Here is a 103,249-nt window from a genome sequence, read left to right on the forward strand (position 1 = left end):
ACAAACTCGACTTTTTTTTACGGAGGTATGAAGTACATTGAGTTTTCGCCTTGGTTTAGACTTAACTAGCTTACTTAGTCACGATTTAAGACGAATAAATAGAAATCGAGTCGAAATTGACTTGGTTTAGACTTATTCGACTTAAATTATAAGGCGAAAAAGTCAAAACTAAGGTGAAATAATTTTTATATATTAAGGTGGAAGTAAGGCGAATAAATAACTTTTTTCGACTTGGTTCAGCAAGTCAAAAGTTAGGTGAATGACTATCGTGCTCGAAGTATTTACGAATAAGTTCAAACTACGATCAAAAAATACAAATAAGTAGAAACTAAAATGAGAAAGGTTCAAAAAGTTGAAAAAAATTTAATTGAAGTCCAAAAAGTCGAAATCTTATCGACACGGAAAAAAAAAATAGGCGCTGCAACAGAACAAAATCCTATTGTGGCAACAGGATTTTCCTGTTACTACAACATGAAAATCCTGTCGCTGCAACAGGATTTTGTTCTGTTGCAGCGCCTATTTTTTTTTTCCATGGAAAAATCGACGGCAAATCGATAACTTCAAAAGAAAATAAGGTGAAGCGGGCCTGAATCAAGTTTTATTTTTGACCCGGGTTTATACTTTCTCTAGCGGATCCGAATTGCGGTAAACTACCATATTTTACTGCAAATTTACAATATTTTACGGTAATTTGCGGCAAATTACTGTAAAACGTGATGGAAATACGATAGTTTACGGTAGAATACGGTGAATAACTGCAATTTACTGCACTTTGTGGCATTTTTACCGCAACACAGCCAAATACTTCACTTTACGGTAAAATGCCGTAATTTTGCAGTAAATCTGCATGTTTACAGTGAAATACTGTAATGTTACCACAAATCTACAGTTAATCGCCGTAACTTGCCGTAAAATACCGTAATTTTTCCGAATACCGTAAATTCTTCGGCATGAGTTATATGAATGATTTTATTTTTAATTAAAAATAATATCATCTAATATGTAAATAATCTTTTCGCTTAATTTATTTCTTTTCATTAGAGCTTTCAGTCAAATTAACATTTTTATTAAAACAAAATAAATGATAATTTATTTTTATCTGTACTTTATGTAGAAAAACATACGTATAAAGTGCAATGTTTTATTTTTCATTTCATTGGTATTCAATATTTATTTTACAAATACGGTATTAATGATTTTTTTAATTTATATAAAGTAATAATAATACATAAATTAAATGTATATTTAATGAGTGTATTCATGAATTAAAGCTTCATTGAGAGTTTCAATTGTTGATACATTGGGTTCATGAAAACATACAACTGTGATAATTTTAAATTCAAATTTTAAGTATTTATGTTAAATCGACCGACTCACCATCTCTTGTTTTTAATAAAGAGATAACAGTCAACGCCCACAAAATACCCACAACTTTTCTTTTTTTACTACAAATACTTAAATTAAGCAATGAGACATAAACGGATTCTGCACCAAAGTCATAAATATTTTTCAAACAAATGAATACGATTTCTTCAAATAGTTAAAAATATCAAAATTTTCATTTTTTTTTTTTTTAATTATACTATTATTTCTAACAGTTAGTTTTTTTTGTCTGCGTGAGATTTTTGCTGCACAGCAAAAATTTTAGTAAGTATACAGAAGTGGGTTTCAACTCGGCTGCTCAATTCGAAAAATCAGTAAAAGCGAAATTTTCAAAAGCTAATGATTTTTTTGTATTTTTACACTCTACACTGTACACTAAAAAATCGGGAGTGAATACGAATTTTATTTCAATCCGAATTCACTCCGTCACTCGGAGTTCCGGAGGTGAAAAAAAAGTTACTCCGCATGCGGAGTGAATAGAGATTTTTTTATGAGCGGAGTGATTTCGGAGTGACGAAGATTTTATTTAAGTCCGCATTCACTCCAGTCCGGAGTTTTAATACTTAAATAAATTTATAATTAATAGAAACAACTGTTAATTAGAAACATAATTATTTAAATAAATAATTCATTCAGATATTAATAATTAAACTTAACATATTATGTTTTTAATTTATAAAATGTTTTAGTAACTCACTAAATTATAATTTCATATATATAATACATAATGAGAATATTAAATTATTGAACAGCTATAGTGACATAGTTTTTATGGGAATATTTTATATTTCGGTACAAAATAAAATGTTATCTCGTGGTATGATTGATGTAAATCATACGACAGTTTGTGACTCAGTAGAATTATATTTGTCAAAGTTTTATTATCAGCTGCTTATAATTTTTAAAAATCATTTCGCGTGAATTTATAGACAGGGAGCTCGTAATTATTTCCGTACTCAATATAAATGTCAAAATATCAAAGACCAAAGCTCACTGTGTTTAAGTAATTTTTTTTATAATTAATATTTTCCGAAACTTCTCTTCGGAGTGAAATTCACTTCGAGGGAAGTAAATAAATAAAAAATCATCCACTCCGCGATAACTCCCATTCGGAGTGAATTCCACTTCGAAGGGGAGTGGAAAATAAAAAGTCATCCACTCTGGAATCACTCCGCCTTCACTCCGCAAATTTCTTACAGTGTATGTAATACATTTTTTTTTCTAATTTTTATACGTGGAATTTTTTTACATTGATTTAACACCGTTATTTTAACACCGCCTACACCGGTGTTATTTTATTTTAACACCACTCTTCTTGCAGTACATAATTCTATTTATTAAAAACAAAAATAATTAACACGATTTAAAATAAATAGCATTATTTTATGTCAAACATTACAACAACCGATTACGTTAATCTTAAAATCTTGTATTGTAAAACGCGTGTTTATATTTTTTTTATTTGCTTCAAACAAATAGTAGACAATCCCATCAATATTAATTTTATTATCAACCATAATCTGATTAAATCCGTCTGTGCTGCAATAATGACAGGAATGATTTGCGACACAACAAACTTGGGGTGGTAATTCCGTGCATTGTATGTACATCGAGAGCTTAGTAATCAATTACTCAGACTATATACTCTCACAAACTATTACCAGCACCTACGACTGATTAATAAATTCTTCATTCTTCGATTCATATATATGTATGTATATAGTCAGCAGTTACTAATCACCTTAATTACCTTAATAAATAATTATATCCTTTCATACTACACAGAAAAAAAAGATTTCTTAGCACAAAAAATATTTTGTATTAAATAGAAAAAAAAAATTCTCATGATTAGAGAAAATTTTTTTAAAAAAATCTCTTGGGCTGAATAACAATATTTTGCGTCAAGAAATTGTTTTTTTCTGTGTATTTTTTAAAAATATTTTTTGTTTTAAGTCTTAATTATTTTTTTTGTCAATTAAATAAAAAATGACATCAATTTATGACTATGAAGTTAGCGGACGTCTGATAATTTTTTTAATTCATTTAAAACGACAAATTATACAAGAAAAATATTTTTAAAAATTGCACTTCAAATTATTTTAATTTTCTACATCTGCATATTTAGTTTTTTTTTTTTTTTTGTAATTTATTTGTTGAAAAAAAATGTCAACAAATTATGAATTCTCTACCAACTTCAAGATCATAATAATTTTATTTATAAAAAAATAAAAAATTAATTTTAAAAAAACCAATTAATTATCATTTTCAAATTTAATCCCTATCATAATATTTTATTTGTGTCTAAATAATAGAAACAATTACGATTTAAATATTAAGCGGCTTTGTCATACGCAAAGTTTTCCGTCTGTAAATGAACAAAGGGTTGACGATGAGGGTAAAATGTACATAGCAATGATATGAGTTGTCATTGTAGTAGTATATATCGAAATGTATGGAAACAAGTAGTAGATACAGAGGAGACGAGTTTCATTGAACGAGGGCTGTGGAATTTCCCAGTGCTGCCACGATGGCGGTATATGCGGACAGCGTAGGGGTAGTAAGAGGGTAAATGAACATAGAGGATGATAGACAAAGGGGATGGAGGAAAGAGGGGTAGATTACAAATCCGTGGTTGTATCTTCGCTGCGGCAAATCTGCGTATTGCACTGTCACGTTGAACTTAAGCAACAAATCAAATTTTAATATTACTTGGTAAACTTTATTTATAAATATTATATATTATTGAAGATAAGCACATGTGAAATTTATTATTATAAACTAGCTTTGGACGATATGGAACACTGCACCCGGCCTGGATTAGGGTGTCAGTCGCGTCCTCCGATCAATCGGGTTTGTATGTTTCACTATCCACACATTTTAAAAACTCTCCAGTGAAAGTGTAAGTGGTATTTTTATCAATTATCGTCCATTACATTTTTATTTTTTACTTTACATAAACATCATTGTTATCTGTAATCATATAGAGTCAACAATAAATGGTGAATTATTTATAAAAAAAAAAAAAAATGTGTCTGAACATTAGAGTGACCATCTACAGCCATAATTGATTAAACCTCAAAGTGAGTCTCTATATGAATACAAAACTTTTGTTGACACATTTATTAAATATTTATAAACTTTTTTATTTCATGTACGTGATATGTTGATTATTTAATTATGATGATTAATTAAATTTTCATAGACATACATTTTATTTAATGCAATTTAATACGGCTTTTATTATTATTGTTATTATTATTATTATTGTTATTATTATTATTATTGTTATTATTATTATTATTGTTATTATTATTATTATTGTTATTATTATTAATATCATTATTATTATTATTATTATTTTTTATACTGAAAAAAAAAATGATCTTAAAGTTAGTAGACAATTAAACATTTTTGAATTTTTTTTTCAACAATTTAATAAAAAAAAAAAAAATCTGAAAAAATACACATGTAGAAAATAAAAAAAACTATAAGTGAAATTTCCTAAAATATTTTTTTTTTATAAATTTATCGTTTGTAAAAATTCCAAAAATTATTAGGCATCGGCTGATTTTAGTATCATGAAGAATGATCCTGAAGTTAGCAGACAATTAACAATTTTTTGATTTTTTTTAAACAATTTAATAAAAAAAAAAAATCTAAAAAAATGCACATGTAGAAAATTAAAAAAACAATAAGTGCAGTTTTCTAAAATATTTTTTTTTGTAAATTTATCATTGGTAAAAGAATCCAAAAATTATTAGACATCGGATGCTTTCAGTATGAAAAAATATATTTAAGAACCTGAAATATAAAATATATGAAAATTACAGTGACATTTAAAAACAAAAACATCTAAAATTTAAAGTTTGTTAAACACAATAAATACAATATATCATTGTGATAGTTAAAAAGTGAACTATTATGTATTCAACACTTGTTGAAAGACAAGAAAGAAAGTTTTGTAGTCTTTTGTCTACTGATATAGATGAGTTTTAAAAAATAAACTAACAAAATATAAATTGTTAGCTAACTTTTTAACAGGAAAACTTTATACATAAAATAAAAAATAAAAACAATTATTTTAACAGTGAATTTTATATTTTATATTTCATTACAATACTATTGATAAATAAAAATAATTAATTTTGAGTTCATTAATTATAGTAAATTTAAATAAAAAAAAAAATTTTAATATCAAGTTTTTATTTTCATTAAATCTTTATAATTTCCACTGCAATGATTATCGTATGCATCTACAAAAACTCAAGTAGTCGAGGTTAAGATATAAAAGAGGAAACATGAAAGTAATAAAGAAAAAAGGTCGAGTGTAATGGTGATGTTGAGTTGTAACATAAAAAAAAAAAAAAAAAAATCGATATATAACCAATAAGTATTAATTGATTGCTTATAATTATGTATGAAAAAAATTAAGTTCCGCGCATCCAAAAGCTTGATCACACGCTGCCACTGATATTGTGCTCATGATCAATGTACAGTATATATATTATATATATATATATATATATATATATATATATATATATATATATATATATATATATAAATAATACAGTGAGAGATTTGGCTGGACCACTGCGCATTATGAATGAGACACATTGAAGAAGTAAATGAGAAAGAGAAAAAGTGTTACGGCAAATAGTATACAGCCTTAGACATTCAAATTCGTGTCAACAAGACTCTTGTAATGTCCTCCATGTACCACTTAATAGGACGTAGCACCCTTTTCAATATTATCCGCGCTTCAATCATTTCCTTATATTTCTTATCCATCGACATGCGCGTTTATGAGGCCAACGACCACAACATTACAACTGAGTCATCACATTTTACCTTTCTTCAGATTACTTATATATCAGATATTTATTGCCTGTGACTTCGTTTAAAGCTTATTCGGGTGACGTCATACATATATATCACAATATATTTTTCATTTCGTAGCTACTATTTTTACTTATTATCTTTTTGTTTGTCGGGTAAATAAATTGTTTTTAAAAATATACATTTCATAAATATAAAATGGAAAACTTTTTTAATGAAATAAATAACGCAATAAAAATCGTTATATAAAATATAAAAATTATTAATATGTAAATTTTGTTTAATAAAATTGTCGCAAATGAATGGGGAAAAATTAATAGGTCAAGTTATGAGAAATAAAAGAACTTGATTTATATGGAGAGACCGTCGAATTGAAAAGATTTAATGATATCATTGATGTATATTATCTGTATTGTTAAATTTATTTTATAGAAAAATTTTTATCTCGAGAATTTAACATATTTCGTCTATGGACATGATCTGAATTTGTTTTTTTTTTTTTACAGAAAATCCATTTTCGTTGAAACAATAAAAGATTTATTATTTGAATTTTAAATTTCTTATGAAAATTATTCAGAATTATTTCAATGATAGATAAGAATAAAATGATGGAAAAATAATATTTTTATAATTTATATAAATTTAGATGAATCTGTTTTGACTCAACTGCAGATCCATTTATAGTAAAATTTAAGAGTTTTATTTGAATTATTTTTTATTTTGAAAATCAAATTTTTTAATTATTGGATTGCATTCAAAATTAATTATGATCTATATGTTGATACTGGGGGGGGGGGGGAGGCAAAATGAGCTTACATTTATATTACATATAAGTCCATATTGTTCACTTTCCCCTATAGGGAAAAATTGGACCACTGAGAAAATAATAAATTTCTGTGCAGGAATACGGAGAATTTTTTTTTTTAACTTCCATTTGAAGAAATGAAACCAAATTTCCAGTTGCTATAGAAAAAAATTTTTTCCTCAGGCGGGTAAAACGGACCACCCTTGCGAAAAAAGTAAAAAAAATGATTGTAATAAAATTGTTTATATCTAATCTAAGTGAAAAAAGATATTTGCAATACTGATAGTAAATAAAGATGCCGACAAAAAAAAAATTATTGAAGATAAATGAATCGTTTATTTGAGAAACCCCATAAGTCAAGAAAACAAAATTTTTCAGGAAACACAAAAAAAATTTTTTTGGAAAAACTTGACATTAAAATAATAAATAAATAATTGAATGCAATAATGTTAGCGTTTCTGAAAAAGATTCCAACAAGAAAAATTTAATTTTTTAACTGAAACTACTTGAAAAAATTATTTAAAGTTGATTGACTTATGGGGTTTCTCAACCAAACGAAAAAAAGTTATAAAATCATTGTTTTTTTAAATTTTTCCACTCAAATCATTTATTAGACTGATAAAATGAAGTATTAAATATGTGTTTGAACTCTGAAACTCAGAAATTACAAAAAATTATAATTAATTTAAACATTTTAATTAGTCATATAACAGTCAACAATAAAACAACATTTGAAATTAATTTACCAAAAAAGCGGGAATTTTAAATAAAAAAAAAAAAAAATTATTTCTGTAAAATTAAAACTGCATATGTTTATTTGAGTCATTCACTTATGGGGTTTCTCAATTAAATGAAATTGCTGTCACCCCGTTAATTTTTTTTTAAACGCTGATTTGATGCATATTTTGATTGATTTCTATGGAGGGACATCCAAAGAACCCAAAAATGCAAAAAACCCAATTTCGTAAAAAACATGACTTATGGGGTTTCTCAAATGAACGATTCAAATCACTTATATAAAATTTAAATATAGCGAAGAAGACATTTGTATTTTTTGTAGCCAACAATACATTCACGAAGAAAATTGTAGATAAAAAATGTACGAATCTTCATTATGCTGTCGACCAAACTTGAAACGAAAAATTTAGACACCAAAAAAATATCATGCTCTACTATTATTATTATTGTGAGCCTCTAAAATTTTTTTTTCCCCACTATAATTCATATTTTAGACAAATAATTTTCATTACAATCCATCAATAAGTTTTAAGTATATAATATTTTTTGTAGTGCAGTATAATAATTTTTGGCAACTCGACTTCCTGTTTCAAGTTTTGGCGACAGCAAAATAAAAAATTGTACATTTTTTAGCTCCATTTTTCTCCGTGTTGTTTACTGAAAAATTCCTGAAAAAAAAATTTAAATAAAAATATTTTTTTGAAAAAATTTCGGGACTTTAAAATAAAAATTTTTAGAGCCGTCGGTTTTGCCCGACCCTCCTCTATACATATATGATTACATGCACATACGTTTTCATATACAACTTTAATATCCGACATACTTTATTACATTAATAAAACCATGAAATTTTTTCATATTTACATGATAAAATTTATCAAAGGGCTTTCTTATTCTCAAGCTTTTTATTGTTGTGCCGAGATTCCGGAAATTTTTTTCATTTTTTATAAAACGCGATGATTAAATTCATATAATATTTCATATATTAATATCATATTTCATGTAAAATCTTCCTGTTCGATACCTTGCTGTAATATTTTATTATTTTTATTATTTTTTACCCAGAATGTTGAGTTAATTGAACTTTTAATCCTACAATTTTTTTTATTTAAACTGAAACATCATGCAGCTCAAAGTAATTAAAGTAATTTTGTTGAATAAAATAAATGCCAAAGGAAATAAAATTACTTGTGTAATTAACTTGCGCGCTTACATTATATAATCTCGTGAATAAAAAAAAAATATCATTGAAAAAAATTATAATTGAGATATTCCGTAGCAAAAAAGGCAATTTTAAATAAAATTAAAAATACACAGTAAAAAATTTGCGGAGTGAACACGGAGTTAAATCAGAGTAAATAGGGAACATTATTTATTTCATCCCTTCGGAGTGAAATTTACTCCGAAGGAAAATTTAATTTAATAATGAAATCCGGATTGAAGTGAAATTCATTCCTAAAAGGAGTTCATTTAATATTACACCGTAAAAAATTAGCGGAGTAAATCCTGAGTGAATGCGGAGTAGGTGATTGTTTATTTATTTCATCCTTTTGGAGTGAAATTTACTCCGAAGGGAAATTTAATTTAATTTCGAAATTAAATTGAATTTAAAATTAAAACTCTGAATCGGAGTGAATGCAGATTAAAATAAACTCTAGATCACTCCAAAATTACCCCGCTGGAAAAACTAACTCCGACGTTACTCCGTATGCGAAGTGATTTTTTTGAAAACTCCGGAACTCCGAGTAAAGGAGTGAATTCGGATTGAAATAAAATCCAAAATCATTTCGAATCCACTCTCAATTTTTAATGTAAAACTCCGAATTGGAGTGAATGCGGATTTAAATAAAATTCAAATCACTCCGAAATCACTCAGCTGTAAAAACATACTCTGTATGCGAAGTGGTTTTTTTTAAACTTCGGGTGACGGAGTAAATTCGGATTTAAATAAAATACGAATTCACTCCCAATTTCTTACAGTGTAATTATTAATAAAATAAAAAACTATTTATTTGTTAAAAAAATAATAATCGACTGTTATGCCGATTTAAATATTGAATTCAACTATAATTATTTTTTATTATAAAACTATTCACAATTTTAATAACGAAGAAACTTTTTTCCCCTCTGTACTTCAAATCATGGATACTTGAAATTCAATAACTTTTAACGATATTATTGATTTCAGATTTGAAGATATGTTGGATTTAAAAATATGGAATACGGCGAAGATAAACAATGTGTTGAAGATTTTCAAATAATGAAGTCTACTCAGTGAAGAATAATTGTCTTATTGTTTATTTGTCAACTCTGTAATGATTACAATTATTGATAAGAAATGGAAATTGGCAGTACTGCAAACACTATTACTAAGAGAGTAGTCAAAAATCAAGTAAGTTTTTTTTTATTAACAAAAATAATAAAAAAATATGTATCATCCAATTAATTTTATCACCCTTTGATCATATACTGCAGATAAATTAGATTCCAGTTAATAATAGACTCGATAATTGAATATTATATCAAAGGTCACTTATACTTTGTCTCAATTATTTTATTTGTAATAATTTTTTTCTTGTCAACGTACGATCATAAATCATTTTAATGTCATTTGTTCTTTCACAATACGCAGTCATCCATTATATATAATAGTATTGATGATATTTATTTCTATATTATTCTTTATCTTAAAATAAGGACACATTTTACAGACAATATTTATATAAATACAAGACTATCATTTTTTATTTTTATTTCTTTTATTAATAATTCAATGAAGTATACGGAGAGAAATAGATTTTAAAAATGTACGAATTTTTATTATGCTGTCAACAAAATTTGAATCAGGAAAGTGAGTCCCAAAAAATTATTATGCTATACTATACTCAGAAAATTAAATGATAGAAACTACTATCTAGTTATGGTAAAATTTCTACCATCAATCCGATAGTAGTGAATATTATCTAGATGATTGTATAAATCATCTAGATTGTAATATTCACCATATTTATAATAATTGTTACAATCCCGTATGTTAACTAGAGTTAATTATTATTATTATTCTAAATAGTTATATTTATAATCCAGATGGTAACAGTTACCATCAGAAATTATAATTGTTATCATCCTGATAGTAACTATTACGAAATTTATTGCAGAAGTAAATATTATCATCCTGATAGTAAATATTACCATCCTGATATTAACTGTTATCATCCTGATAGTAACTGTTACCATCCTGATAGTAACTGTTACGAAATTTATTGCAGAAGTTGTCATCTAATAATTATTAATTCTATTAAAAAAAATTATAACACTAACTATGTTTGCATTGAAAAACGTTCCAATCATTCTAGATGATTGGAATTAAAAATTTAGCATAATAAACACAATTACTTAATTTTCTGAGTGTATAATTATTATTGTGAGCTTCTAAAATTTTTTGGTCTCTACTATAATTCATATTTTAGACAAATAACTTTCATTACAATTTATCAGTAAGTTTAAAGTGTGTCACATATTTTGTAGTGCAGCATAATAATTTTTTGGCGACTCAACTTCCTGTTTCAATTTTGGTCGACAGCATAATAAAAATTCGTACATTTTTTATCTCCAATTTTCTCCGTGTTCACTGTAAAAAAAAAAAACCGGGGATAAGTCCAGGCGGTGTAGGTGTTAAAATTTTCGGTGTTAAATTTCAACATCAAAAGCAGTGTTAAAATAACACCACCGCCAGTGTAAATATTCTTTATTGATGTTAAAAAAATTTCCTGGTGGTACAATATTTTTTGATGTTGAAAATATTTTACTTTGTGAATTTTTTTACTTACTCGATCACTATACAGTTAATTAGTGTTTTTATTAATTAATTAAATTATTGGTGATTGAAATGATGGGCATTGTGTAATTTTTAAAAAAATAACATAAGTAATTATTCAAATAAGTACATAGCAAAATTGAAATTTCCTCCAGATAATATTCATTAAATTTTTATATTTTTTTATATGTAACACATTTATTTTTATAATTCCATAAGTGGAATTTTTTTACACCGATTTAACACCAGTATTTTAATACCGCCGAATTGCACCGCCTACACCGGTGTTATTTCATTTTAACGCCGCGTGGTATTAAATTGAGTCCATTTTTAACACCACTCTTTTTACAGTGTACATATAACACGAATGAAAATTAACGAACCGGTTTCAAAAATTACACGGAGAAATTATTCTTGCTTAAAAAGCTATGGTGTTATGGTAAAACCGGACCATGTTGGCCACCTGCGAAATTACTATGACCATAGTTTAATGAACAATCACCATATCACAAATTACTGTGTTTATTGTAATTTCCTATGGCCATAGTAATTTTTGATACCTTTATTCAATTTCATTAGATGGCCAACATAGTCCGGCTTTACTATGACACCATAGCATTTCAAACAAAAATAATTTTTCAGTTTATGAGAATAATTCTGATGTATGCATAGAAATTTTTACCATAACATCATGGAAAGTATTCCTTTAATGATGAAAAATAGGAACTATTTCTACACAATAGAAAAATTTCCTATACCTGATGGGTAATTTCTGTATACTGTAGAAAAAAATGACTATATAATGAAAGAAAATTAACTAATATTTTTTCTCCGTGTACAATAACTATTTATCCACAACTTTTTTTAGAAATATAATTAATTGTTCTTTTTTCTTTTTCAGATTTCAAACTTGGATTTATCGACAAAAGTTACTGATAAAACAAATTGATTAAAAAAAAATGTCTGATGAAATGGTAAAGTAACGACAGTATACATAGATGGCAATCTTTAAAAAGTACGAAAGAAAATGGAAGAAACGCTGTAAATGAAACGTTATAAAACAGTGTTATGTTAGAAACAGTGAAGCACCCTCTTCGAGGGCGTACAGTATTAGCTCTTTTGATAATAAACAGTACATATGTACTGTTATCAGACGCAGCCGCGTTTCCCGATTGGACAGACTGTCCGATTGTCTGCAGTTGCAAATGGACATCAGGAAAAAAATCAGCGTTTTGTCCAGACGCCGGGTTGACGTCTTTACCAGCATCACTGGATCCAGATATGCAAGTACTTGATTTATCGGGTAACAAAATACCAGCATTGCAAGATGAAATTTTCAAACGCAATGGACTCGTCAATTTGCAGAAAGTATTTCTTCGTAATGCGGGTATACACGAAATTCATGCGGATGCCTTCAAAGACATGCGTATACTTGTAGAAGTTGATTTATCCGACAACCATGTCGCGAGTCTAGAACCAAATACTTTTTTTGGCAACGAAAGGCTTCGAGTATTAACTCTGAGTGGTAATCCACTGATTACCCTTAAAAGTCATCAGTTTCCGCTGCTGCAGCATCTAAGATTTTTAGAACTACAGAGATGTGAATTGACTGAAATTCATAGTCTTGCATTTGTTAGTTTACCCGGTTTAGAATCATTAAAACTTGATAATAATCAATTAACGCACCTGGATGATACGACAATATCATCATTACCAAGCCTAAAAACTCTTACACTTGACGCAAACAAATGGTCATGTGATTGCCGATTAAAGAGTTTTCGCAACTGGCTAATACCCGATGTACCAAAAAAGATATATTCCGTATCACAAATTTGTAACGGGCCATCAAGACTCGAGGGCCGTCGTTGGGAGGACGTTAAATCCGCTGACTTTGCCTGTGCACCACAAGTCAAAGTCTACTCAAGTCCAATGCAAGAAGAAGTTAACGGTAATTTAAGTTTATCTTGTCTCATTTCCGGTGATCCATTACCCGAATTTTGGTGGCAACTCAACGGCGGTTTTTTGAATTTAACTCGCAACACTGAATCAACAGCATCGTACTCGCCATTGGTATCTTATATCGTAACTTTTACATCAACACCAGAATTCAACCACTATCGTCCTGATGGAAAGCTGCCAGAACGATGGAATAACATAACAATTTACAATGCAAGTGACAGTGATGCCGGTGAATATACATGCCATGCTAAAAATATTGCCGGTACTGCCAAGGACACTACGAATATTGTGGTACCTCGTGTTTTTACGGCACCAACTTTGTCACAGACAGACAATTGGTTACTCTGGGTGACGCTCGCTGGTGGTGGTACAGCAGCATTATTTGGATTTATATCAGCAGTACTGATGGTTCTGTGTCTTTGCGGTGGATCAAGAAGACGCAGTAGACGTGAAAAAGTTAAATTACAAGGTAGTACTAGTTTTGGTGATCAAGAAAAAAAACTATTAGACTTATCAGTAACAACAACTGGTACAAGTGGTTGTAATACTAATGAACGTATAAGTGGCCATGGTAGTTTAGCAGACACATGTAGTCCTGGTGATCTAGAACTTGCAGAACGTGCTTCCATTTGTGATGCCACAACCGTCACCGTCGAAAGACTCAGACCCGAGTGTGGTAGCATTAATTCGACGGCATTACGTAATAATGTAACATCGTGTTCAACAACTGGATTTCCACCGCCACCACCAGAATTTACTGGCGGTGTTTTACCTTCTGGTATATTTGGAAATATATTTATTTCAGTAGCTTTACCACAAGATGTTGAACGTTGTTATCCAGATTTACTTGATATTCCAGTTCATGCACCAACGATAACTGATAAAAGTAATTTTCCAACTTCTTTACAAGCGTCATCAATGATATCAAGTTTTGCGACTCTACCACGCAGATCACTACGTACTGAACTAGGATCGCAGTATGACAACATGGGGCCACGTGTTACAGCCACCGGAAGTTCAACGTTTTCATTAACGGATGATCTGCATTTATCACCGCCCCCACCACCGGTTATTAAGCCGCCAATAGAATTTGTTTCTCTATGAAATGAATTATAAATTTCATTTTTTATTTATTTAATAGTAATATTTATAATTAACAATAATTTTAATCATAACTATAAAAATAAAATAATTAATAAGACATTAGTTATGTATCTGATCTTGTATGTTTCGTCGTCTGCCTGTCTGTCCACTAGTCGTATGAAAAAAAAAGAAAATTATTAATAACAATAATAATAATAATAAATAAAAGATTGAGTATCACTTTAGTATACTACCGTCTGATTGTAAAAATGTTATGAGTGTTATTGTTTGTGCATTTGGAAATGATATGTTTATTATTATGATAATAGATGCTAATATATATAATTAATGTTACGATGATAAATTCATAATGTAAATACATATTTCACAGTATAATACTTTCTTATTTGAACTATCGTATAAGTTATCATAACTCTAAATAAGAAATAATAATAAAAATATGAAACAAGAAAATAAGTAAAAAAAATATATATATAAATATGAATGATTTTAGATACCGGATCAATTACTTTTAACAATCGTTTAATCTAATAAAGAACAGAGGTTCAGTATCACTAGTATGTTAACTCCACCTGTGTATATATTTGTTACGTCATATATATTATACGTAAAAATAATTATTATTAGAACTCAAACAATCTTCCGTGCTGCTAAGTACGTTTATTATTGATAAATTAATAATAATAATAATAATAATGATAATGATATCGTCAACATCGATATTTATTATAAACGCTTTGTCAATTAATAAAATGACTAAATTTAAATTATTATTACTATTATCATTTTTTTTTGTAAACTTATTTACACTCCATCTGATGAAAAGAAAACTGAAAACTGCATGACCCTGCGGGCAAGCCCTAAAACTTCCCGCTGTTTTTGAGCTCTTGAGCTCGAAAATATTATTGTTATTTTTGAGATCTTCAAGCGCGAAAATAGTAATTTTGCACCTGCCATTGGGAAAATTTAAGTAATAAACAGTAACAAAAAAAAAAAAAATAAAGTAAATCGGTTTTTTTTATTTTATATCAGCAAAATTTTTGGAAATAATGAACCGACTTTGACGTTCAAAAAGACATTTGACGCAGTTTTTTGTCCTCCACATTAAAAAAAATTTTGAAACAATTGATAAATAATATTATTCGTGAAGAATGAAGTAAATCGTAATTTTTTTTATTTTTAATCACCAAAATCTTATGATACTGAAGTTAGCCGACGTCTAATAATTTTTGGATTTTTTTTTTTTACAATAAATTATAAAAAAAAAAATATTTAAAAAAATTGCACCTATAGTTTATTAAATTTTCTACATGTGCATATTTTTATTTATTTTTTTTTTTTTAAATTTAGTCGTTGAAAACAAAATTCGAAAATTTTTAACTGTCTGCTAACTTCAGGATCATCAAAATCTTTGGAAATAATAAACTGATTTTGACGGTCAAGGTGGCATTCAACGCAATCTTTTAATTACTAACGTTAAAAAAAACTGTCATCAATTAGTTCAACGATTTGGATTTTATTAGAAAAAAACACTTTTTCGAAATTCTTTCGACGACGATTTTTTTGAACAAATGAACAGATTTTGATGGTTCACTCTAAAACCAAGTGTGTTACAAGTGTATTATTTTAACACATATTAAATGTGTTCTATGTTTAAGGCCATAAACAAAACTATAGTTTTTTGTAGTCATTTAAAACACGTTTCACGGTGTGTTAAAAATCTATAGATTGCTTATAGCGTTTCAATGTTATTCGGCAAGTGTGTTAATTTCGAGTACACACTTGGTTTTACAGTGAATTGAGATGGCATCGACGCGGCTTATAAAGTTTCAGAGCTGATTAGATTTTGGAATCAATCCATCGAGTACATCACAAGTTATCCGAAAAGAACATTGTTGAAAAAATTTTATTTTTGGAATATCTCCGAGTATACTGTACCGGTTATGCTCAGTTCCTCACAAATTGATGGAATTAATGAGCCGCTTCAAACGCCACCTCAAAAAGCTAAATCGGTCCATTCGTTCAAAAGTTACAGAATATTTACATACGTACGTACGTACATACACATATACACGGAAAAAAATAAACTTTAAAAATTAGTGTTTGAAATTATAACCCGGAACCCGGGTGTCAGTATGGGGAATTTTAACATTCCAAATAATAAATTTTATAATACGTGTCGTCAATTTTCAAAGTATCAGTTACGGTTTTTAAAGTTCAAATAGTAATTTTTTTTACATAGACAATAAATTTTCATACTTATCCTGTAATTATTCCCGTTTCAATCATAAACGAAAAAATTACTATTTAGAATGATAGTTTTTACTGATCACTTTATCATTATATTGCTTGTCGTTCTCAATTTATGTAGTTCATTTTATTCCGTGTACGTACACTCAGACATCATCTTGAAAATAATCAGAATAGCTTCCTAGGACCTGAAAACGTCGAGGTCTGTTGAAGACTCGATTTTCGAAAATCGGGCCGAAACCAATAACTTCCCATTTTTTTTTTAACTTTAAATTTTTTTAGCGGGAAGTTAAAAATAGATAAATAAACAATGAAGTTTTTTTGTTTCCAAAGAAAATAAAAATAAAATTCATAAGTATAATATTTATTTAATACTGAAGCTTTTCAGTTAATAGAACAGTACATATAAATAAACTTTTAAGTACATAATTTTTTTTTTTTTTTAATTTTTATATATATATAGCTATGAATAACAATAATAGTCGAACTTATTATAAAATTTTATTACAATAGATCTAAATGTTACTTTATTTTATAATCTGTAACTCAATGTATTGAAAGTTGTTTCCAATTATTTCCGGCTTTGAAGTTTCTTTTATGCGGAACAAGTAATCAATTGAAGAAGCTTTAAATTTATTTTTTTTTTTATTTTTTATAAATTATTTTTTACCATTGGGAAATCAAAATACGTATTTTTTTAAGTTTAAGAATATCCGATCAAGCATGATTTATTTCCCTGGTGAACTTTGATACATCTTGAGAGGATTCTTGTTGCTGTTGTTCTATATTTGAAAAATCTAAAGTAATACAAATGATCAGACGACAATAATAATTTATTGATAGACATTATTAAGTATGTCAATAAATTTTTATAACCTTGGAATTGGACTGGCAAAGCAATCCAGTTTTCATCATTGTCACCTTCACTGCGGAATAATCTTAAGTGCTGTTGTTCTCTCCTTGTTTCTCGTCTAGGTTTGGTAGCAGCCCAAAAAATTCCTCTTGTTGAAATGTCTATCGGTTTCCATGTTTTTTCATCACTGTCGAGGCGTTCTGTTGGATAAATAATAAATAATTTAATTAATTATGTTCCCGCGTCGAAAAATTTGATCTGATTTTAGTTGAACTGGACTGTGTTTGGACTAATTGGTCTGTATTTGAATTAGTTGATCTGTTTTTGATCTTTTATCAAAATTTTAAGCTTTTTTGATCTGTTGTTTAAAAAAACTATTGCGTTACGGGCAGACAAAACTAGATTAATTCTTGAACTTGGAAAAATTTTAGTTCTGAAAATTTGCGAGGACAAAACTAGATTTAATCATGGACTTGTAATATTTTTATTTATGGACAATATTTAAAAAAAATATTTCAAGTTCCAGAATTGATTATGTTTCGTTGACCATTTACTTGGTGTCGTTTGTTTAAAAATGTCGGCAGTTAATGATAGTTTGACAACTTTGTTTTTTAGTTGTATTGACTGAGTATTTATAATATTTAATAAAAGTAATAAAATTACTTTTAAAATGTCAAGAAATTTTTCTTATTTACTGGATAAAATCGATAAATATTTTGGCATTGGAAACCATCAGAATTCTTGTGACATCTTATTATGAAAGCGCATTAGCATGTTTTAAATTTAAAGAAAATTAAAACAAATTTGTAAATCTATATTATTATTATTATTATTTATATTTGTAAAAAGTCGTGTTTTTTACATAAAGGCGATTTAAAGTAGACTAAAAATGATAGTAAAAAAAATATGTTTTTGTCCTAAAAACGAATGAACACATACTAATAATTATAACAAAAAAGTCTGTTTTTAATCTAAAAGCGATTAAAAACCCGGGTCAAAAATAAAACTTGCTTCAGGCTCACTTCACCTTATTTTCTTTTGAAGTTATCGATTTGCTGTCGATTTTTCGATAAGATCTCGACTTTTTCGACCTAAATTAAATTTTTTTCAACTTTTTTCATCTTAGTTTCAACTTATTTGTATTTTCTGACCTTAGTTTCAACTTATTCGTCTTTGCTTCGAGCACGATAGTCATTCACCTTACTTTTGACTTGCTGAACCAAGTCGAAAAAAGTTATTTATTCGCCTTACTTCCACCTTAATATATAAAAATTATTTCACCTGTTTTGACTTTTTCGCCTTATAATTTAAGTCGAATAAGTCTAAACCAAGTCAATTTCGACTTGATTTCAACTTTTTCGTCTTAAATCATAAATAAGAAAGCCAGTTAAGTCTAAACCAAGGCGAAAACTCAATGCATTTCATACCTCCGTAAAAAAAAGTCGAGTTTGTCTTGTGAAAAACGGCTCCAAATTTCGACTTGGTAAATCAAGTTTTATTTTTGACCCGGGAACAGACTAAATATAATACGAAAACAAGTCTGATATTGGCCTGGATAAGGAATAGTACAGACAAAAACCGATTAAATTGCCAAATAAAATAAATATGATTTAAAAATCTAAATTAAATAAAAAATATTTCAATTTATCACTTATCTTGAAGATACAATTTTTCGACCCGGGTTAACTGTTCAGTTGATTAAATGACTAAACAATAAAAATACATGCCTTGATAATCGAGATCCATAGAAAGTTCGGAATTGAAATTACCACGACTCTGTTCTCCTGGATCAGGACCAAACTTCAAGGGGTTGTTGTCATTGATGTTGTTGAAAGAAGAAGAGTGACCCGATCGCCCAACCCGAGGATAATGAACCAAACCTGTAGGACCATCAGAACGAATAAGACTTGCGGCTCCCATTGTTCTACCCACTCTTGGCTGTGCCAAAATACCTGCTGCTCTTCGTTCATTGTACTTTGTTATCACATCACTCATTTTATCACCACCTAAAAAACAATTCAATTAGTTTTAAATCTTTATACTCTTCAGCGCCCATACAATCTGAAATTTATAAAAAATATTTTAAAAATTTATAACTAAATACATTGCAGGCGAACTCCATTATCTCGAAACTTCCCCTCAATCTTGACCCCCACTACGAGCTACGCTGTCTCCCACCCGATGCTATACTTTTGTATGTGTCTATATATATTTATATATCATCATATAGATGTAAGAGCGCATGCGTGTAGTTTACTCTTTAAAAGAGAAGTGGCATTCGATAAGTCAAAATTTCCAGGAATTTTTACTCCCCCATAGACTAATTGTCCGAGTTAATGGATTTCGATGGTATTTAAATTAATCAGTCAAAATTGATATTAAAAATATATAGAGGAAACCAAAGTAAGAAAGAAAGTTCGAAAAATTTTTTTTATCCTCGTTTTCATAAAATTTACGCATACATAAAGTGTCAGAGCGAAACAAAAAACTCGATGCAAAATGGGACACTTTAAAAATTATTTGAAAAAAAAAAAAAAAATTAAAAAAGAGCTTTTTTAATCAAAAACTTTTTACTTAGGTTGCAACTATTATAAATCTTAGAGAAATACGGAGTACTCGAGGTAAAACGAAGGATCTAAAAATTAAAAGAAAAAAAATTTTCTTATTTTACCTCGGAGATTTTTTTATAAATAATGTATAATTATTAATTTTTTAAATGCAAACATGAATATTAATTAAAATCGTTGAAAAAAAGATACAAAATAAAAAAAAAATTTTTCAGTATCCCATAATGTCCTGGAAGATAAAATTTTTTTATTATTAAAATCATCCGCATCCGGTTTCCCCTGTATTTTTTATATTTGAATTAAAATAAAGTCATAAATATGAAATATTATAAACACCTTTTATGTTAAAAAAATATGTAATTAATAATGAATTAAAATATTTCATTGTCTCTCATAAACTCAAAAATAAAAGTGTATATTTATTGCGCCAACTGAAATGAATTTTAGTTGCTTATAAATGAGGATACCTGATAATTAGAGAAGACTAATTAAGAATATATATTTCATATTTATGATTTCATGTCAAGTGCGATGTGTTGAAGATTAAGAAGAGCAGAAAATTCATAATTGTAAATGTTAGTTCATCGTTATTTTCATTGGCTACGAAACGACTTGAATAAGAAATTCATTTCATTGTTAATTATATATTTAGATAACTAATTAACATTTATTTAGCAATAGAAATTTATTCAACTCAGAGGGTAATGCTCGGGAAATAAATATGTTATTAAAATAGTTATTTTACCATTTAACTGTCTTGCTAATGCCGAATGTTGAAGATACGTTCGCGAAATACCTCGGATTGCTTCAGCTGCTGATATTTTAATTAGTTTTTAATTATTAGTTTTTTTTTTAAATGTGAAAATATAAATAAATAATGAGATGAAAAGTTTATTATTATTTTTTGATGAAAGTGATGTAATTATACGCAGTACCAAAATATAGTCAAATATTATTATTATTCTTGGGAAGATCTCGGCTAAATAGGGTGGCTACAAAATTATGTAAGATACCTTTTTTAACTTTCCGCTATGAAAATTGCAAATTTTCAAAAAAAGGGAAGCTATTGGTTTCGGTGCGATTTTCTAAAATCGAGTTTTCATCAGATGTCGACGTTTTGAGGTCTTAGGAAGCTATTTTGACTATTTCCGGGTGGACGTCCGTGTGTGTATATGTGTGTGTGTGTAAACTTTTTTTGTCCGACGATATCTTTGGAACGAATCAACCGATTTTAACGTTGTTGGTAGCGATTTAAAGGGCTCACCAAGACTTAAAATTAATTAGATTTTGGAGTCGATCGGACATGTAGTTTACAAGTTATACCAAAAATACGAATTAAAATGTTTTTTTTTTTTAGATTTTTTGAGTATAACTCATAAATCACTTGCCCGATTCGCCTCAAAATCTAATCAATTTTAAGTCTTGTTGAGCCCTTTCAGTTGCCACCAAAAATATTCAAATCGGTTGATTCGTTCCAAAGATATCGTCGGACAAAAATTATTTTTTTTCAGTCAAGGTATACGAAAAAAAATTTTTTTTTAAATTACCGTTAAATTTACTGTAATCGTGGGACATAATGCGGTGCTTTTATTTATTACCATTTTTGAAATAAAAATTACAAAATAATTTATTTATTTTGTGGTAAACTTCATACAATTTACCGAAAACAGAATAAAATTTACAGTAGACTATGGTAAAATTTGTTGAAAAAAAGATAAAAATTATCTCACTTACTGACAAATGATTAGGTCGTGCCATTCGTCCCATGATTACCGTAAATATAACAGTAATTTTTAAAGAAAATTTCTTTCAGTGTATGTTTTATCGGCTTAACAGATTTTTGAGCTCAAAGAGCTCAAAAATTTACAAGTAATAATGATTTCGAGCTCTCTGAGCTTTAAAAAAAAATGACTTTTTTATTTAATTAACACTCTACTTAAAAATTAGTCTACAATTAAAATTCTTCTTTACAAAGTGAAAAAAAATTAAAATATCTCATGCATCCTAGTCGGATTAAAAAAAATTTACAAATTTATTAATAATTTTTTTTTTATAAAAAAAATATTTTCTAGTCAATTTTTTAAAAATTTCAGTCAATGGTCACTAACATCATCAGAATTGGTCAGGAAATGTCTTACTCAGTGGATCAGCAATAACTCAGCTCAATCATATGCTGAAGAACTGGAACCCAGCAATACGCGTCGGAGACCGCACGTGCTGGCATTTATCAACGACAAAAATTATATTACTCTTTTTTTTAATTATTTAGTTTATTTAGACAACCGCGGTCAGTATATACAAATTGTGCCATACAAACTAATACTTTTATGTCATAATTTTTTAACCGTGATCAAAATTACCAGTCCCTATATGTCCCAAAAGCAGAGTGCGAAAGATCTTGGGCCGAGCTTTTTTTAATGGGAAAGAGTTTGCTGTGGGTGTTAACATTGGACCGACGGTATGTACAGTATTCATGTTATTCTATGGAATCTGCGGGGTCTAACGAGGACCAATGGCTAGAAATCTATGTATACTATTCACATGCATGAGCGAGTCTGTACGAGTCGTAGGTGGAAACCAGTCGTGAACATGGAAAATACAGGACATAGATCATCTGCCGTAATTAACAATTAAATGTTGAAACACTTACTGATTAATGATGATATATAAACTAGTAAAATAAACACAATCAAACGCGAGTGACTTTTCATTGCAAATTTAAGAACAAAAATTACTATAAGTAAATATTACAATATGAAGTTTTAAACTTAAATTTAAATAAAAATAAATAACAATAATTTAGAACAAAAAATATTCACTCTATTTATTAAATGTATAACTTTTGTCTGTAGCGATGATCGCGATACTGGATACCGAGAGCTTACCGCCAACTGATTTTATACCTGGCAAGGATGATGATGCTTGCGCACCCTCTTTCGGTCCATCTCTCTTTTCTAATTTTTCCCCTTTCTCCTTTATTTTCACTTATATTTTATCTGTACAACGTATTTAATATACTTTTCTCCATAAGAAAATCATATTTTTATGCATATACATATATATATATATATATATATAGTTCTCAATGTTTTACTGCTTCAGTTGATTAAATAAAAAAATGAATATCAAAATTCAATCCATTCTTTATAAAAATAGTACACTCAGTTTTAGTGTATGTTGTTTATATATTTTTATCATATACTTATCATGACTGTCATTTTTTTTATTAATTAATTTTTTATTGTGTGGGGGTCAATCCAGCGTAAATCAATCAAAAAAATTTTGATAAGAAAATTATAAATAACGAAGTATAATATTAAGAAACATTGTAACGACAAAATGATAATATATCAGTTGTTTTTTTCATGAAATTTTTATTTCAATTTTAACATTTTCTTAAATTTTTATTTATCAATATTCGAAAACCAAAATTAATCAAATTCATTCATTAATTTTTATCGACAATCTAGAAACTAATCAGTAATTAAAGGAGCCCGCGGCACAAAATGTAAAGACGTTTTTTAAAGATAAAAAAATTATTTTTTATACTAAACTCTTTTTAAAAAATTACTTTACTACACGGAAAAAACAGAATATTAAAAATTAATAAATAATAGTAAAAAGTGGAATCTGTTATCAATAATTAGTACTATGATATACTTAATGCAAAGTAGTTTACTAATTTTTGTAGATTCCTAAAAACTACTATCAATTATTTCAAAAAGTAAGTAAATATTATTACTTTTTGGTATAAATACGTGACTTATTAGTAAAAATTAATTAATTTATGGCATCCATCTATTAAAAAGTAATGATTGGTCAAATTAAGAATTGCTATCTTAGATACTGATTTTTCCAGCCGAAAAATTGCAAAAGTTACTAACTTTTATTTTATAAATTCGATATCTCTGATCAATTATTAGCTTAAAATATCATTTATTCATCATTATAAATTAATTTACAATATACATAAATCGAATAAGTGGTAAATAATAAAATGAAAAATTAGTATACTAGATACTGATTTTTTGCTCATAAAAATACCGAAGACTTTTAACTCTTATTTTATAAATTCTGTCCCATTGACTAATAATTACTATAAAATGTTATTTATTCGTTATTATAAATTAATTTATTATATACATAAATCGAATAAGTAGTAAATTTTTTTAATTTTTCTATGTTTATTTGAATAGTAATAAATAACTGTAGATAGCGATTTATCGATTCTTTTTCATATTAATGTTAATATACGAATTTACAAATTTTGCTCTTCTATGTGTATCAAATTTTAATGTAAATAATAGCCATTTTGTAATATATAATGATCCTGGTTTGATATTAGTATACAAATATACTAATTTTAAGTCAAAAATAAACTACAAACTATTAAAATTTTGAGCATCGTTTTTTTCCGTGTACGGAGTGAGAATTTTTCAGTTTTAAAAAAAAAATTTTTATTTAAAAAAATTTTTTATTTACTGCAATTTCGCAGCTGATTAAACTGCCCATTTTCTTCTACAAATTGTAACTAAGCTTAAAAAAACAAAAAATTTTTTCGTCTTAAAAATGGTGTCTCATTTTACCCCGGATTTTCCTATATTGTCGATCATTTTTTAATTATAAAATTACTTGTAAATTAAAAATTAATAATTAATCATAATTACGTCATGAAATATTTCGCATAAACGATTTTATGATAAAGTTGAAATGAACATTTGGTAAACGAAGTGCAGTAGCACACGTGTTTGATCTTTCGTTTCAATGATTAATTTCTATAATGGAAACGTGTCATACTCATCACTAAATTGATTATAATAATTAATCTATTATCAGTAATACTGTGTAACACCAATGACTAAGTCTTTGATCGGTTGTGCATTGCATTTCAATTTACTGATGAACTGTTTTTAAGTAAGTAATTAAATTTATTTATGTCGCAACTATTCAATTCTTAACGCATGCATGCAAAAGTCATAAAAATATATACATTAGGATCTCGTTATAAGACTATTAGTTTCTCTCTCAAACTATCGCGATATCTGATTTATAAAAAAAGACAGCAAATAGTCTTATAACGAGGTCCGACTGTATTAAATAAACATGATAAGAACATTTGACACTTACTCAAAAGATTTTTAATTATTTATTTATTTTTTTTTTTTTTTTCAAATTCATGGTCGTTGTATTGTAAGTGTAACATTAGATTAATAATATATATTTTATTTATCAAAGATAACGTAGATCGAAAATAGCAAATTACCAAATTTTTTTAATTTTAAATTTAAATTTAAAAAGAAATTTTAGGGTCTTATGCACTGTGAAAAATTTTGGTGTTAAAGTGGCTCCCGAAAACTTTACACGGCCTTGAAGTGTAAAAAATATTCGGTGTTAAATATCCACTCATGTAATTTCAACACGGTGTAATCTACTTTTTTACACCATTCACTGTTACTCGTTATAATTTTAATTAATGAGCAGCAAATGATATTGAACATTCTTGGTTACTTAATCAATAACTATATTAATTTTAATTAGATATTAAGTAGTATTTTGAACATTTTAATATTTATATTATAATATTTCTTAACGCAAATTATCATAAATTACACATTTACACCGCCTAAATTTAACACGATATTTGGTGTAATTTTCTCACCAAAATTTGTATACCGAGTAATTTGCACGATAGTGTACTCCGTGTACACCGAGTTCAAAAATTTTTTACAGTGTAAAGAACTTAAACACTTACACCAACGAGTGTGTAAACGTTGTAATTTACACGGTCCAAAATTTAACACCACGCGTCGTGTTACTTTCACACCGACAGTGTCGAAAATTTTAACACCAAATCGTTTACACCAAACCGTGAACTTAAAATTTTTTACATTGTAGATAAAAAAGAAGGATGTATAGTAAACGGAAACATAAGTTTTATTCGAGTTATTTTGATCTAACACCATTGATAAATATTACTTACCATTAGCAAAGTGATGGAAATTATAAATTTTTGATAAATTACCAAACCGGTTACTCACAACCATTATGAAACGATAGTATTCAGTTGTCATTCTGTGTATCGGATTAGTTGTCATACTCAAAATACAAAATTTTTTGGAAATGTTGAGAGTTATTTCAGGACAGCGACTCGCGGTGAATTTCGGAATATACCCAAAAAAATAAAATTCAAAAAAATTTTTGATCCCAGATCAAAATTCGAAATTTGGTTTTGAAGAGCTCTCCTTTGCCTCATAGAAATAGTTTTTAGATCTTAGAAAAAAACTCAAGCAGTATTTTTATAAAACCTTATTTTAGTATCCTATAGTTAAAGAAAAAAATTTAAGTTATTAAACTCAAGCTCATATTGAATGTAGCAACTATTTGCTTAACACTCACTTTCCTGTATGACATTAATGTTTATTCATAAATATTTATTTCAGTTTTCTGTAAAAAGTTTCCACATCCTGAAAAAATAAATGAATCTATTTTTACATATATCAATGACTCTCAAAAATTTCTCGTCAAAAATTTCCAAGCTTATTTTATTATTTATGTCAAATACATCTACTACGGTAATGGTCAATCGGATTTAAAAGCTACTTCGGTTCCTGTAAGTACACTCTGGACTTAACTTTTAGAATTACTTTTCAAGAAAATAAAATACCAATGTTTAATAAATTATTACATTTTTATTTTTTTATACAAAAAGAATACACGATCTTACATTTTTTTTTAAACTTAGTAAAATAATTAAATATTTATAAAATTAATTTATTGTTAAAAATACTTAATGTTTAGTACCTCAGTAGTTGCTGTAAAATAGTTAATTTATTTTAAAAATAACATTCATTAATTCTTAAAAGCCTTACAGTGAAAAAAGACATTCGAGAAGTAATTTTCACCTTAGACAGCTTAATTTTACTGAATTGACGTAATTTGCATACATCTTTAGCACCTAAAGACAGTTTATTTGAATACAAAATACATGTACTAAACGTCAAACTTCTTTCCATATAAATACAATAAAAAAAAATATCCTCTACTAAAGTCTCATTACGAATTATAAACTACGGGATATTATTTATAAATTCAATTATATAATAATTAAATTACAGCGTTTATTTAGTAAATTACAAAATAAATATATATTATATTAAATAAACAACACATTTTTTAAAACGAAAATCTGAAAAACAGTTGATCCTGCGAGCCGATCCCAAAACTTCCCGGTTATGACTTGTAAATTTTTGAGCTCTCGAGCTCTAAAAATTGTTGGGCCGAAAGAAAATACATTTTACTGAGAACCCGAGTCAAAATTAAAAAGGTGATTTGAGCCACCAAATCCTACACGAGGGTAAGACGGTTCAAATCATCTTTTTAGAATATAAAGATCCATATATCAAAAAAGTGATTTGAACCTAAACGTAGTAACTTTGTCCACTTTTACCAAGTTTAGGTTCAAATCATCTTTTAAAAAGGTAAAAGAAGCTTCCAGAGCCTAAATTTATAGATCGAGAAAGACTCTCATCAGATCGTGTACAATTGGTAAAGAAACAGGAGAGAAAAAGGATCACTATTAAAAATAACCGCCTCGATTGAAGAAAATTTAAAATTTTAAAATTCCAAAAATAATGTTTCAGTAATAAACATTTTATCGCAAGATTAAAAACAATAAAATTTAAAATATTAATGATAATAGCTAAAGTTATACGAATAGGCGTTCGAATAAAACAGTACTGTCATTCGAAACTCGACTTGAATAATTAGAACCTTTAACTTTTTAGTATATGATTAATGAATTATTTTATGTGAACCATAAATACGAACGATGTATTGGATGACGGAAACTGCCAAAGAAATTGAAAAAAACTGCTAAAAAATAATCTGCTGCCGCCGGGATTCGAAACCAAGACCTAACGAATATAAAGCATAACCACTGCCGCACAGCTACTCAGCTTAGAAATCGGATTATACAATAAGAGTTAAATGGTCTATTAATATTCCTTCACAAATTGTGACTTTAGGTAATAAAATTACTCTTGTAAAAAACTATATTAATGTATAAAACTGCCATTTGGCCTGTGCCTTGGCATAAAAATTAAAGAATAAATAAATAAAAAAAAAATAAATGAAGACTGAGAACTGATTACATTTTTAGGTAATTCGAGCAAGTGATTCATTCATTTTCGTTATACAAAAAAAAACCTAAAAAAATAGTATATTACGCACCTAAGAAGGAAAGTAGGGCACTCCAAGCCACGTGTGTATAATTGTCTACTCAAGCCGAAGGCAAAGGTGGCAAACACTCGGATTGGGATTTTCTCCGTGGTGTGTATACTATTTTTCACCAGATCTGCACCTGTTTGCGGAAAGAATTGCACATACGCTAATGTTTATCATAAACAGAGGCAAAAATTTAAACTTCCAGATACAGAACAAGTTAAAAATTGTATTCGCACCCCGGAAAAAAGTAGGACTTCCCAATCTGCGGGTTGAAATGTCCTACTTTTCTCCCTTGGAGTGTAATATACTATTTTTTTAATTTTTGTTTTTTGAATAACTCGTAAACTATTCCACCGATCAACTTCAAAATCTAAACAGTTCTAAGTCTTAGTGAGCCCTTTCGATTTCCGCCAAATACTTCGAATGGGTTAATTCATTAATTCATTCCAATGATATCATTGGACAAAAAAAGATTGCACACACGCGCGTGCAGACAAACAGACGGGCAGATGTCCAGATTAGCTTCCTAGAACCTCAAAACGATCGGATGAAAAGTCGATTTTCGAAAATCGAACCGAACCAACAACTTTACTTTTTTTTTAATTTTCATAGCAGGAAGTTAAAAGTGATTATTTTTATAAAATATATGTTAAAAATTCCATTAGTGTTTAATGAGATCAAAAGAGATAAAAAAATTTCTTAATTGATTTTTTAAAAGCTTTCAAGAATTATTTGTCGATAACGATGATAATAACTAATATTAAAAATCGTTTAATAGCTTCTACCAAAATTAACTGATAATTTACGATTGAATTTACTTTGGTCTTTATGTTTAATTACAAAAATTCCAAAACAAAGCCAACCATTTTACTTACTTCTGCTTTATACCAACGATCTAGACTCTCAATAAAATGAAAAACTTTTGGCAACCGATAATTTTTGTTTTAATCGGCTTAAGCTATGAAAATTCAGCAGATCTGTGTACTAATAATCCTGAAACACTAGAAAGTAAGTCAAAATATCTTATCATATATAAATATAAATGTATAGAAATAAATAATTAGATTCCTGTGTTTTTAATAAACTATGATTTTAATTTTTGTACATCGAATTTTGTTATTAATTTATTTTTTTTTAACATTAATTACACCGAATTTTAAGTCAATAAAACCTTCAAGAAATAAACATTTCCTTAGTTTATCAGGAGCATTTATTGATTAATTTTATTCTTAACATCAACGAAAATATCTTTTATGTAACAAAAATTTTGTGTTTTTATCTTCAAATAAGTTATGATAACTAAAAATAATAATTATTACACACAAAAAAAAAAATTCTCGACTGAAGGTTAATATTCTTGATTCAAGAAAATTTTTTTGGAGACCTAAATTTTCTCAAATAAAGTAGAAATCTTCTCCAACCAAGACGAATTCTCTTGGCTCAAGAAAATCTTGACTTGGTTCCCGAAAACGTTTGTCTTCAAAAATATTTTCTTGACTCAAGATATCTGTTTTTTCTGTGTAGAGCCGTACATTTGTTTCCATATATAATTAGATTTTTTTAAATATTTTATTTGATCTTTTAATATACTTTTGTAATTTTTTTTAAGTTAAGCCACAAGCACCAAACAACTTTGACTGCGTTTCGGACAACTGGGAATCTTTAAAATGCACTTGGGATCCTGTTGAAAATTGTATTGCAACAAACTATACCCTTAGTTTTATTGCAAATAATAAATTATACCCCTGTCCTAAAAGAAATCTCAACACTTCTCAAAATTTTTGTATTTGGGATGCGACAACTAATCCCATATACAGAATGGCATTTGAATACTATCGTTTCATAATGGTTGTGAATAACCGGTTTGGTAATTTATCAAAAATTTGTAATTTCCATCACTTTGCTAATGGTAAGTAATATTTATCAATGGTGTAATAATGGTTAGATCAATATAACTCGAATAAAACTTATGTTTCCGTTTACTATACATCCTTCTTTTTTATCTACAATGTAAAAAATTTTAAGGCCACGATTTGGTGTTAAAATTTTCGACACTGTCGGTGTGAAAGTAACACGACGCGTGGTGTTAAATTTTGGACCGTGTAAATTACAACGTTTACACACTCGTTGGTGTAAGTGTTTAAGTTCTTTACACTGTAAAAAATTTTTGGACTCGGTGTACACGGTGTACCTATATTGCAAATGACTCGGTATACAAATTTTGGTGTGAAAATTACACCAAATATCGTGTTAAATTTAGGCAGTGTAAATGTGTCATTTATGATAATTTTCGCTAAGAAATATTATAATATCCCTAGTAGACCTGGTTTACCATGAATTTACGGTATTTTTACGGCAAATATACTGTAAAATTCGGGCGGATTTACCGTAATTTACCGTAGTTTACGGTAAGCTACGGTAGATTTGCGGTAAATGAGTAAATTGTGGTGGGTTTACCGTCAATCACGGGGAGCTTACCGTAAACTACCGTAAATTTACCGCAGAATACTGTAAATCTACCGTGAAAATTCGGGTAGATTAGCGAATTACCGTAATTTACGGCAGATTACCGTATTTTACCGTAAATTACGGTAAATCCACCGTAATTTACAGTCAATTGTTATTTTACGTTGGATTACCGTAATTTGAATCTAATTCAAATCAATGTAGTTATTGATTAAGTAACTAAGAATGTTCAATATCATTTATTGCTCATTAATTAAAATTATAACGAGTAATACTGAATGGTGTAAATGATGGATATTTAACACCAAAGATTCTTTACATTATTGTTTCACACTACACGGCCGTATAAAATTTTCGGGGGCCATTCTTAGACCAAAATTTTTTAGTGTATTTTAAACTTTCAAACTTTCCGCTGAAAAAAATTCTCTATTTACTCCGTGCGCGGAGTGATTTTTTTTAAACTTTGGGACTCCGAGTAACGGATTAAATTCGGATTGAAATAAAATCCGTATTCACGCCCGATTTTTTACAGTGTATCAAGTTTTTGATAATTTTTTTTTTCTTCATGGCAATACACAGATTTCCATCTTTTCTTTATAAAAATTATATTTACTATAAAAGTCGTAAATTTTTACCGACTTATTTTTTTCTGTGTTATTTTGGTCGGTCACCTTTCAATATAAAAAAAAAACAAATTAAATTAATGAATAATTTTCAATATAAATGAAATAATAAAACATACTCTTAAAAAAAAAATTTCAGTAATTCCTGCAAAAGCTGAAAATTTATCAGTGATAAATAAAACATCAAGTAGTGCATTGCTATACTGGTCTGTACCTTTTCCAATGGACTCTTTTCCTCCAGGTTTGCATCACATGATAGCTTATCAGAGTCAGTTAGAGCGAAGAGATACATGGAAGGTAATAACTTTTATTTTATTTATATTTTTAACTGTAATTAGGAAATAAAATATTCAATTTTGATACTTAGGTAATTGATATTACGGATCATGTGCATGAAGATAAAAAATACTACAATTTAACAGATTTGAAATATCCAAATAGTGATTATACTGTAAGAGTGCATATAAAAAGTGCGTTAGCAGAAGGCGATGATAAATGGAGTCAATTTAGTGATATCACATTCAAGACATCGCCAATTAGTAATTACTAGGGACAAGACTTTTGCCTTATTTTTTAAATGAGTAGTTTAAATTTTTGATATTATGGCGAAAATATTGGTCTTATTAAAAAAGTTTTCGAACAAAAGTTGTAGGAAATTTAATTTTCTAAAAAAAATGTCTCTTATGATTTTTTTATACGATCAATATTTTCACTGTAATTCAAAATTTAAGATTTATAATGAATGATTCAAAATTTTGTAAATTATGAAAATCTTATTTTTGAAATTACGGCTTTCTTATTAGTACTTAGAGAAAATTATAAGAGACATTTTTTTTAGAAAATTAAATTTCCTACAACTTTTGTTTGAAAAATTTTTTAATAAGACCAATATTTTCCCTGTAATATAAAAAACTTCACACCTCTAATTAATAATTATTTTTAAATTAACGCAAAAATCCTGGCCCTAGTAATTACTAACCACGATTTATTTATTTAAATCTCACCAGTAAAATACAATTGACTTATCGTTGTTCCAGCAATTGAACTTTATTTATCGCATCGTCGCGACCATGATATGTAACAATTATTTGAATAAATAAAAAAAATCAATTATCACAATCACTCTTGTTTTTTATTTTTTCTGAGTCCAGTTCATTTAAAAAATAAAATGTGTTCGTATGTAAAATAATAATCAAGGATCTTAATAGTATTTTACTACTATGCTAATTATATAAATTGAAAATCTTTATTGATATGTTGCGACGAAAATTTGTTCATTTTTTATTTTATACTTTAAGTCATTATTTTTAGTTTTACGAACTAGTATTCTATGAATATGATTGGCACAGTAGGAAAAAATTATTTGTTTATATTTACATTGAAATTTTGGTGAAAAATTAAAAAATCTTCAAAAAACTCGAATTTTTGATTAAAAAAATGCGAAGAAGTTGCTTAAAAAATCGAAGATATTTGAATCTTACTTTGACAAAGGGCTTAAAAAATTCGTTTTACAGTCTAGTAAGACATATATTTTCTTCAAGAAAATTAAAAATATCCGTCTTCAAAAAAAGTCAAAATTTGAGTTAAAATGTAAGAAAAAACGGTGAAAAAAAAAAATTTTTTTTTGGAAACTACATTTAAACGTGAAGAAAAAAGCCATTGCCGAAATGAAATTACGATAATTTAATCAGGAGTTATGAATTTCTGAAAATTACCTCCTCGTTATTTTTTCGCGATTTTCAAAAATTCATAACTCCAAAGTTTTTGAAAATTAAGGGCTCAAAATGTAGGATTAGGTGTCTTTTTATATGTACAAAAACATATAAAAAATTCAACTGGATCAAAAAATATGATTTTTAAAATCAGGTGATTTGGCATGGAATGACCCATATATAGATTATTCTAACTCATATTGATATTTTTTGTGACAGACACTTGAAATCTACGACATTTAGCGCCTATAACCGGCAGCTAAAAATATTAGATAAGATACAGCTGGTAAAAAATATACCTAATCGTTCTAATAGTGAGGTCATCATCGGATCAAAAAATATTTTTTGGTTACATGTGCGATAGCAAACGACCAAAAAATATCGAAGTAACTTAACGAGCCATCTTTTGACAAAATTTATCATCATTTTAATTCGTCCACTTACCGACTTCTCTCTAATTTTCAACAAATACTCAAAACAATCTTACCAAATAAATAAACGCGGACTTATAACCTGCCATTTATAGGCACTAAATGTAGTAAATTTCAAATATCTGTCACAAAAACTAATGTATTTATCTAGTACAATCGAGTCTAAGACCCTCGTGTGTTGGTACCCTCGCCTTCGGCTCGGCACCAATCTTCACACTCGCGTCTTAAACACGATCGCACTCGATAGATAAACTACTATTTTGTTATTTATCATCCTATATTTATTGTTTAAATGTTTATCATAATAAATACATACTCAAATAAACATTTATATTTATCCGTTGTTCAAAGTATTAAATGGTGTATTCAATAATAAAATATATAATACTATTTTTCTCTTAGAAATTGAAGAAAATAAAACTTTCGACTACTTTGACACGGATGTCTTTAATATTTATTTTAAAATAGTCTATATCAATAATAATATAAATATACTAGAACTACAATTTATATATTATTTGATAATTTTTAACTACAGATTATATTATCTGACAAAATTTGAGGTAATAACACCAAACGGTGTGAAATAAAAGACACCGCTTGATATTTCACACCACGAAAATTTCACACCGTTAATTCATGCCGAACAGACTGTGGAAAGTCATCGGGGACCATTTTCACACGTAAAATTTTTTACAGTGTGAGGAAGTGATAAAAAGGATCTGGAACCGAGGATAAAGAGAAAATAAAGGAAAGGCTGGATGGAGGGATAAATTTATTAAGGGAAAAAATAAGCAGTGAAGATGCGGAAAAAATCAGGAACGATCTATATACGAGATTTAAGTTTAGCAAAACCAGCGTTGGAAGAAAGCCCTACGATATGGATAAGAGGGTACCTGAGTAAATGACTTGTCACAGGAGTGCATTATTAGTTTAGAAATAAGTAAAAATACTACAGCGATAGTTACAAGTATGATTTAAATTTTCATGCGAAAAAATATGAATTTTAAATATAACTGTGTTAGCAATATTTGTTTTGTCATACCCGTTGTAACTTACGTAATTTTCCAGTTATCTACCGCTCCGCAAGTCCTCTAGACAATTCGCGCATAAAATTTAAATCATCTTCTAGGTCAAGTATTGGATCTAATTATTATTAGTATTGCAGTTTCGAAAAATTCTTTCAAAAATTCAAGAGAATCACTTAGTGTTAATAATTTATTTATTGTTAACTTACTTTAATATGTAAAATTAACATTAAATTAAATTTAAACTATAAAATAAATTAAAAAATCGGTCTATCGGTTGACCTTGCGGGCCAGCCCCAAAACTTCCCGATGTTTTCGAGCTCTTCGAGCTCGGAAATACTTTTATGTGCCGTTGTTTTCGAAAAATATCCTTTTTTACCATTTTTTCTTCAACGATATCTCTCAAACGAATTGACCGATTGAGACGGTTAAGGTGGCAATCGACGCGCTTTATTGTGTTCCAGAGCTGATTAGATTTTGAAATCGATCGATCGAGCCGTTTCTGAAAAATTTAGAAAAATCTAAAAAAAAAAAATTTTTTTTGTATTTCTTTAATATCTTAGAGTCTATCGTATCGATCGATCTAATATTTTGAGGAAAGTCGGCGGCCAACGAACTCTTTCAATTGTCACCTCAACCATTTCAATGAGTTGACGCAGACACACACACACACACATATACAGATAATCGGACATCATTCTGAAAATAGTCAGAATAGTTTCCTAGGACCTCAAAACGTTGACATCTGATGAAAATTCGATTTTCGAAAATCGGGGTGAAAACAATAACTTCCTAAATTTTGGAAAATTTACAATTTTCTTAGCGGGAAGTAAAAAATTTTAAATGTATCAGTCTACCTCAAAAGTTAATTGAATAAATACATATTTTTAAAAAATACTTACGTTTTATCAACTTTTTTTTTCACTTAAAAATCACCTCTAGTATAAAAATTATGTAAGTTTACTTACATTTGGTATAAACTTTGGCATTAGTAATTATCATTATACTTTTTTTTCTTGTTCCGTAACAAACAAATTACTTTTTCATTTAATTACCTCTTGACTTAAAAATTAGTTTACAATTAAAATTCTTATTAATAAAGTGAAAAAAAAATTAAAATATCTCATACATCCTAGTCGGTTTAAAAAAAGTTTAAACATTTATTAATAATTTTTTTTTATAAAAAAATATTTTCAATGTCAATTTTTTTTAAACTTTAGTCATCCGTCACTAACATCATCAGAATTGGTCAGGAAATGTCTTACTCAGTGGATCAGCAATAACTCAGCTCAATCATATGCTGAAGAACTGGAACCCAGCAATACGCGTCGGAGACCACGTGCTGGCATTTATCAACGACAAAAATTATATTACTCTTTTTTCTAATTATTTAGTTTATTTAGACAACCGCGGTCAGTATATACAAATTGTACCATACAAACTAATACTTTTATGTCATAATTTTTTAACCGTGATCAAAATTACCAGTCCCTATATGTACCAAAAGCAGAGTGCGGAAGATCTTGAGCCGAGCTTTTTTTAATGGGAAAGAGTTTGCTGTGGGTGTTCACATTGAACCGACGGTATGTACAGTATTCATGTTATTCTATGGAATCTGCGGGGTCTAACGAGGACCAATGGCTAGAAATCTATGTATTCTATTCACATGCATGAGCGAGTCTGTACGAGTCGTAGGTGGAAACCGGTCGTGAACATGGAAAATACAGGCCATAGATCCTCTGTCGTAATTTTCAATAATTAGTCATTCAAATTCTCCCTCGTAAAATAATTATTTTACGCGTTTATACCAAAGTTTCTAATTATTTCGATGAAATAAATCATCACTGACTACCCAGGCAAGATATGACATTCATATAATTTTACTTTGTGGTCGTAATCTAATTAAAGGATTCCCCAAACAGTCGAGTATTTATAATTTATTAATGAAGAAAATAACTCATCAATTTTTCCTATTTATTTCAATTAAAAAATTAATTTTAAATAAATTTACCAACTTGATAATTTTTTGTGACAGCCATTAGAAAATTACAGTATTATTTTAATAAATATCGAGTAATTAAATTAATTTAATTGCTCCAGACTACAGTGACACAGCTTCCACAGGACAATGGATTTAAATTCAAATTCACAAGATTCAACCAACCGTTTCCTTGCGACATGTTATTGTACTCGAGATACAACAGAGCGATTCAAAGACTGGCTAAATAAAACAGTCTATTTATAAAAGTACGTCAATAAATTGACATTGTTTATTTATTTTATGATCCATTCATTTTCGGAGACATTATATTTTTAATTAAATTATTATACAACTCATTATTAATTTTAATCAATCTCTTGTTCTCGTGATTTGATTCCATCAGTCTGGTCTGGATGTCATCGTCATTTCCCGCAGATAAATTATTTGTAAAATAAAACTCAGGATCGAGAAGCGGACAATCATTAGAATCAGTTAAAGTTTCTAAAACCGCGTCTTTATCATTTTCATAAAGCGAGCTCTGGAGTGGCCGTACTAATATTTTAGATTTAAATTTATCAGCATGATAATTTGAATACCCTGGTGTAAAAAACGCTGTGACAACCGGTCCCTTCAAGGTTATAGTTCTTGTAATTTGCTGACTTGGTATATCCCATAAATTAACATTCCCATCAGCACCCGCTGACAAAAGTGTCGTGCAATTAACAGACACCGATAATTTAGTGACACTTCCAGTGTGTCCTTTAAAGACAACCAAATTTTTTTCCTCAGACACATGATATTCTAAATTACGCGGTGGATTTCGTAATTCAAATTGTCTGATGTTACCGTCAATACATCCGACGAATAAATTGCATTCAATTATATCCATGCAGACTGACGTAAGAGGAACGTCAAATATTAACGTAAGCAGTTGAGTTCCAGTGCACGTGTCATAAATTCTTGCTGTCCTGTCTAAGGATGCGGTGACCAGACGTGCTCGCTGTGAAAAATTACCGATATAAATGTCTTTGACTGGACCAGTGTGATGTGAAAATTTATAAACAGGAGCAGCATCATTGTAATTATTTACTACGCTTGTCAATCCCCATAGAAATACCAGACTGTCTTCACCACCACTGGAAAAACGCGAACTGTCTGAACTGAAAACTAAACATGTCACTGTCTGATAGTGTCTTGATAGTGTCCTTAGTAATTTTCCTGTAGATAACTGCCAGATAAATATGTTTTCGTTTATTGCTGCTACAAGAAAGTGGCCGTTTGGAGCACAAGCCAACGCTGAAACTTTTCCTGGTGTCGTTGATGATAAATTTGAAACTGGAATCTGGCTATTCAAGGCCCAGAAATACAAACGTGATTTTTTTATGTCTGCTGCTAGCATGTAACTGTCACTGAGGATACTCAGGCAATGATGATTTATTGCTGATGGATTTCTGTACGTCTTCAATTGAGAGCCGGTCACTGGATCCCACACTGATGCACTCCACGTGTCTCCAGAATTATCACTTGTCACTAAAACTTCTCTGGATGTCCGGATCATTTTTATTTATTTTTAAAACTTTATTTATATAAATGATATTTAAATGTATATGTATATGTATATAAAAATGTGTAAATATATAGGTTATGACTGATTGTGACACCACGTGCTATCGAAGTACTCACTATTTTAATTTCGTGTTGCTTTCGTGACCAATGTTTACATCCGGTCAGTTACGAATTTACAAATTTTGAAAAAAGTCAATTATTAAAATAAAAAATTTTATAAAATAAGTAAATGATTGTAATAATTTTTAAAATTATTTAATTGATAATTTATTTATTAATTAATAAATGATTTTCCGATACTTTGAGCGCATGCGTAAAATAATAATTTAAAACTAAAGGCGCGAAAATACAATTTTAAAATTATTTATGGTGCATTTGGAAATGCGCTGCGAGCAGGTGTAGCGTAGCACATTAAGGAATGCAATTTTATTAATTATTCTTATTAATTGCGCGGTAAATTTAAATATTTGAAAAATAAATTATTAGAAATTGGAGAAAATTAAAAATCGTGTCAAAATAAAATGGCGGCAGAATATGACAGAAAAATATTTAAAAATTAAAAAAAAGAAACACGCAAGTGTTTGAACAAACCTTGGTGAGGAAATAATGTGCAGAAGGGTGTCCTAATACACTTGGAGATTTAATTTAAATTGTTCCAAGTGCATTGCAGCTAAAAAAAGTCGCTTAACTGCTATTTCCCACCAGACGATGCCAGATGATTTTGCTCAGGAACTTGGAAGTCATCAGCATCAGCAATTCGCAACACTTTACACTAGCACTGAACACTGAACACTTAACGATACCACAGACACTTTGCACAATTTAAAGTTTACAAACACTGCACATTATAATTAAACAATCACTACAAGTAATAAATTTTATGGATAATTAACTGCAATACTGTGTTTTAATTTAAACGTAAAGAAGGATCTGGACTACTACTGCCCTTGTCGATGGTACTGACTGCTGCTATTGGACCGCCAGTTGATACAAAACAATCGATTTTGCAATCATTCGACCGCCCCAAAAATTTGAACGTTGAATACAGCGCCACGCAGTAGCGCCATCTTAGCGCGAAATTTCAAAATTGAAATTTAATAATTTTATTAAAATTTATTTGTGTCAATAATTATATTAATTAGACTAAAAAGTATACTCGAAATTTTTTATTTTCATCAATAATTTATTAGTTATTCTTATTACTTGCGCGGTAAATTTGAATATTCGAAAAATAACCTATTAGAAATGGGAGAAAAATTAAATGACTATAAAATTATATTACATTTTTTTTTTCAAATGATAATGAAATCAGTAGAAATTTTTCGAATTGATAAACTCGTAATTAATATAAAAAAAATTAAGATTTTTAAATTTACCCGCGGTAAAATTATTTTGACAAGCGGCCGCAAAAATGGCGCGTCAAACAGCCAACATGGCGGATGCAAACTCATATATTTTTTTAATGGCGGACAAAAGTTGAGTGTAAAGTATTAGAAGTTTAATTACAAATTTTATTCCATGCACTGCAAGTAATGATATAATTATTACATTAATTTGTAAGTGATAACTTATTTTACCACAATCTATCTACAAATATTTAAACTCAATAACAAACCTATAATTCAATTCAAATAACGTAATTACTTAGAAAATTTTTAGCGTCAGTTATTCAATGGACGCACCAGCGTCACTCGATACTCTATTAAAATAATAATACTTATAATCAAAAGTAATTTTATTTAAATAATGGCACCAATTTTTTAAATTAATTTAACTAATTTATACTTAATAAGTTTTCTTTTACCAGCTTTCATATTTTATTAAGTAATTTTGTTTAATGATCGTACTTGACACCTAAATACCGGTTACAGTACTCAATAAAATTGGTTTAATTTTTAACTGATTAAGATTTTATTCTACATATTTTACAATATGAAATTTTTCTTATATTTTTTTCAACTTTAATTTAAATTTTCTTTTGAAGTTCAAAAATAATGACATTTATGAGTAAGTCATTCAACTTAACCCCACCCTTTTTAATTTGTCATTTGGTTGATGATGGTACTCAAAAAATTATTAATCGCTAATCATTATCTGTTTCAAATAAATCACCAGCATTTAATTATTTATAGTTTATTTTATATAAATAAAATATGTTATCTATTTTAGGAAAACTGCAGCATATTGGAGTAGAGAAAAATAACCAAAGTTCCGATAGAAATTTATTTTTGACACAATTTTTTTTTTGTTAACGTCATCTACATTTAGATTGTCAGCAAAATCATCATCACTCTAAATATCTTCTTAATTCTAATATTACAATTTTTTTAATAACAAATTTTAGTTTTTTTGTATTAATATTTCAAATAAAAAAATCTATAGAATATCAAGTATTTGGGTTACCTCAAATAAAAGTTCTGGTTAACCAGAAGAGAATTTTATTAAAAAATACTAAAATTTATTTTTCAAAAAGTCAATTATAATTAAATTTATATTAGAATTTTAAAAAACTGTCATAAAAAAATTTGATCACGACTTACAGATCGTAATTAATTTATTTTAATCATTTGATTATCATGAGCGTCATTAAATTGATATTTAATTTGACGTACCATGATAAATATTTAGACTCAAAATAAAAAAAAATATGTATTGTAGTAAATAGTCAAATTTTGATGATTTTTAATTAACGAAAACTTTTTAATTTTCAGTAAATCCTAACGCGAGCTGAGGATTTCTAATTCATCATGGCGTTACCTGCTAATTATAAACAGGTAGCACTGTCTACACCCAGTATGGTCACTCCGAACCGTAAGTTCTTTATTTAAATTATTATTTGTAAGGGAGAGTGAGCAAAACGGAGTACTTAAAGAGATAATAAATTTTCGGGGACTCAAATACGTTAAATCTTTTTTTTTTTTAATGATATTTAAAATAAGGTAAGAGACCTAGTACCTGATCACTTCATGTATTTGTATATCTATATTTAATAAATATAGACATCTAAATACATAAGTAATCGGGTATTCCCTGATCGGGTACTGGGTCTCTTACCATAAATAGAAGAAATTTTAAGTTGTCGTTGAAGAAAAATTTTCATTTTTGGCGGGTGAAACGAGGTCCTCTTTAAAAAAGGTGAAAAAAATTTCTGAATAGTAAATAAAGTTGATTATATTAAATTTTCTTGTAAATATTTTACATAATTATTGGATGCAACGGAAGAAAAAAAATTTTTAATAGTTTTTATCATAAAGCAAAAGTCATTAACATTTTTCGACTGACAATCGATTTTTTATTAAGTTTAACTATCACTTTAAATTGTTAATTTTTTATTTGTTAATCACTATTTATTATTAACTTTAAAGTAATAGATTTAAAAATTATTAAAAGTTAATTAAATTTCAAAATTTGAAAAATGTAAATATTTTAAAGTTGATTATTATAATACACCTAAAGTAATTTGACACTGGAAGTTTTTTTATTGTAAATTGATGAAGAAAAAAAAACTTTTCGAAAACGATAGAAAAATTCAAAATAATCTCCAATTATATTTACAAAAGTGATTTTGAAATTTTTAAAAACAAACTTTTATTTATAAAATTTTGGGGGCACCCCACCCCCCTGCCCCTACCCCGTTTTGCCCCTTCACCCACTTAATATTTTATTAATAATATTATTTTTGCAGAACGTTTACGAGCTTCTGGCGGGGGTGGCAGTGGATCTGGTGCTAATGTGAGTATTAAGTATAAAAAAATTTTCAAAGTTTCATTCAATAATTTACCATTTTCTCTTTTTTTTTTTTAATATTTACAGAAAGATTCATCAAGTCCTTTTATTCAAACTCCACATGGACACCCAGGATTTACCCCACAAAAAGTTGGTAAAAATACTCCAGTAAGTTTCAAATTATCTTAACATATATATTGATGTATTGGTTTTGTTTATTAATAATTAAAATTTTAGGCTGACTCACGTTTACCAAAACCACCGAAACCACCAGAGAAACCTCTGATGCCGTACATGAGATACAGCCGTAAAGTTTGGGATCAAGTAAAAGCCCAAAATCCAGAATTAAAGTTATGGGAAATTGGAAAAATAATCGGACAAATGTGGAGAGATTTACCAGAAGAAGAGAAAACCGAATATATAGAGGAATATGAAACCGAAAAAGTAAATAATTTATTTAACTATTATTATTATTATTATTATTATTATTATTATTTAAATATACTTGTTTAGATATTGGATCTTTTACAAGTGACCTGAAGGTCCTTTTACGTAGTACTACATATTCTTATTAAGTTACATTAGATTTCGGTTAAGACTAGATCAACGTATTCATTGACTACAGCAGGTTTTGAACTCATTTATGCAACAATACGAATTACAGCGGCAAAGTAGGATTAAAAAATTCATTAGGGTTATTCTAACACATGACTGTTAAGTTAGATCGGGTTACTTTAAGCGTTAATGTTCAGATAGCATGAATGCACGCAAGGTCAAGCAGTTCTTGATGAAGTAGCACAGGTTTTTAGCTTCTTGAGTCGTCTTGATCATAAGGATATTGAGGAAGAGTAGCGGATTAAAAGCCGTTCTGAAGTCCGTGTGCCTTGGGCATGTGCAGAAAATTTGTTCGAGTGTTTCTCGCTCCTCAAGGTTGCAGATCATACATAGGTTTTTGGTGTCGATTTCATAGTTGATGTTTTTTATTCTAATTGAGATTTTTTTCTTGCCCAGCCAGTCTTAGTTGTGCAATGATTCTTATTGGGTATAGCAAGATTTTCATAGTTACGTAGTCCTCGTATTTTAAGACTTGACTCTGTTTAATGTCCTTAACCCGTCAGCACTCCCGTGATTTTTAGTATCTCGCTTGCGCGACAGCGACATCCTATAAGTTGAATAGTGTCCTGTGAGCAAAATGCTCATAACGGGAGTGCTGACGGGTTAAAAATAGGATGGTAGCTTGAATTCAGCATTCTGGTTCTGTCCTCGTCGAAATTAATATTTGCTATTTTGTGTAGTGCCTCGGCTAAGTCATCCTCGAACGTGTCGCCAATAGGGTCGATTGTCAAGTCATACTTATCTATAATTTATTTAACTAAATACTTAGAGCTCTATTTAAAATAAATAATTTTTTTTTTTAGGTTGAATATGAAAAAAGTTTGAAAACTTATCACAATTCACCAGCATACTTGGCGTACATTGCAGCTAAAAATCGTGGAAAATCAGGTACTTTTATGTAACAAATAATGATAACAATAACAAAAATTTTTTATTTTAGATATTTTTTTAGTGAATGCGATTGTCCGTTTGAAAATGGTTGTTAGTGTTGTAATTAAATTAGTTAATAATGTTAAGGACTTTATTTTTTTTATATCAGCATTATGTGTAGCACAACAAAGCAGTGATGATCGTGAGACTCATGAACGTTCCTCCAGTGGCGGCAAGGGTCAAGCGGCTCAAGACAGACGAATAGATATTTTGCCAGCTGAAGATGAAGATGGTACGCAATTATTTGTTTAATTAATAAATTGGGCATAAGATTAATATAATTTGAGTTGATATAAAGTAAAAAACCCTAAGGCAGATCAGTACACTGTAAAAAATCGGGAGTGAATACGGATTTTATTTAAATTCGAATTCATTCCCTCACTGGAGTTCCAGAGGTGAAAAAAAAGTTACTCCGCATGCGGAGTGAATAGGGAATTTTTTATGGGCGGAGTGATTTCGGAGTGACGAAGATTTTATTTCCATCCGAATTCACTCCGGTCCGGAGTTTTAATACTTGAATAAATTTATATTTAATAGAAACAGCTGTTAATTAGAAACATAATTATTTAAATAAATAATTCATTCAGATATTAATAATTAAACTTAAAATATTGTTTTTAATTTATAAAATGTTTTAGTAACTCACTAAATTATAATTACATATATATAATACATAGTGAAAATATTAAACTATTGAACAGCTATAGCGACATAGTTTTTATGGGAATATTTTATATTTTGGTACAAAATGAAATGTTATCTCGTGGTATGATTGTTGTAAATCATACGACAGTTTGTGAATCAGTAGAGTTATATTTCTCAAAGTTTTATTATCAGCTGCTTATAATTTTTAAAAATCATTTCGCGCAAATATATGGACAGGGAGCTCGTAATTATTTTTGTACTCAATATAAATGTCAAAATATCAAAGACCAAAGCTTACTGTGTTTAAGTAATTTTTTTTATAATTAATATTTTCCGAAACTTCTTTTCGGAGTGAAATTCACTCCGAGGAAATTAAATAAATAAAAAATCATCCACTTCGCGATAACTTCCATTCGGAGTAAATTTCACTCCGTGGGAGAGTGAATAAATAAAAAGTCATCTTCTCCGCGTTCACTCCGCAAATTTTTTACAGTGTGCCTTATAAATTTAATGGTGAATTTACTAAATGACTACCCGGGCAAAAAAATTTTTGTTCATAATAAATTTAGATCTGAATTTCCTTTCGAAACTCAGATCGTGACACAAATATGACTTTCATCATGAATTTGTATCAACAACTTTAATCACGGCAAAATTTTGACTCAGTCAAATTTTTATCCAAGTGATCCAAAGTTCATTCACTAAATCGATTTTACAATCGAAACTGATTTACGTAAATCAAATACTTTGTAGGAGAAATTTATAGGTAATTTCTTAATCGATAAATTTTACAAAAGGTAAAAATTCAGTCAAGTTTCTATCGAAGTCATCCCAGGTTCAATTCAAAGACATAATAAATTAATTTTAGAATTGATACTGATTTACTAGACGAAAAGTTGGAGTAAATTCATGATGAAAGTCATTTTTGTGTCAGGATCTGAGTTTCGTCATGAAATTCAGACCTAAATTCATTATGAATAATAATTTTTTTTACACGGGCAGTTTCGTTTATATTTGTTGTAAAAGGAATCACGGCTTTTCTGGTCTACTTAATTAACTTCTTAGATTGTATTCATCGAATGAGTGATTACATATAAAAAGTACCTTGTAAAAGTAATATATTTTATTTACAGACCAAGATGATGGTTACTCTGTTAAACACGTGGCTTATTCCCGTTACACTCGGAACCATCGTTTGATAAATGAAATATTTAGTGACACTGTTGTTCCTGATGTTCGTTCTGTAGTCACAACTCAACGAATGCAAGTACTGAGACGTCAAGTCCAGTCGCTTACTATGCATCAGGTAAATTTAAAAATTCTTCATATTACATTTCATTTATTAACAAACTCATGATATTTGTGTTTCATTTACAGAAAAAATTAGAAGCTGAGTTACAACAAATAGAAGAAAAATTTGAAGCTAAAAAACGTAAATTTATTGAAACAAGTGAAATATTTCAAGAGGAATTGAAAAAGGTTTTTATTTTATTATAATTTTTAGTGATTCATTGAATTTAATTTCGTTAATTTCACTCTAATTATTTTTTACTGAAATTTTGTTAGCATTGTAAACCAGCAGTTGATGAAGATACGTTCAATAAAATGGTAGAACGTCAATATGAACTTTTACGTCGTGAAAGAGTTAGAGGTAATGATGAAACTCGATCTGATGGTCCAGCATCCAGTGACTCAACACCTAATTCTACTCCTACTCCGACACCGGCAGTAATGAACGAAGACAACACTGCAGAGGTAAATTAACATCTTATTATTGTAAATAATTTCATTTTTAAAAATATTTTTATTCCATTTAGAATGAAAATGAAGGCGCTGAGAAGAAATTTCAAGAATCAGAGAAAGCAATAGAGGTAAAGAAAGGAAGTCCATCTCCACCTTTCATGGAAGGAAAACTGGATTCTCCTGTTCAAGCAAATGTCAATGCTCAAGGCAATACAATGAGTTATCCAGGATCAGTTAGTCCAGCTCATCACCAACCACTGCCACCGCAACAACAGCATCAACAACCACCCACTCTGATTCCACAGCAACCTCAAACACAGCAAATAACACATCAATCACAACAGTCTCAAGTGTCACAACAGCCTCCTCATCTTGCACCTCAGCATCCGACAATAATGCCACCACAACATCAATCGTCACAACCACAACCTCCGAATCATTCTCAGCCACCCTCTCTACAGTCTCAAGCACCGACTCCACAGCATCCACAACCACCACCATCTCAGCATCAACCACTTCAACCTCCTTTGCCACATCAACCACCTCCACCGTCACCACACCAACAATCTCCTCCAGGTCCTCATCAACAGCATCAACAACCGAGTGCTCAACATCATCTTCCTACACCGCAACATCAAACGCTTTCTTCTCAACATCAAGGTCCACCTTCACAACATCAAGGCCCACCTTCGCAACATCAAGGCCCGCCTTTACAACATCAAGGAGGACCACCTTCCCAACATCAAGGCCCAACACAGCATCAAGGACCTCCTTCACAGCACCAAGGAGGCCCTCCGCCTCAACATCAAGGCCCTCCATCTCAACACCAAGGTCCTCCATCTCAACACCAAGGACCTCCTTCCCAGCATCAAGGGCCTGCTTCCCAACATCAAGGACCTCCTTCTCAGCATCAAGGTCCTCCTCAGCATCAAGGACTTCCATCCCAACATCAAGGACCTCCATCTCAACATCAAGGTCCTCCATCTCAACATCAAGGTCCTCCATCTCAGCATCAAGGACCTCCTTCTCAACATCAGGGACCGCCATCCCAACATCAGGGCCCACCTTCCCAACATCAAGGCCCTCCTCAACACCAAGGCTTGTCTTCTCAACATCAAGGCCCCAATTCTCAACACCAAGGACCCAATTCACAACACCAAGGGCCTAACTCTCAGCATCAGGGTCCACCATCTCAACATCAGGGCCCGCCGTCTCAACATCAAGGCCCACCTTCGCAACATCAACAACCTATGCCACATCAGCCTCCATCAATGCATCAACAGTCACCACCGCCGCCACAACACCAACAGCAGCCGCCTCCCCATCATCAACCACCACCCCCACCCCAGCCATCTCCTCACCAACAATCTCAACTTCCTACAGCCTCAACACCAGGAATGCCCAACCCACCATCAACACCCCCATCCTCATCTCCTGTTCCATCCTTGCAGCACAACCCTCACCAGCCACCAAACATGATGCCCAATCATTCAATGCCTTCCCAAGTAATGACACCTCAAGGCCCAGGCAACCCTCACGGCCCGCCACCCATGATTCCACCTGGACAAGGTTACTCTCAGCAGTACCAGCCACCCGGTGGACAACCACAGGCACAAAATGTTCCACTCGCACCGCGACCACCGCATCCATCTTACGGTTACGGTCAGCAGCCATACCATCAGCCCTATCCTCAGTACACTCACTCTTACTACCATCAGCCGTACTCTCAATATTCTCCCCACCCCATGGGAAGACCGCATCCTCACGGACCTCACAGTCCGCACAGTCCTCACAGTCCCTACCATCCGCAGTCACCTCACACAGTAGGCGATACTAATCCACCTGGTAATGCTGTAGCTGGATCAGGTGCTGGTCCCAATGCCGAAGGTGGCAACTCTGCGTACTCACCTGCTCCCAATCATGGGGAACCAGAGCGACAAGGGCCCGCTGATAATCAAGGCGATGGACAGAATGATGCTAAATGAGCATCAGTATAACGATAATAATAAAAAAATAAAACTAATAAGTGTAAAAATAAATAATAATCTAATTATTAGCAAATACTTTTTTTTTTAGAAATTCAATTATTTTGTTTTTACTACTGTACTTTTTACTTGATATTTCTGATTAATTACAACCGACATGATCTTATTAAATAAAATTAGCATATATATGCTTTTGATATATAAAATTATTATTTTTATTAATTGATATTCACAGTAGTAAATTAGTTATGTATTTAAATGCAATTAAAAAAGTTATTCTGTATTTTTAGTGGGTAAAAAATATATATTAAAAAATAATAATGACTATTGTATGATATAAATTTCATGATTTCATTTATACAAATAAAAAATTACAATCAATATTTAGTGGCAATTATTAATTACAAGATTGCGAAAATTTTGACATTAATTGTATTATAAGTTAGTGTATAAATAGGAACCTTAATTTAATTAATTACTTGACGGGTTTCATCTGCCACAAACCGTCGTTTAGATAATGACAGTTTTCAACTCCTACACCTTTATTAACTTTAGCTCTGAAATAAATTATTTATTAATGTAATTAATTATACAAGAGAAATGGACTTGGAAGATGAAAGAGTTTTTGTTGAGCTGTCAACGAAACTTGAAACAGAAAGTGGTCAAAATTCACTAAAAAAATCTAGAAACCGCATGACCCTGTGGGCCAGCCCTAAAACTTCCCGCTACTTTCGAGCTCTTGAGATCGAAAATACTATTTTTAATACATTTTTGAGCTCTTCAAGCTCGGAAATAGTAATTTTGCGCCTGCCATTGCGAAAATTCAAATAATAAACAGTAACAAAAAAAAAGAATGAAGTAAATCGTTTTTTTTTTATTTTATATCAGCAAAATTTTTAAAAATAATGAACCGACTTTGACGTTCAAAAAGACATTTGACGCAGTTTTTTGTCCTCTAACATTAAAAAAAACTTTGAAACATTTGATAAATATTATGAGTTATTCGGGAAAAATGAAGTAAATCTTTTTTTTTTTTTTATTTTTAATCACCAAAATCTTTGGAAATAATGAACCGATTTTGACGTTCAAGGTGTGACATTCAACGCAATCTTTTAATTACTAACGTTAAAAAAAACTGTCATTAATTAATTCAACGATTTGGATTTTATTAAAAATTCTTTCGACAACGATTTTTTTGAACAAATTAACAGATTTTGATGGTTGAGGAGGCATCGACGCGGCTTATCAAGTTTTAGAGCTGATTAGATTTTGGAATCAATCCATCGAGTACATTACAAGTTATCCGAAAAAAATTTACCTGAAGATCGGAACGTTTTTCGCGGAACGAAAATAAGAAAAAAGAAATGAAAAGTAAAAAATCTACTGGATCTAAATTTCGGAAATGTTTCACACGTCACCCGAAAATGACAGGCCACCCCCAACTACCCCTTAAGTCGCCTTTAGACGCAAATTCCAGGAATTATTTTCATTTTCGATGCGTGAAAAACGTTCCGATCGTCAGGTACATAAAAAAACATTGTTGAAAAAGTTTTATTTTTGGAATATCTCCAAGTATACTGTACCGATTATACTCAATTTCTCATAAATTGTTGGAATTGATGAGCCGTTTCAAACGCCACCTAAAAGAGCCAAATCGGTTCATTCGTTCAAAAGCTACAGAATATTTACATACATACATACGTACGTACGTACACACAAACATACACTCGGACATCATCTTGAAAATACTCAGAATAGTTTCCTAGGACCTCAAAACGTCGAGATCTTTTGAAAACTCAGTTTTCGAAAACCGGACCGAAACCAATAACTTCCCTTTTTTTGAAAATTTTCAATTTTCTTAGCGGGAAGTTCAAAATATTAAACACTTGAAACTCATTGATAAATTTTAATGGAAATTATTTTTCTAAATTAGGAATAATAGAGAGTTAAAAATTTTTAGAGGCTCTCAATAATAATTATAGTAACATATAGTAATTTTTTGGTGACTCGGACTTCCTGTTTCAAATTTCGTCGACAGCATAATAAAAACTCGTACATGTTTTGTCTACATTTCTCTCCGTGTAAGTAAATTTTAATTTTACTTAAATAATGGTTTGGTATTTTTTAAAAATACTTACATGTCTTCAGTTGATAGTGTAGTCACACCAACAGCTAACGCATGTTGTTTTCCTTCTGCCATAACAGCCTTGATATATTTATTGAGAAAAATATTATAATTTAAGGGTCGGAAGTACTAATCGAATTTACAGATTTCAGTTTAAAATTACGTTTTAAATATTTATGGGACTCGAATGATGAAAATCTTAAGAGGAAATTTGTCTTGTACATTTTTCCGGAAGCTGAAAAAATCGCTGTAGTAATAATAGAGAAATCTGTTATATTTTTGCGAATTGTCCTATAAATTTTAACTTAAAATTTTCCAAGTATTCATAACCGATACTTGGTCTCCAGAACCACGATTTCTACGTCATAATTTGTATAAAATAAAAAAAAGGATACAACGACAGTTCCTTTTGATACTTGGGTCATCTTAGCACCTTTTGATGTTAAACCAGGGCACATAATATTGGCTCCACTGAGAACGAATTTAATTGCACCTTTGTCTACTTGCTCTACTGGCAGGAAAAATGGATCTAAATATTTAAATAAGAATTATTTATTAATGATAATTAGGGTACAGAAGTTTATGCTAAACAATAAGAATAAAAGAAAAGAATTCGCCCAAATTTGTCTATATCAAAATTACGATTGCGAGCAAATTCAAGTGAATTAAATTAAAAAATATATTCAAATATCGAATGCCATAAAAAAATGTTGAAATTGAGGTTGAGAAAAAAATATGTCAATAAGACAATCAGCAAGATAATTAGCAAGACCACCAGCAAGATCGCCAGTAAGACACCGAGCAAGACAATTGTCTTGCTGGTGGTCTTACTAATTGTCTTGCTAATTATCTTGCTGATTGTCTTATTGACATATTTTTCCACAACCTTAATTTCGACCGCTTCAATGACACTCGACCTTTGAATATATCTTTTAATTTAATTTACGTGAATTTGCTCTCAATCGTCGTATTGATATAGAGAAATTTGCGCGAATTTTTTCTGTTATTCTTATTGTTGAGCACAAACTTCCATACCCTGATGATAATGATCTTAAAGTTAACAGACAATCAGCAATTTTCAGATTTTATTTTTTCTTCAACAAGTCAATGACAAAAAAAAAAATATGCATATGTAGAAAATTGAAAAAACTATAAGTGCAATTTTTATGATTACTTTTTTTTGATTTGTCGTTTTAAAAAAAATCTCAAAATTATTAGACGTCGGCTAACTACAGTATCATTAATGATATTAATAAAATAAAAAATATATTTATAGTTTACTACACTTGCATTTGTGAAGAAGTTTTAGCGTAGGCATCCATGGTCCTTCTCGTTGACGAAAGAAGAGAAGTTCCCCAGAACCATTCACCATAATTTCAATATGATCATGACTAAAAATAATAAAAAACAAAATATTACATTTATAATAAATTATAATATAAAAAAAATATCGCAAATTTATGAAGCGTTACCATTTTACAAGACGAAAAGAATCTTTTTTAGGAATTATCTGGTCAATGTGACTTTCAAGATAAGGATACAATTCTAATAATTTTGATCTAATACTTTTTTGTACCGATGATTTCAATTGTTGGACACCAGAAACACTGTCTTTTTCATCGAACCTGAAAATAATATTAATGGTTATCGATACCTTCATAAATACAATAAATTTCATTGAATAATAAATTATTTTACTTTTTAAACATTTTATCCCAATCAACTTTTTACTTTTTAAATTACAAATAAAACTAAATTTATATTTTTTAAATATCACTAATATATATTGTGAATAAACAAAATATATATCACATACGGTATTTTTCAAATATGGCGATTGTGTAATTTTTTTTTAAAGTTGGTAAAATTTGAACTCGAATTATAAAAGTGCGCGCGCGCAGTCGCTCACTTTAAAAATTTCATGAAAATGAATGTAGCAGACAAATTTAAAATGATAAATAGAGTAAATAATTTAAAAAATATTTTGAAAAAATACACTTATAAATTTCAAAATTTTTTAAATTTAATTTTATTAATTATTTACTCTATTTATAATTTTAAATTTATCTGACGTCTGCTGCATTCACACTCAAAAAATTTTTACCAACCGCGCGCGTTTAAATCTCGTTTATTTCCGACCAACTTCAATACGGACGTTTCATATAAATCTCTCTCTATATCTATATATATATCATATATTGAATGTAATACGTATTTTTGCGTATTTTGTAAGTAGAGCCATTTTGCGAGTCGTATAAAGCAGCTGTGTGATACTTTCACGTCCTTTACATTTAGGAATGTCAAATAATAATAATATAAATTTTTGATTTACAAAATAAATACGACATAACGTGTTGTGCGAGTGTTGGCTCGCAATATATTTATTGTATGCAGGTATGTACCTAAAAATTAATTATTTAAATAAATAATCTAACAACACAATAACATTTTACGGAACAAAGAACAATCTCTTAATAACTTCATTAACCTTGATGTCATCGTCATACTGCTTACTAACTTGTCTATTTTACCCTCAAAAGTATTTAGTAGTTAAAAATAGGTTTTTTTTTTTTTATATCGTCCGAGGCTACATTTTTTTTTACAATTAACAATCGTACTTCCTTTCTTTCATTCCATTTCTGCTTGTCATTGTCCTAAATTAATAAAATCTTTTTTTTTTATTTATTTATTTTTTTTCTTTCAAATTTACTACCAAGTTTTCTATATTCGCACGAGTCTATTTATTCACTCGCCAATTTTATTTCCTGTTGTTTTATTTTTTATTTATTTATATATATGTATATATAAATATATATGATGTAATTATTTTAAGTATATTTTTTTTTTTAATTTAATATTTTTTATTACGTTCATTTATTTTTTTTTTGTCTAAATATCATTTGGTTTTAATTTATGATCCTGAAGTCAGACATTTAAAAATTTGGATTTTTTTTTTCAAATCAATTTTGAAAAAAAAAAAAAAAAAAAAAAAAAAAATGCACGTGAAAAATTTTAAAAACTACAGGTGCAATTTTTAAAAATATTTTTTAGTATAATTTATAATTTTTTAAAAATTATTAGACGTCAGGTAACTTCAGTATCATATAAATTTTAAAAACTATCAAAAAATATCAGTACTGGAATTGAAATAAATTAAATACTGATGTCAACACTATGTCATAATTATTGATTATTAATAAATTAATTACTTCTTTTAGAGATTAAATATTAAGTAATTATTTGAAAATATTTCCAAAGATTACTGTCCATATGTTGGACTGAAAATAAAATAAATATCTCAATCTATTTAAAATAAATCATTACAATGATGATAATTAATTGTAAAAACATTTTTATTTACAGTTACAGCTTACGCGGGTACAATAAATAATTAAAATGAGTAACGATAACATTCAATTGCTGATAAATGAAAATGAAGAGATGGATGACGTTGAACTTTCACCAGTTTTACGAGTCTTTCCAAATTCAAATAAACCCTGCGTCAATGTATGGATGGACAAGATGACCAACGGATCATTGACGTCAGCGCACTTCAAAGAACACTGGAAAATTTGGGTCCCTAAAATTTACAGTCCTGAGTTGAATGGCAACTGCCTGACATGGAGCTTCAACGAGAGCTTGGCACAAAAAATGTTATACAACACACTGGAGGAATTTATCTGCAATGGAGATCCTCGTGAGGTGATAGAGCAGCTTCGTAAGATGGACAAGCCGCCGTCAGTGTGCGGTAAATTTTTCAAAGTCGGTGAGCCGACTTACATTTGTCGTGAGTGTGGAATGGATCCTACGTGTGTGCTCTGCGTGACGTGTTTCAAAGAATCAGCTCATCAGAATCATAAATACAAAATTGGTACATCTGGGGGCGGCGGATGTTGCGACTGCGGTGATCCAGAAGCTTGGAAAAAAGATCCATTTTGTAACATACATCTCGCTGGTATTGAGTACAAAGAAGTATCTGGTAATAAATTACCTGAAGATATTACTGAGAGAGCAACGATAACATTTGAATCTGTATTAAAATATTGCTACGAATTATTGTCACTAGACCATAATCCGAATTTACCACCGGATTTAAGTCTCACGGTAACGAATGAAGATCCGCTTTCTTTGATTAGTTCAAATGGTAATTATTGTACTGTTTTATTTAACGATGAAACTCATACATTTGAACAAGTAATAAGTACTCTGGTGCGAGTTCTAAAATGTTCACAAAAAGAAGCCATTGAATTTGTAACAAATATCGACAGAAATGGCCGCGCTGTTGTTAAATGCTCGGATTTTGGACACTGTAGTGAATTAAAATCTGAAATTGAACGATTTACATTACGACTTAACAGCCAACCATTAAAAGTTCATGTTGTTCATGCACACGTTATAGCGCATCAGATATTTGCAATGAAACTTCTTGATTGGTTACAACAATTTATGAATCACTGCGAAGGATTCAGAATTATTTTCAGTGATGTCGCATTAAATACTAAATTACCAGATGTCTCAATTGTCCAGGGGATATTAAATCGGGACTCACAGCTTTGGAAAGCTGCTAGAACTGCTTGGCACCGACTTTTTATATCCGGAATGCTGATGGAATACGAGAGTAAAAAAGCCCTTGCGATAATATTCACTAAAAATTACGGTGATGTTATGAAAGAATTTATTCGTGATGATCATGATCATTCATTTTCCATATCATCATTGTCAGTACAATTATTCACAGTACCGACTTTAGCTCATCTGCTAATTGCCCATCACGACGCGTTATTTATTCTTATAAATACATTTATGTCAGAGAGCTCACGTCGCTGTAATCCTGCTGGTAAACTTGAATTTGAAAGAAATGTACCCAATACATCATTCAAAAGAGCTCAATATATTTTATGTGACCTCGCGTATTTGCTGAGCTCGAAGCCTGACACGTGGACTGATGAATTACGCAAAGGTTTCATTCACGGAGTTTCATTTTTACTGACATTACTTTGGAGCATGCAGCTGATGAACTCCGTGTTGCGACAAGTCAGCCAGCATATGGAGTACGAACCCGAATGGGAGTCAGCATTCAATCTCCACATAAAATTGTCACCGGTAATAAGTCTCACCCTCGAATGGTGTGGCTCTGATAGGACAGTTTTAATAAAAACCTTCCGTCAAGTTCTCAAAAAATTGGCCGAAAGATCCGAAAATGAACCATCGCCTCCCAGAATATTGCGTGAATTAGCAGATCACTCCGCTTCGTGCATCCAATATGACGTTTCATCTGAGCCGGTGTCTATTCACTTGCCAATATCACGATTTCTCGCCGGTCTATTCCTTTATTTAGAGAAATACGATCTACATTTTCAGAGCAGTGAAATAATGATACAAAATCGTTTGACACCAGAGCAAATAATCGAGCCTGTACTGAGAACTCAAGCAATGATCGCACAAGTACACGCTGGAATGTGGCGAAGAAATGGCTACAGTTTATTAAATCAGTTGTATTTTTATCACAACGTACGTTGTCGCACTGAAATGCTTGATCGTGATATTAATTTACTCCAAGTTGGCGCATCATTGATTGAAAGCAATGAATTTTTAATTCACATTCTCAATAAATTCAATCTTATGAACTGGGCAGACCCTGATTTTGAAACAAACACATTGAAGAACCCAGAGGAAGACAGCATAAGACAGACGATCAATCTTGTGGAAGAATTTCTTGGGTTATTGATAACAATAATTGGGGAGAGACATGTCCCAGGTGTTGGTCGCGTTACTGCTGACGACAGATTGAAGAAAGAAATAATACAGCAGCTTTGTATCAAACCAATGTCACATTCGGAGCTGAATAAGACGTTACCTGACGGTGTCCACTATGAAACAGGTTTAGAACGAGTTATCAATGATGTAGCAGACTTCAAAAAGCCATTGCAGAATTCAGCTGGTAAACGATTGTACGAATTAAAGTCACATTTGTATGCCGAGTACAATGTCTTCTTTTATCATTACACTAAAGAAGAACTGAGTAAATCAGAAGAAGCACAACGGAAACGTCGAAAGGCGATGGGTGAACTAGAGTGTTGTCCTCCACCACAATTACCAAGACTCACTGAAACATTCAGTTTAGTTGCTAATTTATTACAATGCGATGTAATGCTTCATATAATGCAGACAGTACTTGAACGCGCGCGTAATTTACGAGCAAGAAGTTTTTCCGAACCCCAAATTCACAAAATAATTCATTTAATTGGATATGCTCTGCAGGAACAAATAACTGGCTATTATCCATTTCTTATTTTCACAGAACGTGCTGCTAAAAAAAATATATATAATTTATTAGAAGAATTATTGAATAGTCCTCGTATTGATGCACACAAGGATTTACTAACTTGGGTACTGGAGAAGTATCGTCAAGCAGCTGGCAGTACTATTGCCCAGGTTGAGGTCCCTGCTGACAGCAGCCAAACAGCAGAACCATCGGCGTCTGAAAAAGATCCAGCTAAAAACAGCAAAGAATGGAGAACACAAATGGCTGCACAAAAACGCGCTAAAGTGATGGCCCAAATAGCGGCGATGCAGAAACATTTTATGAAAAAAAATGCAAAGTTATTTGAAGAGACAGTTTTGGATGTCAATAATAAAACCAGCGAACGGGGATCATCAATGGATTTATCAGAGTCGCTCGAGCAGTCGCCAGTTGCTGTCGGGCCTAAACAGACTGCCCGTCTTGTTGAGGAAAAAACTTACACTTGTATTCTTTGTCAAGAAGATCAAAGTGTAAGTACCACTGGTGTCGCGATGGTACTCGCTGCGTTTGTTCAACAGTCAACTGTACTCTGTCAGTCACGTGACGACATCAATGAAACAAATCCGCTGTATTTATCATCAAGACTCGGTGCTTCTCCGCACACAAGTACTTGCGGTCATGTAATGCACGCGTACTGTTGGCAAACGTATTTTGATAACGTACTTGCCAAGGAAAATCGACGGCCGTATCGACTAAGACAGCCGGCAAGTTTCGATGTTGAAAAACAAGAATATTTGTGTCCACTTTGCGAGTGTCTCAGCAATACTGTATTACCATTACTGCCGTCCTTAGCGTCGCTTCACCCTACGAAAGCCAATCGTATAAATATCGATTTTGAAACTTGGCTGGATGCGATTAAAATTACTCTCAATTGCCGGGAAAAAACGAATATCACAGAAATAACAGATCTGTCAATGGAAAATAACCACGAGTCGATTTGCCGTTACTGCAAAGATTCTTCAAACTTTCAACACACAACAGACGACAGTTCATCAAAACTAGAAAACTTGGCCTGTCCTATTCGTAAAATATACAAAGAAATGGGCAAAGAAGTTGCAGCAGCGTTCGAACTTAAAAGTCCTGAGCCCGAAATACGTCTGGCAGATCATTTGATATCAATGATACATTTGTTTGCCCAGACGACCTACACCAAAGGATTGGGTGTTGATCCACATGAAGAAGACTCACGTGTGCCCTTACTTGCTTTTAAATCAACGGCTTACACAATTCACGCTATCGAGTTTATGTTACGCGATTCAGAAAAACCGCTGCTGGGTTCATTGCCGTCAAGATTAAGAGACAGCCTCGATTGTCTCGCTAGAATATCTGCTATCCTTGGTCACACATGGTATCCTTGCAGCGATAACGGGCGGCGAAGAGACTTCGGAAATCAAGCCCTCACTTTACTGTCATTGCTGATAGAAAACCCACACAGTGACAGCTGTTTCACAGAGTGGGATCCCTTTGGAATTCTCGTACCCTTGCTAGTGACATTTCCCAGTCTGTTTTCTATAAATCCTCATCGATCACCGCCAATAATAACCGGCGATAATCACGAAGCTCATTTACTAAAACTCGTTTTCCTGTCACTTGTTACTAAAATAGTAGCGACAAGTGAATTTGAAAATAATCAAGCGATGGACGTTGATTTCCATGAGGAACCAAATGAAGAAAATGATGAAAATTGTGATGCTCTGTTAGCACTAATGGATGCTATCAATGTAAAAACTGGTAGCTTAACTCTAAATGAAATTTGGAAGAAAGTCAAAGACTCAAGTCTACCATTTTTACGCTGCTGCGCGCTATACTTTAATTACATAACAGACGTACCTGCTCCAGTAGAGCTCACTAATAAAGGCGGTGATATTTATGAAAATATTTGCGCTTATCTCGGGTTACCAACAACCTGCGACGGTCTACTAAATTCAGAAAGTGTGCGTACGCTCGCTAAAAAATGGATGGAACATCCGCGTGCTAAATTACCAGTCAAAGTTAAAGAGCCGCTTAAAGTAAATAGTCTCGTTGATTTACCTGAGGATTACAGTGAACTTATAAATACCGTGTCACTGTTCACATGCCCGACAAGTGACCGTGAAGATTCACGTAATCCGACGATGTGTCTTGTCTGCGGAGAGATGCTGTGCTCACAAAGTTACTGCTGCCAATCAGAATTAAATAAAACAACTGTCGGCGCATGTAATTATCATGCGAGCATATGCGGAGCTGGAGTTGGAGTATTTTTGCGAGTACGTGAATGTGAAATTTTGTTTTTACGGAGTCCCAATAGAGGTGCGTTCACATGCCCGCCGTATCTCGATGAGTATGGGGAAACTGACCAAGGACTTAGACGGGGAAATCCTCTTAAATTATGCAAAAATAAATACAAACAATTGAATCAAATGTGGTTGGGACACGGACTTCATGAAGCGATTGCTAGAGCACTTGAATCCTCGAGTAATCTTATATCCACTCAATGGCAACATTTATAACCACTTAAGAATAATTTATTGATAAATAATAAATAATCGTCGATTGGTTAGAAATAACTAAAAAAATAAAAAGAAAAATTAACGGAGTGAATGAAAATTTGCATGGTAAAAAAATTAAAGATGTTACATGCAAGTAGTCTGATTATATTAGTTGATGCTGATGTAAAGTAGCATGCAAAAAATAATAAACGTAAGGTATTTCTACTTTTAATTTTTCTTTTATCATTTTTTCGAAACGTTTAATTACTATTTATTATATATACTAGGGTGGTCGTTAAAAATTAAATTTTTTCAGGGGTCCAATTAAAAGCTTTTTAGTGAAAAAATACCTGGGGAATTCGGTTTTTTCTTTTTGAGTAAAAAGAACACGTGCCAGGACGACGCATCGCGGTTTTTTTTAAATATCTCATGAAATATGCAGATTAAAGAAAAAACTCATAGGAACAATTTTGTAGGAAATTGAATTCTTGACAAAAAAGGTCATGTTCATTTTTTTTATAAAATGTGTTTTTACGAAAATATTTTAAAAATACTTTTTTAGATCTTTGAATTGAGCGTTTTAAGGATTACAAATTTTGAAAATAATATTTTTCTGAGTATATGGAAACTATAACAAGCATTAACGATTGATACGAGTTACGAAGTTGTCTATATTTAAGAAAAAACATTATTTTTAATTCGTAGCCCTTTAAATGCTCAATTAATAAGATCTAAAAAAGTTTTTTTAAAATATCTTCGTAATTACAAATTTTATAAAAAAATGAACATGACCTTTTTTGTCAAGAATTTAATTTCCTACAAAATTGTTCCTATGAGTTTTTCCTTTAATCTGCATATTTCATGAGATATTTTTAAAAAACCGCGAAAAGAAGCTTTTTATAGGGCGTCTGAGAAATTTTAATTTTTAACGACCACCGTAATATATACATATATATATATTTTTTGTTGTTGTCATCCCCATGATCTCTTTGTAATAAATTTATATGATTATTACAAACTTACCGATTGATGCATCACATCTTTAATTGATAAATGGAAAATTACATAAAGAGATCTTTGGATTTTATTTTATAATCTAATAAAATTAGAATCGATTTGTAAATTAATATGTATTGCAAACTTTAATTAACCCCTTGATAAAAAATTTATTATCTGTAATTTATTTACTTCAAATTTTATAGTCATTTTTATTTTCATTTTAGTAAAGAAAAATAAAGTCAATTTTTTTAGATAAATTTTTTTGTGAGTAAAATTGTCGTTATAAAAAGGCACGAAAAGAATAATTTTTTAAAAATTATTTATAGTTTATATATTTTTTAAATTACGATTGATAAAGCAAAGGGTTAAGTAAAAATAAATTATATTATTAATTAATAATTATAATTGTATTTAATAAAAAAATATATATATATAATCTCGATATTATTTGATATAATTTATTTAAATTCGATAAATTTGCAATAATTGTCGATGACAAAATTAAATATAAAAAATTATAAATTAAAATAAATAATTCACTAATAAAATTAATGTCGTTTTTTATCTTCTGTTTTAAGGAATAAATATTTTTTAATTAGTAAAAATAATAATTAATGGAAAAAAAAAAAAATATTAATGTTTAATTCGAATTAAGAGATAATTTAAATTTATTTTATTAGTTTTAAGTCTTTAATTGATAAGCCAATAAGGGCTTTCAATAATATATATTAATAGAAACAATTTTATTGTTATGTTATATAAATTATCAAAAGTGTTTCATTAAATTGGTAAGAGTGATTTATATAAATATATATTATATTAATTAATTAAGTAATTAATTAATTAATCGATAAAACGAATTTAATTGTATTCACGTCTATAATTACATTACGTAAATCTATTATTACATATTTAGAATCATTGATATTATAATTATTATTATTAAAAAAAAAATTTAAATGCTTGTTTTTACTTTCTCTGTGATTCTATATTCTACATTATATCACATTATCCATACATTGTTTACATCAATTTAAATGATATTATAATAAATTTAACAACAAGCGTACAACTAACAAATTTTTATTTTATTTTCGTATTAACAATTATTATTTTATTTAATAATAACTTAAAAGTTTTTAAGTAAGAATAAATACTATTTGTTAAATGATATAAAAATTTTGTGCTGTAAATTTCTTAAATAAAAAGCATAAAATCATAATTTATTTATTTACTAGCAGATCCCGCTCGCTTCGCGATCAATAAAGATGTATTGCTAATATAAATTATATATGAGGCGTTCTACGCCAAATCGGACACCATTTAGCTTTAATTAATTAATTAATAAATAACAAGTTTTCTGTGGAAATGAAATTTGAAAATTTTGATGACAATTGTGTGTCAGATAATTATTAATAGTAAATCCTGGGCATGATATTTTTTTTTAGACATTTTTCTTTAAAAAAAAAATGTAATACGAAATTTAAATAATCGAAAAAAATAGATCCCATCGTTGTCCCATTACATTATGAGCGTAACTGGAATAGTTGTACAATAGGTGACAGTTTGCTGTAAATAATTATTTATTTCAGGATCATCAATTTTTTTTTTTCTACTCACATTTTATTTATTTATTCAAAAAATTAAAAAAAAAATTCTAATTATCAGTTACACTCATAAAGTAGCTGACATTATAATTTTAGTGTTTTTAATTATCAAGGCAATTGAATGAGTGTGAATATAGCAGACAACTGGAAATTTTTGAAATTTTTAAATAAAAAAAAAAAATGTAAGTAAAATAAAAATTTAAAAATGCGTGTTTAAATAATCTTGCGCGGTCTGCTGCTGAACTGCTCGCAGCGCATTCCGGAATGTACGAATACACATTTTTTAATTTCTATTCTACTTAAATTATATTTATTTATTCAAAAATCTAAAATATTCTCAAATGTCAGTTACATTCACTTTCATTTTATTCGCTGTTCTTAAACGGTGACAATAAGTCCTGATTTTTTATGGATTTTCTATAACGGAAACAAGTCCTAATTCTCTATATACTTTCTATAAAAATCCTTAGATATTCTTGAATTTAACATTTGCTTTTTGGATTCTACTTACATTTTAATTATTTATTTAAAAATTAAATAAATTACCAATCGTCAGCTACATTTACACTCATCGACATTTATATTATTTTAAAATAAACTTCGAATAATTTTTAAAAACTCACTCCAATAACTCTTCAAAACTTTTATCTGCAAAATAAATGAATTCAACCCTGATTAAACAACTGAATTCGATCGAATTAAACAGAATTAAATTTTTAATTCTATTTAATTCAGATAAATTCTGTTAATTCGGTACCTAACTTAAGAATGAATTCTGTCTAATTCAGCAGGAAAACCAGAATTTGTCCAAATTAAAATGAATTTAAATAATTCTATTCGGTTTAATTCTGATTAATTCGAAAATAATTCTCAAATTTCTGGTTCTGAATCCGAATTAAAACGAATTTGAAATTTTTAAATCGGTTTTATTCTGTTTAATTCAAATTCAAATTTTCAATTCAGTTCAATTTTGTTTTTCAGAATTCGACAGAATATCACAGAATTAAAATTTTTAATTCGGTCAAATTCAGTTGTTCAATCAGGGAATACTTTTATTTAATGACTCGTAATTTATTTAAAAATTAAACAAATTTTCATATTTTCAAACATCTGTTACTTCCAGTACTATCAGATATCAAGCAGTCCTTGCAATATGGAGTATTATTATCATTTACTAATGTTAAAATTTTCCAAAATAATGTTTCCTATTCGCTGCCAGGAATACTGCAGAAAAATGATACTAAAGTTAGCCGACTTCCAATAACTTTAGAATTGTTTTTAAAAACAATAAATTATGAAAAAAAAATATTTAAAAATTGCACCTATAGATTTTTTAATTTTCTACATGTGCACATTTTTTTTTGTAATTGATTTTTTTAAAAAACAATCCGAAAATTTTTTATTGACTATCAGTTTCAGGGTCATTGCGGAGATTATTTTATTATGTATGATTTCTAACCTTAAAAAACATATATTAATATTCAAAATAGAAAATTTCAATTTACGATAAATATAAGTATATATAATTTATAATGTTTACGTTAAAAAATACTTCAAGCTCAACGCTTTTGTGTGGACCGCCGACTCATGCCAGATCATTTTTATTTGAAGTAAGACAACTAAATAATAATTTTAGAATTTAGAGTAAACTAACCGCCCCCAAAGTTTTTTTTTAATTTCATAATAAAAAATTCAGTTATTAGATTTTATAAAATTTTGATTCTTTAATTATAATTGATGATAAACTGCGTTTGACTTCTTGGAGCACTTTTCAAAAAAATTTATCATGTCTTCAATTAGTCGAGATTGAATTTGCATTTGAATAAATTTTAAAATCCAGAGAATTTTAAATTAATTTTTGTATTGTAATTGTAAACATGGATCAATAGATAATAAAAATAATGGAATTTTAAGTTAAATACCAGCAATCAGTCTCCCTCCCCCTCGATTTTCTATTAAAATAATATTGCTACTATTTGCTTTGATGATAAATATATTTAATCAGTAAAAAAATAAACAATTTTCTGTTATAAATTTATTAAATTAATAAAATATATAAGGGAGCTTGCAATTGAAGTAAAAAATAATTTCTCATTGAATAGGCTGCCATGCACTGGGCCGAAAATGGTAATCAAGTTTTTTACATCACAGCAAGTCCATTGAAATCTTTTCCAGCTCAGTATCATGACCGTGAAGATGTACCTCCAGCAGTATATAATATGATTAAATTTATGTATGTATTTATTTTAATTATAAAATATAATTATCAGTAACTTTTTTATTTCTTTTAAACTGTTAAAAATTTGTGGAGAACGCGGTTTGAATCCGGAGTGAATGCGGAGCGGGTGACTGTCTATATATTTAATTCCCTCGGAATGAGATTCACTTTGGAGAGGAGTTTATTTTAATTCAAACTCTGAATAGAAGTAAATGCAGATTTAAAAAAAATCTAGATCACTCCACTGGAAAAACAAACTCCCTATTTACTCCGTATGCGAAGTGATTTTAACAAAAAACTCCGGAACTCCGAGTGAATTGGGATTTTATTTAAATCCGTATTCACTCTTAATTGACCCCCGATTTTTTACAGTCTAATGAAAAAAAATTTATTGAGCCGACTGAGATTTGATCAAAATATATCGTATATTTGGATATGGCCAAATATATATTTAATTGTAAGAAATAAGTGATTTATTTTTGGTAAAAAAAATTATCCAATTGCTGGAAATGAATGTTAGTTAGACCATGGGCTTTAAATATATACCAAGTATCGCCGAATATCCCTTTTTTCGTCACGAATTTAATAGCTTTACTACAAATATATCATTTACTTCCCACCAATAAATGATATATTTCAGTCAAATTACAAAATTATTCGAATCAACTGTCATATTTAGTTGTACCAAATATATTTATCAGTCATTAATAAAAATTAAAAAAAAAAAAAAAGCCGCAAATAAATTGATTTATTTGGGACAAATGTTTATTTTCTTCAGTGTGAAAAACAGTTATTTTTAAATATTTATTCCTTACAGATATCTTGAAAACTATGAAGCATTGGCAGAACAACTAGTAGAGTTGCATAGTTTTACGAAACTTCCATCGTTAATTTTGCTAGATCATCTCGATACTTACATCAGAGATGTGGTAAATAGTGAACTCAAAGACATGCATATCGCCAAGTTATGCGCTATTTTACATGATTCTGTAAATGCTTGTGCTAGAATTAAAAGATCTAAAGTATATTTATGTGCCTCAGTAAGCGGTAGCAGTATACAAAATACTCCTTATTCTCTGTACTTTGATAATATTTGGTATCTAAATGCTGATAAAAACGCTGATGAAATAGTAATCAAGTTAACCGAAGCTTCAATTAATCCCGAAGCTGAAGTGAAAGAACCAAAAAATTTTGAGTACAGAAAATTTCGAGATAAAATACTTATTCTTAACAAAGTATTTAATTTAAGTTAAATTTAAATTAATTGTTTATAGTAATTTTTATTAATAAATTTAAAAACTATAAATTAATAAAATTTGTTTTATTTTTTAAATTGAATGTGAGTTAGTAGAAAATATTATTAGTCATAGAATAAATATTTCTTAAAGTATCAGTACTTTTATTATAAGACGTCATCTAAAAATTACATTTTATTGTGCAATCGCAATTGATGTAAAAAAATTACTCTAATCGTGATAATGTTTCCTGATGAATTTTAATTTAAAAAATATTTGAATTTTTTGGTAATTAAAAACTTGTTTTGAATTTCAAAAAATCAAATGTTGAGTCGTGAGATAAAAAAAAATATTTTAGACAAAGACGAGGTTGACTGGTATTACAGGAAGTTAAATATTGTGTTTTATCCCGTACTACACAATATATTGTTTGTAATTTTTTACATTGAAGCTTAAAGTTTAAATTTCACCGAGTCAATAAATAATTTAGCGGGCAGAAACTAGTAGTTTTTTGCTCTAGAAGACCAATTGGTGATTTTCAACTCGGAGGTCCAGTTTTCTAATCCGAAATTTGTATACAACAAAAGAAATCTATATATTTTATATACTAATAGCAATAATTAATATAGGATTAAAAAACTGACTTTTATGAGTCCGAACTTGACTTATTATAATATAAATAAAAAACTTATTTTTAAAATAAGTCTTGAATATCAGTAGCTCCAAATTATTGAAGTTTAATGATTATATTAAATGTAAATAATAATAAAAGGAATTTATAAATAAATAAATGAAAACTCGCAATATTATTTGTAAAAGATTTTTTTTACTCTTTTCAAAGTATTCATTTTCAATAATCGAGCGGGTTAAACACAAGAATGAAATAATTATTACATGGTATTGTTTGTTGGTATAAATTATTTACCAATGAAAAGAGATGCGAGATGTTTAGCATTGGACCTTTCTTCTGAATGAACATCCTTCTGTCAAACGAGCTTTGCCACCCGTGGGTGTGCACAATATCGTACGGCAACCATCGCACTCAACTGGTCGCTGAGCATGTGAAAAAATGGTCTTGATAGCGTAACATCCTGGGCATTTAACATCCATGAAGTAGCTGTTTGGTTTCTGAACCAATCTCTTCAGCTTGTGCTTCCTCTTTTCTTCCGCTGGGCTCGGGTGAAGATAATCTTTGGCTAGCGGCATTCTGTAATTAGTAAATAATAATTATTAATTAATCAATTAGAATATATGTGATAAAGAAGATAAAAGGAAGTATTTCATAACGTGACAGACGATAGAGGATGGAATAGTGGAATAGATCAGAAATTATGTGCGATTTTTAAAAAATTTGAAAAAAAAGGACAATCAAGATACCGGCGTACATGAAGAAGTATAGAATAGGAAGAAAAATATGAAAGATACCAAAATAAAAATACTATAATCTTGAAGTTCGTAGACAATTGACAATTTTCGAATTTGTTTTTTCAATAATTTAATTTTAAAAAAATAAAGAAATAAAATTATGCACATGCAGAAATTTGAAAAAATTCCAGGTGCAATTTTTTAAAATCTATCGTTTTTAAAAAAATTCAAAAATTATTAGACGTCAACTAATTTCAGTATCATATATTATTTATTATTTGTAATGTAGAGAGAAATGAGAGTATATATCTATATATATTAAAATAGTGTAAAAATTTTGAAAAAAACCAAAAGTTATGTAAATAAAAATTATTATTATTATTTTGAATGAATGAATGAATATATTTATTAATTTATCTAAATAATTATTATCCACCACAAAAATTTTTAATGATTAATTTTTACTTGATAATAAAAATTTAAAAAAATGAATGTCATAAAATTTCCATCGCCTACAGACAAGTAAAAATTCACTAGCTCCGAGTTAGGTTATGAAAAATAAAATGTAATTAAAACATTAGTTCAAAAATTAACTAATTGAAAATCAAATGTAATATTAAAATAATTAATTTAATTTTAAATTGTTTATGATAATAATAATAATTATAATAATTATTTAGATAAAACAATTATTTAGATAAAAAATATGGACGACATGTGAAAGTGAGTAAGTTTTGAGGCACTTATGAATGTAGTACGATGATTATTAATGAAAAATGATATAAAATATATTAAATAATAAAAATAACAATATTTATTATTAATACTAACTTTATTTCTTGAGTAATTCACTTAAATATTGGCAATTATAACGTAAGCCACGTGTTTGCTGCACGGCGTTATAAAATGGAAAGGAATGATCAAGAAAAGCGCTATAGTCAAGTCAATTAACTGCGTCAACGAAAGAAGCTATAGTTGAATTTTAAGGATTTTTTTCCCGCGTAAATTTAAAATTCATAATTTGAAAAGAAAGTTATTATAATCTATATTTTTAAGGGGATAGGCTACCGGACCTCTTTCTCACACTCAGAAAAATAAACGGGACTATCTTTGTTGCACTCGTTGAGTAAACGAGAATTTAAAAACAATTTTTCTCGAAAACGAATTAGAATTTTTGGAAATACGAAAATTCTAGCCCTCTGTTAAGGTTTTAAAAAACGCTAAAGACTCTCAATTTTAGGTTTCTAGTGTTTGTTCGTAAATTAAATTGAATTGAAAATCGGTTACCGTTACCCCTTAAGAGAAGAAGGAAAATTTTGTTCCCGTCATATCTATATGATAGAATTAGTTAATGTTATTGAAATTGGTATCATTAGATAGGTCTTGACTTGAATTTGTGCCTTTGCACGGTTTGAACTCTTTTTAATTGCCAAGTATTGAGATAAATAGATTTATCTATATCATTCGAATTACATTCAAATTACGCGAGAAAAAAGACGATCGTATTTATTTTCTTTAAATAAATTAATACTTTAATGATTCTGTCACTAAATATGACCGAATATCACTGAATATATATCTATTTTATTTATATCGCGTTACTTATTCCAAAATGACAGATTTTTGTACTCCCTTTTGGTTTTAGGAAGCTTCTCAAAGCCAAAAATATGTGCATAGAAAAAAAAAGGATTCATTGACACAAAAAATCTTTACTCGCCTAAAGAAAATTTTTACTTACCCCAATAAATTATTTGCATTGTGAATTGTCATGATATGGAATTATGCTCGTTTTCTAAGAGTGAGGGTAAAAAAAAACAACGACTATTTTCGATAGAGAACTTCAGATAGTTGATTTGACAAAACATTATATAGGCAATGTACCAAACTTTCCTTCACGTAAATAAAGTATAGAAAATTTAATTCGTATGAGATCATAATTGTAATCGCTATTACGATAGCAAGACCAGTTATAATTATAAGACGTACAGGTACGATTGAAACATCATAAATAATAAAAAACATACTTCTAAAATATAAAATAGCTGTGAAATTTTCGGGTTATTTAACAGAAAAAAACACCTCAAGATTACCCAGCCTTGGAAAATCGAGTTCGTTTCTCGGTCGATTTACGTCGCCTCCTGCAGCGCGACAAAAGCCACCCGACCTACCTCTTGCACTTACTCTTTCACATCTTCACACCCTGTCTCTATCTATATTCTATCATTCTCTCTCTTGTACCCTCATTTTAAATTTTTACCGACCTTATTTTTTCAACCGTTAAATTTTTTTAAAGACGAGCGCGTTCATATTTCGCGCGCAAGGGCGCGCGTGTCGTTCTTCATATATTTATTTTAATGTACAATATCGGTCATTAATTCTTGCGCGGTAGCATAACATCGGGAAAAAAAAAACTTCTCTAAAGGAAAATATGTATCACTTTTTTATACAAATATTATCTATAAAAAAAAAAAATTGTAAAAAAAAAATACAATATTTAAAAATATATCTATATTAATTAATTGTAAAATTATAAATATGTATTGTAAAATAAGTGAATAAAAAAAAGTCCCTATAAAAAAAATCTCTAGATTTATAAATCACTAAAAAAAAATTACAATAAAAAAAAAAATTCCTACAAAGAAACATTTGCATATCTAAACATCTACTTAAAAAAAATATATAAAAATGAAAATCTCTACAAATAAAATATCTATAAAAAATCGGCTGTTTCGGAAAATCTCTATAAATCATCACATGTACAAATAAATATCTGAATAAAGTATAACCTCGAGAACTGGAAGCATTGCCACCACGTGCTCATAATCATGAATAAGTTCGTGTTGTAATATATAAGTATAAATAATAATAATAATAAAAATTATGGTTATTATTATGTTATTAAGAAAAATATAATAAATAATTTTAAACTTATAATAAGTGACTTCGAAAAACGTGAAAGATTCAAATCTGATAACTCCAAAGCACTGAGCCTGTAATAATTCATATAATTTTAATTTTTTTAATTTTATTAGTTAAACTTTATTTGAGAATATCATAAAATTATTATTATTTATTTTATAATTTTTAATTTTGTTTGACTATCAAGCCGTATGCCAGGATTCGATGAACGTCCAAAAATCACTTTTCTTTTTTAACTTCCCGCTAAGAGAATCGACGATTTTCGAAAGTCGAGTTTTCATCAGATGTCGACGTTTTGAGGTCCTAGGAAGCTATTCTAACTATTTTCAGAATGATGTCCGAGTGTATGTATATATATATATATATATATATATATATATATATATATACTAATGCAAAAAATTAAAGGAGCAGAAAAATTTTATAAATTTTTTAGTGATTTTTGGAAGACTGTAACTTGGTGAAAAAAAATCGTATCGAAAATTTAAAAAAAGCATTTTATAGCTTGAAACCTCTAGTTTAGGTGTATTTTTTCAAAATTTTTTAAAAGCTCCGATTATTGCGCAAACATGAGAAATACCGCGAGCCAAAAAATTTCTAAATTTTTTTTTTTTTTCGAAGAGCCCACGGACCGCGGAAAAATTCTTTCAACTAAACGAATGCATACATCGTTTAGTAAATTTATTCAGCTTCAATTTGGTTTTTTTTTTAACCTCGTAGGACGATTTGTCGCAGAGATATCAGCCTTCAAATAGAAAGTGATCCTTTTGGCTTTGATCTTCGATATTTCAGGTACCAATGATCGCACAGAAAGTTGAAGGGCGGCGTTAAAAACTTGAATAAATTCCCTACAAGATCCTGTCATCATTTTTTGAAAAAAAAATTTTTTTTTATTTTTAACATCCATTAGAAGAAAGTACAAAAAAATGACTTTTTTTGGTTTTTTAGTAAATCAACCGCTACTCTGCATATATCGATAAAAAAAATAATGTTGCCAGGGACTTTTTTAGCTTAATGTACCCCCAAGACCCCTGTAAATTTTTGAATTGATCTATCGTACCGTTTTTTGGGAATCATCGATCAACGTTTAGCTAAACAATGAAAGGAGCAAGTTTTGTTCCTTTAATTGTGTAATCATAATCAATTGAAGGCTGATATCTCTGCGACAAATCGTCCTACGAGGTTAAAAAAAAAACCAAATTGAAGCTGAATAAATTTGCTAAACGATGTATGCATTCGTTTAGTTGAAAGAATTTTTCCGCGGTCCGTGGGCTCTTCGAAAAAAAAAAAAAATTTAGAAATTTTTTGGCTCGCGGTATTTCTCATGTTTGCGCAATAATCGGAGCTTTTAAAAAATTTTGAAAAAATACACCTAAACTAGAGGTTTCAAGCTATAAAATGCTTTTTTTAAATTTTCGATACGATTTTTTTTCACCAAGTTACAGTCTTCCAAAAATCACTAAAAAATTTATAAAATTTTTCTGCTCCTTTAATTTTTTGCATTAGTATATATATATATATATATATATATATATATATATATATATATACATACACTCGGACATCATTCTGAAAATAGTTAGAATAGCTTCCTAGGACCTCAAAACGTCGACATCTGATGAAAACTCGACTTTCGAAAATCGTCGATTCTCTTAGCGGGAAGTTAAAAAAGAAAAGTGATTTTTGGACGTTCATCGAATCCTGGCATACGGCTTGATAGTCAAACAAAATTAAAAATTATAAAATAAATAATAATAATTTTATGATATTCTCAAATAAAGTTTAACTAATAAAATTAAAAAAATTAAAATTATATGAATTATTACAGGCTCAGTGCTTTGGAGTTATCAGATTTGAATCTTTCACGTTTTTCGAAGTCACTTATTATAAGTTTAAAATTATTTATTATATTTTTCTTAATAACATAATAATAACCATAATTTTTATTATTATTATTATTTATACTTATATATTACAACACGAACTTATTCATGATTATGAGCACGTGGTGGCAATGCTTCCAGTTCTCGAGGTTATACTTTATTCAGATATTTATTTGTACATGTGATGATTTATAGAGATTTTCCGAAACAGCCGATTTTTTATAGATATTTTATTTGTAGAGATTTTCATTTTTATATATTTTTTTTAAGTAGATGTTTAGATATGCAAATGTTTCTTTGTAGGAATTTTTTTTTTTATTGTAATTTTTTTTTAGTGATTTATAAATCTAGAGATTTTTTTTATAGGGACTTTTTTTTATTCACTTATTTTACAATACATATTTATAATTTTACAATTAATTAATATAGATATATTTTTAAATATTGTATTTTTTTTTTACAATTTTTTTTTTTTATAGATAATATTTGTATAAAAAAGTGATACATATTTTCCTTTAGAGAAGTTTTTTTTTTCCCGATGTTATGCTACCGCGCAAGAATTAATGACCGATATTGTATATTTTCGTGTCGTTTGTATATGTTTTTTTGCTTTCGACCAATTACGTTACGAATAAATTGGCTTCAACATATACTATACCTTAATTCTCATTTCAATTTTATTCTGTTATTAAAAAGATCATGGATTTTCAATCATGGATTTTCATGCAGCACTTGTGGTCGAGTGAATAACGCTCTTGTCTGCGAACTCGAGTGCTGCCGAAGGCCGTAGGTTCGATTCCTGCCAGGTGTAAATGAATTATTTTCACAAATTGATAATTCATTTACCTGTAGGATTTGTTCTGAAGCCGCCGCACTGCCACTCAGCAAACTTGGCCAAAAAGTTTCATGACAAAAGGGTTGGTCCCCTCTTGATCATGATTCCAAGGCATGTATCTGAGAGGCAGTGTTGTCTCCATCTGCTGAATACAGCCTTGAACTTGAGTTGACGCTTTGTACACAATAGCGTGGAGAGGGTTCGAAAGAACACCGTTTTTGTCCCAAGTCCGTGTCAGACACAGGGACGAGCTAAGAGATTTCTAAATGTTATATATTCAAACTACCTATTTAACGAGTACGTGCGAGAAGCATGTACAATAGTGACATCTACTTTTCTTTTGACTTAAATATAAAAGAGCGTCAAATTTAAAATTTTTAACTGACGTGAAAATTATTTTGTTAATTAAACGTTTACAAAAAAAAAAAAAAAGAAAATACTTTCAATAAAAAAAAAAGTTTAATCTCTACAAAGTTTTAATTATAAACTATGATTGATAAAAATGAAAATAAAATAAAAATAATATATATATATATATATATATATATATATATATATATATATATATTAGGGTGCTTCGTTTCCGGCGAAAGTATTTTTTTCGTTGCTCATCAAGCAAAATATTGTTTTTTATGCTGCAACAAAAATTCCTGCCAAGTTTGAGCTCTTAATTCCAATCCTAAGTACATTCCATTTGATTTCAAAGATTTCCCATTTAAAATACATGTAAATTAAATTACTTTTTTTTTAACTTTCTAATACTCAGCTGCATTTTATGATATCGACGCGGTTTTGGTCGCAAATTGTAGGGCATTTGGTGTTCTTCAAAAGTACCCGTAGTTACTTAGCTGTAATTCCAGCTGTTTTACTAGTGTCCGTTGCGGAAGTTATTTTTTCTATGAAATTGACCTTTATTGACTTGCGGAACGTAAACCAATGAAAGTACACTAAAAATGCTAATGGAGATTTTATAGGAAATTTGATTCCCTTCAAAAAAAGTCCTATCAGTCAAGTCGCTAAAATCCATAGTTTCCGAGTTATAGTAATTTTAATAATTTGAAAAATATAATATCAATTATAATAGTTTTTTTTTATATTTTATTTTTCAAATTATTAAAATTACTATAACTCGGAAACTATGGACTTAAGTGACTTGACTGATAGGACTTTTTTTGAAGGGAATAAAATTTCCTATAAAATCTCCATTAGCATTTTTAGTATACTTTCATTGGTTTACGTTCTGCAAGCCAATAAAGGTCAATTTCATAGGAAAATTGAGTTCCACAACGGACACAAGTAAAACAGCTGGAATTACAGCTAAGTAACTACGGGCACTTTTGAAGAACACCAAATGCCCTACAATTTGCGACCAAAACCGCGTCGATATCATAAAATGTAGCTGAGTATTAGAAAGTTAAAAAAAAAGTAATTTAATTTACATGTATTTTAAATGGGAAATCTTTGAAATCAAATGGAATGTACTTAGGATTGGAATTAAGAGCTCAAACTTGGCAGGAATTTTTGTTGCAGCATAAAAAACAATATTTTGCTTGATGAGCAACGAAAAAAATACTTTCGCCGGAAACGAAGCACCCTAATATATATATATATATATATATATATATATATATATATATATATATATATATATATATTATTTTTATTTTATTTTCATTTTTATCAATCATAGTTTATAATTAAAACTTTGTAGAGATTAAACTTTTTTTTTTATTGAAAGTATTTTCTTTTTTTTTTTTTTTGTAAACGTTTAATTAACAAAATAATTTTCGGAAACAAAGCACCCTAATATATATATATATATATATATATATATATATATATATATATAAATTTTTTAACTAATGGTATTTTTGAACTCTACTCAATTGATTATGATAGGTTATGACAAAATTCCTTAAAAAATCGACCATGATACAAATACAATGCCTAGATTTAAAAAAAAAATCTACCTAAAAATTAAAAAATGAAAGAAATGCACACACTGATTTTCAAATCCTACAAATGTGCATTTTTTAAATTTTATTCGATTTAAATTTAATCCACTAATTTCAAAATTTTTTAAATTGACAATTATCAGTTACATTTGCACTCATCTAAAATTAGACGATGTCTAATAATTTTTGGGTTTTTTTAAAGATGATAAATTTAAAAAAATATATATTTCAAAAAATTGCACCTGAAGTTTTTTGAATTTCCTACATGTGCATATTTTTAGTTTTTTTTTCCTTTAAATTAAATTATTGAAAAAAAAAATTCAAAAATTGCTAATTGTCTGCTAACTTCAGGATCATACATCAAACACTTCCTGATTGCAATTTTCTATTCCCCATTAAATAACATGGGGAAAAACAATTTTTTATTTTTAAATTTCATCTCATCAAACAATAAGTACACCTTACAGTTCAATACATATTCCGTAGAAAATTGAATGCTCTACCAAAAAAGTCTTACAATTTTTTGATAAATTAAATATTTCAAAAATTATTCGGGACAAAGTCAAATTTATATAATTACTACTAATTTTAGACTTTTCTGGTGGAACTATCAGACTTATCACAAAGTGTTACAGGACCTTTTTTGTAGATCTTTTTTTTTCCAACTTATTATTTCTTGCAAATTTTAAAAAATTCTTGAATGCTCTTTAGTTATTCGCATTAAAAATCAATAAGCTCCAAAACTCGTATTATGGCCGATCTTAATTCCTACGCGAATAACTAAAGAGAATCCCCGAATTTTGAAAAATTCTTAAGGGAAAATTTGTTAGAAATTAAACGATCTACAAAAAAAGTCCTATGAAATGTTGTGATAAAACTGATATTTTCGTTGGGAAACTCAAATAATACCAAAATTTATCATAAATTCAAATTTGACATCGAATAACTTTTGAAAGAGTAAATTTATTAAAAAATGATAAGTGAACTTTCTTGTAGAGCTTTCGATTTCCAACAAGAATATGTGTTGACCTTTTCAGTACAATAATAAGCTGAGTTATAAAATTCAAAATTTTAACAAAAAATTTCCCCGGGTTATTTAAATTGGAAGTAGAAAATTGCGATCAGGAAGTTCTTAATATTAAGGGTTCAAATTTCGAATATGATAGAAAAATATTTAAATAATTAAAAAAAAAACTCGCAAGTGTTTGAACAAACCTTGGTGGGGAAATAATGTGCAGAAGGGTGTCCTAATACACTTGGAGATTTAATTTAAATTGCTCCAAGTGCATTGCAGCTAAAAAACGTCACTTAACTGCTATTTCCCACCAGACGTTGCCAGATGATTTGTCTCAGGAACTTGGAAACTATCAGCATCAGCAATTCGCGATACTTTACACTAGCACTGAACACTCAACACTTAACGATACCACAGACACTTTGCACAATTTAAAGTTTACAACCACTGCACATTTTAATTAAACAATCACTACAAGCAATAAATTGTATGGATAATTAACTGCAATACTGTGTTTTAATTTAAACGTAAAGAAAGATATGGACTATTACTGCCATTGTCGATGATACTGACTGCTGCTATTGGACCGCCAGTTGATACAAAGTAATCGATTTGTTATCATTCGACCACCCCTACTTGAGCAAAAATTTAAACGTTGAATAGAGCGACAAACAGTAGCGCCATCTTGGCGCGAAATTTCAAAATTGAAATGTAATAATTTTATATAAAATTTATTTGTGTCAATAATCATATTAATTAGATTCGAAAGTATACTCAAAAATTTTTATTTTTCGTCAATAATTTATTAATTCCTTTATTAGTTACGCGGTAAATTTAGATATTCGAAAAGAAACTTATTAGAAACGAGAGAAAAATTAAAAATCGAAAATCAAAAGAAAATGGTGGCAGAATATGATAGAAATATTTAAAATTAAAAAAAAAAAAAAACACGCGAGTGTTATGCGCAAAAATCGTTTTGCTGCTACGCTGCATCAATTGCCATGAATGTGAATTGAGCAAATATATATGTGACAATTTATAAATTTTAGATAAATATATTTTATTATTTTAATTCATTTATTTATCTAAAATTTATAAATTGTCACATATATATTTGCTGAATTTACATTCATGGCAATTGATGATACTGAATTTAGCCGACGTCTAATAATTTTTGGATTTTTTTAAAAACGATAAATTATAAAAAAAAATATTTTAAATAATTGCACTTATAGTTTTTTAAATTTTCTACATGTGTATTTTTTTTAGGTAGATTTTTTTAAAAATCTAACTATTGTATTTGTCCTCATGGTCGATGTTTCAAGAAATTTCGTCATAAATTATCATAATTAGTTATGTGCGGCCTAAACAATACATAAAATTAAATATATTGTATGATCTATGTACAATTATAATTTGCAAATAAACTTCTTTAAAAAAAAAAAAAAAAAGAACCTGGGTCAAAAGGGTACTGGCCAAAGCCAGCCCATAATTCTGATTTCGACTCAAGTTCTTGCCTGTATTCGCATATCTCGAAATAACTCTTTGGTCCCAGGCCCGTGTCAAATACAGAACTGAGCTGTGACAATTCTAAATGTTATATATTCAAACTACCTATTTAACGAGTACGTGCGAGAAGTATGTACAATAGTGACATCTATTTTTCTGTTGACTTAAATATAAAAGAACGCCAAATTTAAAATTTTTAACTGACGTGAAAAATTATTTTGTTAGTTAAACGTTTACAAAAAAACAAAAAAACAAAAAAAATTACTTTCAATAAAAAAAAAAAGTTTAATCTCTACAAAGTTTTAATTATAAACTATGATTGCTAAAAATGAAAATAGAATAAAAATAATATATATATATATATATATATATATATATATATATATATATATATATATATATATAACTTTTTTAATAATTCGTAGAGAATTGAATGCTCTACCAAAAAAGTCTTCTAATTTTTTGATAAATTAAATATTTCAAAAATTATTCGGGACGAAGTCAAAGTTATATAATTACTACTAATTTTAGACTTTTCTGGTGAAACTATCAGACTTGTCACAAAATGTTACAGGACCTTTTTTTTTCCAACCAATCGTTTCTTGCAAATTTAAAAAAATTCTTGAATGCTCTTTAGTTATTCGCATTAAAAATCAACAAGCTCCAAAACTCGTATTATGGCCGATCTTAATTCCTACGCGAATAACTAAAGAGAATACCCGAATTTTGAAAAATTCTTAAGGGAAAATTTGTTAGAAATTAAACGATCTACAAAAAAAGTCCTATGAAATGTTGTGATAAAACTGATATTTTTCTTGGGAAACTCAAATAATACCAAAATTTATCATAAATTCAAATTTGACATCAAATAACTTTTGAAAGAGTAAATTTATTAAAAAATGATAAGTGAACTTTCTTGTAGAGCTTTCGATTTCCAACAAGAATATGTGTTGACCTTTTCATTACAATAATAAGCTGAGTTATAAAATTCAAAATTTTAACAAAAAATTTCCCCGGGTTATTTAAATTGGAAATAGAAAATTGCGATCAGGAAGTTCTTAATATTAAGGGTTCAAATTTCGACAGCCGTCTTCTTTTATCCTACTGAAAGTTTTGGATGTGTCCTTGAAAAACAAAAAATAATTTTTTTTCAATCGGTCTAATATATATATGTATTTTAACAATTAAAAGTAATAGCTTTTATAAACATTTTTTATAAGCGATATCACGATCTTAGTAACTTAATTACAAAATTATATTTAATTTTATGTTTATAGTCTTGGTTTCATATTAAAAATAATAATAATAATAATAATACATGGCAAAAATAATAACAAAATTATTAAAAAACTCAGTATTTATAGAATTACAGATTTTAATTAAAAATTTAATAGTTTAATAAACGAAACAATATTTCCTTTAATATTTTTTTTTTATATATAAGTAAAGTTTAGCATATTTATAATACATAAATATTTTATTCGATTATTAAGTAGGCGGAATAAAGCATAAAATTTTTTCACATACATCGAACTCCATTCAGTACATCGTCATTGTCATAATTTAATACACTATAATTGCCTTAAACAATTATTAGTTTTTTTTTTTTTTTATAATATATCGTACACTATTAGGCTATACAAAAAATATGTAACAAAATTAAGATAATCTTAAATTACGTTATCAGTCACTTGCTTGATTTTGAGACATTTGTGATACTAGATTTAAAGAGTATTGTTGATCATCAGGTAAAACTTACTGCAGGCACGCTTGAACTTTTTCTATCCATTCTTGCGCCGTGGCAGCGTCTCCCGCACAAAAATTATACGTACGCCTGTTTGTACGGAGCTAAAAAAAATAATTAAATATAAAATTTTTCTCCATTGATGGCATTAATTACTTACATCAAAGGATGTGACATTAATTACTTACATCAAAAAATGACTTGTCATCAGTTTTCTTGGGTGGTCCCGGTGTTGGTGCTGCTGGATTGACCGAAACTACTTCAGCAAGATCTTAAATATAAAAAAAATATATTTATTATTTTAAAATAATGATAACTTTATTAATAACAATAATAAGCTCTCGGACACTCCCTTGGGTTTGTGACATCTATAAGATATTACTATAGAGCCTCTTTCTTTACCTATTGATAAGACACCAAAATGTTGACAAAACAATCAGAAATTTGTCATCGAAAAAATATCTGCTTAAAAAACTTGATACAAGTGACGACAAAAAGAAAATTACAATTAATTGTCAAGTAAGTCATCATCTAAACGATTTTCGAATTGAAATGACTTTTTTAAGACGAGAAAAAGAAGACAAATTTCCTATGACTCTTAAGACCAACATCGATACGTCTTATTTATTTAAGAAAACTTGGCTTTGAGAAAAAAAAAATGTCTTGTCCTTTTAAATGACATCTTAAAGTTGTCTCAGTGCTATCAGGGTAATTGATAAAATTTTGATACCGTTATGACAGTTGAGTTATTGAATAAATTTAAAAAGTATACAACAGTAACTGGCACGTGGCCCAATTGGGATGATAGCCAAAAATGAAAAAAAAATAAATTTTAAAAAGTAGGAGTATTATCTGAGAATGTCTTTAATTGCCCAAGTAGTACAGATACAATTTTACGACGTCTTTTAAAAGGACAATAAAATTTTTTTTGTCTTAAAGCCAAGTGTTTTTTTATATAAATAAGACATACAAATGTTGGTCCTAAAGTCATTTCAATTAAAAAATAATTTAGATGATGATTTATTTGACAATTATTCGTAATTTACTTTTTGTCGTCACTTGTGTCAATTCTTTTATACAGATATTTTTTCGGTGATACAAATTTTTGATCGCTTTGTCAACATTTTATAGATGTCACAAAGCCAAGTGCGCTACTCGGGTGTAAGACAATGTTTAAAAATGATATAAAAAAATAATAAATTACCTATGTAACCTTTGCAATGAGAATCTTCCATTGCATCATAATATCTCAACTGATGTTTAATACAATCAAGAACAAACCACCGTTGCTTCCACCCTTTCAACAACGCGCCGCGTTTATACAAATATCCTTCATGAGTGCGATTTTCGGCGACATTACTTGAAAATTGTTCGTAATATTGTTGTGAAGATGTTTGAATAGTCGTAACACTCGAATTAACACTTCCAGTATCATTGCCACTGCGTGTCAGAGTATGGGATTGCAAGTTATCAGCAACCGTTTTGTATTTGGTACAATTTTTGGGTACAGTGTCAGCACACTTGTCATGACACACGTGACCACAATCAACACAACGCAATCCAGCTTTAACTGGGCCCCACAAGACACCCGAACAAGCGTCACAGTGAGTCGGAGTCGCCGAGTCTAATCTTTCAAATCTATGAGGATGCGCGTAAACAGAGCTTTCATTTCCTGTTGTATTACCACCCGCTAATTTACCGCGCAGTAATAGTTCTAATGTCGAACGCTTGTGAATTAATCTGCCGTGATATCTAACAAGTTCAGTACTGAAAGATGCATGACGTGCCAGCGAATCAGTATTTGGTAGTTCCAATTTATCCCAAAGAATTTTCCACTTTTGAGGCAAATGTCCCAACTCTGTTTCAAGTTTATGAATTTCCTCAAGTAAATGAGTAAATTGATCAGGTACCAAACTATTTACATTATCGTATCCTAAAGTAACTATTTTACGATTACTTTTAGCGGTACCATCAGCAGCCTCTGATTCTTCCTCTTGTTGGGAATCTTGTTGTAGAATTTCAAGATCATATGCTGGTCCATGAGCTAATTCTTCTTCGAAATAATACTGCCATATGTCTAGACTCGGTAAATGTGAGACAGGTCTCAGTACAGGATGGTCTGAATTTGGTGTGTACATAAAATTAAAAAATAACGGACATCTTGCATGTTGTTTTTCAATGTAATCAAAAATACTAAGACCTAGATTACAACCGATATTAGTACCAGCAAGTCTACCTCCTGGATAAACAATTTCATCATCGCTGCCAGTGTCCACACCTTTGTGATGACTTGTAAGTGAACCCCGTTTGTCTTCCACTGCCGTTATTCCGCACTCGACTCGATCGAACTCACAGTCAAGTAAAAATGTACGGAAACGACAGGACACTGAATGATAAGCCAGAAATCTTAAGTAATAATCATTAAATTCAAAAGCGAGAGGAAATTGTTTCTGAATTTGATGTACGATATCAAGAAACTGTAAAAATGTTGGAGTAAAATTAGTGGTCTGTGAATTGGCAGCTAAATTACTGCGATGGCCAAATCTGTGTCCAAATCCAAGCCATTCTTTTTCAATTAAAGTTCTGAAGCCTTCGATCGTGCGATAGTGAGGATCGAGACATATCTGCGCAACAGAGCATACAGTTGTCGTTGTGTCCCATCCGTCTTCTAAACAAATAGCAACTGATGATCCCTGGACATCCATAAGGTCTATCACTGCACCGGAAAGCTGCATAAGATTCTGTAACTGTTGTAACCACTCTGAGCTCTCGATAAGTTTGTAAAAACTTTGATCTGGTTCAACATTTGGTGAACTTGGTATGCATGCTCTCATTAATTTTTTAAATGCCGTCTTAGTGTGTCTCAAGTCGCAGTATTCGACGGGTATAAAATCTATTTTAGGTGATGACTCGGCTTTTACTCCTCTCATGTGGGCTTTTTCTCCCAATATATAGAGAGCTGCTCTTTGAAAAGTATGGACGCACTCAGTTCCACTGTCAGAATCTGCTGAGTGTCTGACAGTACCACGTTGATTTACGGATGTCAAAGAGGCTTGAGAATTGTGTCTTTTGTCTTTCAATGAACCCCAGCGACCAAAATTTTTCGGGCCTTTACCAGCAGAAGAACTCAAAGTACCAATTGCTTTATTAAATGGATTTCTTCTTGATTGCTCAGGTGTAGGATTATTTCTGTCTTCTGCGGCAATCAATAGAGAATCAATACTCAGTGAACTGTCAGACATACCCCAGGCAGAGCCTTGACGTACAACTGATGCCGGAGTAGCAGCAACTAGTGCCATTAAATATTTTTCTTGTTCTAGCGTCGAAGTTGTTTCTGATGATGTCGTTTTTAAATTGGTGGTTGTTGTCGGGTGTGCCTTCAACATTCCTATCACACCTTTTCCGTGGTAACCGGCTCCGCGTATCAACAAAGCTTTTGTACGCGGATGCCGCCAGGTTACTACTGGCATACGACTGTGTCTGTAAAAACGACAGAATCTTCTGATACTTTCATCAGTTATTAAATTTGGTACTACAAGCAATGCTGGGTAACTACGACACATCATGTATGCGCAGTTTACGGAAGTTAAACGAAATGGTTCGTTTCGACGGTTGTTGTGTAAATTATTTGGGCTCAGGCCTAATCTGTACCAGTCTCTGACATAACTACGCTCTGATAATCGCTCTAGAGTTTTAGCATCTGTTGGTGGTGCTGATATAAAACCAGTAACTTCAAATTCATCAACTGGAAATTTAATTATTTATTATTTATTATTATTATTATTATTATTATTTTTATCTACACTGTAAAAAATTTGTGGAGTGAATTTCACTCCGAAGAGAAGTTTCGAAAAATATTAATTATAAAAAAAATTACTTGAACACAGTGAGCCTTGGTCTTTAATATTTTGACATTTATATTGAGTACGGAAATAATTACGAGCTCCCTGTCCATATATTCGCGCGAAATGATTTTTAAAAATTATAAGCAGCTGATAATAAAACTTGCACAAATATAATTCTACTGATTCACAAACTGTCGTATGATTTACATCAATCATACCACGAGATAACATTTCATTTTGTACCAAAATATAAAATATTCCCATAAAAACTATGTCGCTACAACTGTTTAATAGTTTAATATTTTCACTATGTATCATATATATGAAATTATAATTTAGTGAGTTACTAAAACATTTTATAAATTAAAAACATAATATTTTAAGTTTAATTATTAATATCTGAATGAATTATTTATTTAAATAATTATGTTTCTAATTAACGGCTGTTTCTATTGAATATAAATTTATTCAAGTATTAAAACTCCGGACCGGAGTGAATGCGGATTTAAATAAAATCTAGGTCACTCCGAAATCACTCCGCCCATTAAAAAATTCCCTATTCACTCCTCATGCGGAGTAACTTTTTTTTAAACTCCGGAACTCCGAGTGAGGGAGTGAATTCGGATTCAAATAAAAATCCGTATTTACTCCTGATTTTTTACAGCGTAGTATTTAAATTTAAATAAATATGTCACAGGTATCATAAGGGCGTACTGAATTTTTTTTTTTCTGTTAATTGACATAATTTTGATCTATAAGTACCCGTGTAAAAAAAAATTCATTCCAAAAAGATTCCAAAAAAGTTTGACGTATAGAAATTCTGAATTTGAGGCAGACTAGAACTTGGAGTTTAATATTTTTCGAACTTTCAGAATGTTAATAATAAACAATATAGATAATTTGGAGCTTTGTGTGGAAAAATTTTGAGTCGAATGAAAATGTTTTTAAAACTTATATTTACTAAATTTTTCCTCTTCAATGCAGAGGTTCCAGATTAGAGATTTTTAAACATTTTTTGAACCAGAAACAAATGTAGTAAAAATACATTTTGAAAATTATTTTTTGAAAACGTTCTCATCTGACTAGAAACTCATCCGCATAAATTTTTAAATCAACAATTTTTTACTATTAAAATCCTGAGAGTTCGAAAAAAATTAAACATAAAGTTCTGTTCTGTCTCAAATTTATAACTTTCACATGCTGAATTTTTTTGAAATCTTTTTTTAATGAATTTTTTTTACATGGGTATAAAAATAGAAAAACGTCACATAAAAAAAAAATCAAAATCAATAAAATTTATATTTTTTCATTTTTATAATTTTAGATAAAAAATAAATTGATTAGAAAAAAAAAACAATTTGATACGCGCTCATGATTCCCGGGTTATAATAATAAAGGCATATAATTATTAATAGATTAACTTACTGCTAAGATCGTCATCATGACTTAAATCATTATTTTCAGTTACAGGAAGACTCATTCTACCTGGCGAAGTCATATATTTATTTCCGCTTGTGAGATTCATATTAGGTAATACATATTTTTGTCTTTTCGATGATTGTTTAGGTTTAAATCCAGCTTTTCTCGCTGTCTTCAGTAGAGTTTTTTTTGCAAAACCCCTGGAATAAAATAATAAATATAAATTTAAGTGAAAAATAGATTATTAAAAATATACAATAAAATAATAAAACAAACTTTAATGTTGCATTCTTTTCTTTGCCCTTTTGATGTGACGTAGGCGCAACAAATATTTGGCCATTAAATGCAAAATGATGAAAAATGTGAGGTGGATATCTCGCTTTGTTAACAAGTTTTCTTAACGTATCAATATTTTCCGGAGTAACTTCTTCATCAAAAGCTAGTTTTATAAGTTGAAAAGTACATGAGCGTAATTGTAGACCTTCTTGAAGACATTGATCTAGATGAACTAAATGTTGAACGGCAACCCTCTTTTCTTTTGTTAAAGACGTAACAGGAAACGCTCGTACGACCATTTGTTCACAAGCTAATTACAATAATTTATTTATTTTACTGTACCAAATAAAACTACCAGGGGTATGCGATAGTTCGAGTTTATGAATTATTCGTATCGAATCGAATAATTTGAACTTTCGAATAACTTAAATTTTTCGTAAGTTTTCGAATTATTCGTAAATTTCCTTTTGAATGACTTAAAATTATAATATTTTTTAAAATTATTCAAATTTTCGTCAGAGGTAAATAGAACTCAGACACGAGTCTACAATAAAATTATTTTTAATTATTTAAAAACTACACTGTAAAAAATTAGTGGAGTGAACGCAGAGTAAATCCAGAGTGAAGGCGGAGTGAATGATTGTTTATTTATTTAATTCCTTCAGAGTGAAATTTACTCCAAAGGGGAGTGAATGCAGATTGAAATAAAATCCAGATCACTCCGAGATCACTCAGTTGTAAAAACAAACTCCCTATTTACTCTGTATGCAGAATGTTTTTTTTTAAACTTCAGGTGACGGAGTGAATTCGGATTTAAATAAAATCCGTAATCACTCCGAGTTCACTCCCAATTTTTTACAGTGTAAGCTCTCCATTAAATAAAAATTGAATATTTGGAAGCTAATCAAAATTTTCTCGATTTGAATCGAATAATTTGAAAAGTTACAAATAATTCAAAAATTTTCGGATGTTTATAAAATTGACGAATAAGTTTCAAATTATTCAAAAGGTTACGAATTATTCGTACAACCCGATTCGAACATCCCTTAAAATTACACACACAGAAAAAAAATTATTGACTGAAAGTGAATATTCTTGATTCAATGATTTTTTTTTGAAAACCTCTTTCTCGGATAAAGTAGAAATCTCCTCTGACCAAGACCAAAATATTTTCTTGACTTAAGATAACTTTTTTTTCTGTGTATGTTTGAGTAAAAAAAGCTGAGTAATAATGATTACGTACCAAATGGATCACAAGGTATACCCTTAAATACTATTCGATAATTGGTGAGGAATATAGCACCTTCAGCAGGTAAGAGTGGTGGTGTCCTTGGAAGACCTACAACACTTTCTTCACGGCCATCAGGAAGAAGATAAACTCTTAAGCCGTCCATTATAACTTCTTCACCGGGTAACATATTCGGTGTCAGTATTTTCGGCTAAAATATTTTGAATATTAATTAATTTTTTAAAATTTATTTTATAAGAGCAAGGGGGCAAAAATTTACACATTTTTTCATCACGGGGTCCATTTAGTCTCTTTATTCTGCTCTATATTATGCAAGTAATTAAAGAATAATTATTCATATTTAAATACCTTTTGTATCGGCGGTAAAGTTTTACTTTCACGGTAAACGGCTTCAAGAGTCTCGATGTGCATATGAACGACACCCGGAACCATTTGATGAAGGCACCGAACATGATCAGCACTGACACTGCCTTCTGTGCAAACGCGATCGACAAATCGTGATACCATCCTTATCACAGCAATGCCTGTCTCCCCGGGATCAGTTTCCTCGAAACCTGACTCCGCATCGCCACTATCGCTTGGTACACTGTTTAAAAAATTTATAAGTATTCAAATATCACAATTGATAAATATAAAAAAAAAAATTGGAAAATCTTTCTTCAATATATTTATTTAAGTAAAAAAATTCTGGGGATTCTACGGTTTCCGTTACGCCGCCAAATAACCGGGAATTTTTTTTGAACTCGACAAAATAATACTTTTGGAAGAATAAAATTTTTCGGTATCTCACTTAGTTTTCGAGAAAAATGCGATTTTTTCCAAAAATTAAAAAATTTCATATATTTTAATATCTTCAATTTTTTTTGTATTTTTTTCCGGAAATTTCATTTAAAGACGAAAATTTTGAGAAAAAAACTTCTGAATTAGTCCATTTTTGAAGAAGTTGTAGCTGTTTAAAAAAAAGTCTTATTTCGTCGAGTTCTTTAAGAATTCGCGGTCATTTGACGGCGCCACGGAAACCGAGGACTTCCCGCGTCAGAATTTATGCTTTAATTTAAAAATAACAATTAATAATTAATGGTGTAAAACTTTTTATATTACGGCAAAAATATTGGTCGTATAAAAAAAATTTTCAAATAAAAGTTGTGTAAAATTTAGTCGTATAAAAAAATTTTAAGAAAAATTATTTTTAGAAAATTAAATTTCCTACAACTTTTGTTTGATAACTTTTTTGATCAGACCAATATTTTCGCTGTAATATCAAACATTTGAATCATTTATTTCAAAATTAAGACAAAAATCTTGTCCCTATTATGATACTTGGCAACACCGAAATTAACACCGGGTTAAAAAAAGGGTACCGTCACTTATTATCCGAAGACAAAATATCCGCGATAAAATATCCGAATACAATTTATCCGATAGACAAAATATCGCCGGACTAAATACTCGATAGATAAAATATCCCCGACAAAATATCTTATAATATAAATACCTTTCATATAAATAGTACGGTACCCTTTTATCAGAAATTTTTAATATATTTGCACATAAAATTTGAGTGTGTGATATTAAAAATAGATCAACACATATGCTTGATATGGTACGGTACCCGTTTATCGAAAACCATTAATTGTTTTTTAACTTAAAATATATTTTCCTGAATAAGATTTATCTACAGGATATTTTGTCACGGATTATTTGTCTCTTGAATATTTAGTCCGGGGATATTTTGTATTCGGATATTTTCTCGTGGATATTTTATCCGCGAACTATAAGTCGTACTACCAAAAAAAGTCACTTAAAATTGAGTGCGTTTTATTCATTGATAAATAATCTTTCAAATAGTACGAATTTCATTCTAGTTGAGCATATTTAAATAAATGTAATTATGATTTTTACTTGAATAAATCAACTAGAACCGAGTAAGCGTTAGCAGAACACATCGCATCGCTTCGCAATTGAGTTGTGCAAAAAAAATATTTTCTACTACAATATTTAATTCAAATAAAAATAATAATAATAATTTACCTATTAGTGACACTATTACTCGTTCTTTCATCATCATAAACATGATCTTGCCGATGTGTTTTAGCGCTGATGTCCGGTGGAACTAATAAGTATACCATTCGATTAGCGTAATGAATAGCTTGACTGTATATCGTACTTTCTTCACTAGCAACAAGTTCTTTTTGTTTATCCGGATCCATAGACTGCCATATTCTCATTTGTTCAGCCGCTATTTCCAATGCCGATGGTTCTTGATTTCGATACATCGAAGTTCGGTCGCGCAAGGAAAATTCTTTATATTCTCTCGGACTTATCGGACTGACAAGTCCTTCATTTCCTAGTCTCATTAAATTATCAGCTGGTAAATATAAGCGTTTAATATCTTTTTGCACATCCTGATAAAATGCGTCTTCCCAAAACTGCTGATTTTGCCATACAGGATGCTCTTGAATACAAGTGTACGCGAATTGTATCACTCCGGTACACAATTTACGACAGAATGCTGTAGCTAGGGGGAGTAAAGCTGCGGCTACTCCGTGTTCATCCATAGCTGAGTCATCTTGCAATGCGCAGTTCATTAAACGAACAACTAAATCAAATTGTTGGTGTTCAAGCATCGCTTTATTACCGATAACATGTTGAGATAACTCCATACACAACGCTAACCGAGCAGTTTTACTTTTTAACGCGCGTAATACTGCTGGAAATGTTTTACGTGCATCTGATATTTTATTTTCAAATATACAATTGACGCAACTACGGAGTACTTCTAATCTACGAGCTGAATTACTAACTAAATGTCTAATATCATGGACCATCGATATGTGAGGACCTGATGGCACTATTCGAGGTTGAAGTGTTGATAAACGTACTTTTAAATTATTTTTAGTTAAACCTTCGTCTATGATTGCCTGAACTTGCTCTGAATTAATGTGCGGAAAAAGTGGCTGATGTATTCTTGCGAATGCACCTTCTGGTGGTTTTAATATTTTTTGTACATAAACTTGGGGATTTGGATTTTCATTTTTGTCTAGTTGTTTTGCTAACTCTTGTATATGAGTCAATACCAATCCTATATTTAAAAAAAAAAAAATTTATTATAATGGTAAATATAAATAAATAAATAGTAATAGAAGTGACTTACCGTGATCCTGAGATTCTTGTTTGAGCTGATCACTCATATTACTATACAGTTCATCCCATATATCACAAGGTCGCCATGGTGGACCACGTTCAGCGATAAAAGAAGTAAAGAACATGCAATCTAATACTCTAATAGTGAAATCACAATCAGTGAGACCTCGTTCACCAACAAATGCCGCCTAAAAAAAAATAATTAATGTTTATTCAGTCCTCAATGGTTACACTTCCGGAACGAATCATTACGGTCACAAGGGGTCTATATAAAAAAAAGAAACTTTTTACATTAAAATAACAATAAATTTATTACTTTTTAATATTTTTAATTAAATATTGAAATAAATAAAAGGTAAAAAAACCCTAAGCCTGATCAGTGCCAGTAGTCGCTCACTTTAACGGGTTAAGATAAAAGATTTAGTACCCGATCACTCATATATTTGTATATCTATATTAACAAAATTTGACTAAAAATAGTTATTAGACTGTGTCAGAAAAAAAAAATTGTCTTTTTGATTAATCTGTTCAAGTCCAGGGTGGCCACAAAGAAATGATTTCAAAATTCCCTGATATTTCCCGGTTATCCAGTAAAGTTTTTCACATTTTTCCCTGATTTAGAAATTTTATTCGTATCATTTAGATATTTAAAGTTTTTATTATATTTTCATTTTTAATAATTAAATTTGATAATTAAATCATGCGAGAAACTAGAAAAAATGGCAATAAAATAAATTAATATTGCCTACTTTTGATTATTCGATGTTAAAAATGTATAAGTTAAAATATTTAATAAAAAATTTTATGATTTAAATGAATTCAAAATACACTGGTTACAAAAATTAAGGGATATTAAAAAAATTTCAAATTTTTTAGTAATTTTCAACAGTTTGTAACTCGAAGGAAAATGGTCGTACAATAAAAACAAAAAGTCAAACTGTAGCTTCAAGTGTCTAGTTTTCTGATCTGGGTCTTTAAATTTTTTTATTATGCACGGTTCCGGAGCAATAAAAAGTCAATGACAATTATTGAAAAAAATTTATTGAAGCTCGAAGACCGTTTTTAAGACGGGCAAAAATTTGGTAAATTTCTTTTTCGATAGTTTTGCACGCCTCGGAAGCGAAGCGGAGAGGTTGTGCTTTATAACCAACCTGTCAAGGTCACACGATTTCTACTCATTAAAGTGCATATATTTTCTTAGGATTACTCCGGAACCGCACATAATAAACAAATTTAAAGACCAGATCAGAAAACTAGACACTTGAAGCTACAATTTGCCTTTTTTGTTTTTGTCGTATAACCATTTTCCTTCGAGTTACAACCTGTTGAAAATCACTTTAAAATTTGAAATTTTTTTAATATCCCTTAATTTTTATAACTAGTGTATAATTTAAAATTTTTTAAATTTTGAACTGTTACAATTTAATTCTCGGATACTTTTCGAAGTTCCCTGACATTTCCATGATATTTCCCGGTTTTCCCTGTTCGTGGCCACCCTGAAGTTGAGTAGTTTGAATCCGAGAAGTTTGAGTAATTCGAAGAAATGCATCTCAAAAATTACTTTAATGAAAAAGAAATCCTCCTAAAATTTCAGGTCTGTATCTCAAAAATTGAGCACGAGGGGGGGGGGGGGGGGGTCCCCATTTAAAATACATTGAATACAATTTTTTCTTCTATTTTATAAATAACTGTCAAAAAAATTTTTTTCCGATTTTTGAATTGTTAGATATTGTAGGAAATTAAATTCTTTACAAAAAAGGTCTCTTGTGTCATATGCTCAAAGTTGATAGAAAAAAAGTTATTGAGGTTGAAACTTAGAGGAAAAAACTCGAACTTTTAGGATGAAAAAATCTTTTTTTTTATTCGTTAACTGAACCTTAAAATGAACCTCAATTTTTAATTTAAATTACAATTGAATTTTGTAGAAAAAAAAAAAAATTCGAAGAATTTGGATATAAAAACTTAGAGTTTAAAATTTTCTGAGGTTTTCTGGACCCGATGTGACCATTGAGGATTAAAATTAATTAAAACAAACCTTGTGAAATGTGATAACTGGTTTTGGATGAATTCGAATTAATGTAAGACAACTACGATATCCTTGTAATAATTGTGCAAAAGTTCTCATAAATACTGCTCTTAATTCTTTATCTAACATTGGAGGATCAGTGACTGGTACGACCGCAGGAAGGAATGCGTGATCCGCGGAAGTAAGTTGTGGCTGTAGAACAAGTGATAAAGCATCTTGTGTTTGCGATAACAATGGTTCGGAAAGGAGGGCCAGTGATACTCCATCTGGAACCATTATGGAACCACCATCTAAGTCAGCTACTATTACATCCATCTGCAAATAATAAAATTCAATTTCAAAGATTATTATTATTATTAATAATAGGAATGGTTTGAAAAAAACATTACTCACAAGTTCAGCTATTTCATGTTTTAACGAACTATGTACACCCATAATAAATGGTGTTGGTGTGCTAAGAACTTCAACAAGAGCAGCAGGTAATAATGGAATGTATACGTGAGTATATCGAAATGGATACATTAATGCAGTAAGCGCTCGACAACTTTCAGTAAGTCTAGAATAGCTAGCAGAATGAAATAGAATTTTGTGTTCGGTCATTACCGCACAAAACAATACTAATACATTACGAATTCCTGTAAATAAATAAAATATAAATATAAATAATTAGTTTTTAAAATACGTACTTGAAAATCAGAACGTTTTTGCGTAACGAAACTAAAAAAAATGTATGTACTTCAACTGCTTAAAGGGTAGTTCCGGAAATGGGGGTGGCCTGCAATTTTCGGCTGACTCACCAGCATCTAAATGCGAAACATTTTAGAAATCCAGTAGAAATTTACTTTCAATTTTTTTCCGTTGCGCAAAAAACGTTCCGATCTTCAGATCCATTTTAAAATTTTGCATTTACATTTCTGTCATAAAAAAATTTACTCAAATTATAACTTTACTTCCTTATCATATCTCTACTGAAAAAATCTATATCTGAGACTAGTTTTTAAAACGAACATGTCCAAAAAAGTTAAAATTTAGTTTCTTATAATTTTTTTTACTATTTTTGTTGACTGCTATCAAATTTATAGAGAATTTAATGAAAACGTCACTTAATTTTAAAGTTCAGAATGTTTTTCAAAATCAGACAAATCTAACAAATAAGAAATTTTAAACCCGGATTTAAACGAAAAGTTTTTTACTGTAGTTTAAAAATGAGTTTTTATTTATTTCTTTACTTTGAATTATTTATCAAATAATGAAAAATACTTTCTGTTGTGTAAAAATATATTTTTGAATTTTGCTGTAATTTAAAAATAAATTTGAAATTGGGCGCCTCATTTATTGATATCATTTGGTAGAGTTGACCCGAATAGAATTATAATTTAGGTAGACCTGATCATGACAGACATAAATTATAAAAAAAAAAGTATATTGAATGATATTAATTACCAAGTTGTTGGAATAATAAATTAACACTAGTGTGAGTAATTGGAAGAGATGGACTTATCGGAGGTTGTAATGCCTGTCGATCACCAGCACCTATACTAAAACGAACTTGTGGACCACCTGCTGGTGGTACTTGAATACATCCTAGTATATTACCAACTAATGTTTCCAGCGGAATTTCATGATTTTCAACGTACACCGTATAAATAATACCCAAACAGTTCTATAATAAGACATGTATATAAACATTCATAGCTAATAATAAGTTTACATATCATCATAAAATTTTTTCATGTAATATTATCAAGACAAAGTAAATAATCAACATAATTAAATCTTACACTGTAAAAAATCAAAAGAGAATCCGGGTTTTATTTAAATCCGAATTCACTCGGAGTTCCGGAGTTTTTAAAAAAATCACTGCGCATATTGTCCACTCCGGATTTAATCCACTTTCACTCCGCAAATTTTTTACAGTGTAATAGCAACACAACTTATAAAATCAGAAGTTAAAAAAAAAATATGGGAATTATATTTACAAAACATTATCAATGCGATTATTTAATCAGTGATAATATTACGTGTTGCCTTATAAAATTATTTGCTCAGAGAAATAGCTGTCAATAAAATAAAATAAATGAATACCCGAAATGTTTCGATGTAATCTAATCTTGAAACCAACACCAGACATTTTGGCGCGTACATAATACTATGATGTGTAATTGCTGGAATAGCTCTAACTAGTGTACGATTAACTCCATCAACAGGTTCTTCCTCTTCGTCAACCGGTTTACTCGGTACAATAGATACAGTTTCATTGAAGCACATGCATGCACAGTAATGACGGTTCGCATCTATGTCCGTAAGGACGGACACGAAAAAACGTGGCTCCTGTCTTTCTGTCGAAAGCGCCCATCCTTGTGGCTGACAAAACTACCAAACAAATGAATACATTAAATATGTAAATATAAATATTTTAAATAAATAACATGGTGACCACAGATTGTTTAAATTAAAATTCCCTGACTATATGTAGTAAAATTTAATCATTGGAAATATTTATTAAATTCAAAATAAAATTGTGTAAGTCAGTTCAATAAATAAATAAATTATTGTCGTTAAATGAAACTTTATATTATTATTTGTCAATGTTCATAGATTTTTTTTATTTATTACATGAATAATTTTTTATTTTTTATTTTAAATCTATGATTTTATATAACTTACTCTATAATAAAATATAAATAAATTTTTCATTTTCACTAGAATAAATTTCATAAATAAGAACATTTTATAGAATATTAATCAAGTGCACGAATAATAAATATAGTGAAACTTATGAGTTCAATACTTGTGTATACTTTTAATGTTTTTGGTTTTTTAACTTGTCAATATGCATGTTAATAATTTGAAGATCCTGACGATTGGTTTCTACTAAGACTTTTTTTTCCAACAGCCTTTTTTAATTCTAACTGCTTCATTTTTTCGCTATTGGAATCAATTTCTACTAATGTTTTTTCAAAATGGTATTAAAATCGCATTCGCGCCGCGCCACTTTTTGAACAGTTTTGACCGAAAAAAAAATTTATCAGATTTTTTCAGTCAAAAAAAAAGAAAGTAAAAATTTTTCCAGCTTTGTGACGAAATTCCCTGACTTTTCCCTGATTTATCCAGTATATTTATAATTCCTGACATTTCTAGGTTTTCCAGAAATGTGGCCACCATAAAAATTACTTACCCATTCGATGCCTTCAATGAATGGTGTGTCTGGCCAATCTTTCTCAGGAAATCTTTGGACAATAATTCCATTACTTGTTCCAGCTCCTTTAATGTCAAATAAATAAATTGATTAACCAATTAATTAATTAATTAAATAAAACCAGTTGCACTATACTTACTTTCTTTACCATGATCATAACCAACGACCACAAAATAATCAGCCAACCGAGACATCTCGGTGTATTCTGGAGGCTGTGGGGAACAGACGGTATTCAACATCCCACAGCTTAAATATAACTCGTCGTTTCATGAACTTTTAATTTAAAATCCTTAAATATGATTCCGACAATAGCTGATTATGTTGCCGTAAGCTCCATACAATTATAACTGATTTACTTATATGAATCATCTTAGCAATACTTGATGAATACAAATTTCATTTAACCTATAACACTTTTTAATATCAAATGTCTTCATAATTACCAACTTATAATTTTTATTTCACTTTATTATTCAAAACGTATTAATTTTTATTTATTTAATTGTGTTTATATTAAATTTTCAACCCCTTGGACAAAATAAAATTTAAAAAAAAAAAAATATATAGTCAACACTGATGACAACACTTGAGCATTGAAATTTGGACAATGAAACTGATAGATTATGAGATTGCGTCTAATGTTAATAAAAAAAAAGAAAATAAATCACAAAGTCACGGTAATATTTAAATTGAACGACATATTATTTATTATTTATTTAAATAAGATGCCACACCCCAAATATAAGCATGAATCTATAACCTTCCAAATGAAACTAAAGCTACCAACAATCCACAATACGGATGGATGATATGGATGATGGTATAGATATAGAGGAAGACGCAGGATGGAGATGGAGCAGCAGCATTTTTTTTTGGCGAGCTGGCGATTCCAAAAGACGACGCAAGACCAAGACGTAAGGGGAGATATAAATCAACACTACTCTTCAACCACCATATTTTATATCACTGAATTACACGGTAGCGCCAACTTTAAATATTATCAGCTCGGTTATCAAACCACTATTTTATGTGATGGAAATAGCAGTCATCACGAAAATTTATTTAAAAGTAAACTGACAGGCAAAACTTTTAAAAATCCATGGGAATAATTTTTAAATTTTATTGTGGACATTTTTAAAAAATTTACTAATGTTAATTAACTTGGTAATTAAAAAGTAAAAATGTAGCTGGCTACTTTATGAGTGTAACTGACAGTTAGCAGTTTTTTAAATTTTTGAATAAATAAAGTAAATACTGACAAGCAAAAATTTTTTAAAATCCCTGAGAAGAAATTTCAAATTTTGTTGTGTATATTTTTTAAAAATTTACTAATGATAATTAAAAACTAAAATTGTAGTTGGCTACTTTATGAGTGTAACTGACAGTCAGCAATTTTTTTAATTTTTGAATAAATAAAGTAAATACTGACAGGCAAAAATTTTTAAAAACCCATGGGGATGGATATTTTTTTTGTTTTTTCCATAGATTTTAATGTTTTCAACATTTTTACATTGATTGGAGCGAAAAAATTTTTGTTTATACGCCCTTTTGGTTCTAGTAACGCGTTATTTAACATTTGGTATAAAAAATACAATTTTTTTTTATGCGCCCTTTTACCTTTAAGTAGTACTTTTCTTAAAGGTAAAAGGGCGTATGTCTTGAGATACGCCCTTTCAGCTTTAGGATACCAACTTTTTTTTTTTCACAGATTTTTACGTTTCAGACAATTTCAAACAGAATAGCAAAAAAAAATTTTTTATAGGCCTTTTAATCCACAAATTCCTTCTAACCCTTAGCTATAAGCCCTTTTACCTTTAAGCACGCGACGTATACACAATTCACATTTACTTCTATAGTAGTATACGTAAGCGCACGGAGCCAATACCTTAATTCTCATTTTAATTTTATTATAGGAGGAAATAGATCATAGATTTTCAAGCAGCATTTGTGGTCGAGTAGATAACGCTCTTGTCTTCGAACTCAAGTGCTGCCCAAGGCCTTCGGTTCGATTCCTGCCAGGTGTAAATGAATTATTTTCACAAATTAATAATAATTCATTTACCTGTAGGATTCGTTCTAAAGCCGCCACGCTGCCACTCAGCAATCTTGCCCAAAAAGTTTCATGACAAAAGGGTTGCCCCCTCTTGATCATGATCCATGGGATGAATCTGAGAGGTAGTGCTCCCACCTCCTGAATACAGACAAGAACTTTATATGCAAGGCGATCATTCCTAAGGAGAGGGTCCGAAAGAACCCTTTTGTCCTAGGTCCGTGTCAGACACAGGGACGATCTAAGAGATTTCTAAATGTGATATATTCAAACTACCTATTTTAACGAGTACGTGCGAGAAGCATGTATAATAGTGACATCTACTTTTCTTTTGACTTAAATATAAAAGAGCGTCAAATTTAAAATTTTTAACTGACGTGAAAATTATTTTGTTAACTAAACGTTTACAAACAAAAAAAAAAAAAAAATTACTTTTAATAAAAAAAAAAAAGTTTAATCTCTACAAAGTTTTAATTATAAACTATGATTGATAAAAATGAAAATAAAATAAAAATAATATATACATACATACATACATATATATATATATATATATATATATATATATATATATATATATATATATATATATATATATATATATATATATATATATATATAAAAATTTTTTAACGAATGGTATTTTTGAATTCTACTCAATTAATTATGATAGGTTATGACAAAATTCCTTAAACAATCGACCATAATACAAATACAATGCCTAGATTTAAAAAAAAAATTTACCTAAAAATCAAAAAATGAAAAAAATGCACACACTGATTTTCAAATTCTACAAATTTGCATTTTTTAAATTTCATTCGATTTAAATTTAATCCACTAATTTCAAAATTTTCTAAATTGACAATTATCAGTTACATTCGCACTCATCTGAAATTAGACGATGTCTAATAATTTTTGGGTTTTTTTAAAGATGAAAAATTAAGTACACCTTACACGGAAAGAAAATTATGGGAAGTTTTGCTATGCATTATGGGAATGGTTCCCATAATGGTATGGGAATAGTACCTATACTACTATAGGGATAGTTCCCATATATTATGGGAACCATTCCCATAATAGTATGAGAATAGTTCCCATACTATTATGGGAATGGTTCCCATATTAATATAGGAACTATTCCTATAATATTATGGGAACTATTCCCATAATGTTATGGGAACTATCCCTATAATATCATAAAATTTTTTTTTTGCACAATAGTGTAGAAATTTCCCAAAATTTGAATTTTCTTGAATGTTTTGTGCTGACAAAAAATTCTTGTTAAAAATTTTAATGTTTTTTTGCCAAATACAATTTTTTTTTTCAATGTTTGAATTTTTGTTTTTGGGTTTAATAATATTTCTGTGTATTGTAGAAGTGATTACCACACTTCTTTAAAATAATTTTTTCATGATAATATGGGAACCATTCCCATAATATTATATAGGAATGGTTCCTATAATAGTGTGGGAACTATTCCCATGATATTATGGGAATGGTTCCCATAATGGTATACGAACCGTTCCAATTGCATTATGGGAATCACTCCCATAATATTATGGGAATAGTTCCCATACTATTATAGGAACCATTCCCATAATATTATGGGAATGGTTCTTATAATTTATGGGAATGGTTCCTATAAATTATAGGAACCATTCCCATAAATTATAGGAATGATTCCCATAATATTATAGAAAGTATTCCTATAAATTATAGAAACCATTCCTATAGTGTTATGGGTATCATTCCCATAATTATAGGAACTATTCCTATAATTATAGGAAACATTCCTATAATTATAGGAACCGCTCCCATAATTTATGGTCGTAATTCCTATGATGGCATAGGAAAAAATTTCACAAAATTATGGGAACCGCTGCCATAATTTTCTTTCCGCATACAGTTCAATACATATTTCGTAGAGAATTGAATGCTCCACCAAAAAAGTCTTCTAATTTTTTGATAAATTAAATATTTCAAAAATTATTCGGGACCAAGTCAGATTTATATAATTACTACTAATTTTAGACTTTTCTGGTGAAACTATCAGACTTATCACAAAATGTTACAGGACCTTTTTTGTAGATCTTTTTATTTCCAATCAATTATTATTTACAAATTTTTCAAAATTCTCGAATGCTCTTTGGTTATTCGCATTAAAAATCAAAAAGCTCCAAAAGTCGTATTATGGCCGATCTTAATTCCTACGCGAATAACTAAGGAGAATACCCGAATTTTGAAAAATTCTTAAGGAAAAATTTGTTAGAAATTAAACGATCTACAAAAAAAGTCCTATGGAATTTTGTGATAAAACTGATATTTTCCTTGGGAAACTCAAATAATACCAACATTTATCATAAATTCAAATTTGACATCGAATAACTTTTGAAAGAGTAAATTTATTAAAAAATGATAAGTGAACTTTCTTGTAGAGCTTTCGATTTCCAACAAGAATATGTGTTGACCTTTTCAGTACAATAATAGGCTGAGTTATAAAATTCAAAATTTAAACAAAAAATTTCCCCGGGTTATTTAAATTGGAAACAGAAAATTGCAATCAGGAAGTTCTTAATATTAAGGGTTCAAATTTCGAATATGATAGAAAAATATTTAAATAATTAAAAAAAAAAAACACGCAAGTGTTTGAACAAACCTTGGTGGCGAAATAATATGCGATAGGGTGTCCTATACACTTGGAGATTTAATTTGAATTGCTGCAAGTGCATTGCAGCTAAAAAAACGTCACTTAACTGCTATTTTCCCACCAGACGATGCCAGATGATTTGTCTCAGGAACTTGGAAGTTATCAGCATCAGCAATTCGCAATACTTTACACTAGCACTGAATACTCAACACTTAACGATACTACAGACACTTTGCACAATTTAAAGTTTACAAACACTGCACATTTTAATTAAACTATCACTACGAGCAATAAATTTTATGGATAATTAACTGCAATACTGTGTTTTAATTTAAACGTAAAGAAGGATTTGGACTATTACTGCCATTGTCGATGATACTGACTGCCGCTATTGGACCGCCAGTTGATACAAAGCAATCGATTTGTTATCATTCGACCACCCCCACTTGAGCAAAAATTTAAACGTTGAATACAGCGACACACAGTTGCGCCATCTTGGCGCGAAATTTAAAAATTGAAATGTAATAATTTTATGTAAAATTTATTTGTGTCAATAATTATATTAATTAGATTCAAAAGTATACTCAAAAATTGTTATTTTCATCAATAATTTATTAATTATTCTTAATACTCAGCGGTATTTCTTATGTTTGCGTAATAACCAGATATTTTAAAAAATTTTGAAAAAAATGCACCAAAACTAGAGTTTTCACGCTATAAAATGTTATTTTTTAAATCTCGATACGATTTTTTTCCACAAAGTTACAGCCTTCCAAGAATCACTAAAAAAGTTATAAAATTTTTCTGTTCCTTTAATTTTTCGCATTAGTGTATATTATTTTCATTTTTAAAAAATATTTTTATAAAAATTTATTTTTATCAATCATAGTCTACAATTAAAACTTTGTAGAGATTAACCTTTTTGTTTTTTATTAGAAGTAGTTTTTTTTTTTTTTGTAAACGTTTAAGGGGTAACGGTAACCGATTTTCGATTCAATTTAATTCACGGACAAACACTAGAAACCTAAAATAGAGAGTCTTTAGCGTTTTTTAAAACCTTAACATAGGGCTAGAAATTTCGTATTTTCAAAAATTCTATTTCGTCTTCGAGAAAAATTGTTTTAAAATTCTCATTTACTCTACAAGTGCAACAAAGTGTAACGAATGTGAAACTGATCTTTAAAATATTTGAATAACTAGAAAACAAACGCCTTCTTCTCTTGTTTTATAGATGCGCGACTAAAGTCAATCAGTCTTATATTGACATCTTAACAGCAAACATATCTGTATTCAATAAACTGTATATTGCTCTTGCTTTCTTTTACTGCTGTTAATTGTGGTGCTGTTTTTTTATAATTTAAGTGTGTTATCATTGTAGTGTAGGGTGAGCCAAAAAAACCAACCTATCGAATTTATGTCTTAAAAAGGACCTATATATCGAGAAAAAAATTCTTCCATTAGGAAAAATTTTTAGCTCAATTTTAAAAGGTGTCGGTAGTTATTTGAAATTTCCCATTTAAATAACATGCAAAAAAATTTTTTTTGATTAAAAATATTATCACTTTTGAGCCGTGTGAGATAAAAATTCGGCTCTAGAATATTCTTGTATGGTATTAAATTTCTTTACAAAAAGTCCTAGGAGTCGAATTTGTCAACTTGATATTTCGTATACTAACAGGCTATCAAAGCCTAAAGTAAACAGAATCATACAAATTTAAGGCTTTACTTGGATTTTCCAAATACTTTTCTTTTATTGTGATCGATAACAAAGTATTATTTGTTGCAACGTGGATATTGTTGGTGATTTCATTGCACTACATGTAGAACAAATTTTCTCGTAGTATTGACATTTTTAATAATAAAGCCTTAAATTTGCATGATTCTGTTTACTCTAGACTTTGATGGCCTGTTAGTATACGAAATATCAAGTTTACAAATTCGACTCCCAGGACTTTTTTTAAAGAAATTTAATGCCATACAAGAATATTCTAAAGCCGAATTTTTATCTCACACGGTTCAAAAGTTATAATATTTTTAATGAAAAAAAATTTTTTTGCATGTTATTTAAATGGGAAATTTCAAATGGCTACCGACACCTATGAAAATTGAGCTAAAAATTTTGCCTTATGGGAGAATTTTTTCTCGATATAGAGTAAGAGCACCAGTACCCAGCCCCTAACTAGTAGCCAGCCGGTCATATACTTTAACATTGGCTCAAAATATATATAGATATAATTTAACATGGGGTGACTGGCTACTGGTTTGGGGCTGCGTACTGGTGCTCTTACCCTATAAGTCCTTTTTAAGACATAAATTCGATGGGTTGGTTTTTTTGGCTCCCCCTTTGTAGTGTATAAGTAATATTAATTTAAGATACCAATCACTACAAAAGACAGTCCCGTTTATTTTTCTGAGTGTGAGAAAGAAGTCCGGTAGCGTATCTCCTTAATTAATAAAATAATTTTCATGTCAGTTAAAAATTTTAAATTCGACGCTCTTTTATATTTAAGCCAAAATAATAGTAGATGTCACTATTATACATACTTCTCGCACGTACTCGTTAAATAGGTAGTTTCAATATATAACATTTAGAAGATGTTAGTGTCGGTCATATGTCTGAGACGGCCCTGGGTCTAGAGAGCTGTCCGAACGCAGCCCCCATGAGTCTGATGTCGACTCAAGATTCTTGAATAAATGCGCAACATTGTGACAGGATGGGTCTCGGTCGGTGGGAATAATAGACCGGGGCGACTGGGTTGCAAACCACCATCCTGTCTCTCACGATCATGCCGTGGTCCATGGTCGAGAGGGGACAACCCTTTGGTCATGAATCTGATTTTTTTGTTTTTGTGGGCAAAACATGAATGCGCAAGTCTTTAAAAAATTTAACGGTTGAAAAAAGAAGGTCAAGTAAAAACTAATTATTCAAAATTTTTGTGTTGAATAATAAATATTTAGATAATTTAATAAATATATTCATTCATTCATTCAAAATAATAATAATAATTTTTATTTACATAACTTTTGGTTTTTTTCAAAATTTTTACACTATTTTAATATATATAGATATATACTCTCATTTCTCTCTACATAACAAATAATAAATAATATATGATACTGAAATTAGTTGACGTCTAATAATTTTTGAATTTTTTTAAAAACGATAGATTTTAAAAAATTGCACCTAGAATTTTTTCAATTTTCTACATGTGCATAATTTTATTTCTTTATTTTTTTTAAATTAAATTATTGAAAAAACAAATTCGAAAATTGTTAATTGTCTACGAACTTCAAGATTATAATATTTTTATTTTGGTATCTTTAATATTTTTCTTCCTATTCTATACTTCTTCATGTACGTCGGTATCTTGATTGTCCTCATGCTTAAAACTTCGTGACCCTGCCTCTCTTCTCAGGTTTTTTTCAATTTTTTTTAAAATCGCACATAATTTCTGACCTATTCCATTATTCCATCCTCTATCGTCTGTCACGTTATGAAATACTTCCTTTTTTCATCTTCTTTATCACATATATATTCTAATTAATTAATTGATAATTATTATTTACTAATTACAAAATGCCGCTAGCCAAAGATTATCTTCACCCGAGCCCAGCGGAAGAAAAGAGGAAGCACAAGCTGAAGAGATTGGTTCAGAAACCAAACAGCTACTTCATGGATGTTAAATGCCCAGGATGTTACGCTATCAAGACCATTTTTTCACATGCTCAGCGACCAGTTGAGTGCGATGGTTGTCGTATAATATTGTGCACACCCACGGGTGGCAAAGCTCGTTTGACAGAAGGATGTTCATTCAGAAGAAAGGTCCAATGCTAAACATCTCGCATCTCTTTTCATTGGTAAATAATTTATACCAACAAACAATACCATGTAATAATTATTTCATTCTTGTGTTTAATCCGTTCGATTATTTAAAATGAATACTTTGAAAAGAGTAGAAAAAATCTTTTACAAATAATGTTGCGAGTTTTTATTTATTTATTTATAAATTCTTTTTATTATTATTTACATTATAATATAATTATTTTCTCTATTTAGTTTTAATAATTCGGAGTCATTGATATTCAAGACTTTTTTTTTCTACATGAGTTTTTAAAAATTTTAGTTATATTAAAATAAGTCAACTTCGGACTCATGAAAGAGAATCAATTTTTTAATCTGATATTAATTATCGCTTTTAGTGTGTAATATATATGAAATATATAAATTTTCTTTGTTGTATACAAATTTCGAATTGGAAAACTGGCCCTCGGAGTTGAAAATAGCCAACTGGTTGTCTAGAGCAAAAAACTACTAGTTTCTGTCCGCTAAATTATTTATTGACTCCATTAAATTCAAACTTTGAGCTTCAATGTAAAGAAGTATAAACAATGTGTTCATGGTGGCCACATTTCTGATAAATCTAGAAATGTCAGGAGTTATAAATATACTGGAAAAGACAGGAAATTTCGTTACAAAGCTGGAAAAATTTTTAACTTTCTTTTTTGTTGACTGAAAAAATCCGATAAATTTTTTCTTCTGTCAAAACTGTTCAACAAGTGGCGCGGCGCGAGTGCGATGTTAATACCATTTTGAAAAAACGTTTGTAGAAATTGATTCCAACAGCGAAAAAATGAAGCAGTTGGAATTAAAAAGGCTGTTAGAAAAAAAAAAGTCTTAGTAAAAACCAATCGTCAGGATCTTCAAGTTATTAACATGCATATTGACAAGTTAAAAAACCAAAAACATTTGAAGTATACACAAGTATTGAACTAATAAGTTTCACTATATTTATTATTCGTGCATTTGATTAATATTCTACAAAATGTTCTTATTTATGAAATTTATTCTAGTGAAAATGAAAAATTTATTTATACTTTATTATAGAGTAAGTTATATAAAATCATAGATTTAAAATAAAAAATTAAAAATTAATCATCCAATAAATAAAGAAAATCTATGAACATTGACGAATAATAATAAAAAGTTTCATTTAACGACAATGATTGATTATTTATTGAACTGACTTATACCATTTTATTTTGTATTAAATAAATATTTTCAATGATTTAATATTACTACATATGATCAGGGAATTTTTTAATTATTTGACTGGAATACCTGGAAAAGTCAGGGAATTTCAGTTTCAAAAATCTGTGGTCACCACGATATTGTGTACGGAATAAAACACAATATTTAACTTTCTGTAATACTAGTCAACCTCGT

The 103,249-nt window shown here is 29.4% G+C and overlaps 10 protein-coding genes across 24 annotated transcripts; 5 read left to right on the forward strand and 5 right to left on the reverse strand.

The window, feature by feature from the left end:
- Window positions 1-3,969: 3,969 nt before the first annotated feature.
- LOC130671593 (peroxidasin homolog) lies at window positions 3,970-15,426 on the forward strand. Of its 7 annotated transcripts, none has more exons than XM_057475574.1 (4): window positions 3,970-4,095; window positions 4,166-4,282; window positions 9,954-10,157; window positions 12,484-15,424. In XM_057475574.1, exon 4 carries the CDS (start codon window positions 12,651-12,653, stop codon window positions 14,643-14,645), a length of 1,995 nt encoding a protein of 664 aa, XP_057331557.1. In that variant the 5' UTR covers window positions 3,970-4,095; window positions 4,166-4,282; window positions 9,954-10,157; window positions 12,484-12,650; the 3' UTR covers window positions 14,646-15,424. The 7 variants fall into 7 exon arrangements, with proteins under 7 accessions (XP_057331557.1, XP_057331560.1, XP_057331561.1 ...); XM_057475577.1 differs by having other exon boundaries at window positions 4,166-4,233; XM_057475579.1 differs by having other exon boundaries at window positions 3,993-4,282; window positions 12,484-14,319; window positions 14,401-15,426.
- Window positions 15,427-17,288: 1,862 nt separating this feature from the next.
- On the reverse strand, window positions 17,289-39,279 carry LOC130671637 (uncharacterized). Of its 8 annotated transcripts, none has more exons than XM_057475667.1 (6): window positions 22,966-23,207; window positions 21,061-21,129; window positions 19,701-19,754; window positions 19,518-19,628; window positions 17,772-17,948; window positions 17,292-17,692 (listed from the first exon to the last, which is right to left on the reverse strand). In XM_057475667.1, exons 1-6 carry the CDS (start codon window positions 23,024-23,026, stop codon window positions 17,613-17,615), a joined length of 552 nt encoding a protein of 183 aa, XP_057331650.1. In that variant the 5' UTR covers window positions 23,027-23,207; the 3' UTR covers window positions 17,292-17,612. The 8 variants fall into 8 exon arrangements, with proteins under 8 accessions (XP_057331645.1, XP_057331650.1, XP_057331646.1 ...); XM_057475666.1 differs by having other exon boundaries at window positions 17,322-17,692; window positions 19,476-19,628; window positions 22,966-23,205; XM_057475662.1 differs by having other exon boundaries at window positions 17,289-17,677; window positions 19,476-19,754.
- LOC130671635 (WD repeat-containing protein 18) lies at window positions 36,050-38,488 on the reverse strand. Its single transcript, XM_057475660.1, has one exon. The coding sequence runs from the start codon at window positions 38,335-38,337 to the stop codon at window positions 37,078-37,080; it is 1,260 nt and encodes a 419-aa protein (XP_057331643.1). The 5' UTR covers window positions 38,338-38,488; the 3' UTR covers window positions 36,050-37,077.
- A 492-nt stretch (window positions 39,280-39,771) lies between the features above and the next one.
- LOC130672195 (uncharacterized) lies at window positions 39,772-48,523 on the forward strand. 2 transcript variants are annotated; one of them, XM_057476595.1, is made up of 11 exons: window positions 39,772-39,901; window positions 41,057-41,156; window positions 42,031-42,077; window positions 42,159-42,239; window positions 42,309-42,515; window positions 43,490-43,574; window positions 43,726-43,848; window positions 45,395-45,567; window positions 45,639-45,740; window positions 45,828-46,016; window positions 46,079-48,523. In XM_057476595.1, the coding sequence occupies exons 2-11, from the start codon at window positions 41,093-41,095 to the stop codon at window positions 47,987-47,989; spliced, it is 2,982 nt and encodes a 993-aa protein (XP_057332578.1). In that variant the 5' UTR covers window positions 39,772-39,901; window positions 41,057-41,092; the 3' UTR covers window positions 47,990-48,523. The 2 variants fall into 2 exon arrangements, with proteins under 2 accessions (XP_057332578.1, XP_057332579.1); XM_057476596.1 differs by having other exon boundaries at window positions 43,738-43,848.
- LOC130672197 (malignant T-cell-amplified sequence 1 homolog) lies at window positions 48,317-51,967 on the reverse strand. The gene is made up of 6 exons (XM_057476598.1): window positions 51,813-51,967; window positions 51,587-51,739; window positions 51,405-51,505; window positions 50,510-50,643; window positions 50,128-50,195; window positions 48,317-48,546 (listed from the first exon to the last, which is right to left on the reverse strand). Exons 1-6 carry the CDS (start codon window positions 51,821-51,823, stop codon window positions 48,465-48,467), a joined length of 549 nt encoding a protein of 182 aa, XP_057332581.1. The 5' UTR covers window positions 51,824-51,967; the 3' UTR covers window positions 48,317-48,464.
- Window positions 51,968-52,334: 367 nt separating this feature from the next.
- LOC130672193 (E3 ubiquitin-protein ligase UBR2) lies at window positions 52,335-59,118 on the forward strand. The gene is made up of 2 exons (XM_057476594.1): window positions 52,335-52,508; window positions 53,478-59,118. Exon 2 carries the CDS (start codon window positions 53,511-53,513, stop codon window positions 58,905-58,907), a length of 5,397 nt encoding a protein of 1,798 aa, XP_057332577.1. The 5' UTR covers window positions 52,335-52,508; window positions 53,478-53,510; the 3' UTR covers window positions 58,908-59,118.
- A 3,140-nt stretch (window positions 59,119-62,258) lies between these two features.
- Window positions 62,259-65,742, forward strand: LOC130672196 (uncharacterized). The gene is made up of 3 exons (XM_057476597.1): window positions 62,259-63,102; window positions 63,595-63,725; window positions 64,528-65,742. The coding sequence occupies exons 1-3, from the start codon at window positions 63,025-63,027 to the stop codon at window positions 64,961-64,963; spliced, it is 645 nt and encodes a 214-aa protein (XP_057332580.1). The 5' UTR covers window positions 62,259-63,024; the 3' UTR covers window positions 64,964-65,742.
- A 9-nt stretch (window positions 65,743-65,751) lies between these two features.
- On the reverse strand, window positions 65,752-67,295 carry LOC130672198 (40S ribosomal protein S27-like). The gene is made up of 2 exons (XM_057476600.1): window positions 67,142-67,295; window positions 65,752-66,152 (listed from the first exon to the last, which is right to left on the reverse strand). Exon 2 carries the CDS (start codon window positions 66,149-66,151, stop codon window positions 65,894-65,896), a length of 258 nt encoding a protein of 85 aa, XP_057332583.1. The 5' UTR covers window position 66,152; window positions 67,142-67,295; the 3' UTR covers window positions 65,752-65,893.
- A 10,355-nt stretch (window positions 67,296-77,650) lies between these two features.
- LOC130670823 (myotubularin-related protein 13) lies at window positions 77,651-94,274 on the reverse strand. The gene is made up of 15 exons (XM_057474377.1): window positions 93,468-94,274; window positions 93,308-93,393; window positions 92,215-92,502; window positions 91,573-91,792; window positions 90,523-90,764; window positions 90,139-90,444; window positions 88,114-88,291; window positions 86,991-88,041; window positions 85,308-85,545; window positions 84,954-85,149; window positions 83,711-84,020; window positions 83,441-83,634; window positions 79,375-81,915; window positions 78,359-78,441; window positions 77,651-78,274 (listed from the first exon to the last, which is right to left on the reverse strand). Exons 1-15 carry the CDS (start codon window positions 93,565-93,567, stop codon window positions 78,182-78,184), a joined length of 6,126 nt encoding a protein of 2,041 aa, XP_057330360.1. The 5' UTR covers window positions 93,568-94,274; the 3' UTR covers window positions 77,651-78,181.
- A 7,299-nt stretch (window positions 94,275-101,573) lies between these two features.
- Window positions 101,574-101,971, forward strand: LOC130671181 (40S ribosomal protein S27-like). The gene has a single exon (XM_057474913.1). The coding sequence runs from the start codon at window positions 101,603-101,605 to the stop codon at window positions 101,858-101,860; it is 258 nt and encodes an 85-aa protein (XP_057330896.1). The 5' UTR covers window positions 101,574-101,602; the 3' UTR covers window positions 101,861-101,971.
- The last annotated feature ends 1,278 nt before the right edge of the window (window positions 101,972-103,249 follow it).

This window comes from Microplitis mediator, chromosome 7 (assembly GCF_029852145.1).
Source record: "Microplitis mediator isolate UGA2020A chromosome 7, iyMicMedi2.1, whole genome shotgun sequence".
Lineage (NCBI taxonomy): Eukaryota > Metazoa > Arthropoda > Insecta > Hymenoptera > Braconidae > Microplitis > Microplitis mediator.

Excerpts from the sequence above, each read along its gene's own strand:
- LOC130671181 (XM_057474913.1), top strand. The coding sequence starts at position 101,603 with ATGCCGCTAGCCAAAGATTATCTTCACCCGAGCCCAGCGGAAGAAAAG.
- LOC130672198 (XM_057476600.1), bottom strand. The coding sequence starts at position 66,151 with ATGCCGCTAGCCAAAGATTATCTTCACCCGAGCCCAGCGGAAGAAAAG.
- LOC130672195 (XM_057476595.1), top strand. The coding sequence starts at position 41,093 with ATGGCGTTACCTGCTAATTATAAACAGGTAGCACTGTCTACACCCAGT. Across the intron at positions 43,849-45,394 it reads GCCAGCTGAAGATGAAGATG|ACCAAGATGATGGTTACTCT; the intron begins GTACGCAATTAT and ends TTTTATTTACAG. Across the intron at positions 45,741-45,827 it reads TTCAAGAGGAATTGAAAAAG|CATTGTAAACCAGCAGTTGA; the intron begins GTTTTTATTTTA and ends AAATTTTGTTAG.
- LOC130670823 (XM_057474377.1), bottom strand. The coding sequence starts at position 93,567 with ATGTTGAATACCGTCTGTTCCCCACAGCCTCCAGAATACACCGAGATG. Across the intron at positions 88,292-90,138 it reads CAGTTATCACATTTCACAAG|GCGGCATTTGTTGGTGAACG; the intron begins GTTTGTTTTAAT and ends ATTTTTTTTTAG. Across the intron at positions 85,546-86,990 it reads AGTAATAGTGTCACTAATAG|TGTACCAAGCGATAGTGGCG; the intron begins GTAAATTATTAT and ends TTTTTTAAACAG.
- LOC130671637 (XM_057475661.1), bottom strand. The coding sequence starts at position 23,026 with ATGAAAAGTCACTCGCGTTTGATTGTGTTTATTTTACTAGTTTATATA. Across the intron at positions 17,949-19,475 it reads TATGGATCTCGATTATCAAG|AACGCCTCGACAGTGATGAA; the intron begins GCATGTATTTTT and ends TTTATCCAACAG. Across the intron at positions 17,693-17,771 it reads TTTGCCAGTCCAATTCCAAG|ATTTTTCAAATATAGAACAA; the intron begins GTTATAAAAATT and ends GTATTACTTTAG.
- LOC130672196 (XM_057476597.1), top strand. The coding sequence starts at position 63,025 with ATGTTTACGTTAAAAAATACTTCAAGCTCAACGCTTTTGTGTGGACCG. Across the intron at positions 63,103-63,594 it reads CCAGATCATTTTTATTTGAA|GCTGCCATGCACTGGGCCGA; the intron begins GTAAGACAACTA and ends CTCATTGAATAG. Across the intron at positions 63,726-64,527 it reads TATAATATGATTAAATTTAT|ATATCTTGAAAACTATGAAG; the intron begins GTATGTATTTAT and ends TATTCCTTACAG.
- LOC130672197 (XM_057476598.1), bottom strand. Across the intron at positions 51,506-51,586 it reads TCTTTTCGTCTTGTAAAATG|TCATGATCATATTGAAATTA; the intron begins GTAACGCTTCAT and ends TATTATTTTTAG. Across the intron at positions 50,644-51,404 it reads GCTAAAACTTCTTCACAAAT|ATCCATTTTTCCTGCCAGTA; the intron begins GCAAGTGTAGTA and ends TTAAATATTTAG.
- LOC130671593 (XM_057475574.1), top strand. The coding sequence starts at position 12,651 with ATGTTAGAAACAGTGAAGCACCCTCTTCGAGGGCGTACAGTATTAGCT.
- LOC130672193 (XM_057476594.1), top strand. The coding sequence starts at position 53,511 with ATGAGTAACGATAACATTCAATTGCTGATAAATGAAAATGAAGAGATG.
- LOC130671635 (XM_057475660.1), bottom strand. The coding sequence starts at position 38,337 with ATGATCCGGACATCCAGAGAAGTTTTAGTGACAAGTGATAATTCTGGA.